Source organism: Nicotiana tomentosiformis, chromosome 6 (genome assembly GCF_000390325.3).
Source record: "Nicotiana tomentosiformis chromosome 6, ASM39032v3, whole genome shotgun sequence".
In the NCBI taxonomy this organism is placed as follows: Eukaryota; Viridiplantae; Streptophyta; class Magnoliopsida; order Solanales; family Solanaceae; genus Nicotiana; species Nicotiana tomentosiformis.
In genome coordinates, this window is record NC_090817.1 from 97,994,214 (window position 1) to 98,138,392 (window position 144,179).

At 35.9% G+C, this 144,179-nt stretch overlaps 9 protein-coding genes and 1 long non-coding RNA gene across 26 annotated transcripts in view; 7 read left to right on the forward strand and 3 right to left on the reverse strand.

Moving 5' to 3' along the window:
* Positions 1-4,388: 4,388 nt before the first annotated feature.
* LOC104120763 (uncharacterized) lies at positions 4,389-5,279 on the reverse strand. Its single transcript, XM_009632599.4, has one exon. The coding sequence runs from the start codon at positions 5,018-5,020 to the stop codon at positions 4,508-4,510; it is 513 nt and encodes a 170-aa protein (XP_009630894.1). The 5' UTR covers positions 5,021-5,279; the 3' UTR covers positions 4,389-4,507.
* Positions 5,280-8,258: 2,979 nt separating this feature from the next.
* Positions 8,259-10,118, forward strand: LOC138893376 (uncharacterized). Its single transcript, XR_011408756.1, has 2 exons — positions 8,259-8,697; positions 9,762-10,118. It is a non-coding gene; the product is annotated as an uncharacterized lncRNA (long non-coding RNA).
* Positions 10,119-18,563: 8,445 nt separating this feature from the next.
* Positions 18,564-28,057, forward strand: LOC104109937 (uncharacterized). 14 transcript variants are annotated; one of them, XM_070177621.1, is made up of 8 exons: positions 19,112-19,159; positions 19,911-19,975; positions 20,774-20,960; positions 21,101-21,293; positions 21,631-21,664; positions 21,970-23,767; positions 26,019-26,109; positions 27,633-28,057. In XM_070177621.1, exons 6-8 carry the CDS (start codon positions 22,111-22,113, stop codon positions 27,715-27,717), a joined length of 1,833 nt encoding a protein of 610 aa, XP_070033722.1. In that variant the 5' UTR covers positions 19,112-19,159; positions 19,911-19,975; positions 20,774-20,960; positions 21,101-21,293; positions 21,631-21,664; positions 21,970-22,110; the 3' UTR covers positions 27,718-28,057. The 14 variants fall into 14 exon arrangements, 13 of the variants coding, with proteins under 13 accessions (XP_009617632.1, XP_009617639.1, XP_009617644.1 ...); XM_070177622.1 differs by having other exon boundaries at positions 21,106-21,293; XM_009619337.4 differs by lacking the exons at positions 20,774-20,960; positions 21,101-21,293 and adding an exon at positions 18,564-18,716 and having other exon boundaries at positions 19,004-19,159; positions 19,911-19,982.
* A 2,711-nt stretch (positions 28,058-30,768) lies between these two features.
* Positions 30,769-39,270, forward strand: LOC104109929 (COP9 signalosome complex subunit 5a-like). Of its 2 annotated transcripts, XM_009619324.4 has the most exons (6): positions 30,772-31,300; positions 32,837-33,118; positions 33,207-33,354; positions 33,475-33,557; positions 38,649-38,726; positions 38,842-39,270. In XM_009619324.4, the coding sequence occupies exons 1-6, from the start codon at positions 30,878-30,880 to the stop codon at positions 38,929-38,931; spliced, it is 1,104 nt and encodes a 367-aa protein (XP_009617619.1). In that variant the 5' UTR covers positions 30,772-30,877; the 3' UTR covers positions 38,932-39,270. The 2 variants fall into 2 exon arrangements, 1 of the variants encoding a protein (XP_009617619.1); XR_001971906.3 differs by lacking the exon at positions 33,475-33,557 and having other exon boundaries at positions 30,769-31,300.
* A 6,850-nt stretch (positions 39,271-46,120) lies between these two features.
* On the reverse strand, positions 46,121-46,612 carry LOC138894471 (uncharacterized). The gene has a single exon (XM_070179167.1). It carries the CDS (start codon positions 46,610-46,612, stop codon positions 46,121-46,123), a length of 492 nt encoding a protein of 163 aa, XP_070035268.1.
* Positions 46,613-46,699: 87 nt separating this feature from the next.
* LOC138894472 (uncharacterized) lies at positions 46,700-47,694 on the reverse strand. Its single transcript, XM_070179168.1, has 2 exons — positions 47,369-47,694; positions 46,700-46,982 (listed from the first exon to the last, which is right to left on the reverse strand). The coding sequence occupies exons 1-2, from the start codon at positions 47,692-47,694 to the stop codon at positions 46,700-46,702; spliced, it is 609 nt and encodes a 202-aa protein (XP_070035269.1).
* Positions 47,695-63,246: 15,552 nt separating this feature from the next.
* Positions 63,247-66,108, forward strand: LOC104109921 (uncharacterized). The gene is made up of 7 exons (XM_070179169.1): positions 63,247-63,349; positions 64,170-64,309; positions 64,700-64,902; positions 65,210-65,491; positions 65,765-65,840; positions 65,957-65,993; positions 66,104-66,108. The coding sequence occupies exons 1-7, from the start codon at positions 63,247-63,249 to the stop codon at positions 66,106-66,108; spliced, it is 846 nt and encodes a 281-aa protein (XP_070035270.1).
* Positions 66,109-79,368: 13,260 nt separating this feature from the next.
* Positions 79,369-90,325, forward strand: LOC104109909 (uncharacterized). Of its 2 annotated transcripts, none has more exons than XR_011408757.1 (11): positions 79,369-79,616; positions 86,021-86,211; positions 86,305-86,365; positions 86,474-86,522; positions 86,984-87,038; positions 87,124-87,211; positions 88,053-88,171; positions 88,584-88,709; positions 89,296-89,439; positions 89,768-89,922; positions 90,091-90,325. XR_011408757.1 is itself a non-coding variant. In XM_009619297.4 (11 exons), the coding sequence occupies exons 1-11, from the start codon at positions 79,427-79,429 to the stop codon at positions 90,148-90,150; spliced, it is 1,188 nt and encodes a 395-aa protein (XP_009617592.1). In that variant the 5' UTR covers positions 79,369-79,426; the 3' UTR covers positions 90,151-90,325. The 2 variants fall into 2 exon arrangements, 1 of the variants encoding a protein (XP_009617592.1); XM_009619297.4 differs by having other exon boundaries at positions 89,296-89,389.
* Positions 90,326-91,072: 747 nt separating this feature from the next.
* LOC104109894 (uncharacterized) lies at positions 91,073-93,425 on the forward strand. Of its 2 annotated transcripts, none has more exons than XM_009619277.4 (2): positions 91,073-91,198; positions 92,161-93,425. In XM_009619277.4, exon 2 carries the CDS (start codon positions 92,206-92,208, stop codon positions 92,947-92,949), a length of 744 nt encoding a protein of 247 aa, XP_009617572.1. In that variant the 5' UTR covers positions 91,073-91,198; positions 92,161-92,205; the 3' UTR covers positions 92,950-93,425. The 2 variants fall into 2 exon arrangements, with proteins under 2 accessions (XP_009617572.1, XP_009617580.1); XM_009619285.4 differs by having other exon boundaries at positions 91,197-91,252.
* A 45,570-nt stretch (positions 93,426-138,995) lies between these two features.
* Positions 138,996-144,179, forward strand: part of LOC104109887 (uncharacterized) — a 5,868-nt gene continuing 684 nt past the window's right edge. Inside the window, exons 1-4 of the mRNA XM_009619268.4 lie at positions 138,996-140,421; positions 140,628-140,930; positions 141,125-141,216; positions 143,573-144,179. The exon at positions 143,573-144,179 is cut by the window's right edge and continues 684 nt beyond it. Of these exons, the coding sequence (XP_009617563.1) occupies positions 139,441-140,421; positions 140,628-140,930; positions 141,125-141,216; positions 143,573-144,179 (1,983 nt within the window). The 5' untranslated portion in view covers positions 138,996-139,440. The remainder of the gene's footprint in view (positions 140,422-140,627; positions 140,931-141,124; positions 141,217-143,572) is intronic.

Genomic DNA, 144,179 nt, shown 5'->3' on the forward strand with positions numbered 1-144,179 from the left:
TAGATGCGCTTACCAGCGCAAGTGCCAATTTTTCTAAGTGCGGATACCTAGTTTCCGCTTCTCCTAAGGTCCGACTTACGTAATAAACGGAAAATTATGTACCTTGCTCTTCTCGAACTAGGACACTGCTTACGGCGACTTTCGATACCGCCAAGTACAAGTATAGTTTTTCATCGGTTTTTGGAGTGTGAAGCAGTGGTGGGCTCGATAGATATCGTTTCAATTCCTGTAACGTTTGTTGGCATTCCGGTGTCCAGGCGAAGTCGTTCTTCTTTTTGAGTAGGGAGAAAAATTTGTGACTTCGATCTGATGATCTTGAAATGAACCGGCCTGAGGCTGCAATTCTTCCCGTTAACCTTTGTACAGCTTTCACGATGTCCACGATGGTGATGTCTTCGATGGCCTTGATTTTGTAAGGGTTGATCTCAATTCCCCGAACCGACCCCGAAAGCACATTTTTCGGGGTTGAGCTTCATGTTGTATTTCCTTAGAATCTCGAACGTTTCCTGCAAATGGGCCAAATGGTCCTCTGTGCACAGGGACTTAACTAGCATGTCATCAATATAGACTTCCATCGTTTTACCTATTTGTTCTTCGAACATTCTGTTTACTAGGCGTTGATAAGTAGATCCTGCATTTTTTATCCCGAAGGGCATTACGTTATAATAATATGTTCCATATCGGGTCACAAATGAAGTCTTTTCCCGATTGTCCGGGTTTATCTGAATTTGATTATACCCGGAATAGGCGTCGAGAAAGGTGAGGATCTCGTGGCTGGCCGTGGCATCGATCATGCGATCGATGTTGGGCAGTGGAAAGGAATCTTTGGGGCATGCTTGTTCAAATCCTTATAGTCCACACACATTCTAAGTTTGTTACCTTTTTTAGGTACTACAACCACATTGGCTAACTATTCGGGGTATTTTACCTCCCGAATGGACCCTATCTTGAGAAGTTTGGTTACCTCGTCCTTTATGAATGCGTGCTTTTCCTCGGACTGGGGCCATCTTTTTTTGCTTCACCGGTCTGAACCTAGGGTTCAAGCTTAGCTGGTGCGCCGTTATGTCCGGCGGGATGCCTGTTATATCTAGATGGGACCAGGCAAAACAGTCAATATTATTGATAGGAAATTGAATGAGTTTCTTCCTTAGTTCGGGGCTCAAACTCGTTCCCAGGTATACCTTTCGTTCGGGCCAGTGTTCGATCAGTATGATTTGCTCCAGTTCCTCAATTATTGATTTGGTGGCATTGAAATCATCGGGGGTTACGAAGGATCGAGGGATCCATCGATCATCATCATCTTCTTCAATGTTCTGCTTACCTGGCTGGGTCGAAGCTGATGTCTGTGATTGCTATTTGGCGCTCTGCTCACCGATTGTGTCTCCTTCTGAACCTGATCCTTTTATCGGCGAAGACGAGGATATTGATTTTGCTTCTTCGACGGAGAACATTTCCTTTGCGGTTGGTTGTTCTCCATACACTATTTTGACACTTCCCGATGTTGGGAATTTGAGGACCTGGTGTAGGGTCGAGGGTATAGCTCTCATGTTGTGGATCCACGGCCTTCCGAAAAGGGCGTTATATCTCATATCACCTTCGATCACGTGAAACTTTATTTCCTGGATGGTTCCGGCCACGTTTATCGGTAGGGTAATCTCGCCTTTGGTGGTTTCACATGCCATATTGAATCCGTTTAGAACCAGAGTTGCGGGTACGACCTGATCTTGCATGCCGAGCTGTTCTACGATCCTCGATCTGATGATATTGGCCGAGCTACCTGGATCAGTTAACACACGCTTAATCTTAGTTTTATTCATGAGTACGAATATTACCAGTGCATCATTATGGGGTTGGATGATTCCCTCTGTATCTTCATTACTAAAGGACAAAGTCCCTATGGGTGTATAATTTTGAGTTCGAGATCACTTTGCCCTCACAATCGATGTTTTAGTGCATTTAAGCATCGGTCCCTGAGGGGCATCGACGCCGCCGATGATCATGTGAATGACGTGTTGTGGTTCTTCTGGCTCATTTTGCTTGCTGAATTCCTTGTTCCTAAAATGGTTCTTCGCCCTATCACTCAGAAATTCCCGAAGGTGTCCTTTGTTAAATAAGCGGACCACTTCCTCTCTTAGTTGCCTGCCATCTTCCGTTCTTGGCCATGGGTGCCATGATATTCGCACATTTGATTGGGATTTCTTTGGGCAGGATCGGTCTGCATGGGTCGAGGCCATCTGGTGTCTTTGATGCGTCAGATGGCCGATACGATGGCGGATGTATCAATGTTGAAGTTATACTCCGATAATCGAGGGACTTCTATAGGATCGGCATATTTATCAAAGCCTCTCCTGCTCATAAGTCCCCGAGAATTTTGCCCCCGATCAGTCTTTCGGTTGTTCCGAACCGTATCATATGCTGAACCGTTGTTCATCCGATCTGTGTCGTACGGTTGGTATCGGTCTCTGTTCGACCTTTGTTCTCTGTTGATTTCCCTATGATTTTTAGTGGTTGTGTGGTTCTGACGTACGGGCCCATACGGAGCTCCCAATTGATCATCTTCGACCCTGATTTTTGATTGGTACCGGTTGTGTACATCTACCCAAGTTATTGCTGGGTACTCGATCAAATTTTGTTTCAGCCGACGTGATGCTGTCGAACTTAGCCCGTTCAGTCCTTGGGTGAAAGCTTGTACGGCCCAATCGTCTGCGACCGGTGGCAAGTCCATACGTTCCATTTGAAATCGGGATACGAATTCCCTCACCATTTTGTTACCCCTTTGTTTTACTTTGAAGAGGTCTAATTTCCTTGTTGCAACCTTTATGGCACGAGCATGTGCTTTTAAGAACGAATATGCTAACATGGCAAAAGAATCAATGGAATTTGGTGGTTAGTTGTGATACCAGATCATTGCTCCCTTTGCGAGGGTCTCTCCGAACTTTTTCAACAACACGGATTCGATCTCATCATCCTCCAAATCGTTGCCTTTGATGACACATGTGTAGGAGGTGGCGTGTTCGTTAGGATCGGTCGTACCGTTATATTTGGGAATTTCGGGCATACGGAATTTTTTGGGGATTGGTTTTGGGGCCGCGCTCGAGGGAAAAGGCTTTTGTATGAATTTTTTCGAATCAAGCCCCTTTATCATTGGTGGAGCCCCGGGGATTTGATCGACCCTGGCATTGTACGTTTTCACCCTCTTGTCGTTGGCTTCGACTCGTTTTGTGAGTTCCTCGAGCAATTTAGTAATTCCAGGAGTAGTCCCCGATTCTTGCTCGTTAGATTTCACTATGGCGGGGTCTGTTCTGGGGGTGACTTCTCGAAGTGGATTGGAATCCGGCCTGCTTTGTGCACGAGTTTGGCTCTGTAGCTGAGCTATCGCTACTTGTTGGGCTTGCAGCATCTCGAAAATCATACGTAAGATGGCCCTGATTCCCCCCGCATTTTGGGTGTCTCGGGCTACGGATCGAGTACCACCCTGAATGCTTCTTTCTGGTTCGGAACGCTGGTTCGCCTCCAATGCTATTTGTGAAATGACATCCAATGATATTTCTGCTCGAATTTCGGGTACTTTGATTCAATCCTCGGGTGCCAAGTTGTTGGTTTCATCTTGAAGGTCGGCCTCGAGGTCGATAGGTAGAGCCATTGCTGATTTGAAGTTGTAAGGTGGAGTGTACTGTAGATTTATATTAAACAATCACTGTTACCCTTAGCCCCACAGTGGGCGCCAAACTGTTTACCCGAAAATTCGGATAATGTTAAATTTAGATATGGTTCTAAGGGTATGCAAATTCCTTTGATACAAAATGACAATACATGTATTTTTACTATAAAATGGGAATGATGGATGGGAAGACTGAAATGAATTAGAAAAACAAGCACAATGAAATCTTAATGTATCTTGGAGGACGTGCCTCTATTGCGGTCTATCCCCTTTTTATAGTAGAGGGTCACTGCTTTATCTATAACAACATAATAAAATAATACATATAGTGGAGGACCCATGATGGTTTGTCTCTTCCTTGATTCTCGCCAAGATTCTCTCCCTCGGTGTGATTGTAACGGCTTTTGTCTGCGACTTTGGCACTGGCTCGACCTCGATGTTAGATCGAACCCCCAGTCTTGGTTCGAGCTCGGTTCTGCCTTGGGTCATCGATATTCGGGGCCTGTGTCAATCAGTGTTGCCCCGTAATCCGATTCGGATACGGCTCGATAATGATATCGAGTTTTGCCGTTGATTGATCTTATAGCTCGAAGCTCGACGTCCCTACTTTGGGATTCGTCTGAGCTTGCCATGTGGATACCCTTCGATTGAAACGTCATTATCTCGATCGGTCTTTATAATTGAGAATCGGTTTTGACCGTACACAGTATCCTCATGGCAAGAGTAGTTTTTGAATCATCTCCTTAAATAGAAGACAGGAAAACAACTTTTATTTACTTTTGTGAAAAAGAAAACATAGATTCTGCCGATTCAACTAGCAAAAAAGAAAATGAAAATAGTGAGACTTTATCCAGCCAAGCTGACGTATACCGAAGTGGCAACACCAAGCGCGTAAGCACCAATTGCCGCCGCAACCAATTCTTTCCCGGGCTTCACCACCACACCCACACCAACAATTCCAATAGCACCTACCGGGACCCGCTTCAACAGCTCTTTCCCAGCCCCGGAAACGGCAGCGTCTACAAATACCTCCACCGCGAACTCCTTAAATTCAGTATTCCCAAGCACAATTTCGCTCTCTTTCTCCTCGCCGGACAGGCGCGTGGATACGACTTTAAAGGCTTTATCTACTTGTAATCGTGTCGGAGGCGATTTGACCCAGTTGGTTATGAGAGGGACGGAGGGATAGAGAGAAACGTGGAGGCGTTCGGCGGCGGAGAAGAGCTGGTAGGGTTTGACTCCGGGGAAGGCGTGCTGTGATAGGGAGAGACAATCGTCGTACACTGAGTCACATGCCGAGTTGAACTCGGACGAGTTTTGGAGTGAACGAGTTACTCGCTTAGAAGCTGAGAGTCCCATAACTGTAGTTAACTTTTTCACCTTTTTCCTGTGATTCTGTGTAATCTCCGTTTCAGAATTCAGATTGTGGTGGCATGGTACTATCACAGGTTTTGGACTAACCAATATTCGACCCGAAAATATACGGGTTAATCATCTTTTTCAGCCCACCCAATGTGTGTATTTGATCCATATTCAGCCTAAAGAGTATGGGCTCAAAGTGTTTTCTATTGTTAGAAGGCTACAAGAAATGTGTGGCCCATTACAAAAGAGTGGATTTCAATCTCTATCAAGTGGTAATTTACCTTTACCTATCTTATTTTTCTGGGGTTAAACATGGATTATACTATATAAAAACTCAAAAATTACAAATAATGTTGACTTATTCACTGAATTTGTTGACTAGAGTTGTCAATATGGGTCGGGCAGGGTTAGTCCAACCCAATTCACATGTGTTTTAGCAATTGACGGGCTGGGCTAGCCCACTATTTTGATGGCCTTATAATGGTTAGCCCACTCCATCCCTGAGTGAGTTACGGCCCCCACGCCCATCATTTTAAAAAAATATAATTTTATATTTTTCTTTAGGTACTAACCTAAAAGAAAGATAAATATTTAAAAGTTTAATTTTTTTGCAAAACTTAATAATTTTTTATACTGTTCTAATATATCGCAATAAATACTAAAAAGGTAAAAGACAAAACTATATTTTATTAACTAAAAGTGAAAAGTCAAAAATAAACTATTCAAAAGAAACCACCGTGATGTTTATGGGATATCCAACACATCATCTTCATCAAACATATTTGAATCTGCTTGTGACAAGGTTATATTAACATCTTCACTTTCATCTACATCTACAATTCATATGCAATATTAATTAGTTAAATTGTAAGAATAATTAAATTTTAAAAACTAATAATATTCAAATTCGCATAAAAACATATTACCAGTTTGGAAAAAGCCGTGCAACCAATTTCGAGTAGTAACTAGTGTTTGGACATTTTCATGATGGATGCAATTTCAGTCCTTGGTAAGAACACGTCCACCCGTGCTAAATGATGATTCCGATGTTACAATGTCATATACTTCTTAAATTATATATTTTTCAAATAAATATTTTTATTAGGCTCACGGGCCGCCCCAACCTCAGTAAAACCTCAAGGGCCATAAGCTTACTCGGGGTGTGCTTAAAAACCTCATTTTTAAATGGGCTCCAAAAATTATAACACAACTCTATTAAATTAAGGGTCGGACTGAACTAGCTCAACATGCCAAACTCATATTGACGGCTCTAATTGTTGTTTGTATACCTAAAGTTAGAAGAAGAAACACAAAGGACGAACTTTAGGCTGAAGATTGGGCTAATTGGCCGTTTGTCTACATCACAAGTTAGTGAAGATAAGCTTCTCGCCTAATTTTAATGGTACCTATTATTACTACTAGTACGGTAATAGGGATTATTCCCAATCTATAATTTGTTTGGAATATTCCTAACTAGCCGGGTTATAAACGTTGAGGAAAAAAACTTACTCCGTAATGATAAAAATATGCTTTATAAAAGATCATCCATCTCATATGGGAATTGTCTCCATTTTTTTAAGTTACTATTTGGACTAGAGCCACCAGCCATAATTAAGAATTAAAGATTGAAATCTAATTATTCAAAGCGATAATAATATTTTCTTTATTTGCCCTCAAAACTTTTGGCACCCCACAATTCTAAGCTAAAATATTATGTAATCCATACATATTTAAGAAAATTCTCTTTTTTCTTACTTTATTACGAGTTTTATTTTTTTGAACAGTTTTTCTCGTCTCAAATTCATATTTTTTGTATTTTGAGCTAATCTTTCTTTTCTTTCTTTGTTGCGTTCCCTTTTTTATTAATCTGCTTAGTACTTTTTTTCCCCATAACAATTAACAAGTCAATGAGTGGTCCGCTTAAATTCTAACATCATATATATTTTTTAATTTTAATTTTACAAATATTCTTTTTTATTCCTTGTAAATTTTAATATCATACGTAATTCAATTTGATGTCGTTGTCCCACTAAGCATTAGATGTTGATTCTCTCTTTTGGTAGGAATGTAAAGAGAAACTGCGAAAAAACATCTTACCCAAAAAGAAAAGAAAAAGTATTTAAAAATAAACCAAAAAAGAGCTCGTAATAAAGTAGGAAAGAAAGAGCTTGTTTGAATGTATATACGAATTACATAGAGCCTGTTTGGATGAGCTTAAAATTATAAACACTTTTAAATTTGTGGAAGTGTTTGGTAACCAAAAAAGGGTTTAAAAAAAGTTAAGATCTATTTAAAAAAAGCCAAAATTAATAAATTGGAAAACTCAATTTTTCGAAATTGGCTTAAAAGTCATATTGCTTTGACCAAGTATATTACATTCTTATCACTTATAATCTTTTTTAATCCCGAAATTATCCCTCAACAGAAAACTCCACAATATACTATCTTTTTCTTTTCTCCATTCTTGCTGCAGCAGCCTCTACTTTCTTCTTGTCTTCTTCCACAACTTTCCTCTCTTTTCATTTTCTTTCTTTCTTTACACTTTCATTCATTATGTTCCCCTCTTTTTCTTTTCCTTTCATTTATTTTTTTACGCACCCCTTATATTTTTCAGTAAAATACTTTTATATATTCGAACAACTTTTATCAATCTAAGTGGGGGGAAAATTAAAGGTAGATGAATTAGTTGCGATCTGTTTTTAAATTTTTTATTTTTGGGTGGTTGATTTATTAGTTTAAAGAAAGGGTCGGTTTATTGGAATGAGAAAGAGGAAACTTTTTACAAATAATTGGCTCAATAGCTCATCTGTCTTCCCATTTACCAACCCAGAAAAATAGCAAACACACAAGACAAAAATATAACAATCATCCGTTTGAAGCTAAGAACAGAAAATATAATATTATAGTAATCATCTTCTTTATAATGTTGATAACTTTAAGGATATTTCAGTCATTTTAACAAGAAAAAGTGCTTATGAGCACTTCTTTACCAAACACTTCATCAGCTTTTTTTCAGTTTCAACACTTTTATCCAAACACGTAACTGTTTTTTTATAAAACAAGTTGCAGCACTTAACTTAAAAATTAATTATTTTAAGCCAATCCAAACGGGCTCATAATCTTTTGCCTAGAATAGTGGGATTGCCAAAACTTTTTAGAGCAAATAATGAAAGTATTTGTTATTCTAACCATGATTAGGAGCTTGATTTGGGTAATTAATTTTTTATTTTTAATTCTTAACTATGATATGTGCCTCCCATCTAAGTAGAAACTTGAAAAAATGAATGAGAATGAAAAATGACATTGTCATCCAAATCTCACACCTTTTAAAAAATCTTTCACGAATACCCCGAAAACAAAGGAAAACCATCAATTTCCAGTCACAAATCCTTATAATCTTTCTTGCCAATAAACGTAAGAATTGCCATGACAAAAGAAACAAAATATTATCATGGCGAAAAGCAACACCATTACAAACTCTTATCCTCTTTTCATCCTTGTAATTCTGAACATTTTCCTTTCTTTACCTCTTTCAAATGCTACAAGAGATACCAATTTAATGGAGACAATGTTTCCCAAAATTGAGGTAACTTTAGCCAATGACAATACCGACCCAATTTATTATATGTGCAGAGATTTTGACACCTATAACATATTGGCAAGGCTTGAACCAGGTACAAATTATAAATTTAACATCACTCAAATTGCTTTCCCTATGAGATGGTGTTATTTATACATAAATCCACGTACCCATGGTTTTTTTTGGGCTTATAATGTAAGATCGAGATGCACAAAATGCTTTTGGAGTGTCACGAATTTCCCATATTTGTATAAAGCAGATCGTGTAAGGTGGGAACGTGAAAAGCTTTTTACCCCTTTTGGATTCAATATTAATGACTATTTGTTAAAGAACATTTGAAAATGTTGGATATATGGATTCCAAAGTTCAAGAAGAATCTCTTAAGATATATACGTAGACAATATCATGAATCATTTCATAAGTCTTCTATGTGAAAAGAAGATAGAGATAGATTGGGATGTTGGATATATGGATTCCAATTTATCATATTTGTTTTATTTTTAAATAGGCATTGATTATAATGTTCTTGTATTGTAAAATATCATTAGAATGAAATGATATTCCCGAATAGGGATGCAACAGGATGGGACGGGATACGACGGGACGGATTAAGTCTTCCCCTGCCAAAAAATTTCGCTGCCCTAACCTGCTCCATGTAACTCCCTGCCCTATTTAGACCTTGCCCTGCCCCGCCCGTTTAGCTCTTTGTTTTCAACGTTACTTTGGGTATTATACACGAATAGTGATTTGGTCTTACATTTAAATATTTTTATGTAATATTAGGAGAGGTGAATGTAATTTAATCAAACCTATCATAAAATTCTTGCAATTAACTTTTTAGTAGGGTGTGCAGCTTTGAATTTTAAACTATTTAGTACCTTTTGAGGATACATAAGTTCTTTTTGGTGTTTTTAAAATAAAACTTATATACTAATAAATAGTGATTTGGTGTTTGTATGTAATATTAGGATAGGTGAACGTAACTTAGAGCCCGTTTGTAATATTCATGACATATTTGAGCTCAAGATCCTCGTCAATATTAATAATATTGAGCGCTACATTATATTAACAATATCGTCAACGATCATTTTATATCGGTTCTATTATTACCCAATAAAGACATAACTTATTGAGATCTCTTTATCTTATTATCTTCAGGTACCTGAGCCTCTCCCATGATGTCTTATGAAGTGTTATGTCGTGCTACTCTTCTAGAGCACTTGCCTCCTTATTATGACCATCTTGAACATTTGGTCCTCTCCTTCTTCAAGGAGTTTTATCTTTGGAACCGATTAGTCTATTATGCTTCATGCATGCCATAGACTATATTCATTATGAAATTTATTTTATTTGGAGCATTAGCAGCTGAATATGATATTTAATTTTGGGTCAGCAAATACGCCTGGCAATATTTTGCAATTGAATTATCACTTGAACTTCAAGTTCACATTTTCTCGTACGAGGATCTAGATGTACTCATAATAATTCATTACATGCGTTATTTTTTCAGCTGCCCATTTTCTCCCCCTATTGTTGGGATCACCAACAAATATCACTAGCCTTATTTGGGGATCCATTTTTGTGCATTGTGGTGGAACAATTGAATCATATAGCACATTCATACTTTTAGATGGAAATTATTTGGTTTCTGACTCTGAACTGATTGTGATAGGGAGAACTTATCATAACTTGGCTAGATGCGTACAAGTGTTGTTGTATATTAAATAATACATCACATACCAAATTTTATTTTGGAAATTTTGTTCTCATAACCAATGGTTTAGATATAATTGGAGGCATACAATTTCTGCTAAACCAACTTGGATTTAAACCAGTATTATCAAGATAAATCATCATAATTTATATTCTGGAACTGTGCTCTAATAATTTGAGCAATCAATCTTGCAAAAGCCAAACTGCAAGTTGATAACAAATGTATATGTGACCATAGAATAGATGCATCTATTAAAATCATATAATAGTAAACGGTCCACATGGAAGGTGACTGGGCCCATATATTTATCACCTTTTATTCGTTCAATAAATCAAGGGATTCAATCCCAACTTTAACTGGTATATCACGAGAATAAGCAGCAGAAGAGAATTCTTGAAGAATCTTATATTTCTTCAATATATGCCAATGTAGTTCTCAATTAATTTTTCGCATCATAATTGAACCGAGATGGTCAACCGGTCATGCCAACTAATATTTATTTCAGTAAACCTCTAGTTTACTTGTGGCTTGTGATTGCATCATCATGCTTATACTTGTGTAGTACAAATAGAAGAAAAGTCAAGTAATATTTCATATTTACCCGATGTTATTATAGTAATATAAAGATATTCAATATTCTTTTCATTTATAGTCTCAATATGCCAACCACTTTGGTTAATATATTCGTAAATCAAAATATTTCTTTTGAGACTTACTACAAGATTAATGTCATGAACAATTTTATTCATTCGGGTAGTAATAAATTAGTTATTTCAGATATCTTAACTGTTTTTGTACTACAAGATCTTTTGTCACACCATCCATATAATGAATGTCTCCTTCACAAAGAGAATCATATCATAATAATTGTCATGGTCAAAATCATCATAAGCAAAATAATGTCTTGCTTCAATTGTGCTTTTAATAACTTTCATAAGGCTTGACAAAATATTTGGCGTATCACATGTATGCGACCAATGATATATTCATGTAACTACACAATAATATTCATTATCTTTCTTTGTCTCAAACCTCCCTTGGAGGTGAGTTGTAGTACTTATCCAACCATGCACAAGTACATTATTATGCATAATCTTTATCACATATATATTTTCACATTCACTTTCAGAAATGAGTATGCATTCTCAATGTTTATCACAAGTCACATTCTCTTCAAAGAATGGAGTATAATCATACAATGTGCTTTATTTATTTTTTATACCCATTTGATGGTAAACATTGTCTTGTTCTCCCTTTTTATAATTACCATAGTGATAACTATTATTATTTTGGCCTTTCGCATGCCCACATTCATTTTTCAACCACTTGTCTTTATTTAGACTTATCATGCAGTGCTATCACATTCACTTCAAGAATGGAGCAAATCAAGTGGGACAAGGTTCATGCTTTTTCATGAAAAAAAAAATATATATATATATATATATATATATATATATATATATATATATTAGTTATTATTATTATTATCAATATGGTGCATTAGGACTCAAACCCAATGTCTTACCCATATAAAGGTATGCTAGGTCATAATGCGTTGAAACTTGAATCCAACGTCTTTTCATCAACATAGTGTGTTGGGACTTGAACCCATCGTCTTACCCTAAATCTTTGGGATAATAGGGCAAAATTCACTAGGACTCGCACTCGAGCCTTTAAAATATTATTACTTCATAATTATAAGCATAAGTAAATTAACTTTCAAGAAGACATATATAACTATTTCAATTTTGAAACAGTTCCTCTGCAACAAAAATGCTAGTTAGGATATATGCCATTTTGTTTTAAATGATACAATCACTTTTATATTTTAATAAATTAATTAGGGGAAAGGTGCAGATAACCTATAACCACTTATATTTCAAAGACTATAAGAACTTCACCAAAAAAATCCAATACGGAGGAATGAGCCTTATGTTTCCAGCAAAAATATTTAAGGCTTAATGCATAACTGTGACTATTATAAATTATAACTATAATGAGTTTATATTGATTGTATATTCCAATGCCAAATTTGCAAGGTACTGTAAAATCGCCTACATATTTGATAATTTTGCTTTCAATGAAATACATCATGTGATGGTAGAAATATTATTACTAAATTACCTTAATAATTATCTATCATAGTATGTAAAAGGCCAGAACATATATATACGTTGGAATATTATATTTGTCCTATAAGAGATGTAGCAAATAAAGACATACCTTTCCAGTTCTTTATTTCAGTGGATACAATTGAAAAAATATATATTTTAACTAAATACTGCACATAAAGTTAATGCAAAGATATGAAAGTATGAATGGGTTTAGATGAATGTAAAACTTATCTTTGTATTATCATCCAAGACATTTTTCATTGTACTTGATCTCATTGTCTGCTTATAATTTACATAGTCTTGACGTAGAAGATCATGAAATGAGCAATTCGTGCTGATAACGTGTTATAAAATAAAAATAATTTAGTAAAACATGAACAAGACATGTTGTTATGAAATAAAAGCAATTTAGTAAAACATGAACAAGAAATAGAGATAGAGAGAAGGAAGAGATTTTCTTCTTCAATTGTGTGTATTTTCTTATTTATTACAAGGCCTTTATATAGGCATGAAAAGTGAAGAAAAATATGTCATTGAATATGTCATTAAGCATTTGAGAAGATCATGGGGGAAGAGTAGACATCCACCATAATTTAATTTTTCTTATAACAATTTGGTGTTTGTATGTAATATTAGGATAGGTGAACGTAACTTAGAGCCCGTTTGGACATAAGAAAAATCTCAGTTTTTTTCGAAATCAGTGTTTGGCCATAAAATTTCAAATTTTCACTTGAAAATGAATTTTGGAATTTTTCGAAAATTTAAAAAACTACAAAAAACTATTTTTCAAATTTTTCACTCAGATCACTCACAAAACTTCAAAAACAACCCAAAATTATAGTCATGTCCAAACACGACTCTAGTTTTCAAATATTATTTTTACTTAATTTTTTTTTTTACTTTTTTATGTAATTTTACAATTCTTATGTCCAAACGCCCACTTAATCAAACCTATAAATGAAATTGTTGCAATATCTTTTTAGTAGGGTGTGCAGCTTTGAATTTTAAACTATTAAGTACCTTTTGAGGACACATATAAGTTCTGTTTGTTGCTTTTAAAATAAAATAGAGAAAGAAGTGTATAGAAATGAGTAAAAGTCTGTTTCATTTAACGTTTGTGATTATTGTACATTTAAAAGATATTATAATAAAAGACAAGCATTTAATTCAAATAAAATAAATATTTGACGAGGTTATTTTTTGCTTTAGATTAAAAAATCGAAAACCACACAGCATATTTTACAAAGCTATCACCATTTTTTTGCATGAGCTTGTTATTTCTTTTGAGATATACGCAGTTACATACACATTTGACAAAAGTGAGTTGCTCTAGTGGTAAGCAGTTCTTGGAGGGAGGGAGCCGGTGGTCTATTGGAAATAGCCTATCTACCCCAGGGTAGGGGTAAAGTTTGCGTACACACTATCCTCCCCAGACACCACTAGTGGAATTATACTGAGTTGTTGTTGTTGTAGTTACATACACAGAATAATACATATTCAAGTACATATTTAGCAATTTATAAAGGGATCTTTACGCAAATAGCCGATCATATTCACTATTTATTTTTTCTAATCATATACATAGATTATACACATATAATACATATATTATGCATATATTATATATCAATCGGCTATTTTTAGTGTAAGCGATTGAGTGAGAGACTATTTGGGTTAATTCTTCATTTATAAAACAAAAGAAAAAATGAAAGTTACAGTAAGCAAGAAATGAACTGGGCCTCAAGCTACCAAATGGCCCACTATTTGGACTAAGGGCTGATATGCCATATGCCCTGCCCTATTAATTTTTCTTAAAATTTAAAGTTTGCCCTACCTTGCCCGCTCCCGCCTATTTACTTGTTCTCCTGTCCCGCCCCGTTAAGTGTTTCACCTGCCGACCCCTGCCTTGTCCTGTCCCGCCCCAATTGCCATCCCTAAATTCCTGAACTTCGTTTAATGTAGAAAGCTTATCATCATGTTTATACATGTTTCTGTTCATTTGTTCTTCTTCTCTAATTTCTCTCTAACTTTGTAACATGTAACTAAATTATGTAAATTTAGAGTTATTGGATTGCATCTCTAATCTTCCTTTCAATTTTACTTGAGATATATACTATTTACTAATACATAGTCACAAAAAAAAAAACATATGGAATTTACGACTATTGTGAACCTAAACACTTGATTATTGGAGGAAAGGAAAGCTTATGTATTTGTTAAAATTTACTTTTCCTTTTTAAAGGATTGATCTGTGAAGTAATTTGATGTTCCAATGATGAAATTTGATTGTAACAAAGTCTAATTTGAGCAGTTAACCTTCATGTCGCCGAACATTACCTTTTGCCACTAGTCATTCTTCTTCACAATTCACTAGCTCCACTTTAGCAGAAAAAATAATACAAAAATATGATACTTTCTTGGTCTTTAACTTTTAACCTCCACTTGTCCCATGAGCTAGGGTTGGGTATCCGTTTCGATTGTAAATATTACCGGTTCGAGGTATCGGTTACTAATTTATAAATGCGCTAAATCGATAACCGAACCGATAAGATATCGACTATCGGTATCGATTAGTTGGTTATCGATAGTTATCGATTCGGTTATCGATAGTTATCTGTTTGGTTATCGATTTACCTGATAAGAATAAAAAATATATAAATATCTCATAATTTTATTATAAAAACTATAATCATACTGTTAAGAGAAATGAAATAAATTTTTATTCTTGAGAAAAGAGGGATTAAATTTCAACTTTAGAAAATAATTTTTTTTGCATGTGAAAATCCCAATGAATGATTTTAAATTTCAAATAAGTTAGTCGGAATAATTAATAATACATTCAACAAACTAATCTTACTAACTACAGAAAAATGGTAAAAAACTAATTTTGTAAATGCGAAAAAATCAGTGCAAAAAGAAAAATAAAAATCTGAAAAATGAATTCTTTAAATCGTTAAAACTAAAATATATGAACTGAATAATAAAGACGAGAAATTCATAAATTTAAAGAAATCAAGCCTTAAGGTGGCTTTATATACTTAGGGATATAATGATAATTTTAATAAAGTTTATCGAGTTATCGGTTGAATCGTTAATAAAATTGGACAAATCGAGATTCGAACCGATAAATCCAATAGTCAAATAGCATTAAACCGTTAGCGAATCATTAATCCAATAACCCGATATCGATAATCCAATAGTATTTTTTCGATTCGAACTATCAATTTTACCCGATATATGCTCAGCCTTACCATGAGCAGAATTTTTAGGTCAAGAGTTAAAATTGTTGCCCATAAGGCAAGCGAGGAACAACACTATTAAATATAATATTTTGCCCATGAAACAAGCGGGGACAAAAAATTAAGACCAAAAAGTATCATGCAAAATTTTGACACTCTACCCTCTTTATCTTAAATTTATACCCAAAGTTAAACAGGCAAAAAACATAAGTAGGCACTATTCTAGAAAATTTAACATAAGCATAGCAGTAAATAGTAATCCATAATTAACAAAAATGGCGTTCCCAGTTAAAAGCGGCAACAACTTAATGTCATTCTCGGCTGTTACAAATCTATTTATGGCAATTAATATTAACAATACTATAATAAATTCCTAAATCAGTGGAGGGAATAAGGTATAATAACTCTAATCTTTTCTTTCCTATTTTTAACTCAAAATATTATCTTTCAAATATGTTTTACAAATAAAATACAATTAAGAAAAGATAATTGTATCCTAAAAAAATTAATGTATAATCTCGTACATTGAATTGATAATTTGATATGATACATGTATCTTATTTTTAATTCTATCTTGTATATTAATATATATGATATCCGCTATATATCGACATATTTTGCATTTAACAATTGTATATTAAAGAAAATTTTATCTCCTATAGCAAAGCTTTACACCTTATTTATTATAAATACCCTTTTAAAATATTATTTTCTATAACTACCTTTTAGTTTTTATAGCAAAATATGTATTTATGGTCACTTCCTACCGTTAAGCCATTAAATACGTCGTGTAATATTTTTTTCTCTAACTTCTCTCTCCACGATCTCTCTCTCCGGTCTCCACTATCTCTCTTTCACAAGGCCAGTCTCTTTCCCATTTTATATTCACGATTCTCCACTGATTAATCTCCATTGTCTCTCTCAATTTTCAATATTTTTTTGCTCCAAAAATTTGTGGTAAGTGTTAAAGTTGTTAGATTTTCGTTGGCACTGTGCTTCTTCTGTTTCTCTTTATTAATTTTTTATAAATAATCACCATTGTTATGCTTTCACCAAAAAACTCGAAATTTCATCTCCAATGACTGATTCAATAACTCAGAAGAGGATTACCCGAGGTATACCCACCAAAGCACTCAATTTCGAAGGGCCATCTTTCGATTTGCAAATCACTCGAGCGGAACATGTATTTGCAGGTTCAACAATAAATACATACAGCATAATACAGTTGGGTTGAGAATACAGATGAAAACGCTTAGTTGGAATACATAACTAAAACTAGAACAACTAGTGTATTTTAAAAAGTTGTTGAATAAAATAAAATACATCTAAATACAACATTCAAAAGTCACTGTAATAAGTATAATTGAGTTTGTTGAATTATATTAGGAGTCTATCGCGTTACTTGATCCACGTACCATTTTTAAACAGTTGGAGAGACATTTTTTTCGCAGATTTTTGTTACTGTATTCACGAATACAGCTCGCGAATATATATGAATACAATCTATGTTAGCTAGACTTCCCTGTTTTTCGCCGAGTTTTGCTAATGTATTCATAAATACAGTAACTTGAATATATCGAATACACTCTATAACAAGTGAAAAGATAGTTATAGGAAGTAATTAAATAAATGATAGCTATAGACAATTAATAGCTACTAAACAATAGTGGTTTATGAAAATTCTCTTAAAATTATATATCATCCGGTATGTTTTAAAAAAAGAAGACATGTAAGGTATATATACATTATAAACTATTTATGCATGGTATAATAAAAATATCTTGAGTATATATATGTTATTTATGTAGTATAAACTTGTATGTTCTAAGTTATATATATATATATCATGAAAAAAATATTTTTACACTTTATAAATATGTATAACGATATTGTATAATCTCATCAAAATAATAACATACCTTGAAATATATGAGGTATATTTGAATTGGTAAATAAATTAAAAATTTAAAGTTGGTAAGAGATATTTCCGAAGTGGTGGTCAGCGAGGAGTTTTTTGCTGGTTGAAAATCTTTTTAGACCGAAAAAATAGTTTTATGCTTAATTCAAAGCTTTGATCGGAATATAGTGTCAAAAGGAAAAAAGAAATTAAAAAAAAGGTGTAGATAAGATGATTATGAGGTAAATTTTAAAATAGAAGATGAGAGGAGAGACCGAGAGAGTATGAATATGAAAATAAAAGGCAATCCCATGATTTGTGTCGTGTGTTGACTAATTAGCAATCCCATAATCTTTGCAATATGCTAATTATGTAAAAGAATATGCTATTTATGGAATAAATAATATCATTTTCTTAAATAATTTTTAAAAAGTTGGTAGTTTTCTTAAGTTATAAATATCACAAGCGATATTTGGGTGAAATTAAAAAATAATCAGATTTACAAGCGTAATTGAAAAATAGTCACAGTTTCAAAAGTAATCGAAATTTAGCCACTTTTCATGTAAAAATAAATTTGAACGAAAACACAGTTCAAAATTCGAAAAATATTCCAGCATAATATACCGGAGTTCGAATTTTTTACATTTGAACTCCAGTATATTATGATGGATACTGGAACTCCATCATAATATACTGAAGTTGCAGCATAATATAGTGGAAGTTCATACACAGGTGCTCCAATCTTGTATATTATGCTGAAACTTTCCGTGTGCTGTAGTTCCAACATAATATGCTGGAAGTTCATATACAAGTGCACCAATCTCCAGTATATTATGCTGTAACTTTCCGTATTGTAACAAAATAGTGGCTATTTTTTAATTATCGATCCGAAAACTGATTAGCCGTGCTAATTTTTAAGCAATATTTCATTGCTGGCCCGTTTAAAATATTTAACTTTGCATCCAACTAGGTAGATTTGTTTCCAAGTATAGCGGGCTGGTCTGAACAGCCAATAAAATAGACCCAAATTCGAACTCCTCTCACTCTCAATTTCTCGCCAATATTACGCTGCCGCTGTCTTCCTCTGTTGCCTCCTTTTCATCTCTTTCTGCCGCCAAGGCCAAGTCCCTCGTTCTGCGAAATCAAATAGTTTGTTTCTTTCTCTGTTTCACGATTTTTTTCTTTATACACTTTACAATAATTTTTAACGATAAAATACAAATCTTAATAAATTTTGGATTATACTGCCGTGTTTGTTCCCATTGCTTAACAAAGCTTATAACTACTTCCATGTGATTTTTAAAAATAAATATTTGTTCTTATTTTCTTTCTGTGTGATAATGGCTGTACTAAATTGAGTTTGAGTAGTAATGATAAATTTTCTGAGGATTTAAATAACTAATTTTACAAAAAAACCTTTCTTATGTGATTTTCAGTTTCACGTAGAGTTGATGACTCACTTAAAGCCCGAAACCCTATATTTTCTTATTTGTTGTGAAAGAATAGAAGAAAATGGAGGGCTATATGGAGGATTGTAGAGTGTTGCTATCTCAATTGAAGCAGCAAGATAAAGACCTAAGGTTCAAAAGAAGGTAACCTTTTTATTTTTATCTTCTGACCTTAATTTAACTCTTCGTTTAAAATATATTACAATGCTAAAGTCGATTTTTTTGGGGATAACGATGGTGTCCGGGCCAAGCTTGCGTACACCTCGACTTTCCCACCGGGTACCTTCTATCTCCCACTAGTACTGGTATCGGGTAACTATGTCCACCAAGAATTAGACATATGGGAAGAAATCACATAGTGCTTTTGACTCCATTGTGATTTGAAACTGAGACCTCATGGTTCTCAACCCACTTCATTGACCTAGATTCAAATACTGTTAGCATATTGATGCACTTTACCAATTAATGATTGTAACTTTCGTTTTGCTTAATACTCCCTCTTTCTCATTTTATATAATTGTGTTTTACTGGTTTTATAAGAGATTAATGGTCGTGGAAGAAGATATTCAAATAAAAATTGAAAAATTAGTTTGATAGACAAAACATTATAAAGTATGTATAGTTTCTTAATATTTGCGCAGCCTTTGTTCAGTTTATACAAGTGAAATTAAATTTATTTATAAAAAGAAGTTGAATAAATAAATGAATTCAATGTAAGTTTGTTTAGAAATAAGATGGTGTCAAACATTTTAGGACGTTCAAAATGGGAAGACTGTTGTATTAAATGAGATGGAGGGCGTAATTGTTTTTGTATCAGTAATGTACAAAGTGTTTGTGGGAAATGGGAATAATCGATTTTGAGTATTATGTTAGAAATAAGAAGTTAATTTTGCAGGTGGTTAATGGACTTGCATTTATTGGAACGAGAGCGAAAAAAGATGGAAAGACTCAAACCTCACGGTGATACGTGAGAACCTTCTTTTGTCTTTAAATTTTCTATATCTTTTTGTAAAAACTCTTCCTTTCCACTTCTTGGATTATGATTGTCCTAGTTAGTAATAGTATTCCTCCCTAGAGAAGGCATGTTAGTCATTGCACTGCTTTCATATTACTGAATATTTGCAACATTGACTGTTCAATTGAATGCACGGATATTGGGAGGCAGTTGTCTGTGAATTTCATTATAGTTTTCTGGACGATCCCTTTGCGAAATTTCCTTCTTCTTTTATTAGCTTTGGCTAAGTCAGGGAAGTCGTGTTAAAGAATGCTTGCTGAGTGTTGTGATTCTTCATTTTATAGGTTTGCAGACCATTATATAATGAATCACATTTTAATGACGGTTTATGTAGCTAATGAAATTCTGAAGCTTGATATTTGTAAATGAGATGAAAGATAATAAGTGTACACGGTCCTCATTATCAGCGTCAACAAATATGGATTGCATTTTTTTCTTAGGATAGTATTATATCAAAATGTGACAGCTCAGGCAAGTCCAAGGACAAAGACACTTACAGAAAAATCCAATTGCAAGGATAGACTTTCGAAAAATACACAAATATCACCCAAGGAAAAAATGGAAATATCAGAATTTTACAATCACTTATAATTTCAATGAAAAGGTTTCCCAAGAGTTCTGATAGAAGTGAAGTGAGTTGCATTTCAATTTCTCTTAAATGCTGATTATTCCTTTCCATTGAGATGCACTAAAAGAGACTTGCGGAGATGTTTATCCTTATTGGTATATATTTTCCTTTGAAGTGCATTTCAAGCCATTAACAACTTCTCGACTGATGGGGGGCATATATCATTGACCCCTGCCAGCATAACACAAGTGACCAGCACACTAAAGCTCAGGGACAATGCAATAGCAGATGATTAACAGTCTTCGGCCCCTCTGAAAAGAACACAACAGTTACTAACCATAATACTTCACAGACTATCACCAGTAAGATGTGATTCCTTAGTATCGACTATCTTCCCATGCAAAAACTACAGAATTTGAATGTGATATGCATTGCCTCATGCCTTTCAAGGATCCTCAATCCTATATTCTCTTAGTGTTGATTGTAGTATGATTTGACCCAGAAAAGTGCATTAGCAGTTCCCAAGGTTGATGGATGAAATGGACATAAGTGATGACACCCAGTCTCTTATCCAATCCTCTACTAATGCTCCTCCACATCGAACAACTGTATAAACCATCGTTTCTTTCAGAGTTCCATCAGAGAGGATCAACACCATATTTGTGATCAGTGACCTCCATCTGCAGAAGTTTTTAGTAAGTAAAGACCATCCACTGGTTATGTTCCTTGTTGCTAAACTATGAAATCTATTTTTCCAAGTGTGCTTGTTTAAACACAGAAATACATCCAATATGTAGGCCACAATTTGTGATATCAGTCTCCTTTTCTTTTAAAGCATTGTATTTTTTTTATGAAAGTTGTTTCCTATACTCTTTCTACAGCCTGATTAAAAGTATACAGTACCTTATTATGTGGGTTGCTCTTGTTTATGTATTTTGTTATCTGTTGCATTAGCAATGGTTGCTTGTTGTTTTCCTAGTAAACTTTTTGTACTTCAAATTCAACGTCTACTCTTTGATTCCGTATCTGCAGGACTTTACCTGAATCATTGATTAGAGAAGATGATGTAAGTGTTCTTTTTAATGCTTGCTGATGTAATGACATGCTGAAATTCGAATTTGATAAAACATTCCTCAGTTTATATTTTTTTAAAAATCCAAATGATACTGCTTATATGTAACTTCTGAAGCAAAAGAGTTTGAGTATTCATGCACTCTTTAACTTTGAAAAACCTATTTCTTTTGTTTGTATTGAATATTATCTGCTTTTTATTAAACTATAAGTTGCAAATCCCCTCCCCCCCCCCCCCCCCAACAACAACAACAACAACTAAGCTGATATATTTATATTTTCTGTGTGTCTTAATTGCAGTTATATTATGAGAATATTAGAATTTCTGTTGCTAAGGCATTTGGAGTGCATAAGGATGAAAGGACATGCCCTGATGCTCCAGCCATATTGCTCTTTAATTCAGCTGAGAATTTGAGATGCATATATTCCCTTCTTGATAAGATGAACAACAACGGGTTATGCTGTATTGCGGAGACAGTAACTGGCGGTTCAATTACTTTTGAGAAAACCAATTGGCAAATGAGAAGGATAATAAAGTGCAGTCTTCCCAAAATTCTCCATAACCGTGATGATTCCAGTCAAAGTCGGATTAAAAGAATTTCTCAACTCCTCAGTGATCCTCAAAACTTCCATGTTAACCATGGGGTTCTTTGTTCTACCTCCGAATCCTTTCGCCGTGCTGCTATTTATGTAGTGGATAGACTTGAGGAGCTGTCTCTTCTAACTTTGAGTAAAATGCATAGAAATCTCAGGGATGTCACTGGATACATCCCTAAGATGCAGTCTAAACGAATAGGGTGGAATATTGAGAATTTAGTTAATCAAATCAGGAGAACATCTTTGGAAATACTATCAGACTATGAAGAAGGGGATGAGCCACCAGAACCCCTGGCCAAGGCTTTGTCCGTGGCAACATTAATGTTAAAGCCAAAACCTGATTGTCCCTCTCAGATGGTGTTCCAAAAACTTTCACCAGATATAGAAGCATTGCAGAATGATATAGCAGAAGCAATCAGGATACTAGATGATAAAAAAAAATTAAGTTTTGCGGAGCTGGGAAATTTGCCTCTTGTACTGGATTCGAATGCTAAAGCTGCCAAAGAAAGTGTTCGTTTGCGTGTGAAAGTGAGGAAACTGTTGACTGAGTATCTTCTCGAATGCAGTGACTTGCAGTCTATACCTGAAAGTTTACTAGAAAGTCTTGCTATAATTAACAAAACATCTAGGCATGCATCTAAGAAAACCTACTCAAAGAAGGAGGTTGAAGAAGAAGTAGAATGTGTGCTGAATATTAGTGCTCAGATAAAACAAATTGTTTGGGATTTACTCGCTGAAAGTGATGTCAGTGAAGACTTTGCTAATGCATACATGGAGAACATAGAGGAAACTTATTGTGAAGCTGGTGATGAAGATGAGCATCTTTCTGATCATCCTCGAAATTGTAGGTCTGATTCTAATGTCTCATACAGCCAATTAGAAAGTGTAGGTGAGATAAACCAAAGTGACTCCAAGTCACCAATCACCGCTAGTCGAGATGATGCTTTATCCTCTCTGCTTTCACCCAAACACAAGTTGAACGTCAAACTTGAGTCAATGTATACCGATGAAGTAGATTCAGTTCATTCCATTTGGTTTGACAATTCCTCGTCATTCTTAGAATCAAAAAGTTTTGAAGGTGCTAAGAGTATGAGTGGCAAAGATTACCATTTAAGAAGCATGGGCCAACATGGAGGAAGGGAATCATGCCCATCTATGTCCACAAGAGATCAGAATAAATTTTCTACACCTTTCTCGCCTAATAAAGAATCAGACAGGAATGATATGGAGCAAAAAGAAGCTGCATGGCATTTAGGATGCAGGCCACCAAGATATACATCGGAAGAGTGTTCAGAAGAAAAAAATGTATCGCCTCGCAGGAAAAACTTGAGTAGAAATCAGTATCTTCTTATTCAGGAAGCTTCTGATGATACTAGTATGCTTGCTTACAGTCTTGTCGGCTGTATGTTGAATAAGTTTGCTCAGTTGGATGGGTTACAGTTATCTGATGATGATGTATCATATCTCCAAGGCAATACTTCAGATCCCAACAATTTTGAAGGTATCTGAACACAGAACTCTCCTTGTGCTGCTTCTGATTCTAAACAATTGGGTAGTCATTGAAAAAAGATAATGTCTTTTGATTGTTTTAGACAGATTCTCCGTTCCTACCTTTGCTTTTCATATTTTCCATGTCTAAATAGCACTCCATGGGCATTTAAATTTTTAAGGTGTCACTTAAGGAACGTCGTGCTTGGAAAACTCTTGTAAGGTTTAGTATACCTGCATTTTGAGTTATGGGAAGCACTATGCCTACCTAGTGAAGTGGATGTTCTGAATATCTTATCCTGTGAAAGTTGAGATCTATGCCGAGGGCCTATTGGAAACAGCCTCTCTACCTTCACTAGGTAGGGGTAAGGCTTGCGTACACACTAACCCTCCCCTAAGTTGCTCGGACACGGGTGCGGATCTAGAGGTCAGATCCTTCTTAGATGTAAATTCTAAGATTTAGGGATACGGATCCTAGTACGGATACTGGTGCGGGAATCCGGCTAAAAATGTGAAAATATCTCTAAATTATGAGAAATTTTGTGGAATACTTATGTATAACTTGTAAAGTGTGGATTTCTTTTTCATTCTCAAGTTGTAGATAAGTAAATGATTGATTTCCTAGATAAGATATGCTATTTTCTTCAAATTTACCCTAGTTTTGGTAATTGTATCTCGTCTCGAATTTTTTCGTCCATCGCGGTCAAAGTACTCAAAATTGTTTGACCAGATCAGGCACGGATCCCATACCCACACCCGTACTAGTGTCGCGTCGACATGGGTGCGACACCTAAACTGCCGTGTCGGAGCAACTTAGACCCTCCCCAGACCCCACTTGTGGGAACTGGGAATATGCTGGGATTGTTGTTGTTGTTGAAAGTTGAGATCTCAACTGTTCAATCTTGCTCTGACCAACAAGTCACACCTTTAAAGGTTATCTGGGGGGATTATGCACTATATGAGCCTACTCAGATGTAGCATGAAATTTTTTCTATCTCAGCTCGGCTCGGTTGAACTCTTTATCAAAGGCAGTTAAACAAGCCTGAAAATGCCTTTGGAAACAAAGTCCAGGGGAAAGACCTAGTGCAAGTAAAAAAGGGAAACAATTATTACGCGTAGGATTGCATGTTTTATTGATGCTTCATCTCATTGGTATGGCAATGGGTGGGTAATCTGTACGATTGCTATTAAAAAGGTGTCCTGAATAGTACAAAATGAAATGGGATTTTAGGTTGAGCACTTTAGATTTATTATCTTCCCTATTTCTTTTCTTTATTCTTCTTTTGCTGACCCAAATAGATTAGGATTGAGATGTTGTTGTTGGGATAGGAAATAGTGGCAGAGGGAAAGCTATAAGAAAGGAGGGCTTTTGGTGGGATTAGAACCTTGTACCTGAATGAGTAGGATAAAAAGGCAAAAAAGAAAAGAAAAAGGAATTATATCTGCTGAGAGATGAAAAAGGATTCTTACATATCTTGTTGGTCATACTGCAATTTGTTCTGATTGCTGTTTTATGTTTTCGGTATTCTGTTTCTTCAGGTCAATTTATCTTCCTATTTTGACTTCTGAATGCTGTCAAGAATGTTTGGGATGTCACTTGTGTGATGCTTTTGAGGTGGCAGACTCTACATTGTATGAGAAGTCAAAGAACCAGCCGAAAAGTGTGTTTCAGTACGAAAAAGGGAAGATGAACACAGAGAGGCTCTTAAAAAAAGAAAAAGAATGAATAGGGCGTAAGCATAGTAAAAATGAGATTTAGAATAAAACAAGGCAGAAATGAAAATCAAGCATCTTAGGCCCACTATATATATATATATATATATATATATTGGGAGAATGATTCAGTTGTGGACATGCTGGGAGTAGAATGGTTGTTTATTATCTAAAGATAATATGCCTAAGTGAGTGAGAAATTGATACTACAATGGTATGTTGATGTTGCTGGATCCTACCCTTTGTAATATCTAGTATCTACAAGAGAATTGCGCGTAAATTCCTCCAAGTTACTTAGCTATTGCTAAATCCCTGGACATTTGAAAGTTATGGATGGTTTTAGATAGCTTGAGTGATTGTCAGCAAAGTTTCATAATATGAATTTGCTATTATTGTGACATGATTCAAAATCCTCTGATGGAGCTTTGAAATATGAACCTTTACAAAAATATTGTCCCCTACACCGGTTCTCTTGCTTCCCGTCCTTAGAAAGTTTGAAAATTTTGTATTTTTGAAGGTTGGTGTTTACTGATTTCTTTATTTATTTACAGTTCTGAAGGACAGGGGAAGCTCCTGTGATGAGACCACTAACTCCTTAATGCTACATGTTCTTGAAGAGATAATTCCTTCATTTCCGTACAGGTACTTCTGAGTCTGCTAGTTTCTTTATAAATTAATGTTACCTCTACACACTATATAGTGTTTTTATTTCAACATAAAAGGTAAATATCATGAGGATGGAAGCTGCTTGAATCTGATAAGCTTATTTCTAAACTAATTTTCTACTTTTCATTAAAAAAAGGAATTTCTAAATCTTGTACTTCACAAGTCTTGCGACCAGAAGGCTGCTGCAGTTGAATTCTGTGGCCCGAAACTCAAATTGCTTTTACTCTAACTGAATTTTTTCTTTACTTCTATCCTTCCTTAGTAAATTATAGAATATTGCCAGAACTGTAAAACTCCTGAGCTGAGGGTCTACCGGAAAGGTAGGGATAAGGTCTGCGTACACACTACCCTCCCCTGACCCCACTTGTGGGACTACACTGGGTATGTTGTTGTTGCCCGAACTGTAAAATGTGGCCTCCTCGCTCTAGAAGAAGTAAAGAAATAGAAAAAAGAACGTTTGCCAAAAGTGCAATTATGACCAATTAGCAAAATATGACCTGTTGAGCTCGGTTCACAAAAGTGATGTTATGGCATTATATGGTAAAAGGATGCAGTTACGGCAACTTCAGTGTAAATTGGTAAAGGACAGAGGGTAATAGATGCAACTAGAACAATATTATAATAGAGGATTATCAATATCAACCTTCTGAATTGATCTTTAGTGGACATGATTCAGATTCTCTTTAGTTTCTGCGCAGGGTAAAAAGAATTTTGCCGCTCTATGCTTGCTGTAACTAGTTCTTTTGGTCTCCATTAGTAGATCTGGATAGAGACAGCTCTATTTTTTGGTCTTAGAAAGTTATGACATATTATAGAAACTCCATCTGCTGTGAAACTAATAGCCGATGTGACATATTATAGTCTAAGGACCAACTATTTCTTTTTTAAAAAGTGACCTCACTTGGTCTTCTTATTCAAGTAGTTAACTTTTCCCTTCGGTAAGCATTCCTTTGGTGAAGAGGGGATTTGCGCATCCAACGATAAGATTAATGGCCTTGAATTGTCCTGAGTAAACTATTGGGGTCTCCTGTGGTGTAGTAAAAGGAAGAAATAGGTTTTCCTTTATCCTAGGATTCTTGCAGGAAGAAATAGTTTTTTCCTTATCCCAGGATTCTTGCATTATGAACTAAAAAAGAGTAACTCAAACTCACCCCACAGATTTCTTCCTTACGGTGTGTGCAATGAGGTGGTTGTATGGTTTCTGTATGCAGTGGTAAAGAGCATCTGAAGGAGTTGTTGGGCGTGAGGTAGTTTCTGAAGCCTTGAGGCTTTGTTAGGAGCATAGCTCAAAGGTTCAATTATATAGAAGCTTACATAGATTTGGTTGGGGACGATATCTAGCAAGGACCGTGATTTCTGCATTGTTGGAAAGAGACTCATATGTGGAAGATGCGGTGACACCTAAGTGTTGGTTTGGAACTTCTTAATCGATTGAGGTCATGTTTATGTTAGTTATTATATATATATTACAACTTCTTTTTGCTCTATTTTGGTCACAGTTTTTTGGAAGTAGAAGATTATCAGGCTTCACCAATTGTGCACTTGAAAAGACACATTTTGACTTTTGCTGGAGATCCAGTCTGATGAACATGGTGTTGATGTTGCTTACACAATGAAAGCTGAATTTTGGCCAGAAGAGCAGAAAGTTTATCCTTTTCTTGGCCTAGATATGTATGTATATAAATTTGTTTGTACTTGTTATTTGTTCACTTATTGTTTTGGTTAATATTCGTATTGGACAAGCCAGAAAATAAATTTCTGGTAATAGATATGATACATAGGCATTTCATTTAATCTAAGAGATATGTAAACACTCGATTTCTCATGGGCAATAGATAATTACAGCCTCAGTGAAATGCCAATTTGAACAACTGATGTTGGACTAAATCTTATGGAAATCAGCGTTGTGTTTTTCACTTTTGTACATGTATGGTTGGAACCCTGTTTTTGCTCATGGCTATTCATGACGAGATTTATGTCGATAAGGATTACTATTAGGTATAAACATGGTGAATGATGTAATATTGTGTTTTCTTTTCCACTAATTGAGTATACCAATCAATATAAAGTGAACAAGTGAGTGCCATAGAGGTTTAAAGCAAGTACAAATCTGAAACAGGTGAAGCACAATTACTTTTAGCAACAACAAAAGTAATATAAAAAGTTCAAGATTACATGAATCTAAAGGTGCAGCACAAACAGCTGTTTGATTGAAAACAAGACGGCGAAAGTGTTGCCATAGCAACTCTATCGCCATCTGAAACAAGTAGAAGCACCTCTATGTATAGCTCGACTTAAATTATTGTCAGAGGTAGATCTAGGGCAAGTTATGTGAGTTCAACTCAACTTATTTGCTTACAGAAAAATTATAATTAAAATGAGTGCATGTAATAAAATCACATTCATTCTGAACTCGCGGACTCTAAATCCTAGATATGCTTCTAGTTATTGTCTAATCTAAAACAAAGTAATCTAGTGATCCTTGTCTTTATCCTCATGATTCCACCTTTCTTTCTAGCTCTTGTTGTCAAACTTATCATTATCTTCATTTGGAGCTTCTGCATTTACATAAAGTTTCTGGCCATTAATGCAATTGGTATTGTTGCTGGATTTGAAGTAATATTCTCCAGGTGCCAGTAAGAATGCTGTTGCTGGACTCTCTCTATACGGCCTGAAAACAGCGTTGGAAGTGCATGCATAGTAGTCGAATTTTCCAATCTCCAGCAAATCGTCAGGTTTTTCGAATCTAAACTCTACAAAACAGTGGATAATTAGTCATCAATAAATTAAAGGTCCGGATATGCTCGTATTCAAATACTTAAAATATGTACTTAGTCGGTTCGGACACCACAAATATTAAAAAACAGGATTTTTCATAAAAGAGCTAATTATCATACGTAACTATAGTTTGCCTAGTTGCTTGTATCACTTATATTCATTCGCTCTAAATGGTTGTATCAACACATACAATACACTGAAAAACAGTGATACATCACTGTATGTATCAACGCAAACAATGGCTGTATGTGACTCCATACACTGTATTTACCGTTGGGATTTTGTTACAAATACAAAGCGTAGCTACTAATTGTAATTATTTCAAAGTGTATTTATGTATGATAAATACAATATATAAGTTAGTTACACCATGTAATTTTTTCTTTAAAAAAAAGAGTAGGTGAAGTTAAATTTTTACCTAATTCATCTCCAGCTTTAAACTTTACAGTGTTAGCCCAATCTTGGTAGTAAGAAGGATAAGGGGCAGGACGCCAACCATAGCCTTCTCCAACAATGTACCTCTCTGAACTTATTGATCTCATCAAAATCCCAACTACAACAAAAAGTAGCAAAATTGTAACCTGCATATTGTGTTGTTTTAAATTAGTCCCCACGTATATTCTCTTAAGTTTTCTAATCCGATTCGAAGGTATATATTGCAAGTTACAATCACATTAGTGCAACTGAACTAATTACCTTTTATAAATGTTCTACTTCTAATTCCACATTCCGTTATTAAAGGTGTAAATGGTGAAAGTTACAACAAATGCATTTAAAAACAAATTAACTTTGCATTAATTCAAGGGATTCTTCCATCTCATTTAATAGTTGAAGTATACAGTGAACTATCGTGAAATAGTGGTAACACATATGTTGTATTTTTTTTTTTTTTTTTTTTGGTTTCTAAAACCACTCAACCAGTAGAATTTTAAATAATGTACAGATTACAACAAAAAAAGAACATGGATGCAGAAGGAAAAGCTATTATATTTAAATATATTATATTACTAAGAGATCGTGAACGTTTCGTTAATCATATCTATAACGTTTAGGGCTTGACATATTGCACAGGATATATGCATAATAGTACTTGTCATCTAATTAAAACTTAAAAAATTGTATCAAATGTAGTATTTTATGGATAACGATAATGAAAAATTAAGTGATATATACCTTTTAGCTTGGCATTTGCTCTCATACCAAAAGTTAGAATTAATGGAATATGTTATTGAGAGAGGAAACCAATTGTACATGTAAAATAACTCGGCAAAATCAATTCACAGTATAGTGTGCTAAGAGAAAGTCCGATAAACCAATCTCCTATTTTCAGGGACATGTATCTTAGGTAGGTGCATGGACCATTGATTAGTCAAATGAGTCCCTCTGTCCGATCTATCATATGTTGCTCTTTTTATGCCATTTTAAAGTAGTTGTATTGGGATAATGAAAATCAACTATAGACAAAAAACTAGTATTTAAATAGAGAAGAACAGAAAGGAGAGCCTACTATTCATTGAATTGCAAAATAATATTTTTATTATAAAAATAATAAGAGATAAATTCAGAGACCTCCCTTAAATTTTGGCTTTGTAACAATAACATCTCTTATGGTTCACAATATAACACATATCTCCCTTATTTAATTTCTTTATAATAATTCTTTTAAACTTATTAGAATTAATTTTTTTTTAATTTGCTCACTAAACCAAACACTTAATACCTTGTAAAATAGAAATATAGTCAAACTAATATTTGTGTATAACTTCCATAATATAAGGAGATTAAGTGTATACTTTTAAAATATAAGGCGTGTATTTGCAACGAAGTGATATTACAGGGTTATTTAGTGCTTTTCTTAAATTTCTCTTTTGCCGAACCTCTTCTTCAAATTAACCCTTCCCCGATTTTTCACTTATAAAATCAGAGTGAATAGAAGAGCTCTGCAATTGCACTTTCCGAAGCTCCAATGGATCCTCTCAATTCCTACGCATCGTCGGCGGCGATGGCGCAGCAAACCTGGGAGTTAGAGAACAACATCGTGACAATGGACGCGCCGTCGGGTTCGACACCGGAAAATTCGGCGTCTGACGCCATATTCCACTACGACGAGGCAGCACAGACGAAGTTCCAGCGGGAGAAGCCGTGGGCGAGTGACCCTCACTTCTTTAAGCGCGTGAAGATCTCTGCTCTCGCGCTTCTCAAGATGGTCGTTCACGCGCGTTCCGGAGGTACGATTGAGGTGATGGGACTCATGCAGGGTAAGACCGACGGCGATGCGATTATTGTTATGGACGCTTTTGCCCTTCCCGTTGAAGGCACTGAAACTAGGGTTAATGCTCAAGCTGATGCGTATGAATATATGGTCGAGTATTCACAGACCAACAAGCAGGTCAGTGCCTTTTAAATTCTTAATAATATGTAATTTGGTTCAGAAGCCTATTGGCCAAATCATGATATTTGTTTGTTTGTTTCCTATATATGCATAGTTAAATCCGGTGGCTTCTGTGGACATTGGTGCAAAATTCTCTTTTTTTCTATTGATGTTTTATTAATGTGGTGGGAAATTTTCCGAATGTGCGGTATATAATAGTAGAGAACCTATGACAGGAGCCTCATGGGTGCGCCAAAGAATAACTAAAACAAAATATCCTTATTTTATGTTACCTAGAATACTGTCAAGGTTAAATTAAGGCTTTTCCTTACGGGTTGTGTGGCATTTTGACAGAATCTCTTATTAATGGAAGTTTTTCCATGTGAAATTATGTGGAAAATTCTCTTTTTTTCTATTGATGTTTTATTAATGTGGTGGGAAATTTTCCGAATATGCGGTATATAATAGTAGAGAACCTATGACAGGAGCCTCATGGGTGCACCAAAGATTAACTAAAACAAAATGTCCTTATTTTATGTTACCTAGAATACTGTCAAGGTTAAATTAAGGCTTTTCCTTAAGGGTTGTGTGGCATTTTGACAGAATCTCTTATTAATGGAAGTTTTTCCATGTGAAATTATGTGGAAATATTTATAGTGGAGAAGAAAATCATGTTATATTGTTTAAAAATTAGGGTTTAATTCGTCGGTATGCTATTATTTCTAATCTGTTTATCAACCTACATAACATTTGTAATTTTCTCTTAAGAAATAACAAGAGATATGATCATTGTGATCTCTGTGTGATGGATCTTATTACGTAAGAGTGGACTCCATGGTTATAAAAGAAAAGGGTGTACTCCACTATTTGATTCTAGATCAGGATGCTCCTACAAACGGATTGTTGTTTGGTATTTGAAGTTAATAGAGTCTAATCTCGCCAATTACATATTAGCATGCTCATGCCGTTGCTTCGGAATTGCATCGTAGGCCACTCCTTAGTGATTCTTTGGTCATAACCTGCTATTAGTCTGTAGTACATTGCTTAGGTTTCCATCACCGTTTTAGTACACATGCCGTTAAGCCAAAATTTGTCATTTTGAGAATAGAGTGGCCTCTCTTGATTAGTTCTTAGGTCTTTGATCTGGTATCTGTGGCAACTGTTGTTTACCAATCTTGGGGACATATCACAGATTCTTGCTCGTGTGCCATGGTTGCCTTATCATCAGCAAAAAGTCAATTATTTCAGATGATCTATAGCTTCATATGTGTTTCTATAAGCATTTTGTAGGAGTTTCTACTTATATTTATAAATACCTCTGTCTATTTCAGGAGTTTGTAACCTTGCAGTTTATTAGAGCCTCTTGTCAAAATCTTTCATTGGTCACGGAATTCAATCTTGTTGCACCTAGAAATTCTTTTGAGTTGCTTAAATTTAGGCTGTGTGCATTTGTATATAGGATTTATACATTGTGTCTCAATTGATTTTCTTAATTGGAAGGTGCTTGTGGATGTAGTTTGTTCAGACCATTCTCATACTCAGTTTTTGGTATAGGCTGGTCGGCTGGAAAATGTGGTTGGGTGGTACCATTCTCATCCTGGTTATGGATGCTGGCTCTCTGGCATTGATGTTACCACACAAATGCTTAACCAGCAATATCAGGAGCCCTTTCTTGCAGTTGTTATTGATCCAACAAGAACTGTTTCTGCTGGAAAAGTTGAGATTGGTGCCTTTCGAACATATCCAGAAGGATACAAGCCTCCAGATGATCCCATCTCAGAGTACCAGACCATTCCGTTGAACAAAATCGAAGACTTTGGAGTACATTGCAAGCAGGTTGCCTCTTTGGCATGGGCGCATGCACTCACACATATATGTTTAAATCTTTGACTGTTAGCTCACCAATTTTTCTCTTTATTTGCAGTATTATTCATTGGATATTACGTATTTCAAGTCCTCTCTTGATTGCCATCTCTTGGACCTACTATGGAACAAGTATTGGGTGAACACACTTTCGTCTTCTCCTTTGCTTGGAAATGGAGACTATGTTGCTGGACAGATATCTGATCTTGGTAATATTATTGTTGCTTAACATTTCCACTTTCTATTATTATCAGAATGAATTGATGGCTGTATATAAGTTTCCACTATTGAAACACCTCGAAATTAGTTGACCCCATTAAATCATACAGCTGAAAAGCTGGAGCAAGCTGAAAATCAACTATCCCATTCACGTTTTGGCCCCTTAATGGCACCCCCTCAAAGGAAGAAAGAGGTATTTTTTTTGTGTTCTCTTGTGTCTTGACTCTTTTATCTTTGAATCTTTGGCATGTGATTCCTATTCGAAGATATCAAACTCCAAGTAGTATTTTGTGCTTACAGAGCGGCTATTTCTGTAACTGTGCGGCGTATTAAGCCCTCTTGATCATATTTTACTGGGATATGAAACTGCTTATAACTAAAATATGCCAGGATATGCTAAGGGAACTCAATATAAATCTGCCTAATACAATGAATATACTTTTGTATTACTCTTGAAGTTTAGCTTGACTTTATCCGGTATGACTTTCTCAAATTATTTCGATATTTAAATTTATCAATAATATTTTTGAGTGGTATTTATTTGCTTAATTTTATCAAATAAATTTAAAGTGTGGATAGAATTATATTATATCTATTCTCCTCTTTATACATTAGTTTTTGTTCTACAATATTTTAATTTTTTTCATTTAGTGTTTATCTATAATACGAATATTATTGTATTATTTTTCTAAATGGATGATGTTGAATTATTTCAAAGGTTAGACAAAGAAGTTCTTTTATTGTATGTCATAAATCTACTATTAATTGTAATAATTATTATTTTTGTATTATTTTCAACAAGAAATTAAATTGAATTCTTCTTCCCGTTTGTATTTAATAAGAAAGTCTAATTTTTTTAATTAAAATTACTACATAATAAGTTAAATTATATCTTTATATATTTTATTTATTTCATGAAATTATTGTTTATGTTCTTTTCTTTCGTTTATCTATTATATTATTTTTAGTTACATGATCTTATCCATATAGCATGACTATATAAATTATTACTAATATCGGCTTTATATTAGTCCAACAAATATGAGGTGATGGTTAAGTGGTATGCATTTTCACGTTGAGTAACTTTTAAAGTATGTTTGAAAATCCATATAAGAATTGGATTTGGGTATAATTGGGTATAATTATACAATTTGGCATATTTGTCCAAGTAGTTACTTGGTTAACATGGAATTGGATGGAGTTGAAGCCTGAAGGGGTATAATTACACTCTCCAATTTTCAATGAGGAGGTGAGAATCGGAGGTAATATTGTGTAATAATAAGCTAATTTAACTTTTAAAATTTTCTTTTCTTTTTTCAAACATATTAAGTACTAGTAGTGTTAGAACCCGCACAATGCGCGAATAATTTGATAGAATATTAATCTTATAAAATTATGATTTAATATATCATATTATTTTAATAAATATTAGTTGTTATTTTATTATTTAATATAATGTACAGAAATATAACAAAATCTATACAAAATCACACACTATATAGTTATCAAATTAATTGTTTGTTCCTTATTTATTCTTTATTATTTTATTATTATTATTATTATTATTATTATTAAATTAGCAAGTACTTAGTATTATACATTTACTAATATGACTTTTTATTAACTTGTCAATTAGCTTAATATTTTGATACTACTTCTCTTCGTGGATGCGTTTTTTGCATCATTCTTATCAAAGTACCTCGCGACGCCCTCTCCTGAGTATGCCACCATCAAAGGGGCAGATGGACCCTTAGCAAGTGCTTAATGGGTTTTCAGGTAATGGGCAAGCCAACCGTAAACATAATGGATGGAAAATAAATTGACCTGATCAAGTTGGGAAGAACACGGAATCTTATTCAAACCATAATAGACACTCGCCAAAACTGGGACTGCAAGGCTATCTTCCGTCCGCTTGCCATCATGCTTGCCATCTTAAAAGTATCGGGACGAATGAAGTTTTCTGCCTTATAGGGAAACACAAAAGCACATAGCCAACATGATAAGAAGGCTGCTAGATATGTTTCATCTTTCTTGTGAGACCTCACCCTAAGCTTGGAAAATACAGCTTCTTCATCACTTGACCATCCGGTTGTCTCAGGAATAACTCCGTTAGGATTGTGTCGGCTTTAGGCGTGAATTTCTTTTCCTTCCGTAATGGGGCAAGTTTATATATTAAAGCTTTCTTACACCAAAAATTTGTCCACTTGCTCAAGGAGACCTTTTGGTTAACGCCCATACCTTCCTTAAGATGATGAAAAGCAGCGAATAAGTACTCGCAAGATTGAGGAACAAATCTCATCTATTTTTCGTCTAAACATGTGAGTTCTCTTGTCTCAGGTACCACTTCCTCGTACGGAGAACCCGCAATGGGCAAACCTCCAAGAATATGTAAGTCCCAAAGAGAGATAGATAGTTCTCCGGCTGATTTAAGAAGTGTGTTTGTCTTGGGGCACCAAGCCTCACAAAATGCTTGCAAAATGTTCGAGTTTTGGCCATAAGTGAAAAGCGAGGCATATACAACATCATAAATCTTTGATGTACTCAAGGTTTATTGACTTCTACCAAGTACATCTTCAGCCTATTCCCAATATCTTGGAATGTGACGATACTCTCCCTCGATTGTTACCGTGTTTACCGAACATATTTCTTCTTGAATTATGCGATGCCGTAAGTTTGAAAGGGTTCTAGCAATGTTTACGTGGCGATGGATTGGCGCTTGGAGATACCACATCTTGGATAGTGGATTAGAAGTAGACTTGTGCTCCAAAGTCCAATTTTCTACATGAAGCGGGTTCCTCAAGGAAGGCTGTGAACCTGCATACCGGCCAACTTGTGGGGTGTGAATTAAAAGTTTGGTTTGTTCTATGCCATCTTCAGTCTCAATTGGTTTATTCATCCCCGCCCAAAAAATTGGAGTGATAACCTTAGGGTGTGCCAACCAAATTTTAGGATACTTATCCCCGCTCGCAGTATCTCATAATTGAGGCTGAAGATGGCATAGAACAAAGAAATTTTTTGATTCACACCCCACAAGTTGGCGGTATGCAGGCTCACGACCTTCCTTGAGGAACCCGCTTCATGTAGAAAACTGGACTTTGGAGCACAAGTCTACTTCTAATCCACTTTCCAAGATGTGGTATCTCCAAGCGCCAATCCATTGCCACGTAAACATTGCTAGCACCCTTTCGAACTTAGGACATCGCATAATTCAAAGAGAAATATGTTGGGAAAACACAGTAACAAATGAGGGAGAGTATCGTCACATTCCAAGATATTGGGAATGGGCTGAAGATGTACTTGGTAGAAGTCAACAAACCTTGAGTACATCAAAGATTTATGATGTTGTATATGCCTCGCTTTTCACTTATGATCGAAACTCGAACATTTTATCAGACTTAGTACCCCAAGACAAACACACTTCTTACATCAGCCGGAGAACTATCTATCTCTTTGGGACTTGCATATTCTTGGAGGTTTGTCCATTGCGGGTTCTCCGTACGAGGAAGTGGTACCTGAGACAAGGGAACTCACATGTTTAGACGAAAAATAGATGAGACTTATTTGCTGCTTTCCATCGTCTTAAGGAAGGTACATGCGTTAACCAAAAGGTCTCCTTGAGCAAGTGGACAAAATTTTGGTGTAAGAAAACTTTAATATATAAACCTGCCCCATTACAGAAGGAAAAGAAATCCCCTAAAGTCGATACATAATCCTAACGGAGTTATTCCTGAGACAACTAGATGGTCAAGTGATGAAGAAGCTGTATTTTCCAAGCTTAGGGTGAGGTCTGACAAGAAAGATGAAACATATTTAGCAGCCTTCTTATCATGTTGGTTATGTGCTTTTGTGTTTCCCTATAAGACAGAAAACTTCATTTTTCTCTAAACTTTTAAGATGGCAAGCAGACAGAAGATTAGCCTTGCTGTCCCAGTTTTGGCGAGTGCCTATCATAGTTTGAATAAGATTTCGTGTTCTTTCCAATTTGATCGGGTCAAATTTGTTTTCCCATTTATTATGTTTATGGTTGGCTTGCCCATTACCTCAAAACTCATTATGCGGTTGCTAAGGGTCCATATGTCCCTTTGATGGTGGCATATCAGGAGAGGGCGCCGCGAGGTACTTTGATAAGAAAATGCATCCACATCCATAATCGTTATGAATAGAAACTGGAGCACCTAGCATGTGCTTATAAAGAGACTTGGAGAAAGTAACCAAAGAAGAGAAGAAAAAGGAAGGGTACGTTGAGTAATCAAATGTGGAACTATGATTAGCTGTCAGTTGCTTATGGTTTCATGCAAGTCTCAGCAATTTGTATGTGGAACTCGTAGGAAAAGGTGAAAAAGCCAAGAGTTGATGAACAAAGAGTTCTCTTACTACTTATAAGAGAAACTTGGAGAAAGTAACCAAAGAAGAGAAGAAAAAGGAAGGGTACGTTGTGTATTCAAATGTGGAACTATGATTAGCTGTCAGTTGCTTATGGTTTAGGTTCATGCAAGTCTCAGCAATTTGTATGTGGAACTCGTAGGAAAAGGTGAAAAGGCCAAGAGTTGATGAACGAAGAGCTCTCTTACTACTTTAGCAGAAGATATAAAAAAAGTATAGTGGACAGGGGAAAAGTTTCCTACTCGTGTGAATAATGTGTTTCAAATATCACCCCAAAGAGAAAACTAGTTCCTTATGATAATATGCCAAACTGATCCTATTTTTACCTTTGAATGATTTGATCCTCTGTCTGTAGAGTGTGGTTAATATAGTAGACCTGCGAAATAAAAGGTAGTATTTTTTACTGTCCTGGTTTAAGTGTGTGGAAAATAATCACTTGCCAAATATAAAAAGGACCTGGCGTCTTTATTGAATATCTCTGAATAATACCTACACATGTCTATATCATTGTTACATAAGGGGTGTGAGGTTTTGTTTGAGGAAGCTTTGTGATTAGTAATTTGGTATTCAGTCTTATGCCTTGGGAAGTGGTTCTCAATCAGTGTATGTGTTCGCTCTACTTCCCTTCATATTTGCAATATTTGTACCGTGGAAAGTAGATCCTGAAAGCATAAAGCCCACCATTTTTTCCACTTCCAAAATTATATTTTGGTGGATGGTGATGTGTCATATTGTTTCACCTCATGTTTTGCTTTTGCACCATTGAGCTTGGTTATATGGAGTGACCTTGTCTTTATCTAGATCCTCAGACTATGCTTTGAAAGCTATCATGCTTTTGTGAATTGCAAAATACAACATTGCATTATAGTGGTACTAAATGTGTTGGTCCGCTGTTTTGCAGGAAGAATCTCAGCTTGCTAAGATTACACGTGATAGTGCTAAGATTACTGTCGAGCAAGTTCATGGCTTAATGTCGCAGGTATATGCTGCTCTAGTCTTATATTAGTCACATATCTTTCTCATAGCTTGAAAACACTCCACTGATAGATAGAAATGTCTTAGACACTCTGGATGTATTTTTCTGTGGTTTTCAGGTTATCAAAGACATTCTCTTTAATAGTGTTCGTCAGTCAGGCAAGTCGCAGACAGAACCCTCCGGTCCTGAGCCCATGATCGAAACCTGAAAAGTTTATATCCTATTAATCCGGATGTACATCTGTTTGGTGCAACTTCTAGGTTTATTTTTGCAGTTCGTTGCTATACAACTTTGACTCCGCTCTTATGTAGCTCCAAAGAGGTGAAAGTTTAAGGTGATTGACTCTAGAGATTTAGTGACCATTGCAGTTTAACGTTTGCCAAATCTTTCACTAGTTCTTCTCCTTCTCTTTTGTTAATTATAAATTTAGTAAATCGACATGCTAGGTTTGGTTCTCTTGTGGAAAAACAGACTCTACAAGGGGTCACATTAACTACTGAACTGCCATTCTAGTAAAACTTTCTATGAATGACATTTATTTTTTTTAGTTCGAGTTCTCTTTAGACAACTGGTTTCGTGCGTCAACGAGTTTCTTTGACAACACAACAACAACAACTCAGGATAATCCCACTAGTGGAGGTTGCCTACCATCAGAGCAACCCCTCTTGTCAACACCTTAGTTCTTAATTATTTATTAACTTGATCGAGTTCCCGTGTCTTCTATATATTGAGGAATGCAAAGGTTAATTTCGGAGGCAGCAAAATAAGAAAAAGGACCTTAATCCAGTGCAAGTAGTAGGACGTTTGTTTTTTCAAATTTCAGAACCAGTGTTAGTGTTCTGTTTCTTTCCCTTTTTATTATAGAAATCCCTCTTTATTATAGAATACGTGTGATTTCTTTTCTCGCTTATTCAAAATAAAATAATCATTCGTTTAGAAAGAGCAAAAAAAAAAAATGGAGTATTTGATATAAAATCGAAGTGTTTTGAACAAGGTATGGTGAGATGATAGGAATCCATCTTCTCTTAATAAGAGACAATAAAGAAACTTAATTTGAACAATGTATTCTCATAAAAGGTTTTTTTAAGGATCCAACTACTTATGTAGGAATTTCACAAAAGATCGCGCTTCCATAATAAAAGTGGTTAGGAATTTTTCTCAAAAAAAATAACAACAGCCCAGTGAAAAAACTTAACTCTAAGAGATCTCAAAAAAACCTAACTCTAGAGATCTCAAGTTATAAAGAGAATAATCTTTGGAGAAAAAGTGTTTTGCTCCCTTTAGTTGGCAATTGTTGGATTAGTCGAATTCATATGCTTTGAGTAGCAAAATTCAAAGGACAAAAGAGAGTTCAAGAGTCATGATAGTATGTTTGTTAACAGATTGTGCCACGTCTATTTTAATAGACTTTTATGGAGGATTAGTTGCGTCACAACTGTGTCTTATTTATATTTTATATGGATTTATGCCCAACATCCTTCGATACCTAAAGCAAAGCCTTAATAAGAGTCCTTAATATATATATATATATATATATATATATATATATATATATATAAATAATTTAATGAACATCGTTTTTTAAAAAATTAGACAAGTGAGGATGTGGAATTAAAAAAAAATGAGAACTTAGTTTTATAAAACTTGTTTTGTTTCTCAAAATACTTGTGGGAAAAAGTCCCCTGCGGTTTTAAGAGGCCAAAATTTTTTCTGGGATTTTTTCTTAAAAACACTCTCCAAGTAAGCATATTGCTGACTTTTCACAAAAAAAAAGTTAGTCCTCCATTTTAACAGATATGGGAGGTCACAATTTCATAGTGTATTTAGTGAATATTTGCAGAAAATCGTTAATTGACAAGTAGTTCATTGGACTTCCAACAATGTCTATTGTATAAGCACTCATTTTGAACGTTAATTGCACATCCTTTTGTTTTTTTGCATACTATTCACGAGAACAAGAAGCTAAATACTTAAAATTTTCTCATTTTCTGATCCCGAATTTCTGTATATCTTATTTAAATTATGTTGGCAAATACATATCTGACTCCTTCAACTTGGTACAATATTTCATTGTCACTTCATCTTTGCATGGTACCTATTGAACACTCATATTATCCTGACTATACAAATTCAACTCGCTTTGCCTACATATACAAACATGTGTTTGACACTTCTTCCAAGAACATAAAAACCTAAATTACAGATTTCCTTTGCCTGAAAATGCATGTAAAGTTTTTGATGGAAAATAAATTTTCGACAACTCTTTTCCAACCTATTTTCCTTTGCCTGAAAATGCATGTGTTTGACTAACTGTTGTTGTTGACAAAGACAGCCATTAAACAAGAAAAGAGTATCTCTAAACCCTTTTTCTCTTCTTTGCTTCTTGGCAGGCATTTAGACAATATAATTAACAGTTTATTTGTTCTATTTATCCATGTTATAAGTCACCCTCACCTTCAACCCCACTCTCCAAATAAAAATAAAGGATTATTCTGTCCCCATTATTAGTATCTTGGGTGACAAATGACACTCGACAAATTAAAAGTTCTTTTTATGTAAGGAGATGTAGTGATTTAAAACAACATTAACAATATGAGGAGTTTAGATTGGAATGAAACACGATTAAGAGTTGTTGTCCTACTTGTAGTCAATCCCTTTTCTTCACTTCATATATATGTAACTTTGTGCACGGCTAAGCTAATAAAGTCTTAAGGGAAACACTTATCCAAATTTTTTACGCCAACTTTATTTCCTCTTCTTTTTTTTTCATTTTGAAATCCAATTTAAAATCTCGTATAATAATTAATTTGGACGACTTGATTTTTCTTAAACCTCTTCATAAATTTCCAAAAGAGTGACTCTTAAGTTGAAACTCAACTTTCTCGATCGTATCTGTATAAAGTACACAAAGTGGTTGAAGAATTAGAGAGGCTGTTGTGTGTACACTACACTATTAATAATGAAATGACCATTTGGATTTACTATATATAGTTTTTTGAAACATAAGTAAGGAGTGAAATGTTTATCAAGTTACATTTTTTGTTGTAGTATAAGATATAATTCAATTCACTTAAATGTCATAAATCAGCCAGTGGCCAAATTGAATACTTCCCAGTTCCCACCCCCAAACACAAATTCCACACAAAGCTTATTTTCTGTAAATTTGCTGATCACCTGTACCACAAGAATAAAAGTAAACCACAAAGATAAGCAAAATCTCCAACTTCTTTCCCTGTTTCAATTATTATTAATTCAGACCAGTTTGCCACGCAGACCATTGATTTTATATTTGCGTGACTGTTTGTGCTAGTGTTTTTTAATTTCTTTAGATATAAGTAATTATTATGAGTTTATGGTTGTTTAATTTATAGAAGAAAGATTTGTTAAATGTGATTGGAATAAAACGAGTAGATCTTCTAAGGAAATTTTCAAGCAGAAGTTTGACGTTCAAGTCGTTTGAAGAATATTTCCCATGGATTGAGGACGATACTCGGGGGGAAATGGCTGATTAAACTATGAGATTTTCTATATTATACAGCACACAGGAAGGGCATATCACACTTATTATTTTTAATTAATGTCTTTAAATATATCTCATGTTTTGCGTGTCTACATCTTCCTCCAAACCAAAATGCTACTACGAGTTATGTAAATTAAAATTAATGTTGCATTTTGGAAAACAATAATCGTAGTACTATTTAGCTATGGCTTCTAATTTTTGTACTTCCCCTCTTCTTATGACGCTAGGATTTCTTGAACATAGGTGCACCATTAAAAAAAATAGAAAAAAAGTATTAAGTAAGAACTAATCCCTGTTCCTTTGGGTAAATAACTCAACATTCAATCAAGTGCACGATTCAATCTTTTGGAGCATAGGTGCCAACAAATAATATTAGACAACAACAACAACAACAACTCAGTATAATCCCACAAGTGAGATCTGTGGAGGGTAGTGTGTACGCAGACCTTACCCCTACCATGAGGGTAGAGAGGTTGTTTTCGATAAACCCTCGGCACAAGAAGATTAAAAGAGACAATAGAACAGTAACAACAACATATGGCAGAAAGATAGTACCAATGACTAGGGGTGTTCAAACCGAACCGGAAAACTGTACCAAATTAAAAAGTCAAACCAAATCGATTTAAAAATCCGACTAGGTTTGGTTTGATTTGGTTTGGCATTGAGTAAAAAAAACCCGAACCACACCGATATATAAATATATAATTTTTATATTTTAAGAATTTATATTGAACTTTCTTTAAAAAATGTGTAGAAATATTTGAGATCCTCTCACGGGATGTAATATTTAATAGAACTATGAAGTGCATTCATTTTTATTTATATAAATAATGGGTTGTATCGCTTTCTTATCAAGTGTTACTGAAATGCGTCAATCATCTATTTGTTCTTCCATATTCTTATGTCAAGATTTCTTATATCTTTTTCGAACTTGAAACAATATTTCGATAATTTAAAATTAAATAGAATATATCATTACTTAGGTATCATCTTGATTTTTATGTTTAATTATTAAATTCGGTTAACCTTGAAAGCGTACATTAACGAAAAATTATTGTTAGACAATTAAGAAAATTACTATCATGTGTTACTAAAAAACTTCTCCCATAAGAATATTTTAATAGATCGTATGTTTGTCAATTTCTTAATTTTTACCAAACATATATTTACTTATTAAAATTTTATCTATAACTTTAACAAAGTAAGATTGAAAAATATTCATGTAACAAAAAAATTCAGAAAACCCAAAAAACCCGATAAAACCGAACTAATCTGTCACGACCCATTTTCGGAACAAACCATGACCGGCACCCGATCGCTAAATTTGACCGAGCGAACCATCAACCCTTATCAAAACTATTATAACTTCAAACTTTATATGCAATAAGGCAATAATTTAATCAAATACTTTTAATTAATTTGACTATCTAAAATAAACCAACTCTAAAATTTTATTCGTAGTAACTACTGAAATACTACAAAGTTATTATCAAAAATACCTAAATCTTAACCCACCGACTATGTCTATGAAGCCTCTCCTGATAAACTGACGCACTGCTAAGGACATGAGATTTTCTGGCCAGTTCTCTAATTAAACAAAGAAATAGCTAAATAATGACGATTCAAAGGAATACTCCACGAACAAAAGCGGAACTCACCAATAGCACTGGAAGTGAGGAAAGTCTTAACCTGTAGCCTGTTCACCTGCAAAACCGGTTCCTACGTTGTACCGTAGACCAATGCAGGTTCCCAAAAGAGAACGTCAGTACCATCCATTGTACTTAGTGAGTCTCAACGATAGAGGACGAAACTTTAATAAAATATACATTACAAGCAAAGATTCTAAATGTATGGAAAACATAAATCTTCTACGAACAATTCTAAAATAATTGCGTAACAACAGTTTATGAATATTCTAAAAGAAATTCTTTTCTTTTTCTTTCTTATAAAAAAAAAATACTTCCACTTTATGCTTTGAGAGTTTCAACTATCCTGACTTATTTCTATCTTAGTCACTATGTGATCAGCACGGGTTCGATTCCAACCTGATCGAATAGACCAAATCCACGAGGTGCCACTTGCTTCATAGTTCTCAGCGTTCATGTATTATACCAAAACCGGGCTATGTAAATTCTCAGCAACGAGACCCTCGGCTCGTGTGCTCCCTTCTTTGGTACAAGTAGTTTCAGGAAGTCAACGCCTTGATCAGGACCCTCGGCCTGGACTATGACCCCTTCTCAAAATAGAGGATACTCCCAAAAATACTTTAATAATAAATTATTCTGTATGACCTCGCTAGGATCTAAATCAACTTCTCAACTTTCTTGACCATTCAAGTCTAAATCTTTTCTGGAATAATCTATACATACTGATATCCTTAAATGTAAAGCATGGTAAAAGCTTGAAATAAACATTCAAAAGTATTTCTAAAGATTCTTGCTTCTTCATGAATTTTCAACATGAAAATGGCATATAAGAATAACACAAAAATCTGAAATGCACATATATCAGAATAAATCATCTAAACTTTAGCTAGAACAATTCTAAGTTAATAGGTACTCACTCGCTCCAATTAAGTACATAGTAACTCTTTTAAGCAATTCATCAAACACCTTGTATGTGTGCTTTTGTGAGTTAAACCACTTTAGTAAAGGGTTATATCAACTCACCTCAAAACTCCGCAAGCTAATACGTAGGCCCCAGTCCAATTTATACCCGTCAAATAATCTACTCTACAACAACCAGTACATTTTAACTAATTTTAAAATTTCACACCTAAACATAGAACTTACTGTTGTTACAGAGAAAGAAGGGAATTAATAATTCAATTCTTACCTACTACTACTGTAGGATAATGACAATAAATTTTTTTATATACCTGAGTTCAAGAACTAGTGATTTGTATAGAAATCTAGAACTTTCCGTTGCCTACGTGAGTAAGTAGCAAGGCTGCCTCTGTTACGTGGTTGCCTATGTTTCATGAGTAAACAGAGCGCTAGTTCTGTTTTTCGTATAAGTCCTTTTAATCCTTTTGCCTTCCAACAATCCTTTATGGGCTTTAGGCCTTGCCCCCCCTTCCTCCAACCTTTTTTTTTGGTTTTGACTTAACTAATAATTAATGATACTCACTTTTAATAATTAATAATATTAAAATTATTAATATTCCTCTGCTTGTATATCACATTATTTATAAATAGAGAAGTAACTCCAAAGTCAATCATAAGGGTTTAAATCCGTAATAGAAGTATAATTTTATGCACTTAAGGCAAGATTAAAAAAATTAAATTCTATATTGAGCGTGTCTTGAAACTTTTATAGATTTGAGGAAAATGTTACAATCTTCCCTCCTTAAAAACATTCATCCTCGAATGTTGCTAGGGTCTTATTCTTAAGACAACAATCATTCCTTAAGTCCTTAAACTTCTTAAGTTTTCTTAGCACTACTCACTTTCCCAAAGGACTCAAAAATTTGGCTAACTCCCTAAATTTTCAAAATTTGGGTAGAGTCTCCTTTATAAATTAGACTATCCAAAAAAACTATCCATGTCACCAGTACCAAAACTACATTAACAATAACCAAATATACCTTAACAAGTCATTCATAGGCACCATACACAGTTCATACACTTATTACTCACACTCCGGCAAGGAGGTACTACAATAACCGACCAAAATCTAAAGCACAACACTTCAGCAAAAAAGTAAATCACTTTAATGAATTAAATGTACTATAGCATGGTACTAAATTATTTAATAACTAAATATATTCTGACAGAAACTAAATTACTTCAACAACTAAGTATAATCTAGCAAGGACATAAACACATGCTAACTTGTATTTAATAAATGAAATATAAATGCCAAGCCAAACTTATGTTCACATACCTTGTTCCTCAAATAAATAAGGGTACTTCTTCCTCATATCTTCCTCGACCTCCCACGTAGCCTCTTTTGAATCATGATTACTCCATAAAACTTTTACCGATGTTATATCTTTTGTTCTCAACTTTCTTACTTGCCTATCGAGAATTTCTATAGGTACATCTTCATAAGTCAAGCCTTCTTTAATTTCTATGGTATCGGCAGGTATTATATGCGACTCATCATGAATGTACTTTCTAAGCATAGATACATAAAAGACAGAATAAACAGAGGACAATTCAATGAGCAATGCTAGATCATAAGTCACTTTTCCCTTCTTTTCTATAATCTCATAAGGCCCGATAAACCTAGTACTAAGTTTACCTTTATTACCGAACCTCATGGCTCCTTTAATTGGTGAAACTTTCAAAAATACTTTGTCACCAATCATGAACTCTAGGTCACGATGCCTCTTGTCAGAATAGGACTTTTGACGACTCTGAGCCATTTTCAGTCTTTCTCTGATTAGCTGAACTTTCTCTAAGGCCTCACAAACAAACTCTGGACCAATCAACGGCACCTCTGCTAGTTCAAACTAACTCACTGGAGACCTACATATTCGCCCATACAACGCTTCATAAGAAGCCATACCAATGCTGGCCAGATAGCTGTTATTGTAAGCAAATTCTATAAGTGGTAAGTGATCATCCCAATTACCTCCAAAATCTATAACAAATGCTCGCAACATATCTTCGAGAGTCGAAATGGTCCTTTTTGCCTGGCCATCGGTCTGTGGATGGAAAGCGGTGCTCAAATTGACCTTGGTACTTAATCTTTTCTGAAATTCCTGTAAAAAATGCACCGTGAATTGAGGGCCTCTGTCAGATATGATTGAAACTAGAGTACCATGCAATCAGACTATTTCTTTGATATACAACTGCGCATACTACTTTGCGGAATCTATCGTCTTTACTGGTAGGAACTGGCGGACTTCGTGGGTTAGTCTACGATAACCCAAATTGAATCATGCTTACGGTATGTGCAAGGCAGACCTATTACGAAATCCATATTAATCATCTCCCATTTCTACTTTGATATCTCTATATCCCGAGCTAGGCCACCAGGCCTCTGATGCTCAGCTTTTACTTATTGGCAATTCAAACATTTGGCCACATGATCTGCTACTTTGTTCTTCATGTCTTTCCACAAATACAACTCTTTCAAGTCCATACACAATTTGGTAGCACCTGGGTGAATAGAGTACCTCAAGCTGTGAGGTTCTTCCATTATGTCCTTCCTAAGCCCATCTACATCAGGCACACATAACCAATCATTCAACTTCAAAACTCCATCACTTCCTAGAGTGAAAGCAGTAATTTCTTTGTTTTTGACTTCTTCTTTTAACTTCACAAAGTACAGATCTTCGTCTTGCTTAGCCTTAACATGCACAACAAGAGAAGACTGCACTAAGGCATAAGCAGTTATACCTCCTTCTTTGGTCTCATCCAATCTAATTCCATCATTTGCCAATTTTATAATTTCTCGACCCAAAGTTTGCCTTTGTACTGCAGGATGGGCCAAGACACCCATTGACTTCCTACTAAGTGCATTTGCTACCACATTAGCTTTGCTCGGGTGATAAAGTATATTGATGTCATAAACCTTCAATAGCTCGAGCCACCTTCTCTATCTCAAATTAAACTCTTTCTGCTTGAAAAATATACTGGAGGCTTTTGTGATCTGGAAACACTTCAGGATGCTCGCCATAAAGGTAGTGTCGCCATATCTTTAATGCAAACACCATTGCTGCAAGCTCCAAGTTAAGTGTGGGGTAGTTCTTCTCATGATTCTTTAACTGCATGGAAGCATAAACAATAACTTTTCCATCTTGCATAAGAACACAACGAAGACCAACTCTGGAGGCATCACAATACACTGTAAACCCACCCGAACCTATAAGCAAGGTTAACACAGATGCAGTGGTCAACCTCTTCTTTAACTCTTGAAAACTCGGCTCACAAGCGTCTGACCACTGGAACTTAATTGCTTTCTGAGTCAACTTAGTTAATGGAGCTGCAAGTGAGGAAAATCCCTCTACAAACCTTCTATAGTAGCCAGCTAACCCCAAGAAACTCCTAATTTTGGTTGGCACTGTCGGCCTTTGCCAGTTCTTGACTGCTTCTGTCTTCTGAGAGTCTACTTTTATTCCTTCACTAGATACCACGTGGCCTAAGAATGCCACTGACTGCAACCAGAATTCACATTTTAAAAACTTGGCATAAAGCTCATTCTCCTTCAAGGTCTGCACGGCTATCTTGAGGTATTCTGCATGGTCTTCCTTGCCTTTAGAGTATACTAGAATATCGTCTACAAACACGATAATAAAGGTATCAAGGAATGGCTTGAAAACTCTATTCTGGAGTATTTTTCAACGTAAAGGACATTAATAGAAATTCATAGTGCCCATAGCGAGTTCTAAAGGCTGTTTTAGATATATCCTCTTCTCTGATTCTCAACTGATGGTACCCCAATCTCAAGTCTCTCTTTAAAAAGTACTTTGCACCCTGAAGTTGATCAAATAAATCATCAATTATTGGCAGTGGGTACTTATTCTTAATGGTAACTTTATTCAATTATCGATAGTCGATGCACATTCTGAGAGACCCATCTTTCTTCTTGACTAACAAGACTGGGACACCCCACGGTGAAACACTCATCCTGATGAAGCCCTTGTCAAGAAGGTCTTTCAACTGTTCCCTCAACTCATTAAGTTATGCTGGAGCCATCCTATAAGGAGGTATAGATATGGGTTGAGTGCCTGGCATGGGATCGATGCCAAAGTCTATGATTCTTTTAGGAGAAAGTCCGGGAAGGTCATTTGGGAAAACTTCTGAAAATTCTCTAACAACTGGCACAGACTGAAGAGCTGGTGGTTCTGATTCTGGATTAATTATGTGAGCCAAATAGGCGAGACACCCCTTACCGATCATTCATTGTGCCTTAAGGTAAGAAATAAACTTACCTACAAGCGATGTTGAACTACCCTTCCACTCTAAGACTTCTTCATTTGGAAATAGGAACCTGACTATCTTGGCACGACAATCTAACATGGCATAACAGGAAGACAATCAATCTATACCCATGATCACATCGAAATCCACCACTTCTAACTCTATGAGATCGGCCTTGGTGCTGCGACCTTGCACTGAAACTATACAACCTCTATAGACTTTTGTGGCTTTTACTGACTCGCCAACTGGAGTAGATACTGTAACGACCCGATCGGTCATTTTGAGTATTTGAACTTTGCTTGGTTATTTGAGGGCATGAGTAGCTCCATGTAATGTATTATGACTTGTGTGTATCGTCGGTTTCGGTTTTTGTTGATTCGAAATTAGTTTGGAAGAATAAATTTTATTGTAGAAGCTTTAAGTTAGAAGAGTTGACCAAGTTTGACTTTTGTGTATTTAACCCCAGAACGGAGTTTTGATGGTTCCGTTAGGTCCGGATGGTAATTTTGGACTTGGGCGTATGGCCGGATTTGCATTTGGGTGTTTCTAGAAGGTTTCAGCACTATTTGGCGAAAAGTAAAATTTGAAAGTTTGGAATATTCATAAGTTTGACCGAGAGTTGACTTTGATGATATCGGGTTTGAATTGTTGTTCCGGGAGTTGGAATAGGTTCATTATGTCATTTGAAACTTGTATGCAAAATTTGGATTCATTCCGGATTGGTTAGGCTTGAATCAGACACTTGGTTCAAAGTTCGAAGTTTATGAACTTAAGAGATTGAGCTTAAGTGCATGAGCATCAACTAAAAATATAAAATAAAATACATCTGTCCGGAATAAAAATTGGACAGGAATATATAAATACTCTGAAGGAGACTCTGTTGGCTGCGAACTCGTAACGTGGAATGCAACTCACCTAATTCCCCGCAATAATCGCGCCTTTGCGCCCACAAGGCCATTATACATATATGCACCTGTACAAGAAAATGTGCAGCAAGTGTAGCATGAGTACGTAAATCAACGCGTACCCAGTAAGTATCATGCCTAACCTCGAAGAAGTAGTGACGAGGGGTCGACTCCGACACTTACTAAGGACCAACGATATGATAATATGAAATTCTAATTAAGCATGATATATGTAACGATAAAACTAAGAAAAAGAAATAACTGAACAATTGATCACCATATTTAAGAATCCAAATCACTCTTTTCATTTAAAACAAATAATTTTTCAAATAATGAATTTGTACCAATTATAAAAGGGACTTCCAGTTCTATTATCACGCACAAAATTCCATCGAGGACTTTCGGCTCGATCCAACATAAATGTAAATTGTGCACTGCCGATGGTCGAACGACACGAACCATAGATGCATCTATTAACCTGGCGAGGCGAACGGCCCGCTCCCATGAGAGTAGTAGAAAGAATTACCCCGCTCGCGAAATATACATGCGACGCGATCAAATATAAATTATCAATAAATTATAGCTCTTTCTTGATTCTTTTCAAAACAAAAGACAATTCAACTTGAAGCTTTTAAATCCTTAAAATTCCCGACTTAGTTCCATTTGATACAATTAACAAATAAAATCAAATAACGGTGTCCACAAAGCATGGTGTAAACCTAAAACTACCTGAACATAAATAGGAATAGTAGCTACGTACGGACTCTCGTCACTTCGTACGTACGTAGCCCCCCACAAATAACAACACATATTAATTAAGTTCACCTATGGGATAAATTCCCTCTTACAAGGTTAGAAAAGAGACTTACCTCGCTCCGAGATTCCATAACTGGCTCCAAAGCCCTTCCAACGACTCACATCGATGCCCATCGCTCCAAAACTAGTCAATAAATGAGAAATTTCATAAATATATACTCTAATACTCATTATAATCATGTTTACAATATTTTCCAACTCCGTTCGAAAAGTCGATAAAAATCACCCTCGGCCCCACGTGCCCGGATTCCAAAAAATTTCGAAGAAAACTTTACCCATGACACCACTAACTTAAATATATAATTTATTTTCCACTCCATGCCCAAATTCGTGGTTAAATTATAAAATATCAATTTCTAGGTTTTCCACCCAAAACCCCATAATTTCTACAAATTTCCGTGTTTAAATCCTTATACAACCATATATTTAACTTGTAATAGGTGGGAATCACTTACCTTGCGATGCTTGATGAAAATCTCCCCTTGAAACTCTCCAAAATCGCCCCAACCAAAAGAAAAAATGAGAGAAAATGGGCCAAATCCCGATTTTAAAAGAACCCTTATGCCCAGACGACTTTCGCATCTGTGGTCCACTAGCCGCTTCTGCGGCTCCGCACCTGCGGACATTCCCCATCGCAGGTGCGGCTTTCCATAAAGCCCACCCAAGTACGCTTCTGCGAACAAAAACCCGCTCATGCGGAGCCTTGACTGCTCCTGCGGATGCGCATCAGCGCCCCCAACTCTGCATCTGCGACCCTTGCCCAGGTGGTCGAGGACCGCTTCTGTGACCATAACGCCGCACCTGCGGCCCTTTCTCGCAGGTGTGATTGCACCAGACACCAGCTGCTTCAGCTCTTTCTTCAACTCCAAATTCGATCTGTTAACCACCCGGAATCTACCCGAGGCCCCCGGAACCTTAACCAAATATACCAATATGTCCCAAAACACATTACGAACTTAGTCGTGGACTCAAATCACCCCAAACAATATCAAAACTACGAATCACCCTCCAATTCAAACTTAATGAACCTTGAAATTCCAAACTTCTACGATCGATGCCGAAACCTATCAAATCACGTCCGACTGACCTCAAATTTTGTACATAAGTCATAATTGACATTACGGACCTACTCCAACTTTCAGAATTAGAATCCGACCCCGATATCAAAAAGTCCACTTCCGGTCAAACTTCTCAAAAACTTTCAAAGTTTCAACTTTCGCCAAAAGACCCCGAAATGACTTACGGACCTCCAAACCCATTTCCGGACGTGCTCCCAACACCAGAATCACCACACGGATCTATTCCCATACTCGGAATCCCAAACGGACATCGATAACATTAAAATACACTTCAACCCAAATTTATGAAATTCTTTCAAAATGCCAACTTCCCCAATAGGTGCCGAAATTCTCCTGGTTCATCCAAACTCGATCCGGGCATACACCCAAGTCCAAAATCATCGTACGAACCTGTTGGAACCTTCAAATCCCTATTCCAAGGTTGTTTACTCAAAAATTAAACTTTAGTCAATTCCTCCAACTTAAGGCTTCCGAAATTAGAATTTTCTTTCCAAATCAACTCCGAACTTCCCCAAATTCAATTCCGACCACGCGCACAAGTCATAATTCTTGAAGTGAAATTACTCAAGGCCTCAAACTGCTGAACGACGTGCTGGAGCTCAAAACGACCGGTCGAGTCGTTACAAAAATTATAATTACGATTAAATATTTAAAACAAGAGATGAACTAATATTAAGAATCTGAACCAACTAAATATAAATTATTCTTTATGTTAAGACCAAATAATCAAAATTTTCAATTAATTATTTAGCAAGATAATTTAATTTAATTATTTTTAAATTCATCATATGAGTAAAATTATTTTTCAAGTTAAAATTAAAAATCTTAGGGTATGTAAATTTATTCCATAAAAAGAGCGTTATAGGTTAAAAAAAATTAGATCGCAAAGTAAAAAAGATTAATATAGTATTAAGAAGGCCATACAAGTGTTTGAAGAAGCACTATCAAAGCTAAGTCCTGAACAAAAATAAGCTTTCAAGACTATATTATAAAGAGTTGACTCTGATATAGCGGGATTATCCTTTGTAGATGCCTCCACTGGAATTGAAATAGTATTCCTCTGTCATGCATTACTTGCAAATGTCAGATCAAGAGGCATGGTACTGTTAACAATAATAACAAGCGGTGTACCATCAACGATTTTATTATAAGGTTGTATAACTCACTTTATATTTGATATACCTCTTCAAACGACTGAAATAACCATCACAAACATATCAAAGTTGAGCAATAGTGCTAAATTTATAAGGAAAGACAAATTGATAATATGGGATGAAGCGTTTATGGCTAAGCGTCAAAGGATCGGAACAATTGCCTAAAGTTGTAGAGATATATTGGATATCAATAAACCGTTTGGTGGAAAAAGTAATAGTTTAGGAGGTGATTTCTATCAAGTACTATCAGTAGTTCCAAAATCAATAAAAGTAGAGACTTTAAAAACTATCTTACCAAAATTATACTTGTGGCCTCAAATATAAAAAAAAATCAAATGATAAGAAATATAAAAGTAAGACAGATCCAACATTCAGTGATGTAACGTCCCGACCGGTCGTTTTAAGTTCTAGTGCGTCGTTTGGCAGTTTGAAGCCGTGAGTAGCTTCACTTCATGTTTTATGACTTATATGTGTGGTCGGAATTGAATTTTGGGAAGTTCAGAGTTGCTTCGGAAGGAAAATTCTAAATTCGGAAGCTTTAAGTTGGAAGAGTTGACTAAGGTTTGACTTTTGAGTAAACGACCTCGTAATCGAGATTTGAAAATTTTAATAGGTTTGTATGATAATTTCGGACATGGGCCTGTGTTCGGGTTGAGTATCGGGTGGTCCGGGAGCATTTCGGCGCTTATTATGGAATCATTCCGGAATGTTTAAGTGAAAATCAGATGCGTTGTCGAAGTTTGAATGTTTGAAAGTTTAAAGAAAGGTTTCGATTGTCGATTCATAGTTTTGATGTTGTTTGGTGTGATTTGAGGCCTCGCGCAAGTTCGTGTGATGTTTTGGAACTGGTTGGTATGATTGGACGGGGTCCCGAGGGCCTCGGGTATGTGTCAGGACAGTTTCGGACCAAGTTTAGGTGATTTGCAGCTACTGGTGCTGGAGTCTGGTATTGTTCTTCGCGAACGCGAAGGCTCTCACACGTTTACGAAGAAGGATTTTGGGCTGCTGGGATTTTTTTCATCGCGAACGCGACACAGGGTTCGCGTATATGGAAGAGAATCTGGGGCGACCTACGCGAACGCGACATGGAGGTCGCGAACGCGAAGAAGGAAGGAGAGCTGAGGGCCTGGAGGTGTTAAGCCTTCGTGAACGCGACTGAGTGACCGCGAACGCGAAGCATCAGGACTTGGAGGCATCGCGAACGCGACGTGGGTGATGCGAACACGAAGAAGAACTTTGGGTCAGTGGATTTTTGGCCTTCGCAATCGTGATGGTACTTCCTCAATCGCGAAGAGGAAGGGCTTGGGTAGACTTCAATTTATTTCGGGTTTTGGCTCATTTCTTCCATTTCTCTCTTGATTTGGGCAATTTTTGGAGAGCTTCAAGGAAATATTTTCATCATCTAGTGCAAGGTAAGTAATTCCCACATATTGTAAGTTAATTACATGGATTCTATAAGTATTTAACGTGGAAAGTTTTGGAAAATTTTGAGATTTTGAAGAAAAACTTAGAAATTATATTTTTGAATTTTGACCAAGAAATTCGACATGGAATTTGGAATAAATCATATATTTGAGTTCGCAGAGTCATGGGTAAAGTTTATCTTTAAAAATTTTCGGAATCCGGGCACGTGGGTCCGAGAGTTGACTTTGTTGACTTTTCGAGCGAAGTTGGAAATTGTTAAAAATTGATTGATTATGAGTATTAGAGTATATCTTTATTGGTTTTCACATCGTTTGACTAGTTTCAGATCGTTTAGCTTTGAATCAAGGAGTTAGAGAGGCATTGGAGCCGGTTATGAAACTTCGAATCGAGGTAAGTCTCCTATCTAACCTTGTGAGGGGGAAACTACCCCCTATGTAATATAATTGTTATGTGCTACTAGTTGTGGGTGCTACACACGCACGGGGTGGCGAGAGTCCATACGTAGCTAAAACATGTTTATGTCCGGGTAGATCTAGGGACTTTATCATGTAATATTGGAATTGTTTGGACTCATTTTGATAGCTTAATTAACTGAAATTATAATTGAAATTGATTTATATATATATATATATATACACACACACACCTTGAGTTGTTGCCAAGATATTTGATAAACGTAAAGGGGTTTATTCACTATTATGGACCTGTATCTGTGTTATAAGCATGTGTCTCGTAATTTGATAAGTTCTTTCCTTTTCTTGTGGAGCGGGCCGAATGCCTCGAAAGTATAATAGATGCATCTATGGTTCATGTCGGTTGACCCTCGGCAGTGTACATATTATTCTGGATCGGTTCATACGACCTCGGCATAATCATGCGTTATATCGCTAGCAATCCGAATATTCACGAGATTATCCTTCCACTGATGCATGGCATTTTATATAGTATTCCTTATCCGTTTGATACTGGCACTTGATACATTTGAGTTGTTGAGATAGAATATGAGATTGAGAAATTCACATCTTTAAACAAAAATTTTGGAAGATTATATAACTTACAGTTTTACCCCCATTATTGTTGTTGTGCTTCAAATCGGCTTATGATTTATCATATTGTTTTATTGGACCTCTAGTAAGTGTCGATGTCGACCCCTCATCACTACTTCTCTGGGGTTAGGCTAGATACTTACTGGGTATGCGTTGATTTACGTACTCATGCTACACTTCTGCACTAAATGTGCAGGATCTGACAAGTTCATTTGGTGGTCATCTTGGCGCGTAGGCGCAGTTGCTGAGGAGATTCTTGGTGAGCTGCATTCCATGCTACGTATCGCAGCCCACAGAGTCTCCATCGTACTATTTACTCTATCCTGTCTTATTTACATTTCGGACAGATGTATTAATTTTGTACTCCTTAGTAAATGCTCATGCATTCGTGACACCGGATTTTGGGGATACTCTAGTGAATGTTATGGTTTGGCTTAACATTGTCGTCTTTTATTTTATATCTTACTAATATTTTAAGTATTCATGATTTTAAAACGCATTGAATCTCTTACTAATAAGACTTATGATTTTAAAAATAATAAAATAAATAATTAAGCTAATAGTTCACCGTTGGCTTGCCTAACGGCAATGTTGGGCGCCATCACGACCTATAGTGGGTTTTGGGTCGTGACAGCTTGGTATCAGAGCTCGAGACCCAAAGACCGATCAATACCAAGACCGACCAAGATTGAGATCGAGTCAAGATCGAGCTCGAGACCCAAAGACCGGTCAAGATTGAGATCTACCAAGATCAAGATCGAGCCAAGAAACAAAAAAGGCATTATAGCCGCATTTTGTGAGAGAATCTCGGCGGAAATCACGGCTTGAATCAAGGAAAAGATAATTAATTAATCTATCATGGGATTCTCATATGTATTTTTAATTATATCTAAAATGGGATTCCTCCACTATATTAAGAGTGGTTATCATTTGTAATTGGAGGACATTGATTCATACACACATTCATTCTGAGATATACAGAAAAAAGAACAAATACTATCCTTTTTAGCTTTGGATATTTAATCATATTATTTTTTCTACCAATTGTTCTTCACTAAATTTGAAGGCTTAGGCCAACTAGTTCATTCGGTTTGTATTCATTTCTTTAAGCCTTCGTGAACGCGGTTGAGTGACCACGAACGCGAACACGAAGCATCAGGACTTGGAGGCATCGCGAATGTGACGTGGGTGACGTGAACGCGAAGAAGAACTTTGTGTCAGTGGATTTTTAGCCTTCGCGATCGCGATGGTACTTCCGGGATCGCGAAGAGGAAGGGCCTCGGCAGACTTCAATTTATTTCGGGTTTTGGCTCATTTCTTCCATTTCTCTCTTGGTTTGGGCAATTTTTGGAGAGCATCAAGAGGAGATTTTCATCATCTAGTGCAAGGTAAGTAATTTTCACATATTGTAAGTTAATTACATAGATTCTATAAGGATTTAACATGGAAATAGTTGGAAAATTTTGGAATTTTGAATAAAAACCTAGAAATTATATTTTTGAATTTTGACCACGAAATTTGACATATAATTTGGAATAAATCGTATATTTGAGTTTATGGCGTCATGGGTAAAGTTTATCTTCGGAAATTTTTGGAATCCGGACATGTGGGCCCGAGGATTGACTTTGTTGACTTTTCGAGTGAAGTTGAAAATTGTTAAAAATTGATTAATTATGAGTATTAGAGTATATCTTTATTGGTTTTCACATTGTTTGACTAGTTTCAAATCGTTTGACTTTGAATCGAGGAGTTAGAGAGGCATTGGAGCCGGTTATGGAACTTCGAATCGAGGTAAGTCACCTATCTAACCTTGTGAGGGAGAAACTATCCGTGGGTGATGTAATTGTTATGTGCTACTAGTTGTGGGTGCTACGTACGCACGAGGTGACGAGAGTCCGTACGTAGCTAAAACATGTTTATGTCTGGGTAGACCTAGGGAGTTTATCATGTAATATTGGAATTGTTTGGACTCATTTTGTTAGCTAAATTAACTTAAATTATAATTGAAATTGATATATATATATATATATATATATATATATATATATATATATATATATATATATATATATATATATAAGGCCGAGCTTTATCACCTTGAGTTGTTGCCAAGATATTTGATAAACGTAAAGAGGTATATTCACTATTATGCACATGTATCTGTGTTGTAAGCACGTGTCTCGTAATTTGATAAGTTCTTTCCTTTTCTTGTGGAGCGGGCCGAAAGCCTCGGCAGTATAATAGATGCATCTATGGTTCATGTCGGTCGACCCTCGGCAGTGTACACATTATTCCGGATCGGGTCGTACGACCTCGGCATAATCGTGTGTTATATCGCTAGTAATCCGAATATTAGCGAGATTATCCTTCCACTGATACCTGGCATTTTATATGGTATTCCTTATCCGTTTGATACTGGCACTTGATACATTTGAGCTGTTGAGATAGAATATGAGATTGAGAAATTCACATCTTTAAAAGAATTTTTTGGAATATTATATAACGTATAGTTTTACCCCCATTATTGTTGTTGTGCTTCATATCTGCTTATGATTTATCATATTGTTTTATTGGACCTCTAGTAAGTGTCGATGTCGATCCCTCGTCCCTACTTCTTCGGGGTTAGGCTAGATACTTACTGGGTATGCGTTGATTTACGTACTCATGCTACACTTCTGCACTAAATGTGCAGGATCTGACAGGTTCATTTGGTGGTCATCTTGGCGCATAGGCGCAGTTGCTGAGGAGACTCTTGGTGAGCTGCATTCCATGCTACGTATCGCAACCCACAGAGTTTCTATCGTACTATTTACTCTATCCTGTCTTATTTACATTTCGGACATATGTTGTATTAATTTTGTACTCCTTAGTAAATGCTCGTGCACTTGTGACACCGGATTTTGGGTATACTCTAGTGATTGTTATGGTTCGGCTTAACATTGTCATCTTTTATTTTATTTCTTACTATTATTTAAGTATTCATAATTTTTAAACGCATTGAATCTCTTACTTAATAAGGCTTATGATTTTAAAAATAATAAAATGAATAATTAAGCTAATAGTTCACTGTTGGCTTGCCTAACGGCGATATTGGGCGTCATCACGACCTATAGTGGGTAGTGGGCCGTGACAAGTGATTTCATTCTTTCAGTCAGAATCGATAAAGAGCATCCAATAAAAGATGATTTGGTTCTTCCAAAACACTTGGTTATCAACCCCAAGGGTAATAGTAGTGCATTTAATTAGTTAGAAAAATATTTTCATCATTAGATTAAAACGCAATTTGTGCAAATTATATGATAGAAATTAGAGAGCTATCTTAGCTAGCATAAATGAATATGTTGATCAACTAAATAAAAGGTTGATTGTCAAGTTTTGTGAACAAAATATTTTTTAGTTTTGACTCAGCAGAAGATGATACCAACAATTACTACCGAGAAGAACACTTAAATACTTTAATATCAAATGTCCTTCTATCATCTTCTTACGTATGTTAGTGTCATCGTATACATAATAGACTAAGTTAAAATTGATCTTCCATTATATATATGTTAATTTTGAAGAAAAATATGTCTGTCATGCTATTGAAAAACTTAGATCGCTAAATAGCTTATGTAATAGTACTAGAAGTTTTGACAATAACGTTATACATGCAGAAATTATGATACTGGTCAATGTATTTCTAAGTATGTATTTATCTACGAAATCAACTTTCGTCTTCCGAAACTAAAGAATATCCTTTAAATTTGTGTAAAAATAATTTTCAGTATGTTTATGTTTTATAATTATTATAATAAATAAAGTACAAGGACAAACATCCTAAATATTGGACTAAATTTACAACAATATGTTTACTTGTACGAATAACTATATGTTGCACTTTCAAGAGGGATATTAATATCGACAATAAGAGTTCTGGTTATGGCAGAACAACCAAAGCATTAGAAGGAAACATCCACAAAAAAACATGGTCTACAAAGAAGTGTTCGGTAAGATATACAATCACATTAGATACCTTTAAACTATAATACATAATTATTTAATTAACATGACTAAATTGATCATTTGTGTAAGTTTTGATGATGTCCTTTCATTTTGAATTCACGTATTACGCTAATGTAATAATATTTTTCGGCATTTAGATGATTGTTGTATTATTATATATATAATTTCTCTCATTAATTAATTTTTTTCTTTCTTCGTGTAAATAAATGTCATGTGTCATAATTAACGTGCAATGCACGTTTATAGATACTAGTAAATGTAAAAACATGAGTCTGGTACTTTCCCAGACATAAGGAAATATAATGCTGGATGAACCGTGATATTTTGTACTAATTAGTAATTACGTTCAAAGCAATTTGATCAGAAACGAACATTTTATTCAAATTATTTCATTTCATGAAAAGCAAATTAATCTTTGTTTTTGTGGGGTTTGCTCGGTAAAACTTTTCAAAAGTTAGTTGGACTTTAAAAGATAGCACTAAAAGGAGTGAAATCTTAATTAGTTAATCTTGGAGAAGGATAATTAAGATATATTTATTTTCAGTCTTCTTCATCAATAAATACTTGATTATCTTTAAAATACGGTTCCTTACTTGAATTAATTAGAAGTTATAGTCTATATTCTCAGTTTAAAAGTGTTCACACATTGCCTTTTGGCATTCGTGCACATTGAACTCTGCCTCTATATATCCTTCTCTTTTTCTTCTTCCATAGTTCTCATTAAGTGCTAATTAATTACTCTCTTTCTTCTTATTCCTTTCACTCTTCTGCTACGTCTATACGAGAAGGTATGTTATGTGTAATTATACATTAATCATATTGTGTTCAACAATTCTGGTTTTATTTCTGTTTTTGAGTGTTTGTACGTTGGAGGATATAGGTTGGTCATAGGTAGGTATGTAGTAGTATTGGTTAGTTCTATTCACGTTGCTAAGTACTCAAGTTCATAATATATAAACCATTTGAAGAAAAGCAATACCGTCTTTCTTCGCGTTGACAAGGAAAAAAGAAAAACAATGGAGTAAAACTTATCAAGGAATAGCTATGACCCAATTTGTCTCCTTTTTAGAAATCCTTTTTACTAAAAAAGGTGGCGCATGTTTTCAGAAGTGCTGAATTTTTTTTAAAAATACTTTTAAAACAAATTTAATATCAAACACTATTAGAGAATAACTTTTTACCACCAAGATTTATGATGGGAAGAATAAGATCCCTCCACCCTTAATTAGATATCTCGTGTTCAAGCTTTAAGAACGAATAAAAACATTTTCCGGACTAATCTGCGCTCCTATATGGATATCGGACACGGATGGGGAACCAAAAAAAAGATAGAACAGTTATTCAGTTTTTGCATAAACCGAAAAGTTTTCTCTTATAGCGTTAATTTGGTTGAAAAAAGTTCTCTAAATTTCTTCCAATTTTCACCTATTTTTGAAACAAACCCCTGCCCTCTAAAGTCACCCCACTCTAATAAAAGTTTCTATTTTCACGGCACACTTTTTGGGTGATTAAAAGCACCAAAAATGTTTTTTGATTTAAAAATCTATTCTTTGGGGTGATGATCGCAAAATAATTCACCCTCACCCCACCTCCAAAAGAAAGCAAAACAAGGAAAGAAAAAAGAAAAAAAGAGAAGGGATTATTCTGGCCCCATAATTAAAGAGTAGTGGTCATACTTGTAGTAAATTAAGTAATCCCTTTTCTTCCCTTCATATATATCAAAACAAATGGTGCACGGCTAAGCCAATAAATACTTAATGAAAACATTTATCCAAGTTTATTACGCCAAGCTTTTTCCTTTTTTATTTCATTTAGAAATCCAACATAAAATCTCATATAACTAATTATTTTAGAATGACTTGCTTTTTTAAAACATGTCCATACATTTCCAAAAGGGTAACTTAAGTTGAAAGCTCAACTTTCTAGATCGTATCTATTCAACGTACACAAAAGGGGCTGAGAGAGGCTGTTGTATGTATGAACAGTATAAATAATAAAAAGACCATTTGGTTTACTGACCTTTCCTCTTCATGAAAAATTGAACTTTCCTTTTTCCTATAAAGCTCTTTTAAAAAAGCTGGAATTCATGTATCTGAATAAATTAAATATGACTAAGAGTTTTCACTGTTTCAACTTTAAGATAGAATATATTTTGAGCTTCAAACAGGAAGCACGAGAACTCTTATATTGAGTTAATTTTTAATAGAAATGCACGCGAGATACTTTGTGTTAGAACGTTAGGTTGAACAAAGTAAATCATTTGTAGCAGAATCTCATGCCAGAATTTGTTGTGTGTCAGGTAATTATTCTTTAATTATGTGTTTGTTTCCATTTATTTTCTCTAAAGTAGATGAGAAACTAAAAATAAAAGTGTTTGCAGAACATACCGAAAGAGTAATATTTAAGCCAACCATTAGTGGTTAAAACACCAAGAGTGCTTTGATCCCTTATTTGATGAGAACGGACAGCTAATTTAAGATAATATAATTCTGGATGAATTGTGATATTCTGTACTAATTACGTACAAAGCAATTTGATCAGAAACGAACCTTTTATTCAAGAATATTCTTCCATTGAAAAAAAGAAAAACAGTTTTTTTTTTTTGGGGGTGGGGGTGGGGGTGGGGGGTGGGGTTGGTCGGTTAAGCTTTTCAAAAGTTAGTTGGACTTTAAAACATAACACTAAAAGGGGTAAAATCTTAGTTAATCTTGGAGAAGGATAATAGAATAATTAAGATAAATTTATTTCAGTCTTCTTCATCAATAAGGATTATTATCTTAAAAATATGGTTCCTTACTTGAATTGGAAGTTATATTCTATATTCTCAGTTTAAAAGTGTTCACACACGACCTTTTGGCCTTCGTTTAGAAGTGCCTCCCCATGCATGTACATATTGAACTCTGTTTTAATATATTTATCTTTCTTTTTCTTCTTCCATAGTACTCATATTCATCTCTCTGCAACTATACGAGAAGGTGTGTTATCTGTAATTATACATTAAGCATATATTGTGTGTTCAATCTTCTGATTTTGTTTCTGCTTTTTTGTGTATTTGTCAGGTTTAGTATAAACATTTATATAGGTTGGTCATTGGTATATAATATAGTAGTATTGGTTTGTTAGAGCAGCCAAAGGCAGACCTATGTATATATTAGAGAGGTCATCGACCCGTTGACCTCAACAAAAGTTCCGAATATATATATATATTAAAAAAGGTTATATATTTTGCTTGGAATCGTTATGATCAAAAGTCTAATAGGGGCATTGGTTGAGCAGTCCGCTCATGCAGCCCGACCTTCAAATTTTGGGTCCGCCTCTGAAAGCAGCTAAAGAAAATTTTGATGTTTGGATTTAAGTTATTTATACTGATAATATTAAGAGATTTCTTACAATATCAGTGGAGTAAATTAATGAAAACGAACGCAGCGTCAGTAATTTCTTTTAAGAAGTATGAGGCAACTGGTGTTATCATTACTATTAGTCTATTATTATGATGTTTTCATTAGCAACACGTTAGTATATTTCTATAAAAAGTCCTTATTATTAAACTAGATTAGCTTGATTCTCAAAAGTTGTTTCTCATTTTTCTCCTGAGTACAAAAGAACTAATTAAAATGACTTTGTTAAACAAAAATAGAGTTTAACAGAAAAGTATCCCAATTGATAATTAACTAGTTATTGATTACTTGACAGGTTAGAAGATGGAATTTATGCATAGGAGGAAAGTGGCTATATCCTTACTATTATTGGCTATCCTCCTTGCCCTTAACATCACTAGTCTAGAAGGAGTAAAAGCCAAACCAGGTAACAGCCTATTCTATTTTCTATGTTTTCTTCTTCTTTTTGATCGGACTCTCTTTCAAGGGCTTTTAGAGAAATAGAATGTGCGGGTGGGTTGGTTTGGGGGGGGGTTAACGAATACCCAAAGTTCAAAAAAATTAAAAATTTAACCATCTCTTCTAACTTCAGATAGTTTGGGTCCAAATTAAAGTCGACAATCTGAAGTTTGAACTACAACAATCTAACTTCAAATTTCAAGTGTTAGGCTATGCTAGAAGCAAACTTTGGGAATATTTTTGTCCAAGTTTTATTTACTTATAACAAAATGGCCACACATTAAATAGTATTTAAAAATTGAGTATATTTTAAACGATAAATTACAATGCTATTTCTACGATAGAATGTATTAATCTGCATGCAGGGAAAACATGGGGCGAGTAGACAAGTTTAGAGGAGTTATTAAATCCAGCTTGGGACCTATATTACAAAAGATGAGATGATAAAAACTTTTAAGAAAAAAAGAAAAAAGTAAAATAAGATTTATTTTAAGAAAGTCAATAAATTTGTTTTAAAAGATAAATACGTAGGCGTCATTTGTAGTGATTAATTTCTTTTAAAAAAAAACTCGGGCTAGGGAAAAAAAAGGATCTTATTGGCGATAAAAGTACACACAATTATGTAAAAGCCACCTAGTTGAACTACTATAAATGAATTCTGTTAAGTTTATTTGTAAGTTATCGATTTGTATGATTTCCAAAGCTTAATATATATATATATATATATATATATATATATATATATAGTAATGCCTTTAATTGATGAAAATACTTGTTGATTTCTGCAGAAAGAAGAATATTAATTGAGATAGACAATGATTCAGAAGCTAGGAAAAAGCAATCAGATGATACAGTGAGAATAGACCCTTTGGACAATTTCAAGAAATACAGAGGAGGATTTGACATTACAAATAAACACTATTGGAGTGTGAGCAATTTGCATTTCTTAATTCCTACCATATAGTAATTCGATGTTGCTTGGACTCTTAAAGAATGCTAAGAAATGAGAATGCTAAGGTTGCTGTAGCAATTTTAAAGAGTCCTAACAACACAGATAAATAGTCCCTCTATACTAATTGAGTGTGTATATTTTTCTTTTATACATCAATGTAATATAATTCCTTGTTTTCTTTTTCTTTTTAACTTTTACCATTTATTTGTCCAATTTTTAGGTATAGTCATAATAAGTACTCCATAACCTACTTTTAAATTTTAAAAAAAATATAATCTTTTTGCCAATTATATGCGAGTTATTATACTTTTCTTCACATTATGACTAAAAGCAATTGCAAGCACTAAATTTTAACTTGTTGTGCAGTCCACCATCTTTACAGGTATATATGGCTATGCCATTGCAGTAGTGTGGCTCTTCTGTGGCTTAGGATATGGACTATATCTTCTAGCCTCTACCTGCTGCGGCAAAAGGAAGAACATGAAGCTTAAGAAGAGATCAACTTGTTATTATCAGCACTGTTATCTCTGGCTTATTTTCTCAGCTGTTTTCTTGACAATTTTAGCAATGTAAGTGTCACTTTGCATTCTCACTTATCTAGTTTTATAACTTTATTGCAATAAACATTAAGTTCAATTAGAGCAACGGTAAAGTTGTCTTCATGTGAGCTATAGGTTACGGGTTCGAGCCATGAAAGCAGCCACTAATGCCTACGTCACACCCCTTGGGGTGCGGTGGTTCCTCGGACCCTACTTGAATACGGGATGCTTTGTGCACCGGGCTGCCCATTTTATATAATGCATCCTCCAAGGAAGTAGTTTCATTCACTCTGAAAGGTTAGACAAAACTGAGGAGATAATTTCACTATAACTGCAGAACAGCTACAGGCCTGGTACTAGGAGGGAATGCGAAACTACGTTCAAGAACAGATAGAGTTGTGAACATTATCATTGATACAGCAGATGGGGCATCAGAGACTATATATACTACTACCGGAGCCTTGAGAGATATGAATACTGACTTAGAAGATACTGATATAGGTGATGAGGCTGCTAATTTCCTCATTCCCACTTCCCAAAGTCTTGACAGACAGGCTGCTGATATACATCGGGGAGCCACAAAAAATAGGCGTTTAGTCGAGAAAGGCGTTGAGATACTGTGAGTTTCCTCCTCCCCTTTTCTCTACCTTACCCCTTGGTGTTATATTCTAGATCGGTCCCTTTCACTAAGATGAATTCAGGATCTAGTGTTAATACGTTCAGAATGAGTGTGATCTTGCGATATGTATTTTATTTTGTTTTTTTCCGTATATTCATGCATAGTTCGAGTCAAAAGCAATATATTTAGTTGAATGGACAGAATCTGTCATAGATTTGCCTATGCTTTCCAGGCCGTACAAAGACTGACATGCACACTACTTTTTGTTGACAGGTACATAGTAACTACACTGACTATTTCTCTCAACTTGGCTGCTGCAATTTCTCTAACATGTGAGTGTACTGGTCTAGTATGCAAAGAGGAAGAAAAGGAGACTAATATCCAAAAATAGTAGTAGTAATTTCTTAGTAGGGCTATCATTAAATATCTAATGCTGACTAAAGCTGAAATCTGTTTTCATTGCAGTATTTGGAATCCTCAAATTTAGAAGAAATTTTCACCTGTAAGTATATCATGTCAATGGTGCAAATCTTAGCCTCCTAACACTTCCAACTTCTTGGCCATGTTCCACTAGTTGCAAAATTCTGAAACAATATATTCTGATCTACGCAGGCTAATTGCAGTGTGTTGGATCTTTACAAGTCTCTGCTGGTTATTTTTCGGGATTTATTTCTTCCTAGACAAGTACGAAAACGATTTCCAATAACTTACTCAAGTTTTCTGTTTCATCTCAAAATTATATTGCCTCGGCGTACTCATGATCAAGTTGTATTTATTGCAGCTTTGCTAGAGATGCATGCACAGCTCTAGAAAGTTTCCAGATAAATCCCTACAATAATAGCTTGAGTTCAATCCTCCCCTGTGATGAATTGCTCTCAGCACAATCAATCTTATATGCTGCCAGTGAAGGGATTCATCGAGTAGTGAACAAGGTAAACCTGAAATTCTAACCTGAAATAAAGTATTTTATTTACTGGTCTTGAAAATTTTGGAATTTTTGGAAATTTGCAGGTAAATCAGGAGCTATCTACAAATTATGGAAATGTTGCACAAATTTGCAATCCATTCTCCGGTCCACCAGACTATAACTACGAGCCAGATCAGAACTGTCCATCTAGCGCGATCAGGATAGGAGAGCTCCCTGGGGTATATATAGCTCAAACGCCTACGATTTACATTTTTCTTTTCACATAGTTTTTGTAGTTAGTAGTTAGTTTTTCGTTACCTTTAATTTGATGGAATTCTCTCTTCTTCTATAAAGATAATCAAGATGTTGACTTGCACTGATCCAAGCTGCAAGGGAGGAGTCTTGATTCCATATAGGATCTTCAACAACATTGAGTCATACATAACTGCTCTCAAAAAGATACTGGATGTGTACCCTGGAATTGAAAGCCTAGCAGAATGTAACACAGTGTACAGTTCATTTTCAGATATACTTGACAAACATTGCAAACCATTAAAGAAAAACGCGCATATGACATGGGCAGGACTTGTTTTGCTGTCACTAGTAATGGTCGCGTTAGTCCTCGTATGGACATTCGAGGCAAACCATGAAAAGGATCATCACAACTTTGATAGTTCTATCAAGCCTCATTCTGCAGCAGTAGATATGCTAGAATTAAGCACAGTTAAAGAAGCCAGGACTGACTCAAAAATCATAGTTCAGTTAGGGAAATAGCAGCTGATTAGGTATTAGTTTAGAGTATTGTACTTTGTACAGATTGTAGGAATTTAGAAAAGTAATAGGAGATCAAAGGGATCTCTCTACTGGGGATAGTATTGCCAAAAGTATGGTCTTTTTTATTTTAAAAAAAAAAGGTTTCCAGCAAAGGGATATAGTCATATTAGGAGATTCCTGATTACTTTTTTTTTTAGAAAGTTAAAACCAGCCAGCTTCGGGGACAAACCTCTCAATGACATATATGAAATTCAAGAAAAAAGAAATGTATGTATTATCAATCTTTTCCAAAAACTACATGTTAAAGTACTATTGATAATAAATTGTAGTTAAGCACCAAAAATCAACTAGCTCTGTCAAGTAAGAATGTTTTGGTTACTGAATATTTTATCTTTCCAAATTCGTTACTATTGTATGTTGGTGAATGGTGGCGAAAGATTCTGATTCAGTGAATTTTTTCTTAGCTTGGTTAAAAGTGGTAGTAACTTTTCGTCTGGGAATCATGATTGAGAGAAATTCATTTATAGCCCATCGGTCAAAACATATATCATCCGGTAGCCACAAATTGACTCATACAAGTCATAACCTAAAAACAATAACAACTGCTAGCAGTCGCCTCCATCTTCCTTACTATCTCTGATTTTCTCTTATAGTTTCCCAGTCCTCGAACTGGAAACCTTACTGACCCAAATTCCTTTCGTTTAGATACCTCGTCGGAAAATCCTAGAACCGGCCAGATCTAAGAAGATCTGGACTTTTACCCGTTAAAACAACATCAAAACAAAAGAAATAGAGATGAAGGAGGAGAGGGATGGCGTATCAATAGCGTGGAACAGTCACCGTCGATGGGGGTAATATCGTCACCAGCCAGTGGTCAATTCCAGCGGTGACTAGTAAAAATCAGTAGCAGCAACCTATAGGGAAGAAGAGGAAAGCGAGAGGAGCAGTCATAGTCATCGTTGGCCGGCCGGATTTCGGCAGAGGTGTAGCATAAGGCAACTAGAGAGACAGACTTGTCTTCTTTCTCTGATTTTCTCTTATAGTTTACGTGAATATGAAGTTAATATTTTGATCTTTGGCTGAAAATTTAAAATTCCGACGATCTTGTTACCATTTTCGGCAACTGTGAGGCCATGGACGCTGGTGGCTGGTCTCTCAATGAGAGGAAGAGGAGATAACTATGCATAAAGTTGAAATATATACAAAATAGACTGTAACTATACAAAAATTATACAAAATAGACTGTCACTATACAATTTATATACAATAGTGTCACTATAAAAAATATATACAAAAATAGAATGTCATTATATAAAAAATATACTAAATAGACTGTCACTATACAAAATATATACAAAATAGACTGTCACTATACAAAAATATACTAAATAGACTGTCACTATACAATTTATATATAATAGATTGTCACTATATAAAATATATACAAACTAGACCGTCACTATACAAAATAGACTGTTACTATACAAAAAATATACAAAATAGACTGTCACTATACAAAAAATATACAAAGTAGACTGTCAATATACAAAAAATATACAAAATAGATATTTCGGACTATTAGATGCAATATGTTTGGGCCGAAGGGACATTTCGTGTCAATGAAAAAAAACATGGGCTATTAAATTTTTGAGGGACTATAGAGGGTAGTTTTCTCATCATGATTTGGATAAAAGCCCAATGCTCAACCCTTAGCATTGCAACTGTAATCGGCCTCCAACGGCCCAACTCTACTTTGGCAGAGCCCACACCCAATTTTGGTCAATACTAAAGTTACGCATTGCAATATAATAATGGAATTGTTATACAAATAGCTGGTCAAATTAAGTGTTTGTTTTTTCTAAACGGTATACATATATTATATATTTATTATACATAATTTTATATATATACTAGTATCTATGAACGTGCGTTGCACGTTAATAATGGTAAATGATGATTTAAACATTTATTTATGTGAAGGAACAATAAAATTTAATTAATGAGATAAATTTTATGTATAATAATACAACAATCATCTAAATGCTAAAAAATATTACTATTACATTAGCATTATACATGAATTTAAAATTAAATAACATTATCAAAACTTACACAAATGATCAATTTTGTCATGTTAGTTAGATAATTATGTATTATAGTTTAAAAGTATTTAATATGATGGTATCTTAACGAACATTTCTTTGTGGACAATATTTTTTTATGTATGTCTCCTCCTAATGCTTTGGTTGCTCTACCTTATCCAAAACTCTTGTTGTCGATCTTGATATCCCTCTTGAAAGTGCAATAAACGGTTGTTCGTACAAGAAAACATATTGCGGTAAATATAGTCCAATATTTAGGATGTTTGTCCATGTGCTTTATTTATTATATTTGCAAAATATAAGCATACTAAAAATTATTTTCACACAAATTTAAAAGGATATTCTTTAGTTTCGAAAGACGAAAGTTGAATTCAGGGATAAGAATATACTTAGAAGCACATTGACCAGTATTATAATTTTTGCATGTATGACGTTATTGTCAAAACTTCTATATACCATATGTGTGCTATTACATAAGCTATTCGACGTATGTAAGTTTTTCAGTGGCATGACAGGCATATTTTTCTTTAAAATCAACTTATATACAATAGAAGATCAATTTTAAATTAGTCTATTATATATACGGTGACACTAACATAGGTAAGAAATAATAAACTTGACAACAAACATGTATGGTAAAAGGCCATCTGGTATTTAAGTATTCTTCTTGGTAATAATTATTGGTATCATTTTCTGCTGAGTCAAAAACAGAAAAGCATTTTGTTTTTACTCTAAAATTTTGCAATCAACATTTTATTTAGTTGATCAACATATTCATTTATGCTAGCTAAGATATCTTTTTAATTCTATTATGCGATTTGCACGAATTATGTTTTAATATAATGGTAGAAATATCTCTCTAATTAAATGCACTACTATTACCATTGAGATTGATAACCAAGTGTTCAGGAAGAACCAAATTATCTTTTATTGGATGCTCTTTTTTGTTTCCGACACGAAGCAAGAAGACACTGAATACTGGATTTGTTCTTACTTTATATTTCTTGTTAGTTGAATCTTTTTATTTGAGGCCAAAAATATAACGTTGGCAAGCTAGCTTTTACAGTCTCTAATTTTGTCGATTTTGGAACTATTGGTAGTACTGACATAAATTACCTCCAAAATCATTAATTTTCACCAAACGGTTCATTAATATCCAATATATCTCTAGAATTCCGGGCAATTATTTCGATCGTTTGACACTTAGCCATAAGTGTTTCATCCCATATTATCAACTTTGATTTCCTTATAAAATTAGCATCATTGCTCTGCTTTGATATATTTGTGATGGTTATTTAAGTTGTTTGAAGAAATATATCAAATCTAAAGCGGGTGGCCTCACAATAAAATCGTTGTTAGTACACCACTTGCTATTATTGCTAACATTGTCATGCTTCTTGATATGATATTTGCAAATAATGCATGACATAGAAATATCATTTCGATTCAGCCGGAGGCATCTACAAAGAATATATAATCCCGTTATATCAGAGCGACTCTTTATAATATAGTCTTGAAAGCTTGTTCTTATTTAGAATTTAGTTTTGATTGTGTTTTCTCAGACATGTGTATAGCATTTTGATTCTTAATAATATACTAACCTTTTTACTTTGTGTTTTAACGCTCTTTTTATGGAATAAATTTATATACCCAAAGATGTTTTTTAACTTGAATAAGAATTTTACTCGTATGATGAATTTAAAAAATAATTGAATTGGATTCTCTTGCTAAATAATTAATTAAAAATTTAATAATTTAGTTTTAACATAAAAAATAATTTATTATATGTTGATTCAGATATTAATATTAGTTCATCTCTTGTTTTAAATATTTAATCTTAATTATAATTTTATCCACCACAAATTTTATTTTCAAAGAGTAAAAGATTGATATGACATTTCACTTTTAGATCTTTATATCTGTAGAATTATTAGTGGCATTGACTCTTACCAACCATTTTTTTCTCTTTCTCACACATTTATATTCTTAAATATTTTCTTAGTTGTTGTTTAATAATTGGGTAGTTTTTAATATTACACAAAAAATTGATAAAAAAATATTATTTGAGTAGGAAAATAGTTCAAATATAATATAAAAATATATTATCGTGGGTTTTCTTTCTCAATTTTAACTCTTTATGCAGTCCATTTAATATTACTTTTATTTTTCTTGGTATTGGACATTATGGAATGATAATGTATTGCCAATGCGGAGGATTCTTATGAAATTGATTTTATTAAACCTTCTTACATATTTTTAATCATAATTTAAGAGATAAAATTTTATTAATTTTAAAATTTAAAATATTAAAGTTTAGCACATAAGGTATTGTAGTCCAAAAATTAGGTAATTGCAGTGATGTCTTTTCCCTATGAGTTATTCCATTTAATATTTTATGGCTATTTTGGTATATTAATATTGTATTTATGATCTTATAATAATGTAGGATCTCCTTTTTCTAAATGAATTTGGACAATATAATACATTCTCAAATTAAATTATTAATAGGCCATTATAATAGGTTTTCAAATTAAATTAGTAATAGAAATTTTTAAGAAGTATATCCTAAAGTTATATGATTACATGACTAAAGATATTTACTTGTTTAATTTTAATTGCCTCTTTTTTTATATATTTTTTAATGTTTACAAGGCACAAAAAATTCAAACTTTAAAATGTATCACCTTTATTAGTTATCAACTTATCATCATAACTTTCAAGTTCATACTTTGGTCAAAACAAATCTACCACTTTATGCTACAATAATAAATCTTGAATTACTCCCTGGACCTATACATAATTGACCTAAAGAGAAGAAAGAAATCAAAGAAAAAGAGAAGAACACGGTAGATTATACTTCTGAACACCAAGATATACAAATCTAATGACATTATTTCTGACATTAACCGAAATCTTCTTGAAGATGAGAACATGCAAACTCAAATTCATTCGTGCACTTCTTACATTAAATTCTCATGTAATCGATCCCAGTTAAATTGCAAGTATCAATTTCTTGGAAGTCTTTTTTAATTTTACCAAATTCGTGCGTGCTCCAATGAATGAGGCAATGCACTCCTTTACGTAGGTAGTATGAGGCGGCGGTGGAAATTATCTATTCTAATCCATGTGAAATTTATAGTATATGACTATGGAACATAACAATGGGTAGGAATCTTGCTTTGTATATGAACCCCATGCGAATTAGTATTAATTAGTAAAAGTTTTCAATGTTACAATTTTATCTGCAAATGAAATTATATTAAAAGTAATATGATTACATATATTTAATTGTTCAATTTTATATAAATTAGACAACTCGAAAGTAATTATACTAATAGAATTCCTAAAGGTAATCACGTAGGATTCCTAACGTGTAGTATTATGTCCTAAAACTAATAAAATTATAAGGCTAATATCTAGAATTCCGGTTATGTCATTTTATTATGAGTTATTATACTTAATATTATAAGGTTATTTTTGTAAACCGACATTGTATTCATGCTTTTATAATAATATAGATATATGCCACGTCCCAACCTCGAGGAGCGCGACCGACGCTCAACAGAATTACCCCGGTCGAGCAAGCATGTACAGTGTCGTCTACCCAACTCACCCATGAATAAAGAGAAGAATACATTTAATTAATTAACACCAAGATGATTCATGAACAATACTAATTCCATCACTATTAGTTACTTCATTTATAAATTCTCAAAATACATGCATTTTCATAGTTTGAAGTAAAAGATGTAACACACATACAACATTACTATCTTGACTTTCCCAATACCAATACACAACCCACACCATGTCTACAGAGCCTCTAATAGATACTCTCTCCATTTTAATTTAGATGAGATAGTTTGACTCGGCACGGAGTTTTAAAAAAAAAGATTTTTAAAACTTGTGGTCTTAAAAGCTTAAGGGGTAAAAGTTTTGTTGGGCCATGATATTTTTGTGGTTATAAAAGCTTCTTAAAATGGGTAAAATGGGTAAAATGAAGAGTTTAAAGTTGAATTATTTTCAAATTTAGAAGTGTGTCATTTATTTTGGAACAGACTGAAAAGGAAAGTACCTCATCTAATTTGAAACAGAGGGAGTATAAAAGAGTACACTGATAGTGCCGGCAACAAGGCTCTGACTATACCTCAAAATATAATACACATGGAATAAAATATGCACAACCCCGGAATAAAGTGGGGCTCACCAAGTCAGCTGGGAAAAGAGTGTACCGCTATCACTGGTCAATGCCTTCCGCTGTGAAATCACCTGCATCCATTAAAGATGCAGTACCCCCGGCAAAAGGGACGTTAGTACATGTCGAATAGTACTAGTATGAAAACCAAAACATCTTTTCAAGGACTTGGAAATACAACATGAATATGATGAATCATGGTAACGATCACAGGGCTTAGATGGCTATAAAAGTCAAAACAGATTTATTAAGAACTTCCAATAACACTTATAAATTTCAGGTCGGGAATCCTCTACAACTACCTTTACACATGGCGGCCTTGTCGCCTCACCCCAATGTATGCGGGTGGAGGTGCAATCACAATACCAGAAACTCTACACAAAGCGGCCCCGCCGCCTCACCCCCAATGTATGTGGGTGGAGGTGTATTCACAATATCACAACTATACACAAAGCGGCCACGCCGCTTTACCCCAACGTATGCGGGTGAATGTGTAATTACAATACCACAGCTCTATACAAAGCGACCTCGCCGCCTCACCTCCAACGTATGCGGGTGGAGGTGTAACCACAATGCCACAACTCGAGTTCCCAAAATGATAATAATATGTACAAAAGAGTTCCCTTCTAATAAATTGTTTGGCACCTTTGGCCTTAGCAAGTGTAAATTCATAAAGTTTCATCATATGAGAAATGGGTGTTTAATCACATTGATTTCATACAAGATCTTCTTCCCAAAGAGGTATAACATGATTAAGTCAAAAACAGAGAATCATTAACACACGAGGGTTCTAACACGTTATGCCAATCGGGCATCAATTCTATTAGTTTGAATACTCCACATCAATAGTGTTCCATATCCGAACTTTACATGATGGAGTTTTGTAAGAACACATGAATTACAATACCAGAAAAAGAGTTTAGCCTTCATACCTCGAAAGAGCTTTTCGTAGTGCCACAATAATGTTCCAACACTCCTAACGATGCCAATTTATAGAGGAGGGGGGAATTACAAGCACAATTATAGAAATTCGTATGGCAAGGGCTATCACAACTATGACCCAACCTTTCTCTCAACTAATTCAACAACAAAACTACCCAAGATTGTTTAACAACTTTCCCACAATCCCTATTAGCTCATGCATGTGATGAATCTACCTTTATCACTCATAATCAACCCCAAACCTGAAATTGAAGAATTGGAGAAAAATATTCTTACCTCTTTGAAGCCATAGCAAGTTCCTTTCGATGAAATCCCAAGGTTCGATCAAGGTAGAGTAGTGAAATCCTTAACCATCCCTTTCCTCTCTCTAGAATAGTTCTCTCCTCTCTCTAAAATGACCAGTGATCCCTCCAAAATGAACCCTTAGGCTAGATAAATGAAATGGGGGTCGAGTTATAAAATTTAAAAAACGGACCCGTCGCAGATATACGATCGCATATGCGACCGCATAATGCTTTTGCGGTTCGCAAAATGGGCCGCATAATGGTCCTCCGAAACTGGGCACTTCTGCCACGCTCTGTGACTGATATGCGGTCTGTAGACCTCGCATGATGTGTCGCATAACTTCTCTCCAAAAAATTTCGTGATGGGTCTGCGATGCGTTATGCGTACCGCAAAATAATTATTCGGACGCATAATGGCCCAAACATTTACCCAAGTTTCTGCCTCACTTTGCGGCAGATCTGTGATCCGCAGATCAATTCTGCGACTGCATAATGGACCGCAGAAATGCCATGCACTTCCAAAATATTTCTTCAACTCCCCAACGCGTTGTTCAACCCAAAAAGGCCGAACCGCGGCTCGCAAGCTGCGAATAATCTCTACAATCATCAGCATATAAGTTTACTTCGACACCACGAAACCCCGAGTTTTCGGTAAGATTTTACGGGGAATATATATATATATATATATAAAATATATAAATTATATATTTGTCGGCTATTTTTAATTTAAGAAATAAGGTGGACGACTATTTGGGGTAATTATTCTATAATGAACCCTGGAGAAAGACAAATCACTTTCTCTATGAGAACAACAACATTGATTAGTGAGGGTAGAATTTTATGTTGATGATGTCCAAGTAACAGTAAAGTGGGGTAAGAGGATTGTGATAGCCACCTGAACAAAAAAAACGCATAAAGGTGGAGAGCGGACAACTTTTGGACCGGCCTAGGAGTGATAATTTGAGCCCGTTTAAGGTTGAGTCAATCATTGGCAGTTCATTTGTTGAACTCAATCCATATTGAGACCTATCTCATGCCATCTAAAATTGAATTGATTTTTACCCCAAATTAATTCATGAGTAACTTTGCTAAAACATCTCCAAAATTTTTTTTTAAAAAATTTGATATGTTATATATGACCATAAAAAAAAAGTTTTATTTGATAATTAAACAATTCATAAGAAAATAACAGACATTAATTATAACTTGATAAGAGTTAGAGGTGGGCATCAGTCAGTTCGGTTTGGTTTTGAATGTTATCAGTTCGGCATATCGATTATTGGTTTATAGATATACTAAACTGATAACTCCAATAAGATATCGGTTATTGGGTATCGGTTTGTCGGTTATCGATTCTTATCAGTTCGGTTATCGGTTTACCCGATAAGAATAAAAAATATCCAAAAATTTCATGTTTTTATTATAGAAATCGTGATCATACTGTTAAGAAAAAGTAACTGAATTTTTGCTCACGAGAAAAGATGGATTAAATTTTAACTTTAGAAAAGAAACTTTTTTTACATTTGAAAATCCCAATGAATGATCTCAATTTTTAAAGTTATAAGTTAGTAGGAGTAAGGAATAAGACATTCAACAATCTAATCTTACTATCTCACTGTGTGCGGGTATAATTCACAGAAAAATAATAAATCATAATCTTGTAAATGCTACCAAATCAGTGCAATAAAAGAAACAAATAGAAAAACTAAAAATCTGAATAATTAATTCCCTAAAGTTTAAAACTAAAAATCTTAACCGAAGAATTAAGATGAGAAATTCAGAAAAGTTTAAAATTTACTCTAAGGATTAAGGTATGAAGATGGAGAGTAACTGACGAGAGAATTAAGAGAATGGGAGAATGAAGCCATAAGGTGGCTTTATATACTTAGTGGGTAAAATATTAATTTTGTTAAAGCTTATTAGACTATCGGTTAAACCGTTAATAAAATTGGGCAAATCGAGACCCGAACCGATAACCCAATAGTCAAATAACATTAAGCTGTTATCGAACTATTTACCCAATAATCCGATATTGATAACCCAATAATATTTTAACGGTTCGGGCTATTGGTTATACCCGATATATGCCCAGCTCTAATAATAGTTGGGTGGGTTGAGCTATGACCCAAATTTTAACTTATCTTGACTCAACCCAAGTAACTTTTGGGCGGGTCAACCAATTTATTGACTCAACCCGTTTTGACCTGTCCAAAATCAGTCCATCCCACCCATTTAACAAAAAGAGTCTAAGAGAAAATGACACTATATAGATACTCTCAATATAATAGCTGATATATATATATATATATATACAAAAGTCAACCCCAGTCTACATTCGAGGTAGCTAGAAGCATACCAAGTGGGTGTGTTGCATTATAAATTGATGGGTCAACTTATGTTATTTGAGTCGAGTTATAAAGACAGTGCCTCTATTTGAAAAGAAAAATTATACTCCCTCTATTTCAAATTAGATCATGTACTTTCCTTTTTAGTCTGTTCCAAAATAAATGTCACATTTCTAAATTTTGAAATAATTTAACTTTAAAGAAATAATTCAACTTATAAACTTTTTATTTTACCTATTTTATCATTAACGGGAAGTTTTTATAACCACACAAATATCATGACCCCACAAAGTTTTTACCTCTTAAACTTTTAAGACCACTAGTCTTTGTGTACGTGCGTTGCACGTGTACCTCGCGTCATTAAATATTAAACTTTGCGTTTGACTTATAAAATAAATATTAAAGAAGAAAGTATAAGTTCTAAGAAATATTAATGTTGATCTCATTTAGTTAGCTCAATAAGGAAAGGAATCCCGTCAAAAAAAATTCCTTATAATTCTTATATACTTTATTGTGATTTATGAGGACTTCTGCGTGAATATTTTGTGAAAATTATTTTTATTTTTATGACTTAATATCAGAACAAACAAATATTATAAAAAATACATTTATCAACAAGTAAATAAAACAAATTAAAAATGTAATCTTTTGGTCTTCTGGAAAGAAGAGGTTTGCCTTATAGCTCATAGAAAAAAATTAATAAGTAACAATATAAAGTTTAAAAATGACTAATGTTGATCTAATATTTTAAAACAAATAACTTAACATATATAAATATAGGGCGTTGTCATTTGTTGGAACAAACACAAATAATACTACTAATACTAATAATAATAATAATAATTATTATTATTAATGACAACTCATATAGAATATATATTTTCATCTACTGTTTTATCCTTATCACTTCAAGTTTGTGATTTTACCAATTTGACTTTTAATACTATACTATACACTAATTTTGCTCTGTTTATTTTAATTTTTGTCACAACTAATGCTCTTCTTATGTAGACAAATTAATATATCCTAAGAGTTTTGTAATCCTGAAAAAAAACTTTACTTACATGATGAATTTTAAAAATAATTAAATTTAAACTCTTCTATTACTTAGTTAATTCAAATTAATTATTTTTTCACAATATTAAAGAAAATAATTTATTTTTTTCATTCAAATTCTTTATATATTAGTTCATCCGTATTTTTAGTATATTTAACTTTAATTATAATTTTATCCAACAAGAATTATATTCTGAAAGGGTAAAATGTTGGTATAATATTTTAATTTTGGATCTTTATATGTGTATTTACTTTTGGGAGAAATGTCAACGTCATTAACTCTTGTCAATCACTTTTAATTGGCTCTTTATTTTTGTATTCTTAAATATATTTTCAGTAATTTGTTTTAAACTAATCGTGTACTTTTTAGAAATTATAAAAAAGAGATATCTAAAAAACTAAAACTTGATAGGGATTAGAATTTCAAAAGTAAGTATGATGTGTATTCTCGTTGAATAGCATAAGGAATTAGAAAATGCTAATTCATTAGCATTATATTCGTTAGCTTTGTTAGGTTTTCATGCTCAATATCCTAATAAAAAATGCATTTACTTAACACTAATTGTAATTACAATATTAATTGTTGGTCTTCCTGTTTTTTTCTCATACTTTTGTAATAGTGAGTAGAATAAATTAGTTGAATTTGAATATTTTCTTTCATAATTAGGACATAAACGAAACCTTAAATTTCTTTTTTTCCTCTGAAAAGGAAATTGTTTTGACATGTCATGTTATAGCTTGCATGTAGGACTCATTATATAGAAGTTCAACTAAGGAAATATTTATTTATGTAAAATTTTAGTTGATTTTAAATTTCTAAATATTAGAAAAATAATGTCAAAATTTAGCTAATTTTAAACTCTTTTTATTAGGAAAATAATTAAATGATTATTCTGTCGAGTGTGAAATTTATTTTTAAAATATATAAAAGACAAATATTATTTCGCTAAGGGCCTTCATGATATTAAATTAAGTAATGTAATATCCAATTCAAAGTCTTTTTTTTATTCTTTTTTTGCTTTTAAATTTATTGAAGCGATATCTATCAATTGAAGTTTAGCTTTGCTTTGGATGATAAAATATACACATTAGTTACATGTTGGCTGAGGTATTAGGACTTTTTACATAGCCCAAAGAAGGAAAGGTATAATAATTATTTGATTTTAAAATCTTAAAAATTAGAAAAATAATTAAATAACTATTTTGTACTGTTATTTTTTAGAAGGTATGAAAGTGAATTTTGGTGCTTTTAATACAGTATAGCCTCACAATGAAATAAAAAATAGGAAGTGAGCCAATCAAGATTATAGAGCAAAAAAAGTCGATAAAGATGGAAACTCAGGCAGCATCACCGGGATTAGGAGTGTCACTGCAACTGAAAGATTGCATACAAGAGCTGCTGAGATTCACACTTGCTTCCTCCGTAGACGGCAATCTTGAAACAGACATTGCTCTCTCCAAAGATTACTGCACCACCCTCTTACAGGATGATCCTTTCAACCCCTTTCCCAATTTCACTGGTACTTCTGCTTCTCACCTCTTATTTTTGTACTTTTGACTGTTATTACTTACCCAGCACTAAGAACGCGCTGTGAATGTAAGCAAATATATCCAAATCTACCCTTGTTTGTAGGGATTCTATGAGTTCTATACTGATTTTGCATAATTGACAATTTGTTATTGACAACAAAATGAAAACAAAAGTATAATATAATTACTCTTTGTACCAGCATTTTGAGCAACTGAGCTAGAAGTCACCCATTTGCTACCGAACTTGGTAATATTCTGTGTTCACTGTTAAAGACAAGCTCTTGATCCGTACCACTAAAATCACTGTAACAACTAAATTTCGTTCCTGAAAAATAATAATTAAGACAAGAAATATAGCGACAAATATTATATTCAATTTCAAGTGATGGGGTTACAATCTCTAGAATATCTCGAATCTAAAGAGATGTAGTCCTGTGATTCTTCTCCTCACGAACGATGGTTCAAGAGCTTGAGCGCTTGATCTTGACGGATTTCAAATTTGTGGTGCGTCACGAACAACTTGAAGGTCGTCACGAACCAGAATTTGTTGTTGGGTTATCACGAACGGAAGATTTGAAACCGCTCGCTTATGATTTGCGTTCGCCTTTGGGATTTGACCACAGACGAAGATTGCAGATGTGGATGGAGACCTTGATGCTATTCTTCAGAGCTTCTTTAGCCTTTCCTTCTGCTTACTTGATTGTCCTCTAGCTTTCTCCCGTGACCCTTTTATATAGGTGTGGGGTGGAGTAGTCTCCAAGAAAACCCTAGTGGGTTATTGGGCTTGAGGCTCATGGGTCGACCCAATTGATAGAAGACCAACTAATGGGCTAGCCCAATAAAATACTGGACCTTTATTTAAATCAATTTAATTAGATTTAAATAATTAACCCGATCATACTAGCCCATAATATTTATTTTGACTAATGTATATTTAATTTATGATAAAATCTAAATTTCTTATGGATTTAAATTTAGTAAAATTTTAATTGTCTACAAATGACCCCTGCTTCAAGGCTTGTCGGGGTGTAGGCTTGCTGAAACGTGAAGACATACTTGAAGTACCGATGCTGTCACCTGTCTTTTTTTTTTTTAGTAGATTCCTTTCGTAAATTCCTTCTTTTCAAGGTTACTTCTTTGTTATGACTCATTCTCAAATCGTCTGATCGTGGCTCCAATTTGTACCCCCTTTTTTTTTATAATATGAAAGAGCATTAATTTCATCTCCTAATTGGGTTGAGCAAACTTCTAGTTTGAGTAACCATGGAGTATTTCATAAGACAACTTGCGAAAACTTCCTTAATTGCCTTACTTTCTTGCCAAAAGAATTTCCTTAATTGCCTTTCTTTCTTGCCGTAGGAATTCCTTAATTGCCTTTCTTTCTCCTTGTTTCCTAGTTTCAAACTTGTCCATGTACAAACTGGACATGGTAATTCCTTATTTACATATGTCAGTAACTTGAAAATCAAGAATTTCCTTAGTTTCTTCCCTTGCTTGTTCCTATAAATTCGCCCCTTTCTCCTTGTATCGTTGCTATAGCAGCAGTCCTCCACTTTTGATGAAAGCAGCAGTACCACCTTTTGGTTGGTCTTAGTAGGTACTCTTCAATAGTTGGCATTACGCAATCCCGTCGCTCGATTCTCCTGAGAGCAGACTAACTTTTTTCTTTTGCTGCAGCTGCTGCCAGGAATTATCAGCTTTGCGCGTCTATCGGGAAAAAAATCATATCTCGTCGTAGGAGCTTCCAAAACTCAATCCATTTGATCCTCCAAAAAGTAGATATTTGGAGTCAAGACATGTTCAAAAATTGAGATTAGATTCGCTTTGTACTGTCCCATGTGAACTTCTTAAACTTGGTTCCAAGTTCTGTCGCGTTCGATATTTCAGCTTTGCGCATCTTCACCAAAAAAAATCATATCTTGGTGTAGGAGCATCGAAATCACGAGCGGTTTGCGACTAGGGAAACTAGACTTCTGGAGCTACGACATAGGTAAAAATCATAATCAGAATGTCCCGATATCTTCCCAGATATTTTCTCGAATTTAGGCAATATATTGTGACATGCTGCCCCTTTCAGTTTTCCTGATTTTCCTCAAGAGTCAAAGCGATACTTTCCTCCAACTTTGTGAAGCTATCTAGAGAATCAAGACAGAACTCTTCAATCCATTCACACAAGGTATGGCACATCATGTTAACAAAGGAAAGTTTAATACGGGAAATAGTGTCTTGTAGTTTGAAGTTTGGAGCATCAAGATGCAACGGCCATGAAGTAGGCTCGAAGGCTTTTTGACGTTTTGCTTGACTTGCGGCAGCCTCCATCTTACTCGTCATGGTTGGCTTAGAAAGCATAACATCTTCTGGAAGAACGAGGTGCGACCCTTTGGGTAGATTCAAATCTGTCAACAGAGCGTTGTTTGAAGCATGATGTTCAATACCATCAAATGAAGTGTGAGGACTTTTTGCGACCACACCGAGGGAATTTAGGCTTGTAACACAATCTTCCACCATGTTGTCACCAAGTACATCATCATACAACTCATCGATGCCCAACTGCAATTAAAAAATAAAAATAATAATAACTTAGGTGTTCAAAAAAAAAAAAAAAGGTGTAAATTTGAAGGTAATAATATTTACTCGTTTCTCCAGTTCAGACAACGACATCGTTGAACTAGGGTCACCCTCTACGAAAAATCCAGTATCGATACTAAGAGCATCCAAGTCAGCAAACTCACTATGGCTCGTGTCCTTAACCTTCTTCTTTGAACGATTCCAATGTATGTCGTGACTAACATCACTCTCGTTCGAACGGGAAGTCGCACTAACATTCACAATCTCATTGGGCAAAGCAGAAGCTTGCGTCCTTTCCTCGTTTGTTGGCACGACGTTGGTTGTCTTCGCAACATCTTTGTTTGGTGAAGTAGGAGGCGCTTTCCTTTTGCAAGGATTGTTCGTCACCTCCACAGTGGCAGTAGTTGTCATGGAAGTCAACAAAACATGTTTAGCTCCTTTGTCCACATGGGCACCCCCGCCCGTCGAAGGGATAGACTTGGATAAGACCTTGGTGCTTGGCGAAGGATCTTTCGATCTTAACTTGGACTTGGAAGACCCTTTGTGAGTGTTCTTTTGACGTTGATCATCTTTGGAGGATAAAGGAATATCATCTTTGCTTGGAACTTTCAAAATGATGTGAGTACTTTGTCGGGAAGAGTGCACTCGACGAGCTGATCACCAATCTGCATACTCACGAGTCATTAGAGGCCCCTCTTCTGATGGACGCGTAGGGACAATAACCTTTGACGAACCTCCAAGACGAACACTGGAGTCCCAGAATTGCACTAGCATTTTCAGTGAGCCGTCATAAGGTCGCTCTATGAGGTTGCCAGGAACATCTTGACAAAAGCCGAATTGACGACTAAACCTATGGGGGCTATAAGATTCCACAATATGAATGTCATCATGCCTAAGGGTGATGAAGCTTGAGCGAAGACTTATAAAAAAGTCACTTCAAGAATTCGATTGTTCGTAACGATCGGTAAGATGCAATTCCCTCCCTTGTAGCATAGCCAAGTGGTGAAGTTGTCGCGCACTAACTTGTTGAAACAACTCACGGGCATTACTAAGGTCAAAATGCTTGGCCATCTTCTCGTCAGAAACCTTGCACATTTGCGGACCTCGTTGTGGACGCTTAACACGATAGTAGCTGTCGAAATATGCTCCTATCCATCCATATACATAATGAATAGGAAAGAGTGCTTTGCAGGCGCACAAATCTTGAGAAGTGGAGACCTCCTTCAAGCCATGGTAGATACTTGCAAGGACTGGAACCGCCAAGGAAAACTTCTCTCCATGAGCCATCAAACTCGCGATTTTGAAGACACTAGCATGAATGTAGTCGATCTTCTTGTTGGGGAACAAAAATTTGCAAAGCCAACATGCAAGGAAAGCCGCCAAATAAGTCTCAGCTTTAAATGACTCCTCCACACCAAGCTCAATAAAGGGGGCATTCTCCTCATCGGTTCGTGGTAGGAAGCTCGCGTCAATATTTCCAGAAGGATTATGATTCAACTTCGTCCTTGTAGTTCGATTCCTTGATGACTTTTGCGGAGGCTTGGCATACCTACTCGGACCTCGAAACCAAAACTCCACCCAATCATGAATGGAGACCTCGTGGACATCATCCTTCATGAGTTTGTAGAACGCCGAGAACAAGTGCAGACAACTTCTTGGGAGGAAAGATTTTCCTTGATCGTCCGCTTGTGTCAACTCCTTAGCCGAGGTGATAACTTCGTCGTAGAAGGACCACCCATGCACCGGAAGGCCTCCGATTGCTCGCAAGTCCCACAAGGAGATGGAGAGTTCACCAATAGAGGTAGAAATTATGTTGGTAGATGGATGCCAAAGCTCACAAAAGGCACGGAGGACATTCTCATTGTAGTCATATGTGAACAACGAAGCAAAGATGGCGTCATAGACCTTGATGCCATCCAAAGTCAACTTGTTGCGGGCAAGAACATCTTCTACCCACTCCCAATATTTGGACGTATAGCGAACTTTACCAAAGCTGGAAGGAGGAACACTCCAAGTGGCGAGACGACCATCGTGATCACGATGAGGAGGACTAGCAGACGCGACCTTCTGATGGGTGGAAGACTTCAAAAGTAGGACCTTCATGTTGGTTGCTTTGCCCGAAAATCTCTCCAATGCATCCTTCGTCTCTCTAGTAGACCATTCTGCAAGATCAAGGGAGGCGTCAAGCGGCTTTCTAGCGAGCGGGAAAGCACCTATCACCGGAGGATGGACTTTTAAAGCGAGAACTTGGGCGCGGGGATTCTGCTTGTCGCTAATAATCTCAAGGTGTGGATATGGTGTATCGTGGTCGATAAAATGCATCCTTGCTGATGGAATTCACAGTCTAATGTGCTGCTCCGAGAGTCTGCTAAAAGAAAAAGGAAGAATCTATGAAAACCAGCAAAACTGAAAGGGGCGGCATGTCACAATATATTGCCTAAATTCGAGAAAATATCTGGGAAGATATCGGGACATTCTGATTATGATTTTCACCTATGTCGTAGCTCTAGAAGTCTAGTTTCCCTAGCCGCAAACCGCTCGTGATTTCGATGCTCCTACACCAAGATATGATTTTTTTTTTTGCTTAGGATTCTCGACTTACGATTTTTTTTCTATAACTAATATCATGTAATGGAGTACTTATTTCTTGGAGCAATAAAAACATCTTTATTTTTTTACTATGTGATATCTCTCTTTATTAATGGACCACTAAAAGCATATCTTAGTGGACCCCATAAATAAAAAGTAATGGACCACTAAGAGCATATCTTAGTGGTCAAGGGGGTTCAAAACCTTTGTAAGGTCATTGGTTCTATTCTCACTAACTACAACCCTTAAAAAAAAGAAAATATTATTGATACTTCTACTTTAGAGGCTCTTGTTGAGGCTTTCTTCAAGACGTACGCAGATTACAATGCTTTAAGATCGTCCAAGATGACTAAAGAATTTCACCAAGAGTCACTTTCTGATGCACGACGACGCCTCGATGATGCAAAACATGAATATGAAAAAGTGAGCGAGTCTGTAGAGAAACTTCAAGCCAATCTTGCGAGTGTTGAACAACAGCTAGCTGCCTTGGCCTCCAGAAAGAATAAGATCGTCGCGCTCTTGGATAAACAACAAGTGAAGTTGGCTAAAAGTCAAGAGGAGATTTATACCATTGAAGCCAATCATCCATTATCTGATGATGAAGCAGAGAAATTATCCCTCCTGAAAGGGGCAGTTGAGACAAGCCGCCCACAAATCCTTAGCTTCAAACCTTTTCCATGATTTTAGGTTTTGTTTTTGTTTTTTTGCTTAGGATTCTCGACTTACGATTTTTTTTTATAACTAATATCATGTAATGGAGTACTTATTTTTACTCTTTATTCCAGTGTAAAAATAAAGATACTTAAAAAGTATAAAACAAATGTTTTACACTTTCTTTTTTCTATTTTCTTTTTACCTAAATGTTGCCATAACTTTAGGAGTTGGTTTAACTTCGTCTAAAAAGCTTGACCTATGAACAGAAAGAGTCCTCCAAGTCTGCTGGTTACGTTGGCTTTTTCAAAATCTCACACTTATTTCCAAGCATGGATGACTAGCTTAATCCCAACTACTTGGTATCGTCTTTATGGATCTTTGCTTCTATATTACTTTAGGATGTTAATCCCTTCTCTGAAACAGGGAATTATGCGAATAGGTGCTGACTAATGCAATGAGAATTCTCGATCTTTTCTTTTTAAAAGATTAAATTTACTCATTTGTACTGCATTTTCCAGGTTTAGATACTTATCACTATATCAAGTTGATAATTCATTTTCTTTGCTCTTCTTGTCCGTGACAGGTCTTTCTGAAGGAATTCCATTATATCCTTTATACAAGCACCTTGCGGCATCCTTATATCAGGCTATTTCTTCTGAAGCCTTGCCAAGTACAGAAAACAAACTTGCAGTGATGCACGAATCTAGTTCTTTGATGCAAATGGAAGAAGACTGGGCTAGCGTGCTAAGGGAAAAAGTTTCTCATTTGCTAAATGTAAGATAAGCATGTAACGGAGTTTCTTCCTTTTGTTTCAATTTCTCGTTCATTGTTCTGAACTTAATGTATACTGGATGTTGCTAACTGCAGGTGCTAAAAGCTGTGGACTTTGAACTCCATGTTCAGGAGCCTTACTTTTCCCTGCTTAGAAGTATATTATCTGGATATATTGCTTTCTGAGAAAAATTAGTTTCCAATTTCCTTTCGTTTTTAATGCATCTTTTCCCTTTGCAGTCACAGTGTTTGAACTTATCTGCAGATGGAGAGAAAACAATTGAAGGAAGATGTGCTGTTGGACATTATAATAAGTATGGCTTCATTATGATGCATTTTGCTTACTCTATTGAGGATGTCCAAGGAGTCCTTTATGATTGTTTTATGATGACCCTCATCAAAGTTTCTATAATAGGAAGATTTCCATCTCTGATGTTTAGATCATGAGGACCTTCTTTGCTAGTACTTTTTGCTTAACATGTTTGCTTGTATTGCTGTTTCACTTTCATTTTGTTTTTGTCCCGTAACATTTAGATATTGCATTTCATAATAAAACCACTTTTAGTACTTTGCCTAAAAGCTAATCCTGGGTTATCTTCAAATGTCTTGAAACTAGAACCCTCACGATTCAACTTCGGGAGCTATCCTTTCATTATAAAAGAAGGACTTGCTTAAAATGACAGGAAGCATCTTTGATACGTTGATCTTCTAAAAAATGTTTTCTTATCCTTCAATCTATTTCCTCTCTCAGATGATGTCTTTTTTTGGATGTTAGAATTGAACCAGGAGCTTTCATCCTCTTCAACAAATGTTTAGTTCTTCAAGTTCAGGTACATTCGTCATCTACATTTATTTTCTTTTTATGTATCACTTTGGTACTTCTTATAGTCAACTGAATAAAATGCCCATTTCCAGGATGTCCATCATTATCATTCATTTCGCGAGATGCTAGAAGCAGAGAATCTTCAAGAACTTCTTCCTGGAGTGGATACTATTGAAGAAGGTTAAAATCTCTTACAATATAGTAGTGAGGATGTTACTTCTCACTCCGTATCTTGCATGTTTGTTGGGACTTATAATATGTTTGGAAGATGATTAAAGGATATTGTATGGTTAAATATTTACCAAATATCCTTGTTCGAAATTAAAAGTAGTATCTTCTGTTAAATTAGTGCTTATCTTTGATCCGCTCTCCACAGTCAAGGGGAGTTCCCCTCCCTGCATCACTCCTTGGCAATTCACCTACAGGGTAATGCATGCTTGTACACATGTCCTCATCCCTACCTTAAAAACCTGGCTTCCCTTCTCAATCTCTTCTCAACTCGCGTCTGATGCTTCTCATCAGTTTGCTACCTTACTCCCAGAAAAGTGTAGCTGTTTCTAATGATGTGACAAACACATATGTTGTAGTGCAAAACAAGAAATATTATTAAATAACTGCAGTCATCCCTAGTTTGGTTTCTTATAGCGCCTTTTGCCATCAGAGTTCAAAAGCCAAGTTTTTATTTTTGGTTTCTTGAAAGTTACTAGAGAAAATTAGAATATAATTGACCATTTGAGGACCTCATTTGCTCTACGACCTTGCAAGTGGAAAGCAATATGTTCAAGTGATAACTGATATTCAGGTGAAAGCCTTCGTTTTGTCTTGTTTTCTGTTAGTTGGTAGAGCCATATTTTAACTGTATATATGGAGAGATGGTGAGGCTAATTATATACAGGACTTTGTTGCTTTCTGCTAATAGTACCTTTTCAATGCTTGCAATTGTTAAAATGGATAATCAGTTCAGAACTCTTTATGATGGATGTTCCTTGTAGAAACGCTCTCTTAAACATGCAAATTTCAGGTGTCCAAGTTTACCGGAAATTTTACTCAGAAGAGAAAGAAAGGTCAAATGGTGTTCTCGCTATCTGTGTTGAGAAGCCGGTTTCTCAGCCTTCCATTTGTCTGGGCTCCATGCTTTCTGTGAGTATGCTTTCAGCGAGTATGCTTTCAGCTCTACTTATCTTGAAATTGGAGGTTCAATATTTAGATCATGGGAAAATGACATATTGCTACCATAGCAGTTGTGCTCCTAAAAGTTAGAAATGATTTTTGAGCTATTATTGTCAATAACGTGTTCTATCGGTATAAGGATCTTTCTATGCTGGGCCCGAAAATGAGAGACACCTTCCCTGTGAGAAAGCTATGACTTAATACTTTCCTGACCTTCCTCTCTCTACATGCTACACTACAAAGTTTCATATATTTCATGCTACACTACAAAGTTTCATATATTTCATGCTACACAACAAAGTTTCATATATTTGTTTCAGCTACATATACAGATAGCCGAGATATTTGGCAGTCCCTGATTCGAGTCTCTAATTTCATTCAGGAACTGAGCTATGCAGGTGTTCAGAGGCTTTTAGGATTTGTATGTACAGTTGGAACAGTTTCTGAGGCACTTCCGCCACCAGCATCAACTCTAATCTCATCATTTTTGCTGCCACATAATCCAAATGTATGATACGACCTGATGATTATGTTGTTGGTTTTGCTCCGTGTGAAATAGTCCCTGCCCGTAGCAAACTTTTGCTTCCTTGAAAATAAGCTGTTTTTATTCTTTTTTATAATTGTTGAAAGTAAAGGATCGATTTAGATGGCATTTATTTAGTAGAAGTAAATTGAAATGACATTAAGACGAGAGAGGAGAAAACTGTATTACATTGCTTCTGCAGCTGCATTTTCTTGCTAACAGAAGCAAACTCTCAATTTTTTGGTACCAATGTTTTGTGTTTATGAGAGGGGGTAGGTTGAGGAATGGTCGATAAAACGTTCGCCTATTGAAAGAAGTAGGAGAGGGAGAAAATAGGAAAAAGCGGTTAAAAGCACACACTTGTTCCAAATCCAAAGCTTGGAGAGGCAACTAGAGATCTTATTTATTACAATCTCTTCCCAGTTTATTCTATTGTGGCATGCCAATTGATTTACTGACATTACTGAAAGCTAGACAAATGCACATGTCTAATGCTAGCAAGAGCATTACAAAGAGATCTACTCACATTTGCTTATGGAAGTAAGTCTAAGGTATCTTGTCTTGGCAACAGGCTAAAGGTTCTACATTGACTGATGGAGCGAGGGCATTGTCAAAGCATGTAAACAGGAGCAGCGACAGCTACTGGGGTAGTTTTTCTGGAAGTGGTTAGTTCCTCATTCCAGGGCCATCCAATGTAAACATTCTTGAGTTGCATGTGAGATCCTAATGCTTGAGCTATGCTTGTTATTTTTCTTCCTAATTTTCTTTTGCGAGTATCATTCTGCTTCTAGAAGGCAATTCCTGGTATCACCTGCCCCATGAGACAAACCAATAATGTGCTATACATGGGTGCATTTAGCTGGACTCTTTATTTCTGCTGACTTTTTTGCCTACCGTTGGACTAATCATTCGCTCTACAAGATGTTGTACCTCTCTGTTGTGGAGAAGGAAATATAATAAAATCATATATGCTAGCAAGAATCCTCTTTGTGCGATTATTTTGTCCTCTTAAGAAGCTACTCTCTCAACTTATTCTTTTTCAGATTCCAATAAAAATAGGGTCGCCCTGGATGTGATCAGCGATTTAATAACTCATTGCTGCTGGATAAATGCGCATATTGTTCCTCCACATGGGGCTGTTTTTGAGATAAGAGTTGCTAATGGCTATGGTGCACGGTGGTCCAAAGATGGAAGTAAGGTACATACACCGTACACAGTGCTATGAGTTCCTATATTGGTCTATATATCACATAAAAGAAGTGCTACTAGATTTCCACAAGCATTAGATTACTTGTCAATGAAAAGTAAAGTTTGTTTATTTCAAAAATTAGCTGGTGAGACTAAGACATTTCCATTGGATATGCAGTTTATAGGTTTTCTTGAGCCCTATATGGAGGATGGCCATTCAAAGGGATGGAGGCACTGAATAGCAGCAGACACTGTTAAATCTTTGGATTATGTTGTATTTATATGTAAACAGAGAACTCCGCTAGTTCTGTACTTCTGTTTCTCATTTATCATGCATTTTACACTGATAGCGAATTTTGTTTTTCTTCACATTGTCGGTGTATGATAGCTCATCCCATCTGTCTTTTGATGTTCGATGATCGTTTGGATTATTTGATTGGGCTTTCAATGACAGCAAATTGACTTGGAGCAATAATCAAACCGGACAATATTGTATTTGGGTCACACAAGATAGAATCCTTTTGAATGGGGACTGCCTGCTTCTATATAAAAACCGTTTTGCTTCCACCCGAGTTGACCTACCCTTAGTTGGGGAATTTGCTTCTAATAATACGAATCAATGTTATGTTTAATTATGAAGGATTACTACCTCAATTAAAAGTTTTTAACCCTCCAGAAAATAGTTCAAAATAGAGGGAAAAAGGAAATAACACAAGTTAATAATATGCCATTTACCATTTGTGATCCAAAAGAAGTCGTTTTAATTAAAAAGGAGAGATGTCACAAAATTAAACTTATTTTTTTTTAAAATCACATAATAAGGTAGGTTTTATCCATTTACATGAGAAAATGAATTGTTTTGTAGCATAAACATAAAAATCGATAGCGATTACGCGGAGTGCTTGAATTTTGAGTATACATCCATTGAATACTTGGATTTAAGTAAGACATTTTTTTTACGTATTTCGTAGAAAAGCCAATAATAATAAGAGTTGTAGGTGATCTATTTTTATGTTTGTACAGCTAAATAAATCTATTTGATAAAATTAAATTAAATTTTACGATTATAGAAAATTTTGATTGGGGAGTAATTTTCTCTGACATTTTATTTTTATTTTTATTTTCTAGGTTTAGAAAATTTTGCAATTTCTTGTGTTGTTACCCAGACCTCAAGTATAGTAGTATTATATAATTTGGGCCGAGCCTAACCCATCACTAGGGTTTTTGTCTGATAACGTCTCTCTCTCCTTAGGTTGCTTGAAGCTTCATCATCTCTTTTAACTCGGGTTAGTATTTCGCATTCCTTTTTTGTTTTTCTCATATTAGACGATTGGATTGATGTAAGTTTGCTTTTTGTTGATTTTGTTTGTGTGAATTGATAACTTATGAAAGCTTACCTAGTTTCATTATATGTATGCATCTTCTGTTAAAGGTTTGAATATCACAATCTAGAAAGGATGAGAAATTTGTCAAAAACTCATTCTTTATTGTCTTATTCTTTAAGTGTAATTTGCATTACCTGCACTAGCAAAAGTGACTGCCATTATTATGATACGAAAAACTTGTCTTGGTTTCAGAGTGGCATTTCATTTTGTGTTGGCTTTTCAATTTTTCTTTTGAAAATCTTGCTTTTCTCCTTTTTAAATGAATCCTAGCTTTTGAATTAATTGACTTTAAAAGTCCCCGAGGGGACGGTTGAGTAGTTGAGGCGTAGGAGTAATAACATAGAGATATCAAGTTCACTTCCTAGCTACTTACAACACTCTGTGGGTAGGTCTAGACTTGGCACTTGTGCTTGTGGGAGGTTTAGTAGGCTGCTTGGTGGATTAGTCGAGCTAAGTGCTCAGAGGCGGATGGAGGATTTAAGCTTGATAAGTTTTACTGTTAAAGTTCTTAGCACTGTCACATTGTATTTTTGAAATTATTGGTTGATAATTTAATATTTGTTAAAATTTTAGTGGCTTTTCACATATATATGTATTTTGTCGAAAAACCTGGCTTTAGCTGAATGCGTCTGCCTCTGAAGGTACTGCAAGCTGGACCAAACATCATTGTCATCAAAGAAAAAACTAATTGACTTAGATTTAAGTGTTTACTTGCATTTCAGTCATGTTTTCTGGAATTAGCATTGGCTTATTCTGTATACTGGACAGAATACATATTCTTTTGTTATAATTAGTGGTTTGTGTTATATGCTACTGCTGTTGAGGATCTTCTTTACTCCTCTGACCTCTCCATCTCTGTGCAGTGAAGTTCTGAAGTTGTTTTTCTCTAGCGGAATCAAATTGTTGAGATGAGAAAAGACAAGCCAGCTGTTGCAAGTTCAAGTAAAATCAAATTTGAAGACTCTGATGAACATGAATCTTCGTCTGAAGATGAGGAGGAGAAGGAGATAGAGGAGGAGCTTGCTGATGTGACCTTTGAGGAATTGCAGAGAGCACGGTCTGATGGGTCGGATACAGTGTATAGGAAGTTCAATTCTGAAGGAAAAAGTGGCCGAGCAAACAAGAACAGGCCAGTGGAGATGAGTAGCAAGAAGCCAGTGAGCAGATTTAGGGAAATTATCCAAGTCCCTAAAAAGGTTACTCGTGACCCTCGCTTTGAGTCTTTATGTGGCCAGCTTGACGAAGATGGATTCAAAAAGAGATACAATTTTCTTTACGAGGATGATCTTCCTGCAGAAAAAGAGGATCTGAAGAAACAGATGAGGAAATCAAATGATCCGGAAGAGATAAGTGAACTGAAAAATCGCATTGGTTGGATTGACAAGCAATTGAAATCGGCAGGATTGAAACACACTGAGAGGGAGATTTTGGCAGAGCATAAGAAGAAAGAGAGAGAAGCTGCTAAGCAAGGGAAACAACCTTATTACCTCAAAAAATCTGAAATTCGGCAGCGCAAACTTGTTGAGAAATACAAGGAACTCAAAGCATCAGGCAAACTGGAAGCATATATCGAGAAGAAAAGGCGTAAGAATGCTGCAAAAGACCACAGATACTTGCCATATCGGCGTCCTGGCGAGCAAGAGAACAAGTGAAATAACAGGTTTACGTGCTGTAGCAAATTTGTTTGCTTGTGTTTCTCGTCACAAGCATGTAGAGAGCTTGCTTGTTGGTATGCATGAATATGGGCCCTCTCATCCAAGATGTAGAAGGCATTGGGGAGAGCCAACTTCTTTTGTTACTTCAAAGGTGCAGCTACTCTTCCTATTTATGCCTCGGTATGGCTAATCTTGATGAATATACTAGTTATATTGAGAGCCTTGAAAAAGTTAATTTACGATATCACTAACAAAAACACAATGCAGTAGTTGATCTTGATCATGCCTCAAGTGAGTCATTGTTTCTTTAATTTTGCTGAATCATTTAGTTGATGGTAGAATAAGGGAACTTTTTAGAGTTTGTCGATTGTAATTGCTACTTCGGTCTATTTTTTTCTACTTACTAAAAGAATGAAGTGGGCATTCCTGTTAAAGGAAGTTGAACACTTCCTTTCAAAATCAAAAAAGAAAAAGTATTACTATTGCTGAATAGCTATAGAGAAATTAGTGTCTTTACTATTAGTGTGGCTACATCCATCTGTCCCTAATGTGAAAATCCATCAGGCACCTTTCTGTAAATTTAACCGGAGAACGAAAAGCAGTATCTCTCTTGCAACCGTTGAGCTACCTGTCATTTAGGTTCTTGTAAAGAGTTGTCTCAATTAGTACAAGGCTGTGTCTGCTGAGATATGTCAAAGTGACGTGAAGTTAACAACTTTCACTTTTGTATCAAATTTAACTCTCTTAATTTTTTTTTAACACTGTCTAGTTCAGGGTAAGGTTGAGGGTGGTATGGGAGAGAGGGTAATCCTTTTTGTGCTCAGCACAAAGTCTCTGCAATTCTTTCAATAAGCAAGTGGGGGATGAAAGTTAGCTCACTGCTAGTGTAGAGGAAAGATTGATCTTGGGTTCCCATGACTTAACGGTCCAATTTTGCAAGATGAGATATGCAATATAGATTTGTTCTCTTTGGGGCTGGGTCTTTGTCCAATTACAAAGATGGCTAATAGCATGTTTGGCAAGTTTTTTTGGGGCCAAAAGCACTTTTGGCCAAAAATTGAGGTGTTTGGCCAAAGCTTTTGGAAGGAAAAAAAGTGCTTTTAAAGAGAAACAAAAGCAGTTTTTGAGAAGCAGAAAAAAATAGCTTCTCTCCGTAAGCACTTTTCTTATAAGTACTTTGAGAAAAATACACTTAGAAGCAGTTTTCAAAAGCTTGGCCAAACACTAATTACTGCTCAAAAGTGCTTTTCAAATTAATTAGACAAACACAAACTACTTCTCACCAAAAACACTTTTTTTTAAAGTACTTTGAGAAAAGCACTTCTCAAAATAAGTTGATTTTAGAAGCTTGGCCAAACAAACTATAAGCTTCTAAAATTAGCTTATTTTTAGAAGTGTTTTTTTTAAAAAATGCTTTTTTCAGAAGTACTTTTGGTGAGAAGCAGTTTATGTTTGGTTAATTAATTTGAAAAACACTTCTGAATAACAATTAGTGTTTGGACAAGCTTCTAAAAAGTATTTTTAAGTGTATTTTTCTCAATAGTGTTTTTCTAAAAAAATGCTTTTGGGGAAAAGTTATTTTTTTCTGCTTCTACTCAAAAGCACTTTTATCTCTTTTAGAAGCTTGGCCAAACACTTTAACTTTGAAAAAAAGCATTCTTTTTGCAAACAAAAAATGCTTTTGACTTTGGAGAAGCTTGGCCAAACATGCTATAATTGAGTGAGTTTCCAACTTTGTTCTATCATTTCGTAAAAAATAGATTTAAATCGATAGTAAATTTGAAAATTCTGGGTTTCGGATATATATATGGTATAGTTGTTCCTAAAAAAAATAGCTGTCAAAATATATATTTTTTGTACATTAATATATAATATATATATATTTTTGTATATTTAGCTAGCGGGCTATATTATTTTTAACCGACATGCCAAATGTGTAGCGTGCCCTTATATATTGCAAACGTTCCCATTGTTAAATCATATGGGCTTTAGAAATTTCATTCCAGTTGAAGTCCCTACTACTTACTGGATGATCATTACAGAAACATAGCACGTGGAATGCTAAACAAACGAGTCCTAATTAACTCTAGTTAGGACTTAGGATAGTCTGAGTTATTAACAATCACACTTCGTTAAGTGTCTCATCCTTGTTATTAACTCAATTCTTTTACTATTAATCTGTGTCCAAAAGTGCAATCCTATTTTACTCTACTGAATAATGATTAATTAAAAATACGTCAATAATTGAGCATACTAAACTGTTCAGCATTTTCTTTTCAACTTTGCTAGCGCTACTTAGTTTTGAGAAATTTGCTGCTGTTCTTCCAAGCTTCGACCATAGGAAGAGAAATCACTTTTGTATATTGAGATAGTGATATTTTTGTGGATTGTTTTTCATTTGAACCAAAATGTAATACGTTCACTTAGGAAATCCCACAAGCTAAAACTTTGTTCTCATTCATAGAAGTCTCAATCTAATAATGTCCAAGAAAACATCATTCTCAATGTACTATAGAAAAGATGTATTCATAAGATGAGCCTAAGATGAAACATCAACATCAGGACAAGGATCATGAGCCACATCTTTCTTGAAGTGATCCTTCATGTTTGGCATTTATTAAGTTCTGCCCCTATAGTACTATGTTTTGGCGTTTTGGCCATAGTATTCTTGCGCATTTTAGAGCTGTGGAAGCAGCCACTAATGCTTGCATTAGGGCAGACTATCTACATTACATCCCTTGGAACTTCGCATCCTACGTGAACCCGAGATGCTTCGTGCACCGACGACCCTTAAAATTATTATTATTATTATTTTTTTTTTAAAACCTTTTTAGATATTTAGCCTCTATCTACTTGGATGTAAAATATTTTACATCGACTACCCTTTTGGGTGAAAGATTTCTAACTAACAAACTCAAGAATTATTTTGTGCGGTCAATAAACATGTAGTAGCAATTTTGAAAAGGAAAATAAATATTATATTAACAATGCGCAATATTGATAAGCAAATCCTAAAATTATTTGTGCGGCTCTAAAAAGTAACAGTATCTATAGGAAAACGTATTTCATCAATTATTCGAATAAATGAGGCTTGATTGGCTGCTTGCCAACTTTATTTTGTGGAGCTCTATACAATTGCTACTTAGGTTTCTTATTGATCTCCCCGAGACCAATTCTCTTATGTTATGATATGATTATGTTTGTGAAGACACCTGTCATGTATTAATTAAATTAGTATAAAAATATTCGATGGGAATAAACATGTATCTTCTTTTTCTCTATTTGAATTTCTCCCATTTGCATTATTCAAATTGTTTTGGGGGAAAAATGTTAAGTGACAAGAAAAGGAAAATAATTGAAATTTAAGATGGTGAAAAAGGTATAACTTATATAGCAACCATCTGGTGCAAGACTAAAACTTATTAGAGTAAAGAGTTATGAGACAATTTTTGGGGGTTAATGAAGTACATTAGATGCCCACAAAAAAAAACGTTGAAAACGTACTTCATCTATCCAAAAAATTTGGTACCTTTTGCTTGGCAAGATTCTATTTGACCAACTTTTAGAGGTAATTGAACTGAAGTAAACAACTTTTTTTCCAAATCAAAATAGGACATCAGAAAATTCATGAAAGTGCAATAAGTAGCAACTTTCATCATTTCAAAATATTGAAAAGTATACATTTTAAAATGACGATCAAATTTTAGTTCGTTCATCAGAAAGCAAATATCAAAATTGTGTGTCACTATTTGAACGAGGTATCAAAGTAGTTAGAAGTACGTATGTGTAAGATGACACATTTGTCCTTGTCCAATCTTCACTTATTATAATTTGTGTTTGTTGTAACTTGTAACCATAAAAAGGAAAAAAAGAAATAGAACTTTCCATTCTCGAAATAATTATTCATCCTCGCTATAAATGATTTACTAAATTTGGGAAGCCAAAATATTGACCAAAAAATGGGAAGCATATATATAATATAATAGTCGGTGCATATGTAGCTCACCCTTTTGTGTGAAAAGAAAACCAAACCCTCTAAAGGATCCAACTTCAACCAAAGCATTAATAGCACAAATTTCTTTCTTACATTACATGTCATGATCGAGTGGCCAGCTTCAATGTTATTTGTTGAGGCAACATAAGGACCAACACTTAGATTTCTAGTCTTTGTCATTATAATCTTTTCGAAAATAATTACTGAATGGAGAAGAATCAATATATTAAAAAAAAAACTTGAAAATAAAAAAGTTTTCTGTTTGAAAAGTTTTTCTTGTTTTAATTGCCATTCTTCCCTATGTTATTTTCTCTAGTATTTTTTTTTTCTTTTTAACGATATTATTCTGGTCAGCTTAAACATATCTAGAATGGAAATTACGCGCATTAGATGATGTTAAAAAATATACTACACTTACCTCATTCGTTGCGGTAAAGGTTTTCAAAGAGATTATAATGGTCCTAAGCCGCTCGACCCATTGCCTTTACATTTTGTGTTAGATGTTGAAATTCTTTCACATTAGTGAGTGAAAAATGCAACAAGTTTAAATTATTCGTTGCATGCAACAGAGTGTACCTTTAGGCTGCGTTTTATTTTATTGTACTTTATTTGCTATTGTTTAAACTACTAAAGTAATTATTTTGTTTTTAAATGAAAACCTTGGCGTCGTTAACATGAAGATTTTCGCTTTACTTAATCACTTACCTAATATCTTGACCTTTTTAACTTTGAGAGATGCTGATAATGACTGATTACTAAAGGTAAAAAAGAAGAAGCGTCATGCTTAATCTTAACTAACTTTAGGCTAATCATCGGTACAACCACTTTTCAGATTTAATTAATTAGTTAGTTCACTAAGTACTTTATTCTTTGTTTTATCTTTAAAAAAGATTTATGGGTTAAGACATCTTTTAAAGCAGGTAAAATATCATTAGGTTGAGTCATCAACTCCACCTGTCCGCAATTATAAGCTAATGGTTTCTAATCCTTAGGTCCCCACAATTAGGTGAACTTAAAAAAAAAATAGTTCACAAAAAGGGACTCAAATTTAGTGCCTTAGCCATATATAATATATTTTGCAGTATAACGAGATATTTCAACCATTTTCATAATACACATAAAGGAATAACTATGTGGTTTTTACTGCTTCTTTTTTCTCTCAAGGGATATGATATGAATTACCAAATTTGCTTATATTTAGTCTCATATATTTTTCGCCAAGCACTATGTAATTTAATGATCTTACTTCATTTCTTTGAAACATTACGTGCACATTTAGAAAAGTTATTAGTCCAATAATTTAAATTATAGACAAATAATAATAAGGAAAAACTGATGCAACTATTTATAGTATGTACCTCGAATAATTAATTGATGCAACCATATATATGTATGTACCTCATTCCCTACAAAACTATAACAGTGGATTATTATTATTGTTTAAATAATATATATGGATGAAAAATTCCAAGCCTGCTCTTATGTTTATTCACATGATTACAACAATAATTATATGCCTAAATTCCAAGCAAGTTTATAAGTCAGGATATATGGATTCTCATTAGCCATACCCTCTATTTAATTAAACCGCCTTGATCCAATAATAAAAAAACATTAGTTTCTTTAATACATGATTATCATGTATTTTTTCTATTCAATGAGCGATATTTAATAATTGTAACCGCAAAATATAGATAAGGGACTAATCAATTAAAGACTCAACATTAAAGATTTAATTGCATTCTTATAGATACACAAGGGACAATATATTATTTTGCTCTTTACGTAATGGCTTGTACTATAACTTGGTCAATCCTTGGATACGAGCCAATTAACAAAGTTCTGTTATAAAATAAAGAGCGTAAAGTAAATACAAGTATAGAGAGAAACTGATATATTATTTAAACTTTAAATTTATGTACATAATGAACTGAAATCTCCTCTATTTATAGAAGAAAACAAGCTGATTTGTAAGCTACTATTGTACCAGATATAGATAATCTTCTACCGGGGGTAATGTTTATCCATAACGGAATACCGAAAGGATAAACTCATTATACCAGATATAGATAATCTTCTACCGGGGTAATGTTTATCCATAACGGAATACCGAAAGGATAAGCTTATTATACCAGATATAGATAATCTTCTACCGGGAGTAATATTTATCCATAGCGGGGTACCGAAAAGATAAACTCATTGTACCAAATATAGATAATCTTCTACCGGGTGTGAGGTTTATCCATAACGGGGTACTGAAAGGATAAGCTCATTGTACCAAATATAGATATTCTTCTACCGAGTATGATGTTGATCCATAACGGGGTACTCAAAGAATAAGCTTCTTCAGGAGACTTATTTTCAATAGAGTACTAAATAGATAAACATATTTACGGCGGAGTCTCATATAGATAAGCTTCTTCAGGAAGCTTATTTACAACGGAGTACTAAATGAACATCCATAATATAATATATTTATAACACTCCCCCTTGAATGTTCATTAAAAGATAATGTGCCTCATTAAAACCTTACTAGGAAAAACCCCGTGGGAAAAAAATCCTAATGAAGGAAAAAAGAGTACACATATTTAGTAATACGCATAACTAGTTGTCTAATTAAAAACCTTATAAGGAAAACCATGTGGGAAAAACCTTAATAAGGGAAAAATAGTATAGCGCATATTTTACTCCCCCTAATAAAAATCTTGTTTCAAATATTTGAGCATCCGCATTCCAATCTTGTATACTATCTTCTCAAAAGTTGAAGTTGGCAAAGATTTAGTGAACAAATCTGTCGGATTGTCACTTGAACGGATTTGTTGCACATCAATGTCACCATTTTTCTGAAGATCATGTGTGTAGAATAATTTTGGTGAAATGTGCTTCGTTTTATCTCCTTTTATAAATCCCCCCTTTAATTGGGCTATGCATGCAACGTTGTCTTCGTATAAAATTGTGTATCTTTTATCACATTCCAGACCATATTTTTCTTAAATAAAATGAATCATTGATCTCAACCACACGCATTCCCTACTTGCTTCATGAATAACTATTATCTCAACATGATTTGAAGAAGTAGCAACAATAGATTGTTTTGTGGAGCGCCATAATATGACAGTACCTTCACATGTAAACATGTACCCAATTTGAGATCGAGCTTTATGTGGATCAGATAAATAATATGCATCTGCATAACCAACAAGATTTGCACTATCTTGTTAGAATAAAATAAACCTATATCTAGTGTTCCATTTAAATATCACAATATATGCTTAATCCTGTTCCAATGTCTCTGTGTAGGAGAAGAGTTATATCTTGCTAGTAAATTAACAGAAAATACTATGTCAGGCCTTGTAGCATCAGCAAGACACATAAGTGTACCAATTGCACTAAGATAAGGTATTTCGGGACCAAGGAGTTCCTCATCCTCTTCTGGAGGTCGAAACAAATCCTTATTCATATCAAGTGATCGAACAACCATTGGTGTACTCAATGGGTGCGCTTTGTCCATGTATAAGTGTTTTAAGACCCTTTCTGTATAGGCAGATTGATGGATAAAGATCACGTTTGCTAAATATTCAATTTGCAGACCAAGACAAAGTTTTGTCTTTCCAAGATCTTTCATCTCAAAATCTTTCTTAAGATATTCAATTGCTTTTTGGAGCTCTTCTGGAGTTCCAACAAGATTTATGTCATCAACATAAACAACAAGTATAACAAATTCTGATGCCATTTTCTTTATAAAAATACATGGACAAATAACATCATTTATGTAACCCTCTTTCAGCAAATATTTACTAAGGCGATTATACCATATACGCCCAGATTGCTTTAAACCATACAAAGATCTTTGTAATCTAATTAAATATATTTTTCGAGATTTTGGATTTGCTTCAGGCATTTTAAGTCCTTCGGGAATTTTCATATAAATTTTATTATCAAGTGAACTGTATAGATAAGCTGTAACTACATCCATTAGATGTATTTCAAGCTTTTCATGTAGTGCTAAACTGATGAGATATCGAAATGTTATGGCATCCATAACAGGTGAATATGTTTCATCAAAATCGACTCCAGGTCGTTGTGAGAATCTTTGTGCGACAAGGCGAGCTTTGTATCTTTCAATTTCATTTTTATCATTCCTTTTTCGCACAAAAACCTATTTATCACCAACTGATTTTATACCACCAGGTGTTTGGACTACTGGTCCAAAGACCTCTCTTTTAACAAATGCGTTCAATTCTTATTGAATTGCCTCTTGCCATTTTGGCCAATCAGATATTTGTCGACATTCTTCAATAGATCGGGGTTCAAGATCCTCACTATCTTGCATAATGTTAAGTGCAACATTATATGCAAAAATATTATCCACCACTATTTCAGATCGATTTAAATTAATTTATTCACCAGTAGAACTTATTAAAAGCTTCTCACTCACTTGCGTCTTGGGTTCATTGATTTCTTCAGGAATCTCAGAACTAATCAGTTCTTGGATCTCTTCAGGGAATCCCTTCATAACATCGTTTTAATCATTTGTTGATTTTCTTTTTCGAGAATTTCGATCCTTAGAACCCAAAGGCCTACCACGCTTCAGGCGTGCTTTAGGTTCACTAGCTCTCGTACTTCAGGGAATGGACAAGAACTAGTAGGTCGACTTTCAGGATTTTTCATTAATAGCCCATTATGTTGCTCGGCTACAAGAAGATGTGAGATAAGTTCAAAATACTTTTTGAATCCCATCTCTCGATATTGCTGCTGCAGAAGCATATTCGAGGCAAAAGAATGGTGAAAGTTTTCTCCAACATATCATGATCAGTAATATTATCACCACATAGTTTCAATTGGAAAATAATTCTGAACATAGAAGAATTATACTCACTGATAGATTTAAAATCTTGTAGCCTTAGATGAGTCCAATTATAACGTGCCTGTGGAAGAACGACCATCTTCAGGTGGTCATATCTATCTTTCAAATTATTCAACAGTATGACTGGATCTTTAATAGTGAGATATCTCATTTTCAAGCCTTCATCAAGGTAATGGCGTAGGAATATCATTACTTTGGCACGGTCTTGATTTGATGCTTAATTTTTGTCCTTGATGGTGTCTGCCAGACCCATCGCATCAAGATGATTTTCAACATCAAGCACCCAAGACATGTAACTTTTGCCCGATATATCCAGGGCTACAAATTCAAGTTTAGAAAGATTTGACATTATTTAGAAAAATAAAGTTCGTACCTCTGATACTTTCAAAGTATTTGCTCGAGATGGCAGAGTCTCGTGCTGATAACGTGTTATAAAATAAAGACTGTAAAGTAAAGAGAAGTATAGAGAGAAACTGATATATTATTCAAACTTCAAACTTATGTACATAATGAACTGAAATCTCCTCTATTTATAGAAGAAAGCAAGCTGATGTGTAAGCTGCTTCTCCAAGTTGTTGTGTAAGTTGCTACTGTATCAGATATAGATAATCTTCTACCGGGGGTAATGTTTATCCATAACGGAGTACCGAAAGGATATGCTCATTATACCAGATATAGATAATCTTCTACCGGTGGTAATGTTTTTCCATAACGGAGTACCGAAAGGATAAACGCATTATACCAGATATAGATAATCTTCTACCGGAGATAATATTTATCCATAGCGGGGTACCGAAATGATAAGCTCATTATACCAGATATAGATAATTTTCTACCGGGTATGATATTATCCATAACGGGATACTGAAAGGATAATCTCATTGCATCAGATATGGATAATCTTCTATCGGGTGTGATGTTTATCCATAACGGGGTACTGAAAGGATAAGTTTCTTCAGGAGACTTATTTCTAATAGAGTACTAAATAGATAAACATATTTACGATGGAGTCTCATATAGATAAGCTTCTTCATGAAGTTTATTTACAATGGAGTACTAAATGAACATCCATAATATAATATATTTATAACACTCCCCCTTGGATGTTCATTAAAAGATAATGCGCCTCATTAAAACCTTAGTAGGAAAAACACCGTGGGAAAAAAAATTTTAGTGAAGGAAAAAAAGTACACATATTTAGTAATACGCATAACTAGTTGTCTAATTAAAAACCTTATAAGGAAAACCCTGTGGAAAAAATCTTAGTAAGGGAAAAATAGTATAGCGCGTATTTTACTCCCCTAATAAAAATCTTGTTTCAAATATTTGAGCCTCCACATTCCAATCTTGTATACCATCTTCTCAAAAGTTGAAGTTGGCAAAGATTTAGTGAATAAATCTGCCGGATTGTCACTTGAACGGATTTGTTGCACATCAATGTTACCATTTTTCTGAAGATCATGTGTGTATAATAATTTTGGTAAAATATGCTTCGTTCTATCTCCTTTTATAAATCCCCCCTTTAATTGGGCTATGCATGCAACGTTGTCTTAGTATAAAATGGTGGATCATTTATCACATTCCAAACCACATTTTTCTTGAATAAAATGAATCACTGATCTCAACCACACGCATTCCCTACTTGCTTCATGAATAGCTATTATCTCAGCATGATTTGAAGAAGTAGCAATAATAGATTGCTTTGTGGACCGCCATGATATGACAGTACCTCCACATGTAAATACGTACCTGATTTGAGATCGAGCTTTATGTGGATCAGATATATAATCTGCATCTCCATAACTAACAAGATCTGCACTACCTTGTTAGAATAAAACAAACCCATATCAAGTGTTCCATTTAAATATCACAATATATGCTTAATCATGTTTCAATATCTCCGTGTAGGAGAAGAGCTATATCTTGCTAGTAAATTAACAGAAAATGCTATGTCAGACCTTGTAGCATCAACAAGATACATAAGTGCACCAATTGCACTAAGATAAGGTATTTCGGGACCAAAGAGTTCCTCATCCTCTTCTGGAGGTCGGAACAAATCCTTATTCACTTTAAGTGATCGAACAACCATTGGTGTACTCAATGGGTGCGCTTTGTCCATGTAAAAGCGTTTTAAGACCCTTTCTGTATAGGCAGATTGATGGATAAAGATCACGTCTGCTAAATGTTCAATTTGCAGACCAAGACAAAGTTTTGTCTTTCCAAGATCTTTCAACTCAAATTCTTTCGTAAGATATTCAATTGCCTTTTGGAGCTCTTCTGGATTTCCAACAATATTTATGTCATCAACATAAACAACAAGTATAACAAATTTTGATGCCATTTTCTTTATAAAAATACATGGACAAATAACATCATTTATGTAACCCTCTTTCAGCAAATGTTTACTAAGGCGATTATACCACATACGTTCAGATTGCTTTAAACCATACAAAGATCTTTGTAATCTAATTGAATATATTTCTCGAGATTTTGGATTTGCTTCAGGCATTTTAAGTCCTTCGGGGATTTTCATATAAATTTCATTATCAAGTGAACCGTACAGATAAGCTGTAACTACAACCATTAGACGTATTTCAAGCTTTTCATGTAGTACTAAACTAATGAGATATCGAAATATTATGGGATCCATAACAGGTGAATATGTTTCATCAAAATCGACTCCTGGTCGTTGTGAGAATCTTTGTGCGACAATGCGAGCTTTGTATCTTTCAATTTCATTTTTATCATTCCTTTTTCGCACAAAAACTCATTTATCACCAACTGGTTTTATACCAGCAGGTGTTTGGACTACTGGTCCAAAGACCTCTCTTTTAGTAAGTGCGTTTAATTCTGATTGAATTGCCTCTTGCCATTTTGGCCAATTAGATATTTGTCGACATTCTTCGACAGATCGGGGTTCAAGATCCTCACCATCTTGCATAATGTTAAGTGCAACATTATATGCAAAAATATTATCCACCACTATTTCAGATCGATTTAAATTAATCTCTTCACCAGTAGAACTTATTAAAAGCTTCTCTCACTTGAGTCTCGGGTTCATTGATTTCTTTAGGAATCTCATAACTAATCAGATCTTGGATCTCTTCAGGGGATCCCTTCATAACATCGTTTTGATCATTTGTTGATTTTCTTTTTCGAGGATTTTGATCCTTAGAACCCAAAGGCCTACCACGCTTCAGGCGTGCTTTAGGTTCACTAGCTCTCATGCTAGTAGATGGTCCTGTTGGGATATCAATTCGGATATGTACATTCTCTGCAGGGATATGTGACTTAGTTATCCTTTTCAAATCAATAAACGTGTCTGGCATTTGATTTGCTATATTTTATAAATGGATAATCTTCTGAAACTTCTGATTACATATTGGGGTATGTGGATCAAAATGGGATAATGATGAAACTTTCCACAAAATTTCTCTTTTGATTTCCTTTTTCTCTCTCCTTAATTATGGGAAATTTATTTCATCAAAACGACAATCTGCAAATCGAGCAGTAAATAAATCTCCCGTCAATGGTTCAAGATAGCGAATAATGGAGGGTGATTCAAACCCAACATATATTCCTAACCTTCTTTGTGGGCCCATATTATAGTGTTGTGGTGGTGCTACTTTGACGGATAAGTGATGGGCAATATCTGGTTCATGACCAAAAACTAATTGTGATAGAGAATATTTATTATAATGTGTCGGTCTGAGACAGATAAGTGATGCTGCATGCAAGATAGCATGGCCCCAAACAGTAGTGGGCAATTTTGTTTTCATAAGTAGTGGTCTTGCTATCAATTGCAGGCGTTTAATAAATGACTCTGCAAGGACATTTTGAGTATGAACATAAGCTACAAGATATTCAACTTTTATCTCAACTGATAGACAATAATCATCAAAAGCTTGAGATGAAAATTCTCCAACATTATCAAGGCGAATAGCCTGTATGGGATAATCTAGGAATTGTGCCCTTGATCGAATTATTTGGGCTAATAGCTTTGCAAACGCCAGTTTGCGAGATGATAGTAGGCACACATGAGACCATCTTGAAGATGCATCTATTAGGACCATAAAATATCTAAACGGCCCACTTAGTGGGTAAATAGGTCCACATATATCCCCATGTATACATTCTAAAAAGACAGGGGATTCAATACCAAACTTCATTGGTGATGGTCTAGTGATCATTTTGCCTTGATAACAAGCATCACAAGAAAATTCATTATTTGTAAGAATCTTCAGATTCTTTAAAGGATGCCCACTTGAATTTTCAGTAATTTGTCTCATCATTATTGATCCATGATGGCCCAAACGGCCATGCCAAAGCACAAAAATATTTGAATCAGTAAACTTCTGATTTACGATAGAGTGTGCTTCAATTGTACTAATCTTTGAATAGTATAAGCGAGAAGATAAAGTTGGTAACTTTTCTACAATGCACTTCTGGCTAGAAATATTCTTTGTAATACAAAGATATTCCATATTCATTTCATCTATCGTCTCAACATGATACCCATTTCGGCGGATATCTATAAAACTCAACAAGTTTCTTCGGGACTTGGAAGAGAATAATGCATTGTCTATTATAAGTTTTGTTTCCTTAGACAGAAATGTAGTTGCTCTTTCGGAGCCTTCAATTAAACTTATATTACCAGAAATTGTTGAAACATTTGCTTTTTTCTTATGCAAATAAGAAAAGTATTTCTGATCTTTGAATATGACATGAGTTGTTCCACTATCAATTATACAAATATCTTCATGATTGGTCTTTGATCCAAACATAATTTGAGGATTATCCATATTCTTCAAAATGACATAAACAAAATAAATATGATAGTAAACATCATTATCAAAGCATAACTTTTATTTATGTACAACAATTACATAACCATACTATCTACTACAAACAACAAAAATTAAAATATTTACATCTCTACAGATTCATCACCGATAACATGACTTGTTTCTCCTTCCGGGAGTACAAAGTAATCAGTTACATCCAAATGCATGAAGTTTAAATTATCTTCAGAAATAAAATTTGCTTCAACATTTTTCTCTGTCTTCTTCAGGGAGGCTTGATACAGCTCAACCAGGTACTTTGGCGTACGACATGTACGTGACCGGTGCCCTTTTCCTCTACATCTATATCATGTATTTTCTGGCTTTGCTGCTTGCACCGCTTCATACTTTTGTTCCTTCCTTTTCCACTGCTGGTGATGAGGAGGGTTCTTTGGTGCATTATTATTACCATGATTAGAGTTTCTTCCCCGACCACGACCTTGACCACGGCTGGGGCCATGTCCTCTTCCACGCTTAGCTTGGTGGAAGTTCGTCTCATTCACTTCAGGGAATGGACAAGAACCAGTAGGTCGGCTTTCATAGTTTTTTTATTAATAGCCCATTATGTTGCTCGGCTACAAGAAGATGTGAGATAAATTCAGAATACTTTTTGAATCCCATCTATCGATATTGCTGTTGCGGGATCATATTCGAGGCAAGAAAAGTGGTGAAAGTTTTCTCCAACATATCATGATCAGTAATATTATCACCACATAGTTTCAATTGGCAAATAATTCTGAACATAGCAGAATTATACTCACTGATAGATTTAAAATCTCGTAGCCTTAGATGAGTCCAATCATAACGTGCATGTGGAAGAACGACCATCTTCAGGTGGTCATATCTATCTTTCAAATTATTCAATAGTATGACTGGATCTTTAATAGTGAGATATCCTATTTTTAAGCCTTCATCAAGGTGATGACGTAAGAATATCATTGCTTTGGCACGGTCTTGGTTTGATGCTTGATTTTTGTCCTTGATGGTGTCTGTCAGACCCATCGCATCAAGATGATTTTCAACATCAAGCATCCAAGATATGTAACTTTTGCCCGATATATCCAGGGGTATAAATTCAAATTTAGAAAGATTTGACATTATTTAGAAAAATAAAGTTCGTACCTCTGATACTTTCAAAGTATTTGCTCGAGATGGCAGAGTCTCGTGCTGATAATGTGTTATAAAATAAAGACTGTAAAGTAAAGACAAGTATAGAGAGAAACTGATATATTATTCAAACTTCAAAGTTATGTACATAATGAACTGAAATCTCCTCTATTTATAGAAGAAAGCAAGTTGTTGTGTAAGCTGCTTCTGCAAGTTGTTGTGTAAGTTGCTACTGTATCATATATAGATAATCTTCTACCGGGGGTAATATTTATCCATAACGGAGTACCGAAAGGATAAGATCATTATACCAGATATAGATAATCTTCTACCGGGGGTAATGTTTATCCATAACGGAGTACCGAAAGGATAAACGCATTATACCAGATATAGATAATCTTCTACCAGGGGTAATGTTTATCCATAGCGGGGTACCGAAAGGATAAGCTCATTATACCAGATATAAATAATCTTCTACCGGGTGTGATGTTTATCCATAACGGGATACTGAAAGGATAATCTCATTGTACCAGATAAAGATAATCTTCTACCGGGTATGATGTTTATCCATAAGAGGGTGCTGAAAGGATAAGCTTTTTCAGGAGACTTATTTTCAATAGAGTACTAAATATATAGATAAACATATTTACGACGGAGTCTTATATAGATAAGCTTCTTCAGAAAGTTTATTTACAATGGAGTACTAAATGAACATCCATAATATAATATATTTATAATACGTTCTGATTTGAAAACAAGAAATTATAAGTTGTTAGAAGGGGTGGGTGTCCTTTGTTGTCCATTTTAATTTGTTTGTTGTATCCTTATTTAATGTGACGTTTAAGTGTGATCGATCAAGCAATAGAAATGCAAATTGTTTTAAATATGACTATTTGATGTAAGATAGAGTAATATCAAATGTTTGTAATTTTATATCAACTGCCTCTTTGTTGGGACATCATCAATCTCATATATGGTTACTACAAGAAATAAGGTTTTCGGTGACGATATTGTGCGGCGACCTAAGTAGTCGCCTCCAGAAGTAAGTGTCGAATCGCCAAAATATGAGATAGTTTCAACAACAAATTATATGACGTTGTATCGAGTAACGACCTACCTGAAATCTATTTTATGATGCATTTGTTTAATTTTTTTTGGCAAGTTTAGTTGCCACAAAGATAATTTATTTTATTATTAGCTTTTGTAGTGACTAAACTCGCTATAACACAAATGCATCACAAAATCGATTTAAGGCCAAGTCGCTATCAAAAGAGCGACATATTATTTGCCGGTGAAACTATGACTTATTGACTCGGCACTTACTTTTGACGGTGACAAAAGAGGTTGCCACAAAAAGCCATCACTGAAAGCCTTATTTTTAGTAGCGGGTCCGTTACCTGACTAGACAATTTACAATAGTATATTGATTTCAATTATGATTTACAATTGATCACTTCGTAATTTTAGAAGAGTTTTACATGCACCCGTTATTAATATTAAGCAAATGAATATGTAAGACATGTGTCTTGTATATAAATTTTGATTTTTTTAATTAGGTCATGTGTGTTTACACTTTGACTTGTAATTCATATAATTGAATTATTCAATTTAATGTAAAATCGAATGCAGGTAAATATTTTTGAGATCCACTTTAGGACATACTCATATCTGTAGCATGCATGCAATAAACTAATCATAAATACTCGAGTAATGTCTACTTTTACAATTTATACAAAAATTTAAAGTAGTTTTAAGTATACAAAACAACATATGGTCCCATAGGAAGGATAAAAATTTTATAATTAAAGATGCAATAACTTTTTGCTACACGGCAAGGCTTATATTGCATGTTTTTTCAACTTTTAATTAAGCTGGCCAGCAATTGAAAAGTCAAAGTGCATGTGGTATTATGAATTCATTTTCATAATTAATTATTGCAGAGGCAAAACATCTCTCTGTGGCGACATATAGAATTTATTCATCTGTCAAACGGTTAATGCAAATACCCAAATTTTTTTTTTTTTTTTGGGGTGGGGGGTGGGAGGGTGGGGCTTTCTATTGGAATTTTTTTTCTAACTCGTTAATCAAAATTAGGGAATCAAACAAAATGTTGGTGACTCATGTAGATGGTTTAAGGATAAGTAGAAGTAATATGCATCAATAAGTTTAGCTCACACAAGAAGAATGGACATTAAAGATTAGATGAGATTTTTGGTGCCCGACTAGAAGAGGATGAAATAAAAGAAGGTTATCTCAGATAGTTTGATCATATTTAACACCGTTTTCCATATACACTAGTCAACATGTGACACACACTATGGTATAAAATGTGTTGAAATAGAACGAGTTAAACATAAAATCAACTAGAGTGAGATTATTCTAGAAAACCTATGTACATCTCGAAGTCTATGTTAATTGTTTAAAGAACGTAACACAATTAAAGCAGAAGACCCATAATATAATATGGACTAGTTGAGATTACTCTCTAGTTTTTATTTGTACACTTACATTAGGTTTGGCGTTGGTTCAGAGTTTTTAAATATTTATTTTTCTCACATTTTACATGATATCATATGTAAAATATGGAGTATTAATTAGTCATGATTAAGGAACCAAAGTTTATGAAAAAGAGTGTCACATGTATTAATTGATATACAAATCCACAAAGTGCAAGTTATTTTCCAAAATTAATTTCCTTATCTGATTAAGAAGCAATTACATTGGTTAAAAGAATTTTCAGGGCTCACCAGTCATCCACATCTGCATTTCAGCTCCTCTAAAATTAGCTTTTAAGCTAGAGAAGAGAATATAGTATTTATTTAATTAATTCATTAGGTGAGGTTTGGTTCGAAAAATAGTTAAGCTTGTTTCGATATCCTACTCTAAACATAACTACATAAGCATGCGTTACTCCAACCCTTTATTGTTTGTGGTCCTTGCTCCATTCACTAACCACTACCACACATATGAAAATAAGACACATCTCTTTAACGATTAATAAAGTTGGTAAAAATTTAATACGAGAGATTAGGATTCAATTTCAATATAGATAAACAACATTAAGTGATTTTATTTTATCTGTTTAAGTTTACGCGAGTGATGTTTACCCTTGTAACGGATAACAATTAAATTTATATGCGGTTTTAAGGATATGTGGATTAATTCAATACAAGCGATTAATGACGTTAGATTAAGCAAATAAAAGGCGTAATAAATGACCAAACCAATGATAAGAATGAATCCTAGCTCGGTTAATGGCTTAACGAGGAACCTGCCTTCGATTCCGAGCTAACACTTATGAAGAACTTATGAACAAGAACAAGAGCTTTGAATAGCTTTCAGAAACAAAAGTATATTGCTCTGATATGCATGTTACAGTGTCTCTAATAAATAATAAGCTTCCCCTTTATATAGTAGGGGAGTTTCACCCTAAGTACAATCCTAAGTAAGGTAAAAATCTCCCTCTTCGTTAATCACTGATTTTCTGCCGATACGGGCCGAGATTCACGCCATGATATCCGGTTGGGCACGGACATCACGACCCTTTGTTAGTCATGTGCAGTTGTTTGGTAATGCTCTCCGAAGTTTTAGGACTCGAACCGGACACGGAGGACGTGGTCTTGATGCCCCCGACGACATGTGTTTTGCTCGATCCCCGATACAAGGGGCTTCTTGCTCTGATTCTGATTCCTTACGGTCACGTCCCTGCTCTGTTTGCCTTGCCGGGAAATCGGGGTGCTCAGTGGGCTCGGTTTCACCCGTATACAGATAGTCCCCTCATTTCTCAGAGAACAGGCTTGCCGAAACGATAAGAAACGACAGATATTCTCCGGTTTTTTCCTTCGTACGTTACGACGAGGGAGCCGAAACGTCCCATCAATCGCGTCGTTCTGACTTCGGACATGTGTCCCTCATCGACCGGTTACCACCGAATATGAAGTGTCTGCTGTTTCCCTATAAAAGCTTCATCCCTTTGTTCTTTTTCTACTTTTCGACTAAAGTATTACCTTCGAGCTTTCCAACCATCATCAAACCTTCTTTAAACATTCATATCTTCACCCTTGTTCATCAATTTTCATAGAGATTTCCAAAATTTTATCCATATTTTCTTTAAATCTTCAAACTATGTTCTTCATCTTCAAAACCCATTTTTTCCAAAACTTTGCATCTTTTCTTAAAATTTTCAAACCTCTCCTAGATAACAATGGCCAAATCATCGAAATATGTTCCTCAACAAGTTGTCTCTTCATCTTCTCAACCGGCCGCCGGTACTGAGGTGGTTGCCCCTTAAGTAGTTGCCCTCGAAATGGCTTCTCCTGAGGTGTCTGCTAACGAATCGGCAGCCGAGCCTCCCTTGAAAGTATTCATTTCTGGGGGCTGCTCAATTGCAGACGACTTTAAAGTCGAGAAACCCTCACGCAAGCATGATAGGGGTGAAGGAGTATCAATGTACATATGCTTCGTGACTAAAGACGTTCTTCCCATAGTTCGAAAGGACTGCAACTGGGAGGGCAAGGACATAGTACTCCCCGGGCCCGAAGACGTCGTTGCTACCCATGTGGAGGGTTACTTAAGTGTTTATACTTACCCATTCACACTAGTCTAGGTGGACCTGGTCGTTCTGTATTTTTGCAAGAGGTACGAGGTGTGCCTCGGACAAATCCATCCATCGCTATGGAGGATCATGATCCTCCTCCGCTACTTTATGAACAAGACTGAGTCTTGTCGCTTCACGATCGACCACCTACTTTGATTATACAGTCCTCGAATGTTCCGAGGAGGACTGATCAAGCTTACTCACCGGGCCAGCAAGGCTCCCTTTTCGAGTATCGATGAAGACCAAAATCGGGGCTGGCAGGGACACTTTATTCGAGTAAAGACCGAGGATTTGATCCCCCCGAATACGTGCCATTCCCTAAGAAGTGGAATGCGTCTCGTAAGTGCAATATCTCTTTAAACGTCAAAATTCTTTTCCTTCAATTTCTTTCTTCTTATTCATGTTTGTGGTTGTGCAGCTGTCATCTAGGTTCTGAATGCGGTTCCTTCGCTAAAGGAGTGGATCGATGGCATATGTACTCAGATGTCGTACTTCGAGCGCACATGGAGCGGACTCTCGAAGGGCCGATAGGAGGACCATTCTCATGGTAAGGCCTCTTTCTGAATAGCCAATACCATGTTTCTATATTTTATTACACTAACTCCTCTTCCCTTTCGTTATTGCAGGTTTGCCTAAGACCACCGAACTTAGGCCTTCAGAAGGGGATGAGGATGTGCCCCCGTCTGTTGATCCCTCCGTCGCTGCTATGGAGGAGAAGAAGAAAAGGAAGAGAAAACCTTCGGGATACCCGGGCTCCGAGGTAAAGAAACCAAAGAAAAGGGTGCTCCGTAAGTCCAAGAGGGGCTCCATTTCTCGGGTGCTGAATTCCAACTCTCTTCTCTGGCTTAGGGATGAGCCAGAGGATGAATCTATTTTTGTTACCCATAGTACGACTTATCCCCGGGAATCGAATGCATTTGAGGGGGTGACTCGTGACATCGACCCCCCTCCAACTCAAAAGATCATTGTGGATATCCGGGGTGAGACTCCCCAGGATGCCAACTCTGCTCCAAAGGAAGTGCCCGGCATAATTGAGATCTCGGGGACGCCCTCCTATACTGAGTCCATGCTCGAAGAGGCCCAAGCGAGAAAGGAGAAGTCCAATGAGGGAGTCCATGGTATGGACGATCCCCTTCACTCCTTTTTCGATGGCATGGACTCGTCTGCTTTGGAAGATTTCTCCGGGCTGGGCGACCCGGAAGTTTCGAAGGACACATCCTCGGAAGATGGTGGGCTGAGCTCAAGCCTGAAATTAATCAATCAGTTCCCCACTCTGAGTGTGGACCCTGGTCGCAAGAGATCAGTTATATTGATCATCTCGGAGGACGCCCGGGTTTTATCTGCTCCTGTGGGGATAGCTAGCCACCACCGATGCTTGGTGATCGAGGAGGACCAGCCAAAAATGAATGAGGTGAACGTGTCATATGTCGCTCCCCGTTTTCTCGCGAAAGCGGATTTTGACGTGTGACAACTCTTTTAAATGGGTATTAAAAGAGAAGAGTCGTCACCTAACAGTTTAAGGTGCGTTAGGGCACCTATTTGCAAATAACTCCATTTTGACTAGTCAACCCCACCAAAGATCGGTTAAGGGCTCAAATTACCTCAAAGAGAAGGCGTTAGACATTCTTCGAGATCCACAACTGTGGTTCCCGGCCGAAGTTTAAACTATGTGGATTAGAGAATTAAGCTAGGTGATCAAATAAGCAAAGAAAGATGTAGAAGCTGAGAACTCTATTATAACATAAGAATTAACTATATGGCTAATTGATACAAGTCTTAAAAAAATCACAAGGAGTACAAATGACTAAATGCGGACAACAAGCGTATAAAGAAAGGGGGTCCTAAGTTTTTAGCCTAAATGATCACCCCATGCAATATAAATAATATTTTACAACTCCCTTGAGGTAGGGCTTGCTTATATTATTCAGCAGGTACATACTATCATATCCTGCTACCCAATTACTATATTGAAGTTATTACTTAAAGGCGCTCTAATTCAATTCTAAACCGTACCCTATGTGTGTAGTACTCGTCCCGCGCCTATGGTCCAGGAGGCTTTGGACATTACTATTAGGTGGTTCTAGACTTTACTTAGGTTGCTCAAAATGATAAAACTAGGCAACATTCAAAGCAGATAGAACTGCACACAATAGCAATGAAAGGCTCAAGTTGACCTCCACACATAAGTACAAAAGCACGCGATTAGATTTTCTTGTTATGCAGTAGACAGAATTAAGACATATTAGAATCATTAGGTCATATAGGCATGATTTCTATATGATTCCAGTATAGAAATGGAATGCGTTCCGAATACGTGCCATTCCCTAAGAAGTGGAATGCGTCTCGTAAGTGCAATATCTCTTTAAATGACAAAATTCTTTTCCTTCAATTTCTTTCTTCTTATTCATTTTTGTGGTTGTGCATCTGTCATCTAGGTTCCGAATGCGGTCCCCCCCGCTAAAGGAGTGGAATGAGGGCATATGTACTCAGATGTCGTACTTCGAGCGCACATAGTGCGGACTTTTGAAGGCCCGATAGGAGGACCATTCTCATGGTACGGCCTCTTTCTGAATAGCCAATACCATGTTTCTATATTTTATTACACTAACTCCTCTTCCCTTTCGTTATTGCACGTTTGCCTAAGACCACTGAACTTAGGCCTTCAGAAGGGGACGAGGATGTGCCCCCGTCTGTTGATCCCTCCGTCACTGCCATGGAGTAAAATAAGAAAAATAAGAGAAAACCTTCGGGATACCCGGGCTCCGAGGTAAAGAAACCAAAGAAAAGGGTGATCCGCAAGTCCAAGAGGGGCTCCATTTCTCGGGTGCTGAATTCCAACTCTCTTCTCCGGCTTAGGGACGAGTCGGAGGATGAATGTATTTTTGTTACCCATAGTACGACTTATCCCCGGGAATCAAATGCATCTGAGGGGGTGACTCATGACATCGACCCCCCTCCAACTCAAAAGATCATTGCGGATATCCGGGGTGAGACTCCCCCAGGATGCCAACTCTGCTCCAAAGGAAGTGCCTGGCATAATTGAGATCTCGGGGATGCCCTCCTGCACTGAGTCCATGCTCGAAGAGGCCCAAGCGAGAAATGAGAAGTCCAATAAAGGAGTACATGGTGCGGACGATCCCCTTTACTCCTTTTTCGATGACATGGACTCGTTTGCTTTGGAAGACTTCTCCGTGCTGGGCGACCTGGAAGTTCTAAAGGACACATCCTCGGAAGTTGGTGGGCCGAGCTCGAGCCTGAAATTAATCAATCAGTTACCCGCTCCGAGTGTGGACTCTGGTCGCAAGAGATCGGTTATATTGATTATCCCAGAGGACGCCTTAGTTTTATCTGCTCCTGTAGGGATACCTAGCCACCACCGATGCTTGGTGATCGAGGAGGACCAGGCAAAAATGAATGAGGTGAACGTGTCATGTGTCGCGCCCCGTTTTCTCGCAAAAAGCGGGTTTCGATGTGTGACAACTCTTTTAAATAGGTATTAAAAGAGAAGAGTCATCACTTAACAATTTAAGGTGCGTTAGGGCACCTATTTGCAAATAACTCTATTTTGACTAGTGAACGCCACTAAAGATCGGGTAAGGGCTCAAATTACCTCAAAGAGAAGGCTTTAGATATTCTTCGAGATCCACAACTGTGGTTCCCGACCGAAGTTTAAACTATGTGGATTAGAGAATTAAGCTAGGTGATCAAATAAGCAAAGAAAGATGTAGAAGCTGAGAACTCTATTATAACATAAGAATTAACTATATGGCTAATTGATACAAGTCTTTAAAAAATCACAAGGAGTACAAATGACTAAATGCGAACAACAAGAGTATAAAGAAAGGGGTCCTAAGTTTTTAGCCTAAAGGATCACCCCATGCAACATAAATAATATTTCACAACTCTCTTGAGGTAGGGCTTGCTTATATTATTCAGCGGGTACAGACTATCATCTCCTGCTACCCAATTACTATGTTGAAGTTATTACTTAAAGGCGCTCTAATTGAATTCTAAATCGTACCATATGTGTGTAGTACTCGTCTCGTGCCTATAGTCCAGGAGGCTTTGGACCTACTATTAGGTGGTTCTAGATTTTACTTAGGTTGCGCAAAATGATAAAACTAGGCGACATTCAAAGCAGATAGAACTACACACAATAGCAATGAAAGGCTCAAGTTGACCTCCACACATAAGTACAAAAGCACGCGATTAGATTTTCTTGTTATGCAGTAGACATAATTAAGACATATTAGAATCATTAGGTCTTATAGGCATGATTTCTATTTGATTTCAGTATTTTACGTGCAGTGTTGCAGCTTCTGAACTAACATATAAGTGGATTAAAGCGTTACAAGTCCTATATGCATGATTTCTATTTTTGTTTGCATAATAAGGTTGTGAAAACAATCCCAGAACTCTGAATTACCAGTGCTAATTTTATATATATGCGTCTTAGGCAGGTGAAAGTATCATATATGCATTATTTCTAATAGTTGCATAATAAGGTAGTGAAGTCGCTTGAAAACACAGGATTAGCAGCGTCGATAAACATCATATAGGTAGGATTTCTAGCAATTGACAATTAAACTTGATTTTGCAACACTTTATTCCTATAGGCATGTCATTTAAGTGAGGCAGTACAAAAGTAACATAAAGCATTTGATCAATTATTAAACTTTATAGTCATGGTATCTAGATTAGCAAAGGCATTGTATTATTGTATCCTATAGGCATACTATTTGAAAGTGTTGAGTAGTAAACATGGAAATAAGTGTAGCAGATACTTGAGCCAACATATTTTGACAAGTTCAGTGAAGTGTGTGTGTAATTCCTATTGGCATGATCCCTATCAGTGTGTGACACACTAAATGAAACAACAATAAGGCATGCTGGACGCAATAGCAAATAGAACACATGGACCCTATAGGCATATTTTTTACCTTTTCATGCAAGTATTAGAATACTCCAGCCTTATTCGTTATTACAGAGTTAGTACATACCATATTGAATGATTACATGCCCAAATACGAATATAGAATAATCCAATAATATATCTGGGCCTTCAAATAGGCTTAGGACTTCATATGGAATGCATGCCCAATCTCCAGATGCGGATAATGCATTTCAGACTTTCAGTACCACAACAGGTTCAACATACCAGGCCCAAATGAATAACTTACTTACCCAAATGGATGCCAAATTCAGCCATACAGTTGAAAAAGTGCTTATTGGATTTAACTAAATAACTTAAACACTTAATTCTTAAAACTATGGCTAACAATATCTCTAGTCAAGATATATAAACATGATCATGCTAAATTGAAAGATACACCAGACACATATGAGGCAAGTTTATGTTTGTAATTCCAGAAATAAAGTTTAAGAGTGCCATGATTGACCATCATAGGATTGTAAGCCATTCCAAAGAGTTTTAAAATGAAATATGATTCAGAATCAACCATAGAACCTTAGATCACAGACAAAAAACAAGCAAAGCACGACCTTCACATGAAAATGTCTATCAAGTAAACCTAATGAAAGGGACAACATAACAGAACAAGTCCATGATCAAGGCTGTCACGACCCAAAAATCCTAACATGTCGTGATGGTGCCTATGTCAATACTAGGCAAGCCAACAACCTCAATAAACCACAATTTCTTTTAAGTTGGAAAACATAATATTTGAATTTCATAGAAAATCTCACAAATCACTGACATAAAATACATTCCCAAAATCCGATGTCACTGAGTACATGAGCATCTAAATGATAACAAAGTCTGACTGCTAAAAATATTGTCTGAAAATATAGAATAGTACAAAAGCTAAAAGGAAAGAGTGTCAAGGTCTGCGGACGTCAAACATCTACCTCGATAAACTCCAACAGATAAACTCCGAGAATTAGCAATCGTCGTGTCCAGAAGTACCTTGATCTGCACACGAGGTGCAGGGTGTAGTATGAGTACAACCAACTCAGCAAGTAACAATACTAAATAAAGAACTGAAAGTAGTGACGAGCTTCACAGCTGAGTCCAATTACAGTAATTTCCAACATAATAAGGTAGGCATGCTTTCAAGTTTAACATTTAAGGCCAAAACAATAATTTCATGTCAAGTTCAACTGAATCATAAGATAATATCTCTCAGAAATTTCCAAAAAAACAAAACAATGATATATGACAACTGAAGTGCAACAGTAATGAAATCAAATGCATTCTCTCAGGACCACAATCACTCAGCAGTCAGCACTCGCACTCAGTAGGTACCTGCGCTCATTGGGGGTGTGTAAAGACTCCGGAGGGGCTCCTACAGCCCAAGCGCTATAATCCGCACGGACAACTCACGTGCTATAGTATCAATATCTGGATCCACACGGACAACTCACATGTTGCACGAAAAACTCACGTGCTATAGTATAATATATGGATCCGCTCGGACAACTCACGTGCTATAGTATAATATATGGATCCGCACGGACAACTCACATACTGCACGGACAACTCACGTGCTATAGTATAATATATGGATCCGTATGGACAACTCACGTGCTGCATGGACAACTCACGTGCTATAGTATAATATATGGATCCGCATGGACAACTCACGTGTTGCACGGACAACTCACGTGCTATAATATAATATCTCACAATCAGGCCCTCGGGCTCACTCAGTCATAAATCTCTCCAGTCTCTCGGGCTCTCAATAATCATGAAATCAGCTAGAACAACAATGATATGATGCATCAATGATGAACAATAGAGGCTGAGATAAAATAAATAAGTAAACCGTGATTGAGTACAAAACAACAATTTAGCAGATAATTCAACATGTGCACGACCTTTGTGGGTCCCTATAGTGCCAACACATAATCTAAACATGATTTGTGGTTCAATTTCTCTACTACATAGAGAATGTGCAGATAACAACAGATTATTCAACTAAAAAAATCCATGAAATTTGACCAAGTCACAATTCCTACAGTGCACGCACACACGCCCGTCACGTAGTATGTGCGTCCTCTCAAAACCAATCATATAACACATAATTTGGGGTTTCATACCCTCATGACCAAATTTAGAACTATTACTTACCTCAAATCGTGAAATTCTTTACTCTGCTATGCCTTTGCCTCGCAAATCGGCCTTCGAATGCCTCGAATCTAGTCACAAATAATTTGTTTCAGTCAATACAAATTACAGGAATTAATTTCATATGAAAATACTAATTTTTCAATAAAAATTCAAAATTGCACCAAAAAGCGCATGTGGGGCCCACGTCTCAGAATCTGATAAAACTCACAAAATCCGATAACACATTCAATTATGAGTCCAATACTAATTTTATCAAATTTCGATAACAACTCGACCTCCAAATCTAAAATTTTTATTTTTGAAAAGTTTAGCAAAAATTTTGATTTCTTCCATTTAAATCCGAAAAAATGATGAATATAACCATGGATTTATGAAATATAATCACTTTTGGATATAAGACACTTACCCAAGTCGAAGTCGTGAAGAAATCCTCAAAATCGCCCAAGAACCGTGCTCCAAAAATCTAAAACATAATGAAGGAAATGACAATTTTTGGTCTTTAAGTTTATGCCCATCCGTCACTAAAAATCCATTTTCCGTCACTAAAAATCAACACTAGAACTTGCTTGCACCAGCAGTTATTGTTTTTACTAAAAAGGCTTTAACTCCATCATACAAACTCGGAATTTGACGATTCTTGTTCCTATGAGTCACAAATAATAATAATACAAACCTAGTCATTCAATCGAAACTCAATTCGGAGCTCATTTGCTCAATGCGATACCAATTTCGCTCGTTAAACAATTAACTCATATTTCGCGCTAAAAACCCAATCGTGACTTGATGAAATTAGACAAAACTTTCCAGATCACTCCTATAATTCATTATCAAAATCCCAGAAGTCTCGAAATCGAATTTCGATCTCTAGAACTAAAAATGGACCTTTGGATCATTACATACTTATGCTCAAAACACCAAACTCTTCCAAAAACTCTTCCAAAACTCATCCGAGCCCATGGGACCCCAACCAAGTATACTAACAAGTCCCATAATATGACACAAACTTAGTCGATGCCTCAAATTATATTGAACAACAATTAAACATGAATCACACCCCAATTCAAGCCTATTCAAAAGTAACAATTTTCAACTTTTACATTCAATGCCGAAACCTATCAAATCAAGTCCGATTGACCTTAAATTTTGCACACAAGTCATAAATGACATAACGAAGCTATTCAAATTTCCAAAATCAGATTCCGACCCAGATATCAAAAGTTAATTCTCCGGTCAAACTTCTAACTTAAATTTCTATTTTAGTCATTTCAAGCCTAATTTAACTACGGACTTCCAAATAATTTTTTGGACACGCTCCTAAGTCCAAAATCACCATACAGAGCTGTTGGAATCATCAAAACTCTATTCCGGGGTCGTTTACACATAAGACAATCATCCGGTCAACCTTTTCAACTTAAGTTTTCATCTTCGAGACTAAGTGTCTCAATTCATTTCGAAACCTCGCCGGACCAGAACCAATTCCCCCGACAAGTCACATAATAACTGTAAAGCAAAAATTGAGTAGTAAATGGGAGAACAGGACTGCAATACTCAAAACGACCGGCCAGGTCGTTACATTCTCCCCCACTTAAACATGCGTTCGTCCTCGAACGTGCCAAGAGTTGTTTCCAAGCCATCACATCACTATTCCATCTTACCACGCACATACACGGGGGTGATACCACGCTACCCTATTCCATATAGGCCTGACAACACAACATAATTGAAGATTATTACTTTAACCTTAGTCCGTAAAACTTAGAACCCAATTTTCAACATCCAGAATTTCTTGCAAGACCCGAGTCTCACATCTACTCACTATATAAGTTTGAACAAGCTGTATCAAACCATGAACACAACCCCACATATAATCACATAACATACTACATAACTCGCATACTCGTATCACCATTTCCGATCACAGTAACTACTCAAAACCAATCTGGTACTAGTATTAAACCTCATATCAAACAAAACCTCATTCTCAAAACTTTCATACACTACTGATAATGAAAGAAATATGCGGAATCTCATAACCACTTATCATATCAACAAGTCATGGAGCTCTCTCACCCTAACCAGAACCATAATCACTTTCTAAGTCGACTTTCGATATCATCCTCCCAAATATACCATTATCAAACCCGATAGTACACATTTTAGGTCCAATGATCTTATATTATCAAACACAACTATTCCACATACACACCACACCAATATGTATCGATCCAAAAATTGTGCAATCTGCGCACCTAAAAATGGAAAATATCTCAAAGAAGAGAACCGTTTCGCAAGTTTAGCTAGCACCACCACAACCTAATATTTACAACCAACTCCTCAAATTTTGTGAAGAGGATAACCGTAGGCGCATGTACACAATTACTCAAATACGATGTTCAAGTAATTTTTATCATAGAGGAAGGAAAGCAATGGAATCAGATAAATTATCAAAGAAATAAAATTCCCACACGCTGCACGGAGAACTCACATGCTAATAATATAATCTGTCTGGTATAATCCCGGGCCTCCTGTCCCACCATATCATACAGGAGCAATTAAACAAGTATACATGTATATGATAATGAAATAATATTCGCATGCTCCTGGACTGGTATAAATAACACGCCATAGTGTAGGCATATACAAAGTGTGCTATCACAACTTTAATCGGCAAGTTAACGCAAAAATAGTAACTACCAAGTTTTCTCAAGGACCTCTTTATAACCTCAAGTATAGCCCAGATAGTTCTCCACAAATGTACGAATATGAGAAACGTTATAACTTTATGCTTAACAGTCAACTTTAGGCATATCATAGCCTAAGCATTTTTTCGAGTATGAATACTTGCCCTGATGCCTGCACATGGGCTCAAACCTTACATATACCCACTCATAGTACGTAGCTATCACAAATAGTTAACGCAACTAGTGCCTTCACTGAGTTTAAATAAAATACTCACCTCAAACAGGTCACAACCCTGAAATAATATGCTTCTCAGAACTCCGAGTTTCCAAATTCATAGGACACATGAATCATCATCATAATTGATCCCAATTCTAGCATTCGAACGACTAACACATCTTTCATGCATGATCATCCCACGAGGAATACTTCCATAATTTTTTCGCACCACATATCAATAATTTGAATATCAGCAGTCTATCAACCATGTGAGTACTGCAATACCGATGAACATCTGTAAATCAAAACACAATACGCCTTCTGAAATGCGCACCCTTCTCAGGAATTACCGAGCAGTTATAACATTCATCTAAATGTCTGAAATTGACCATGTTGTCCATAATTCATGTCCTTCCCTTCAAAACTGAACTGCCACCTTGTACATGCAATTCTCAATCCCACGGGACACACCGCCTATATTAGACCACCATACAAAAAGAATGAGAATTTCATATCAACTCTAAGTCACCGGTATAATACATACCCGATTAGTTATAAATCTTCCATCTTCTCCCTTCCAGGAGGAAATCACAATACACAACATGTTCCTCACTACTGTAGAAAATATCCGGATCAAACCATAGTAGAAACCATCAAGAACACTTTGAAATCTGTTTGCACATAACCAATCTATCAAAACTGAATTCTTCTAATTCGACCAAGCCACGTAGGTTACCAAACCCAAGAATATTGTCACCAAAACATCCGTAGAGCCTCACCACATCATAATTACCCCAAAAGAACCGAATATACCATTACCATACTAGTCTAGCCTACTACCCAGTTGTCCTATTTTCTTCGAGTTTCTTTTGAATTACCCTCAAGTTGACACTTCTCCTTGTCAGAACACTACAATACTTACCCAGAGCTCACTACAAGACATCCTAACATTAAACCACACCGCCCTAAGGCCCATAAGCCAATGTATTCTTCTTAAGCACCTCCATAAATACCACAACCGAGACACCCACTCTTAAGGACTTTATGTGAATTTAAAATTGTTCCTCTTTCCTTTCTTATACTGAAATGTAGAATCCATAGTCAAATAGAATTATCACACGTCCCAATACCATCCAATGTAAGTAACTGATTCTAGTGATATACAAATTCGAAAAAATTTCAATTGCCACATATACATTTTGATTCCATTAGAACCCTCTTGAGAGCCATCCACTCTGCTCAAATCTAATTTGCTCCGCCCAAACGGGCCGAAAGACACGTGCTCCTTTAGCACAATCAACACTCAAAGAAGTAACTCTACCTTAGCACGGCCAATCAAATTCATACTTCGTGCGTACTACATCCTTCAAAATAACAACTTAATCATTCTATAATTTTTCATATTTTCATAAAGTGCAATGTAACCCGTATCCAGGAATTTCCTTACCCGAGTCATCCTCGATATCCACCTCTGCAAGTCATAACTAACCCATAAGTATGCCTCAGACCAAAACTAAAACTTAACATATATTCATGAAATTGAATTGTCAATAGTAGCCCCCTACTTGGATCAAAGCCATAGAACAAAACACTCGATAACTCATAATACCCATACTTTATTACTGACATAATACTGTAGTCAGTTCAACAAAAAATTTTCTCAAGCTTATGCAATAAAATACCTCAATCATCCGCTAAGTTCGCATTTATTCTCGTGACAGTCAAGTCAACTTTCTCAACCAGATTCAAATTCAAATCCCAACACATACGCCCAACTAGTATAAAAGAAACTTTCCACTCAACATTATAAGGAATATACCTACATAGATTACTCTGCAGGAGATAACTCATATGCTTAGCCTCAAATCGGCATCTTGCTATACCCTTTCGCATCCACAATTACCACAGAATCACTTAATATTCCTGAGTTTGAACTCATCAACACGATATGAAAATCTAATTCGCTCCATAATGAAACATCATGACAGATCCCTCAACGCACTCACAACTCAAAACTGTATATCACATCAAAACAGGAATCAAGTACCCAATATCACACTCTTGAGTCACAAGTAAACTTTATTCGTCTCATTTAACCCACCTGAACACATCCCGCATTCACATCATACTCATCATATAGTCATTCAACCGCTCATCGAGCCACAAATTCCACTCATAGTGATACTACCTACGCATAAGTCCAACCGCACAAGTTCTCACATCCGAAACTACCGAGCTTAAGCTACGGTCTAACCCTGGACTCAAGTCCTCCAGACTGGCCCATCACCAAAACACAGAATACTCGTCTCGAACCTCGTTCATGGAATCACAATGGGCACAACGGATGCCTGAGCTGGCCCCGCAAACTCAACTATACATGGAATTTTCTCCTGAGCTGGAGAAACTGATGGTGCTCCAACTGTTGTACGAGCTACACCTCGAACTCTACCATGACCCCATCCTCTACCACGGTCCCGACCTCTCGCGGCCCTAACTGGTGGCACTGGTGGCTGACCGTCCAATCCAGTAGTACGTGTCCTCATAATCTTGAGAGAATAGAATCGACCTAACCTGTCATGATGGCGCCTATATCAATACTAGACAAGCCGACAACCTCAATAAACCACAAATTCTTTTAAGTTTGAAAACATAATATTTGAATTTCATAGAAAATTTCACAAATCACTTACATAAAATACATTCCCAAAATCCGGTGTCACTGAGTACATGAGCATCTAAATGATAATAAAGTCTGACTGCTAAAAATACTGTCTGAAAATATAGAACAATACAAAACTGAAAGGAATGAGATTCAAGGTCTGTGGATGCCAGATGGGTTGAATGAGACGAATACAAAAACTGAAAGGAAAGAGATACAAAAACTGATGGCGCTTGTGGCGTGATTTTTCCAAGGGCCGATGGGAGGCCAAAAATCACGGTGAGCCTCTTTCTTGTATCTTTGGTAGTTCGAACGAGATGCTTTCCATATACTTAAATCAATTTTCCTGTATGTAGGTGTGGGCAAAGCTGCGGTTTTGAGGCCCTCATCCGTTGAGGAAGAGGCTTCGGCCTCTGATCTAAAGTCGGTGAAAGATAATAAGAGACAACGAGCCTCCACCTCCGAAGATCCAAAACCGATGATGAGGATGGATCGTAAGTCGAGGAAGAATGCCATTCCTTTGACCGTAGAATCAGTTCTGCGTCTAAGGGATGAAGACGAAGAAGAACAAAACGACGGGTTTGTGTTGGTGGTCCGAATGAAGAAAACCATCGATGCCCCAAAGGCAGTCGCGTCGATGGTGATTTATAAAGCTCCGCCTCGGATTGAGGAGATATCTGAGGAAGTTTCTAGTAGAGTCCACGAACCGTTAGAGATCGAGAATGCTTCTTACCGAAGTTGACAATCGGTGGGTATATCAGAAGAGATCGATCCTGAAGTTCTCCGAACTGAGGAGAACGCCCCAAGAAAGTCGCTTGGGGCAATAGTAATCGGGGACTCGCCCAATCTCCCTGCATTTTCCGAAGGGGCGATTCGAGATGCCCAAACTTTGGAGGCCCTTGAGATAAACCGATCACATGAAGGGGAGGACCCCTTCTGTGATTTGTTTACTGGTGTCGATGATGTTGCTGGCCCTAGTGATGTGTCAGGCCTTTTGTGTGAAGTGCAACAAGATCTAAATCGGGTAAGCTCTAAATCCCTTCGTTGATACCACTTTCATGTTTGCTATTCTATTCTAACTTCTTTTCTTCTTTCTTCATAGGCCACAACAGCTCATCGAGAAGCATGTTCTCGGTCTCGAGCCAAGTTGCGTCGATATGAGGCCGACCTTCAACGGGTCATGGAGGAGAGGAACGCCCTTAAACTCCTCTTAGGGTAAAAGGGAGAGGAAATCAAAGACCTCCGAGCTGAGTTGGCCAAGGCTCACCAGGATTAGACCGATCTGTACGAGCAGGTAATGATACTATTAAAAGCCTATGGGCTCGATATCAGGACGATGACTAATTTTTCGGTCTCACAGCTGCAGCAGAAACTTGAGATGATGTAGAGAAAGAGGTTGCTGTAGAGAAAGAGGTTGCTCGAGCCCAATTATCATTAGCTGAAAACCAACTTCAGATCATGAAGGGGAAAAGCTCGATTCAAGCAAGAAGAATAGAGGAGCTCGAGGCTCAGTTGGCCTCCGAACTTGCCAAGGCCAAATCTGATGCTGAAAAGGCAAAGGCCGATGCGGATGCATTTGTGGCCGTCTATCGGGTCGATGCTGAAGCTGCTCAGATACAAGTAAGAGAGGCAGCTGAGACTACCAACACTAAATCTCATTGGGTTGCTGAACTTGCTAAGTGCTGATCTCAGAGGGAGACCCTCGAGGAGATCCATGCTCGAGGTTTCGATCTCGCCAAAGAGATAAAAAGGCTAAAGAGCTCAAAGCAGATGCTGAAGCCTTGGCTTATGATGATGACGATGGTGATGTTGATGATGATGCTGATGATGGGAGCAAAAACGGGTCCGAGAGCGGGGAGGAGCCTGATAGAGAAGAGACTGCCATGGTAGATAACCACGAAACTTAGCCCTTAGTTTTCATTTTGGTTTTCTGTATAGGGTCCTATTCGAACATTATAAACATTCTTGTACATATATATAAAGAACTTTTCTTTTCTCGACTTTCCTCTATTTTATTATCTGCCTCATGAAGATTTCATGCCTTATGAAGATTTTCATAAGGTTTTAGGCAATTCAATCCTATTTGGACCTTGTAGCCTTTATAATTGAGTGAGTGCTTGCCCGAACTCGAAATAAGGTAGCCCGTAGGCTTAGTAATCGAGTGAGTGATTGCTCGAACTTGAAGTGATGTAGCCCGTAGGCTTAATGGTCGAGTGAGTATTTGCTCGAACTCGAAATAAGAGTAGCCTGTAGGCTTAGTAGTCGAGTGAGTGCTTGCTCGAACTCGTAGTGATGTAGCCTGTAGGCTTTATTGGTTGAGTGAGTATTTGCTCGAACTCGAATTAATACAGCTCGTAAGCTTAATGATCGAGTGAGTGATTTCAAACTCGAAGTAATGTAGCCCGTAGGCTTAATGATCGAGTGAGTGATTCGAACTTGAAGTAATGTAGCCCGTAGGCTTAATGGTCGAGTAAGTATTTGGTCGAACTCGAAATAAGAGTAGCCCGCAGGCTTAGTAGTCGAGTGAGTGCTTGCTCGGACTCGAAGTGATGTAGCCCGTAGGCTTAATGATTGAATGAGTGATTCGAACTCAAAGTAATGTAGCTCGTAGGCTTAATGGTCGAGTGAGTATTTGGTCGAACTCGAAATAAGAGTAGCCCGCAGGCTTAGTAGTCGAGTGAGTGCTTGCTCGAACTCGAAGTGATGTAGCCCGTAGGCTTATTAGTCGAGTGAGTGATTCGAACTAGAAGTAATGTAGCCTGTAGGCTTAATGGTCGAGTGAGTGTTTGCTCAAAACTCGAGATGATGTAGCCCGTCGGCTTATTAGTCGAGTGAGTGATTCGAACTCGAAGTAATGTAGCCCGTAGGCTTAATGGTCGAGTGAGTGATTGCTCGAACTCGAAGTAAGATAGCCCTTAGGATTAATAGTCGAGTGAGTGATTGCTCGAACTTGAAGTAAGATAGCCCTTAGGCTTAATAGTTTAGTGAGTGGTTGCTCGAACTCGAACTCGAACTCGAAGTATTGTATCCCGTAGGCTTTATGGTCGAGTGAGTGTTTTGCTCGAACTCGAATTAATACAGCTCATAATTTTAATGATCGAGTGAGTGATTTAAAACTCGAAGTAATGTAGCATGTAGGCTTAATGATCGAGTGAGTGATTCGAACTCGAAGTAATGTAGCCCGTAGGCTTAATGGTCGAGTGAGTGATTGCTCGAACTCAAAGTAAGGCAGCCCTTAGGCTTAATAGTCGAGTGAGTGATTGCTCGAACTTGAAGTAAGATAGCCCTTAGGCTTAATAGTCGAGTGAGGGATTGCTCGAACTCGAAGTAATATAGCCCTTAGTGACTGATTGCTCGAACTCAAAGTAAGGTAGCCCTTAGGCTTAATAGTCGAGTGAGTGATTGCTCGAACTCGAAGTAAGATAGCCCTTAGGCCTAATAGTCGAGTGAGTGATTGCTCGAACTCAAAGTAAGATAGCCCTTAGGCTTAATAGTCGAGTGAGTGATTGCTCGAACTCGAAGTGTTTTCAAAACTCATTCAGTAGTGGTCGACCCTTAAGCCTATTTGAATCATGAAGCAGAATGAAATTTTCAACATATGAGTTATCAATAAAGAGGTCATTATACATGTGTTCGTATTTTGTGCCAGGGATCGAGCAAAACTATGCGAGCATGGTTCGTTTTGACCATTTGGACCTTACACTTTTCCCTATCGAGACCCTGTTTGCCATGACTTTGGTACGAAATAACTTTCTTGTATCGAACTCAATTTATTCGATGGTAAAGCCCCTAAGTATTCGAGGTTGATTGTAAAAAAATCTTGGATACTATTGAATTGTCCTCAGGTAGCACATAGTTGTTGTCTCGTTAAAAACCTTGCCGGAAAAACCCGGTTGGGATAAAAATCGATCTAAGGGAAAAAGAGTGCAACACGTACTTTAAAACCTGAGGTCTCAATGTTTTTGGTTGAACTCCTGCAATGAGTTAGCATCGAATATATATAGACGAAAGAAGGGAGAAAATCATACCTTAACAATAATATCGTTTGAGAAGTGATATGTTCCAGTTGTTTGGTAATGGTTCGCCATTCATCGTTCCGAGTTTATAAGACCCTCTTCCGACTATATCGAGGACTTGATAGGTCCTTCCCAATTCGGGCCGAGCTTCCCTTCATTACAATCTCAAGTGTTGGCGGTGACCTTCCTTAGGACTAAGTTCCTGATCCTGAAGTGGCGGAGGTTGGTTCTTCTATTGTAGTACATTTCGATTCGTTGCTTTTGCACAGTCATTCGAACAAGTGCCGCTTCTTATTTTTCATCTAATAATTTGAGGCTAGTACTCATAGCCTCGTGGTTTGATTCCTCCGATATATGTCGAAACCTTGTGTTGGGTTCTCCGACTTCGACTGGAATTAATGCTTCAGAACCATACACTAAGGAAAACGGAGTTGCCCCCGTACTGGACTTCGATGTTGTTCTATATGCCCAAAGGACTTCAGAAAGAAATTCTCTCCATTTCCCTTTAGCTTCGTTCAACCTTTTCTTCAGGTTTTGGATGATAGTCTTGTTTGTAGATTCGGCCTGTCCGTTCCCACTAAGGTGGTACAGTGTTGACAATATCCTTTTTATTTTATGGTTTTTGCGAAATTTTTTCACTTTACTGCCGATAAATTGTTTCCCATTGTCACACACTATTTCGGCGGGTATCCCAAATCGATATACGATATGATCCGAGATGAAGTCTATAACCTCTTTCTCTCTTACTTTCTCGAACGCCTATGCTTCAACCCATTTAGATAAATAGTTAGTAATAAATAAAATAAACTTAGCTTTACCTGGGGCCGATGGCAGAGGGCCGACGATATCCATTCCCTATTTCATGAATGGCCATGGGGATAGGAGTGAGTGAAGATGCTCTCCGGGTTGATGGATCATCACTGCAAATCTTTGACATTTGTCACATTTTCGAACAAACTCCTTTGCATCTTTGTCCATATCGATCCAATAATATCATGCTCTGATTATTTTTTGGACTAATGAATCGGCACCAGAATGATTTCCACAAGTACCCTCGTGAATCTCATGTAGGATGTAGTCGGTGTCTCCTGGACCTAAACATACTACCAATGGTCCATCGAATGTCCTTCGGTATAATGTTCCATCTACATTCAATGTGAATCGAGCAGCTTTGGTTCGCAGGGCCCTTAAATATTTAGGGCCCGATAGGAGTTTTTCGCTCTTCAAGTATTCAATATATTTATTCCTCCAATCCCAGGTTAAGCTTGTACAATTTTTCTCGGCATGACCTTCTTCGATCACGGACCTCGAGATTTGAACGACAGTCCCGAGCTGATCTCATCTTCCTCGACCGATGATCCCAAATTTGCAAGTGCATCGGCCTCACTGTTTTGTTCTCGAGGTATATGTTGTAAAGTCCATTCTTTGAAACGGTGCAAAGTTACCTGTAGTTTGTCCAAATACCTTTGCATTCTATCCTCTCGAACTTCAAAGGTTTTGTTTACTTGATTTACCACCAGTAAAGAGTCACACTTGGCTTCAACGACTATTGCTCCCAAGATTTTAGCTAACTCAAGACCTGCAATCATGGCCTTATACTCGGCCTCGTTGTTAGTCAACCTAATAGTTTTGATAGATTGCCTAATAGTGCTACCTGTAGGCGGATTTAAAATGATGCCTAGCCCGGACCCTTATAGGTTCGAAGCCCCGTCTGTGAAAAGGGTCCATACCCCCGATGACGTACCCAATTTCAACAAGAGTTCTTTTTCGACTTCGGGTACGAGGGTTGGCGTGAAATCGGCCATGAAGTCCGCTAAAATTTGATACTTGATGGTCGTCCAGGTTGATATTCGATATCATACCCACTGAGTTCGGCGACCCATTTGGCCAATCGGCCTGATAGTCCGGGCTTGTGTAAAATATTACGAAGTGGGTAAGTGGTTAATACGCATATGGGGTGATATCGAAAGTATGGTCTTAACTTTCTAGAGGCGCTTATCAGCGCCAATGCCAATTTCTCTAAGTGTGCATATCTAGTTTCTGCTTCCCCTAAGGTTCGACTTACATAATAAACGAAAAATTACGTACCTTGCCCTTCTCGAACTAGGATGCCGCTTATCGCGATTTTCGATACTGCCAAGTACAAGCAAGGTTTCTCGTCTGCCTTTGGAGTGTGCAATATTCGTGGGCTCGATAGGTATCGTTTCAATTCCTCTAATGCATGTTGGCATTTCGGGGTCCAGGTGAAATCGTTCTTCTTTCTGAGCAGAGAGAAAAATCTGTGACTTCGATCCGATGACCTTGAAATGAATCGGCCTAAGGCAGCAATCCGTCCCGTTAGCCTCTGCACGGCTTTTACACTATCCACGACGATGATTTATTCAATGGCCTTGATTTTATAGGGGTTGATCTCGATCCCTCGATTCGCTACCATGAAGCCAAGAAACTTGTCCGATCCGACCCCGAAAGCACATTTCTCGGGGTTGAGCGTCATGTTGTATTTCTTTAAAATCTCGAATGTTTCCTGCAATTGAGCCAAATGGTCCTCTGTGCGCAGGGGACTTAACTAGCATGTCATCAATATAAACTTTCATTAATTTACCTATTTGTTCCTCGAACATTTTATTTACTAGGCGTTGGTAAGTAGCTCATGTATTTTTTAGCCCGAAGGGCATTACATTATAACAATAGGTTCCATACTTGGTGATAAACGAAGTCTTTTCTCGGTCCTCCGGGTTCATTTGGATTTAATTGTACCCGGAATAGGCATAGAGAAAAGTAAGGATCACGTGGCCGGACGTGGCATCGATCATGTGATCGATGTTAGGCAGTGGAAAAAAATCTTTGGGGCATGCCTTGTTTAAATCCTTGTAATCTACACACATTCTAAGTTTGTCCCCTTTTTTAGGGACTACAACCACATTGGCTAACCATTCAGGATATTTCATTTCCCGAATGGACCCTATTTTGAGAAATTTAGTTACCTCGTTCTTTATGAATGTGTGTTTTACCTCGGACTGGGGTCTTCTCTTTTGCTTCACCGGTTTGAACCTAGGGTCCAGGCTTAGACGATGCATCGTTATATCCGGTGGGATCCATGTTATGTCTAAATGGGACCAAGCAAAATAATTTATATTATCAAAAAAAATCGAATAAGCTTTTTCCTGAGTTCGGGGGTTAATCCCGTTCCCAGATATACCTTTCGTTTGGGCAGATATTCGATTAGTACGACTTGCTCCAGTTCTTCGATCGTTGATTGGGTTGCGTCGGAGTCATCGGGGACCATGAAGGATCTTGGGATCCCTTGCTCATCATCTTCATCGATCTTCTGATCTTCTAGTTGGTTCGAAGCTGACGTATGTGATTGCTATTTGGCATCATGTTCCCCCTTCGAGCCTGACCCATTTGTCGATGAAGGCGAGGATATCAGAATTGCTTCTTCGACGACAAACATTTCCCTTGCGGCCGATTGTTCCCCGTACACTGTTTTGACTCCCTTCGATGTTGAGAATTTAAGAACCTGGTGGAAGGTCGAAGGTACAACTCTCATATTGTGGATCAACGGCCTTCCAAAAAGGGCGTTGTATCTCATATCGCCCTCTATTACGTGGAACTTCATTTCGTGGATAATCTCGGCCACGTTTATCGGCAGAATTATCTCGCCTTTAGTAGTTTCATATGCCATATTGAATCCGTTTAGAACTAGGATTGCGGGTACGAACTGGTCCTGTAGACCGAGCTATTCTACAACCTCCGATCTAATAATGTTGGTCGAGCTACCTTGATCAATTAACACACGCTTAACTTTAGTTTTATTCATAAGTACGGATATTACCAGTGCATCGTTGTGAGGTTGCATGACTCCTTCTGTATCTTTATCGTTAAAGGACAAGGTTCCTATGGGTGCGTAATCCGAAGTTCGAGATCGCTTTTCTCTCATAACCGATGTCTTAGTGTGTTTAAGTACCGTCCCCTAAGGGGTATCGATGCCACCGATGATCATGTGGATGACGTGTTGTGGTTCTTCCTGTTCATTTTGTTTACCGAAATCCCTGTTTTTGAAATGGTTTTTGGCTCTGTCGCTTAAAAATTCTCGAAGGTGCCCTTTATTGAATAACCGGGCTACCTCCTCTCTTAGTTGACTGCAATCTTCCATTCTGTGCCCATAGGTGCCATGATATTCACACATATTATTGGGGTTCCTCTGGGCAGGATCAGTCTACATGGGTCGAGGCCATTTAGTGTCCTTGATGCGTCCGATAGCCGACACGATGGCGGATGCATCGATGCTGAAGTTATACTCCGATAGCCATGGTGCTTCCTTAGGTCCGGTATGCCTATCGAACCCATTTCTGTTCATGAGTCCCCGAGATCCTTGGCTTTGATTATTTCTCTTTTCGCCTCGTACGAGGCTACGTGAAAGTTCGCTACCCCGACGATCTTCGTTGTATGGCCGGTATCGATCCTTGCTTGACCTTGGTTCTCGATCCGGTATCCCTTTTAAAATTGGACCCGGAACCCAACTGGTCGTCTTCGACCCTTATTTTAGATTGATATCGATTGTGCACATCGGCCCAAGTAATAGCTGGGTATTCGATCAGGTTATGTTTCAGTCGCCGTGAAACCATCGAGCTCCGTTCGTTCAGACCTTGAGTGAAAGCTTAAACGGCCCAATCGTCTGTGACTGGTGGTAGATCCATTTGTTCCATTTGGAAACGAGATACAAATTCTCTTAGCATCTCGTTATCCTTTTGTTCTTACCTTGAATAGGTCCGACTTCCAGGTCTCGACTTTTATGGCCCCGGCATGTGCTTTTACGAAACAATCTGCAAGCATAGCAAAAGAATCAATAGAGTTAGATGGTAAATTATGATACCATATCATTGCCCCCTTCGACAGGATTTCACCGAATTTTTTCAATAATATTGATTCGATCTCATCATCTTCTAGATCATTTCCTTTAATGGCACAAGTGTAAGAGGTGACATGTTCGTTAGGGTCGGTCGTCCCATTATATTTAGGAATTTCGGGCATGCAAAATTTCTTTGGGATTGGTTTAGGGGCCGCGCTCGAGGGGAAAGGCTTCTGTACAAAATTTTTGGAATCTAAGCCTTTCAATATCGGGGGTGCCCCCGGGATCTGATCAACCCTAGAGTTGTACGTTTCCATTTTTTTGTTGTTTTCTTCCATCCTCTTTTCTCCTGATTCTATTCGTTTTGTCAGTTCTTCGAACATCTTAACAATTTCGGGATTAGTCCCCGATTCTTGCTCATTTGACCTTACTACAACTGGCTCCGTACTGTGGGTGATTTCTCGGGGTGGACTGGGCTCCGGTCTGCTCGGTACCTGTGTTTGACTCTGCAACTGAGCTATCGCTACCTGTTGAGCTTGCAACATTTCGAAAACCATACGTAAGCTGATTTCGTTTTCCTCAACATTATGGGTGTCTTGAGGTGCAAATCGATTGCTATTTTCAGGCTCAGAGCGTTGGTTTTCCTCAAAATAGCCACATGCGAATTAACGTCTAATGGTACTTCGACTCTGGCCCCAACGACATCGACAAGCGGCCTTTCGGCCCTGGTTGTCAAGTTGTTGTTTTCTCCTTGAAGGCCAGCTTCGTTGTCGATAGGTAAGGCCATTAATTGAGAGTTTGTTGTTGCTAATTAGAAATCAAAGATACTTTCAACAACAAATTCAAAAGGGTGCGTTTAGCAGGTTCATACCAAATAACCACTGTTATCCTTAGCCCCACGGTGAGCGCCAAATTGTTTACCCGAAAAATGGATAGAGTTAAATTTGTACGTAGTTCTAAGGGTATGTGGTATAACTTGACACAAATTATAAGAATGAATAGAAATATCAAGTGTTGTCTGTAGAGAATGAAAAATAAGCAAAGTTGGAAAGAATATGATTTATAGATTAAGCAAGATGAATCAATTTATGAAGCTAAAAAAGGATAACTCTTGAATATAGGAGTGTATGATATCTCAGCTACAATGTATACCAAAAACTTGGTCCTTACAGAAATAATAACCATCTCTTTTATAGTGGAGGGATCCTACTTTAGATATAATTAAAAATACATTGTGGGAGACCCATGATAAATTAGTTTTTCCATAATTCCTGCGAGGATTCTCTGCTTTAGTGGGATTGCAACGACTCTTGTCTATGAGCTCGATATTGACTCGAGCTTGGTATCAACTCGAGCTCTCGATCTTGACTCGAGCTCTCGATCTTGACTCGAGCCCTCGATCTTGACTTGAGCTCGATTCTGACTCGGATCCTTGTATTGATTCGGGGTCAGTGTAGGTCGGTTTCTGCCTCATAAGCTCGATAACTTCACTTTGTATCATAGTTCGATTTGGATTCGATCTCGACATTGATCAGTCCCTAGGGCTCGAGGCTTGGTCCAGTGACTCTTAATATTATGAAGACGCTTCTCCGATCCAATGCATTACCATTTAGACCAGTTCGTACGAAGAACTAATCGGTTTTTACCGTATACACTAATTCTATACGCAAAGAACGAAGAAGTATAACACTTCAAATATTTAGAATTTATTTTTTTTCCACAGGTAATCATATAAATTGAATAGAATGCATTAATGCTTTGCACACACCCAGAACCAAAATGACACGAAAAATCTAAAAAACAAACACTAATAATGTGAAAAAAACAAAGAGAACATAAATACATATAATTCATATATCCCATGCGCTATACATGGCTGAGCTAACATTCCAAGTTAACGATCGCTAACCTTTTTATTTATTAATATTTTTTTAATGTTACCTTAGACCCACTTATGGGATTATATTGGGTGACGGTAATTGTTTGTATTTTTTTAATGCCAACAAATTCTGAATCGGATCTTATGGCATGTGATTTAATTTAGTGCGAAGGAGCCAATGCTTAATCCAGTAAACGACGCAAAGAACGAAGAGGTAACACTTGATAAAAATTGAGTTAATTTTATTTTTCAGCTGGTAATCATATAAATTGAATATAGTTTTTTTTTTCTGCAATAATGCTTTACACACACGAGTACAAAACTCAATCCTACTAAATAATCTGTCTTTTTCTATCTTCCTCTTCCCCACAATTTGCGGGTGTACACGCAACCCAAAGTTTTACAGCAGGAAAAAAAAATCAACATTTAGTTTAATTTTTAATATATTTAGAAGAAGAAAAAAACAATAGTATGACTTTATAGTGTAATTTTTAATATACTTTTCACAATATATAATTTTCCGTACAAGAAAACTTAAAGATCTCTCTATTTTTGAAGACAATAAAGCATCAATTTAAGGCTAGGAGAGTAATGAGATTAATGCTATTCTTAAGCTATTCTTTTTCCATCATAAAGAAAAAAAAAAACAGAAATAATAAACGAAAAGAAAATAAATTAACTAGAGAAAGATAAAAATTCGAATTCTAAAAAAAAATTATAGAAGGGCGAGGGTCCAACTCAGAAGCCAACTAAAGCCACTGCTTCTTACTTGCAAAGAATCTCCAACAACTAATACATTTTCCATAAACCGACAATGCCATAACCTTTGCACATGCACCCATTTGCATACAATCACACAATGTCCTATGACCTACACAAGATAAGAAAATATATGAAATATTTGCTTGAAAGATTTTCTTTTTTTATTAAATGATAGTGATATTTTTACTATTATATTTTATTTTATTTTATTTTACTATTGTGATTATGCTCGCATGAGCCGACGGTTTATCGTAAATGCTTTCTCTATCTGCACAAGATAGATGTAAAGTCTGCGAATACTCTGTATTCCCCGAAAAAATATACTGAGTATGTTGTTGTTGTTGTGATATGAAGATAGACTTGCGTATATTTGAACTATTGTATCGGTACTGTAATCTACCACTAATGCAAGTACCATATATGTTTTTTAAACATATTTTTAGCTTTAGTTGTAATTTAAACTTTAATTTTTCGTATTTTTCATTTAAACTTTAAACATTATTGATTGTTCAGCCAATCTATACCCTTGATTCAAACATGTGCTTTTATGTTATAACTCCTCCTGAAAGAAGAAAAAAAGGAAAGTAAACTTATAAAGGCAAGAATAAACATAAGATAAAAATTACCTATTGGAATAATGTTGGCTTCATCATTGAAATCAGCGTGGTCATATGGCCAAATAAAACTCTAATACTTTTTTTTTTTTGAACAAAAGAGGCTTCGATTAATTATTTCAATCATGTGCCTTCTAATCTGTCCATAGAAACCAGAAAAAAAAAATCTTACTCAAATATAGGGTCGTTTGGTATTCGGGATAAGGGATAATAATTTCGGGGTTAGATGCAAAATTATTTTATTTCGCATTTAGTTAAATTTTTAAATCAGGGATTAATTACTCCCAGTGTTAGATATTATTCTATTTCACATTGAGGGTGGAATAATAATTTCAGGATTAATTAATTATGAAATATACACTAAAATTACAAAGATATCCTTCTCCAATGCTCTTCCCCTAAAGTCTTTAAACAATTCAAGTCTAATTGTTTTGTATGTCTAAAAATTTATTTTTTATTTTATGACCATATTTCTTTTTTTACACATGCATTTCTCTTTTACACATGAGAGATCTAAAAATGATACTTTCTTAATTTCAACATTGTAAATAGCCATGAACGTCCATTTACTCCCCTTCGTACGTATATATCTCATTTTTAGTCCAATGAACCAAATATCTTTCATAAAAATATATTCACTAAATAATCTCGTCATATTTAATTTTTTATTATAATCCCGAAATAACTTGTTACCTTACCAAACAACCCCTAAGCGTCTTACTTTAATCTTCTTCTTTTTTTGGTATGGTTTGAGTAAAAGTAACGAATACTACTACAGTAGAGTAGATTTTGGAAATAAGGTATCTTATTGTTAGATTCCCATTAACTCCCATTTTTTGGGCTCTGTCATATCATCTGAAAAATAAACCTTATCCCAACAGAGAGCATCATTCTTTGGGAGAAAAAAAAAGAAAGAGAAAGCATTAATACAAGTTTACAACTCACAAAATGGTTCTAATTATTGTACTTTTTTTAAAATTAATGAATATGGTGTCAGCAACTGTTACAGGAACATCTTCAAAGGTTGAATAGTATGAATGAATCAATCATGTGATTATTTCTTCATCTCTGGCGTCAATTTTGTTCTCTTCCCTAAAACCTCCTTTTGTGTCGATTGATTTTTTTGGTCTTTTATAAATTTATTTGTAATTTTATGACCATACTTTTTTTTATATATAAAAAATGATCTTTCATTTACACATAAGAGATCTAAAAAAAATATTTTTTTAAATTCAACATTGTAAAAAGCAAGAAAGCCTAAAACATCCTTAAACATCCTTTTACGTTACACACTCTTCTCTGCCAATTTTAAGGACCTCTCAGTTCAGAAGTCACTTTCATTTTGGACACTTCTCAAGTTTTCCCCTTCTCTCTCCTTATCTTTCCTCCTTTTTTATTTTTATTATAATGATGATGTCACCAAGTAGATCCAATTTATTTGAGACCGAAGCGTATATTATTATTGGTTGTACCTTGATTAATTATTTTCGCCAAAATATAAACTAATAAGAAAAAATAACCTTATTTATCATGTTTCTCTGCTCTTCATTGACACTATACACTCGGGTGCATACTTCTCTTTCCCACTTAACAACTAATCATAAAAATGCCCTTCAAAAAGTTGCCTTTTTACCCATTGACACTTTGTACTGAGCAATCAATGTGAGTAACCCTTCACCCTTTTCCTCATCTGCACTCTTTCAATACAATAGGAGTACTATTTATGCTTTTTCCTATTTGGGGTTTTTCAAATAAATTAACGGAGTAGTACTATTTTATCACTTGTTTTATTCTTTTTACATAATTTACATACATTTTGCTCATAAATGTATAAATGCCAAACCCCCTTTCAGTTTCAGTCCTTCCTCTTCTTGATTCCTTTTGGTTATTCTCTCTTTCTCTTTCTCTTGACCATTGATGGCACCAATTTCTTGATTTTCCTCTGCTTGATTCACTGGAAGTTGGAATCTTTTGTTGGTTTAAGAAAAGCTAATTTGGTAGCAAATCTCAATAGGGTTACATTGGCTTTATTCTCTCTATTTTATTAACTATTATTGATAGCAAAGGTTTGGTTTTTATTTGATCTGTTTGAGTGGTTTTGTGGGATTTTCCTTTCTATTATACTTGTAAACCAACATTTCCTATGTGGGTTTGAGATTTAAGTGTAAGCCCCTTTGAGTGAGAGTTGTAAAGCTGTAATCTTTCTTCTTAATCTTGAAAGTGGGGAGAAAGTCTCTTTTCTTTGTTGAAGTCTTGAAGTTCTTCAATTTGGGAATTTTTTTGCTGGTAATGCTAATTGAAGATTTGGGGAAATGGCTACTTTGGTACCTGGTGTGTTATTGAAACTTCTTCAGCATATGAACACAGATGTGAAAGTTGCTGGTGAGCACAGGTCATCTCTTTTGCAAGTGGTTAGCATTGTACCAGCATTAGCAGGTGGTGAGCTTTTCCCAAACCAAGGTTTCTATTTAAAGGTATCAGATTCTTCTCATGCCACTTATGTATCTTTGCCTGATGAACATGATGATCTTATTCTTAGTGATAAGATTCAATTAGGTCAGTTTATTCATGTTGAAAGGCTTGAAGCTGCTTCACCTGTGCCTATCCTTAGAGGGGTTCGGCCGATCCCCGGCCGACATCCTTGTGTTGGAACTCCTGAAGATATAGTTGCAACTCATTCTTTAGGTTTCCTTAATAACAATGCTAATTTGTCTCCTGGTTCAAAATCACAAGATAAGACTAAGTCAGCCTCGAAAGCGTTAGCCAATAATCATGTGGGGGTGAAAGATAATAACAAATCTGCAGTTTCTAGATCAAATGGTGGCACCAAAGAGGAAAAGGTGGAAAAGAAGAAGCCTAGTTTGACTTGGTCGAAGTCTCACTTGTCGAAGTTAGCGTTAAATGTAGTGGAGAAAAAGGATTCTCTATTGAAATTAAAGTCTTCTAGCTCAAGATCAATACCCACATCTCCTACAAGTTGTTATTCATTACCAACTTCTTTTGAGAAGTTTGCAAATGGGGTTAAGCTACAAGCAAAGGTTAAGGGCTTAGAACGATTGGAGAAAGCAACAGCTAAACCTGGACCGGAGAAGCCAAGTTCTGTTCGTGGGGCGAGTCCAACACCGAAGAGAGTGCTGGGTGGGAATTCATTGAAGAATATTGTTAAAGGGTTCGACTTGGAGCCTAAGGCCTTGAGGAAGAGCTGGGAAGGGAATATGGATTTGAAGAGTAGAGAAAGTCCAAGGTTGAGGGTCAACAAGCATGATTTGAAGCCCGAAACAAGGAGCACTTCTGTAAGTATTTTTCCCTGTCTCGTTATGATTTTCTAGCACTCTGAGAAAGGATGCACGAGGCAAGGATAAAAAGTTTCTGATGGTTTGGGTATTGGTTTAAACTGATTAAAATACACATCCATATAACTATTTGACTTTGTTGCCTTTAATACAGAGATTTTGGTACTCTGTCTTTAGTCTTTATCTAAATGCTTTGAGCGGTGCAGGTTCCAAGAAAATCAACCAGTGAGAAGCCGACATATAAAGAAGATAACAGGGGAATACTCGCAAAATCATCCAAAGAGGAAAATAAGGTTCAAACTTCCTTAAAGAAGAATTCTGCAAATGGAGAGCCTGTTGATGCTGAGAAATCAAGTAAGCAGAAAACATCCATGGGAAGAAAGCTACCTGGAGAAGTCAATAATGGCTTAGGAGAAAACTTGGTCAAAGTTGCTGTCAGTAATAGAACTTTAGCAGATGGAAATGTTGCCTGGTCTTCACTACCATCTTCTCTGGCAAAGATTGGAAAGGTATGATTTTTATATATGATATTTTCCCACTTTTTCGAGTAACCTGATGGTCTTATTAGTTAATCTTTCCTATTTTGAATAGGCATGTGTGGCCGATGTGTTTGCTTATAAACCCTTTTCTTATCGGATGATTATATGCATTAGCGGATTGTACTATTTATTTGATCTCTGAAAGATATCATCTCATGTTATAGGAAGTCATGAAGCACAGAGATGCCGCACAGATAGCAGCCATTGAGGCTATGCAGGTGGCTTCGGCTACTGAAAGCTTACTTAGATGTTTAAGGTATTCCTTCCTTTTTCCCTTTTTTGGGTATGTAAGTAGGAATTTAATAGCTATTCCTTCTATTTGAGTGTGGATGGTAAAAGGTGAGTTTTAAGAGCTAAAATCAGTTTATTTGCTTCGAGTTACAGACAATTGAGTTAGGCTACTCCAGCTTGTTTGGGATTGAGGCATAGTAGTAATAGTTTTTGCAAGGTAATATTTGTTGATGCTGTGGGGAGAAAACCCCATATACAAGTATACAACCTGAAAATAGGGTTCTCTACAAAGACGCCCATTTATTTACCTGATAAAAAATGGACACCCTGTCATCTACAGAAAAAGGGAACTCGTGGGTGCACCAAAAACTAATCAAAAGAGTTAGGCACTTAGGCTGTATATCTAGTAACATCTTGTTAAGTTGGAGCCAATTGAGAAAGATTCAGGTTCTATGGCTACATTCTGTATAATCAATTACCAAAAATTTGGAGTGTACCACTTCAAACTCTTTCATTTTTTCTTTGGGCGAGCTTAGTGTGGGTGAAAAATACAGCTATATTCCTCATTTCATGCATCATACTGTCGGAACTACTATACAATGATTAACTGAAAGAATCTTGAGCCTAACACTGCCATATGGTATGGACAAGCAATTTTGACCGCATCATTTGCTCCAGGAGTTAAGTTGGACGGGAGAATGTGCATTAAAATCTTGTCATCTTATTATGGTGATGCTGTTTTTAGTTGCCTGTTCTAAATAGTGTTTATGGGTGGTAAACTAGAAAAAGGAATTGGTAAGATTAACAGCTTTAGTCCACTGCCCATTTCTTTTTTTGTTCTTGTCTAATATTACTGGAAGGTTGAGCTGTCTGCAATCTTTATCTAATCCTTCACTGCACTTTATTCTTGTTTAAAAATAAATAAAAGTTATTGCCTTAAGATGATATCAAAATTCAAAAGCTAGACTGGCTCATGATGCCTCTGGATGTGGTAAATTTTGAGGATAACAGCACACTTTACTAATAGCTCATCTGTGAGATCTTGTTTGGTCATATTGAACAGTTAATGCTTCCTTTGAATGTGTTAAGGATGACTTCCTGGGAGGAAACATGAACTATTCTATTCTCTGAATATGTATTCAGAGTCGGTTGAAATAAATTGGATATGTACCTCATGGGGTAGTATTATTCTTAACACCTCCACGCTTACGGTTTCACCTCGCTTCATCTCACTTGAACGCACGCTCAATCCCATATAGACAAATTTCCTTGTAGTTGGGTGCAATTGCCAAAAGCGAATCTCCTTTTGCTCCTCGGTAATGGTGAAATGGGGTGGGGGTAGGAGGCTGGATATGTATAGATTTCTTGTTGAAATAAGGAATTTGTTTCTGATCAATAACTTTCATACAGAAGGGTGACTGCTTCTTTTAGTTAGTATGTTATCTTCCTTCATGTGACAGCCCTATGTAATTGTTTCGCTGGATTTATTGTCCCATATGATGAAGCCAAATTGTTTACTAACTTGTATGAATAGCAACGTTCTTTTCTTATTGAATTAGAAAAGAGAGCGCTAAATGATCTCTTGCCAATTTTCAATTAACGTTTCTGGTTTGATCTTTGTGACTTCATTTTTCCTTTTACTTGTTGGTCCTGTATAACTGGAGTTATCTATACATTTCCTGTTTCCTGCTAGGAAACATAGTTGCTCAATCAGGGTGCTGAATCTGACATGAATAGATTTTGAAGAAGTACTACGGGATAAATATAATTTAATCTGCATGCCCTTGAACTTTTTTATCATTGGGGTAAGATGTCTGTTTTCCAAAATTAGAAGGAATCCACCATCATTTAATATTCATGTGCTTCCCTTAGGCTTCTTGACCAAGTCATCTTGGATTTTTACGATAACCATGTTGAGAAGGTTTTCTTTCGCAACCGGAATTACTGAAAGAGGAAAAGGAAGGGACAGAAAATGCTGTCGGGCCTCCCCCAGTTTCCACCTATAAAATCACAGACCTCAACACTTTTTTAAGTTAGTGACTCTTCAACAAAATGGAAGGAATGCCCCCTACTATCAGTTGATAGTAGGGATAGGTTTCAGCTGGGTGTGTGGGGACATGTTAGAGGAAGGAATTATTCTGGTGAAAATTTTAATTATTCTTCTAATGTAGACCGGTTAGCAAGTGAATTCAAATCGCACTGGGTTAATAAGGATTACTCTGCCATTCTACGCAAATAGTGGATCATGGTTCTGTAAGAGTTTATTTAGACTTTCAAATTGTGGTACCTTTATAGTTTGTTAATTCATCAGTGTCTACTGAATTTATCCTTTTATTATGCAACCCAAAAACAACTTCTGATTTCTTTATTTTAATGTTCAGCACATATTCTGAGTTGAGCTCCTCAGCAAAGGAAGATAACCCGCAGTCTGCTGTTGAGCAATTCTTGGCGCTACACGCAAGTTTGAAGAATGTTCGTCTTGTTGGCGAGTCTTTATCCAAGACCATGTCAGCTGATTCATCATCAGATCATGAAGAAAACCCATCCGAAGAAGAACTTAAGGTTGTGTCACAAAAACGTAAACAGGCAGCTCTATGGGTCAATGCTGCATTGGCTACCAATCTGTCATCCTTCTCGGTGTATACCAAAAAAGCAACTTCAAGTCCAAGTGCCACTTCAGCTGCCTCGCCAAGCCCAAAGACTATGGCTGGAAATCTACCTATGCTAGTCCTTGACAACTCAAGCAAAAATGCACCTGCAAAAAACCAAGCCAAACCCCGGCCAACAGTCAGTTCTAAGATTCAGTCATCAGGTTCTCAACGGCGCTTAACGGATGGGGTAGCAGCTAATCAGAAGCCAAAATCTCCACCTCCGGCGGATTGGGTCAGAGGAGATGGTCTTGAAGAGACCGTGGACTTGGCCGAGATATTACGAATGGCGTCCCAAGACTGGTTCTTAGGATTTGTAGAAAGGTTCTTGGATGCTGAT

Bases quoted from the DNA above. Each gene is read 5' to 3' on its own strand.
- LOC104109921 (XM_070179169.1), top strand. From the start codon at position 63,247: ATGGAATTTATGCATAGGAGGAAAGTGGCTATATCCTTACTATTATTG. The intron at 65,492-65,764 runs GTGAGTTTCCTC...TTTTGTTGACAG, and splicing joins GAGAAAGGCGTTGAGATACT to GTACATAGTAACTACACTGA. The intron at 65,841-65,956 runs GTATGCAAAGAG...TTTTCATTGCAG, and splicing joins CATGTGAGTGTACTGGTCTA to TATTTGGAATCCTCAAATTT.
- LOC104109929 (XM_009619324.4), top strand. From the start codon at position 30,878: ATGGATCCTCTCAATTCCTACGCATCGTCGGCGGCGATGGCGCAGCAA. The intron at 31,301-32,836 runs GTCAGTGCCTTT...TTTTTGGTATAG, and splicing joins ATTCACAGACCAACAAGCAG to GCTGGTCGGCTGGAAAATGT. The intron at 38,727-38,841 runs GTATATGCTGCT...TGTGGTTTTCAG, and splicing joins TTCATGGCTTAATGTCGCAG to GTTATCAAAGACATTCTCTT.
- LOC104120763 (XM_009632599.4), bottom strand. From the start codon at position 5,020: ATGGGACTCTCAGCTTCTAAGCGAGTAACTCGTTCACTCCAAAACTCG.
- LOC138894472 (XM_070179168.1), bottom strand. From the start codon at position 47,694: ATGGGTGTCTTGGCCCATCCTGCAGTACAAAGGCAAACTTTGGGTCGA. The intron at 46,983-47,368 runs GTACTCTATTCA...CATATCTGACAG, and splicing joins GAAGAACCTCACAGCTTGAG to AGGCCCTCAATTCACGGTGC.
- LOC104109909 (XM_009619297.4), top strand. From the start codon at position 79,427: ATGGAAACTCAGGCAGCATCACCGGGATTAGGAGTGTCACTGCAACTG. The intron at 88,172-88,583 runs GTGAGTATGCTT...AATTTCATTCAG, and splicing joins GTCTGGGCTCCATGCTTTCT to GAACTGAGCTATGCAGGTGT. The intron at 89,390-89,767 runs GTTAGTTCCTCA...ATTCTTTTTCAG, and splicing joins GGGTAGTTTTTCTGGAAGTG to ATTCCAATAAAAATAGGGTC.
- LOC104109937 (XM_009619337.4), top strand. From the start codon at position 19,080: ATGGAGGGCTATATGGAGGATTGTAGAGTGTTGCTATCTCAATTGAAG. The intron at 19,983-21,630 runs GTGAGAACCTTC...CCGTATCTGCAG, and splicing joins CTCAAACCTCACGGTGATAC to GACTTTACCTGAATCATTGA. The intron at 21,665-21,969 runs GTAAGTGTTCTT...TCTTAATTGCAG, and splicing joins CATTGATTAGAGAAGATGAT to TTATATTATGAGAATATTAG.
- LOC138894471 (XM_070179167.1), bottom strand. From the start codon at position 46,612: ATGGCTCAGAGTCGTCAAAAGTCCTATTCTGACAAGAGGCATCGTGAC.
- LOC104109894 (XM_009619277.4), top strand. From the start codon at position 92,206: ATGAGAAAAGACAAGCCAGCTGTTGCAAGTTCAAGTAAAATCAAATTT.